The following is a 121,896-nucleotide window of genomic DNA, read 5'->3' as shown; positions in this document are numbered from 1 at the left end:
AGACCCCGGTGCAGTGGGCCGTCCCCTGCAGCAGGTGGCCACGATGGTTTCTCACACACATCCAAGCCATGGTGATGCCCATGAGAAAAGCTTGGTGACGCTCCCTTCTCCTCATGCCGGGAACAAGGCCTCCCTTGTAGGGGTCTGGACACCACGTGCCTGCTCAGCACAACCACAAGGACGCCCTCTGGCCACAAAGCTGCTCCTCTCCCTCTTACGCAGAAGAGCCTCATGTCGGATGGGGGGAGGAGACCTTCTTTCCAAGGGAGGGAAAATGCTCAGCTAGATCACTCTTGTCCATCATTGCTTACCTTGACCAAGATCCTCTTTAAAGCTCACACAACAGAACAGGCCAGTAACAAACCAGTATGCATGTTCATGCCATCTCAAGTCCCTTTTTGTGGGGTGAACACAACCCTCACATTCCATGTGTGTCTGAGTCGCTTTCTGCAGAGCGGCTGTAGGCCCCACACAAGCCCCAGGGGTGAGGAGGATTCATGGGGTTGTCCAAACCACGCCAAGCCAGGGCCTCACCAGGAGACACCAGCTTTTGGACATGTATCGAGATTTCAGATCGCACAGCAGGTTAGGCAAAGAACTATGAAACCAGCTGGTAACATTAAAAATCTTGCCACAAATGGCCAAGAGCAAATATTAACCATCAGAGAGCAGGATTCGGCAGACAGCTGCCACGAGGGCAAGGTGTCAAGGAGCACTTCTGAAAGGGAAGCAAAGAGTATCACACACCATACACAGCAGCACTTTTCTCTCAGTACAGATTTTATTACAATTTATTTACCAGCTTCATCCCATTACAAAAAAAAAAATGCCATTAATTTGTATAGAATTAAAGAAGACATATATGAGGATAAATGATTACAAAGACAGACCCCGTGAAGTGCAGCAAACTGTTTTCATTACTTTGTGTAACAGCAACACTGATCACACAGTTAAGGCAAGGCATTTTTCTGGGCTAACGTTTGTGTATGCCGAACAGCAGTGAAAAGCATCCACAGCAGCAGCCGTTGACCAAATGTTTTAATGTTTTTAATTTATTACAGTATGAGAAAAAAAATCACAAATGAAAGAAGGAAGAAAGGTAACTTTGCCTCAGCAGCTTTGAACACTGCAGGCAACAGCTATCAAGTAGCCCTGCATGCCCCGAGTGAATCATCATCTCATTATAGCCTTCACTTGCAGGCACACCATCCTCCACTGAAGTACTTTAAATAGCAGGCTGTCTTTAAATGGAGTTGTGCAAATTCACAGTATGATCTGTCACTTTGCTTCCCAGCCCTTCGGAAGCAGACGGCTCAGGCAGCATGTCTCAGCCATTCAGGGGGCTGGGGACAGCAGCCTGCTTGCTGCTCAGGGGCTGCAACGCCGCCTAGCTCTCCTGCTGGAACCTAGGGACCCCAGGCACTATGGACAGGACAGAGTTCAGCTTTACTTAATATCAGAAAGCCCCTTCATGTGAAAAAGCAGGGAAGGATGATGACTTTTGCCTAGGTGTCAGCCTTGCAGCAGGCAGCGCCGCACAGCACAGCACATGCTGGTGCTGCTGGATAGCCTGCACGCTCCCACACATCGGTGGCCACAGTTCGCCTTGAGCATCTCTTTCCTGAGTGCTATGTTCAGCCCTCCAGATGAGGATCGCTGACTTCATAGCTGCTAGGCTCCTTGGCCCTTGATGCTGCTAATGCAAACATTTTTCTGCCCCAACCAGAGTAGCGCAAGGTGAGACAAGGTAAGTGGAAAATATGGCTGCTTTTTTGTAAGCTCCTCTATGTCTAGTGTATGTTTAACACGGTGTTGACAAGAATGGCCTCCATCCTCTGCACGCTCAGCCACCTACTGAATTGCACACAGCCAGGACAAGTTCCCTGCACAGGTAGCTAGGTTCCTCAACACCAGTGCATCTTCAGCCGTAAACGCCAAGCTGTTCTCAAGTTGACAGGGAAGCTGAAAATTTGCAGCTGGCAGGCTCATCCAGCACCCTACCAAATTTATTTTGAAGTAAATAATACTGCCTGCCTAGAAGGCCCTGACTCCCAAGCAGGTATATCCGTGCTTCCTCCAGGAACCAAATACAGAATTATCACTTCATCTGTCTGTGTTTGCTGCACAGACACACTCATGGAGAAGTGTATTAAACCTTGGCATTTGTTCCTGAAAGAAAAATTTTCAGAGAAAAAGAATGTCTCCCAACAGGCTCGCCTGCCATGCTCTGTTCTACCCCAGAGAACTACAAAACACCCACTGAAGCTCTGCCCAACCTCTTTAAGTCTTTTTAAGGACTATGACGGTGCAGGGAAAGGGGAGGAAAGGAGCCTAGTCATTGCTTTCTCTGGAGACTGCATATTGCACAAACCTCTGCACACGACAGCTTTATAGCTACCTCACTTTTTAAATTAAAAACTATCACTGATAAAGAACAGATTATTTTCCATTCTTTCCTGTCAGGTCCTGTCACCAACAACAATGGGATGAATCTGAGCTTGTTTTTCCTCCCAGCCCTAGCCCTGGGGATAGGTTGCCCTGGATATTTTTTTCCTGAGAGGCATCTTCATCTCAAGCAACCTCAGAAAGAAACAGCCAGAGCCTTCAGGAAGCCTTCCTACTCCCTATGGTTTTAGAGGCTCAAGAAAGCCCCTTGGTGTAATGAACGGGGAGTACCATGTGCTGCTGCACAGCTGCGTGCTCCTGGGGCAGTTTGGACTTGGGAGGGCTCCTGGCACTGCCGGGCATCCTCAAACAAGCAAGTACAGCAGGGTCTCACCTTCAGGTTAAGCAAGGCACTGACAGCTTCTGCAGGTTTCAAGAACAGCTCACAACAATTTGCAACCTGATATTCAAAGGGTAACGTGGTGAATGACCTAAGCAGAAGGAATCTGTCTAGCAGCAATGAGACCTCTGGTTTTGCTTTAAAATGAGGTGTGACTGTTGCCGTTATTTTGAATGTTTTTCATGTAAAATGGAATACTCTTCTAATGAGGTTTCAAAGTTGGCTTCAAGGCAAGGATTTAAAACCTCCTTGGAGGTCAGAAGTATTTTTTCTAGTCCCTTAAAAAGGGGTTGATACAGGATTTAAGCAGAGTGGGGAAAGTAACAATTCATTCCAAGTGCTACAAATCAGAGATGGTTTGCTGGAGAAAATCCACCTGTTGTCACTTTTAACAGAAGGCACAGTGAAAACAACAGCACTTAATAAAGCCCTTCCCAAGATAGAAGGCAGCACAGCAGCTTGTGGTGTAACACGGGCAGCAGAGCCTCGCGATGTGCCCAAAGCAGAGCTGTTTGGCAATGCTACAGGAAACGCTCTCAGCTCTGTCAGAGTTCTCTCCCTAATAAGATTCCCCATGGAAGGATTAGATGGAGCAGACACAAGAGATGGTGGGATGGAGGCAGGGGAAAATAAGTCTAAATAAACTGCTCTGTGGGGTGTTATTTTGTTTGCCTGGTATTTGTATCATTTCAGATTTTACGCTGCCCCAGTCAGGCCATTAAGTGTTTATAATATCCTATGGCCCACTGCTGATCTCGGGGTATGTCTGTCTACACAAACCACTGCTCAGCTGAGAGCCGCACGGTTACCCCAGGGGAGCTGTTACTGAAACGCCAGCTCTGCAAAGGAGTGGCTGCAGCTGTGTAAAAATAGCCAGGTCAGCTCAAGAGCAGCTGCTTCAGGTGCCAGCAGCAGCAGAAACCCTGCAGCCAGGAGCTCAGCTTGGCTCACCTGTCCCCAGAGGGTCAGAAGGATGCTTATCCAGGTAGCTGGTGCTGACTTACAGTGTGCTTACAGCAGTTCCACAACCAGGCTGCAGCCCATTTCATTTCACTTGGGTGTTTCAGGTGAGCTGCAGTCACGGCAGTGATGACCATCAGGATGCACTGTCAACATTTTGGCTACTGCAGACTGTGGCTACTTTTACTTGAGGCTGGCTCTTGCCTCAGTCACTGCAAAGCAGTAGGTTAAAACATTCTGTCACAACAGTAAAAGCTGGGGGGCTTTGAGCCCTTTTTCATCACTCAGACACTTCCTGAAAACACTCCATGGGTCTTTTATTTAGAAATTTGGCCCTGCACCCACTTCCTCCTCTGGAGTACACCCCTGCTACATACAAGATCCGGTGAGTGTTGTGCTGGAAAGAAATATAGTTACTACAAGATAATGTGCTCTGGAGAACATGATGGCATTTTTATAGAATAAAGTTTAAAGCTGGAAGACAATCTTTGGTCTGGATGTTTTGAGAAATCTACTTCAAATGACTTAACTTCTCCAAAAGTTCAGTCACCTGATTAAGTGGCAGTAACATCACAAGCTACCATGCACTGAAGGATCCCATGCGAAATTCTAATGGCTTTCAATTTGATTTGGAAGTTGCATTCCAATAAAAGAGGAGCCACAAAGCATCTTTCCCACCAAGTACAGGGAAACAGTCACCCCAGGTTCCTTATGTTCTTGAACAGGCCATTGAAGAACTACCCACCGATCATGTCACTTCTCACAACCACTTGTACTGAGCTAGGCAGGAGCTTGGTTAGGTTCCCAAAGCTAAGAAAACCCAGATACTTCATTTGCAGCCCTGACTCCCTGAACCTCCCTCAAGAATTTTTGTTTTACTCTGTTTGTATGTTGAAAATGGTTTCTGCAGGCTTTTCTGGTTTTAACTTCTAGACGAAAAACATATCAAATAACATTATGAACAATCTTGGGCTCTTCAAGTACATACAAGTATTTCTGGCCATTAAAAAAGTCACTATACTAAGTCCCTGCAAAATACTGTGGATTACTCCAGTTTCTTGGATGTACAGTCCCCAAAACACCTCACTGGTAAAGACAAAGCTAACCCTGAAAAATCTTCTTGGTAGTTTCAAGTGCTTCAGATGGGACATTCCAATCCCTAGGACCCTCCACGGGCTGGGCACTAGCCTGCAGGAGTTCCAGTGCATTCAAACCATGATGAACAGCTCAACATGAGTACAAACAAGGCAGGTGTGGTGAGGCACAAACAGGATTAGAAAACATGGCAAGGACTAGGCATACACAAAGTAACTGGCACTGAAAAGCTCTGTAGGTACCAGTGCCCACCTGAGCTCAGGTAGTAAGGATAAAGGATCTAGACAAAACAGGCAATCCAGAGATGGAAATCCATTTCTTAGTAAGGCTTTGAGTGTGTGTGGTGTGTTTTTAAGTGCTTTTCTTAAATTAATTATCATAAAAGACAGTGTAGCATTCTTTAAACAGTTATGTTCCTTCATTCCAGTACAAAATACATATATGCAAAACATGGCTTAAGACCCATGATCAGTTAGGATATAATTTTATAGCTTGTATTAAAAATACTTTTATCCAAATGATAAATATTTTAAAATAAGCATTTACAAAAATAAATGGTCCATTCCCATAAGGAAGGACATATATAGCTGAAATTCTGAATACATCTTGAGGCAACAAAATTATTGATGAAGCTAGTTAATAAAATCTTTGGTATGAGAGCATAGTACATTAATATTCATGCACCGTTGTCTTCCCTTGGCAGGTACACTGTACAGATGTCTAAGTGAAGAGGCAGCGTTTCCTTAATTTCTTGATATGTCTTCCAAATACAACATACAAATATTTCTAACATGTCTTCCTATGATAATAGGAGAAAAGCCCAAGATTCTCCTGGCTCTTCCTATGACTTTCGTATCTAAAACAGAAATGAAGATGGGAGGAAAGAGAGAACATGATCACAGTTAAATTTCATTCTAGCTAGTGAGCAGCATCTAGGAAAAATAAAAATCAATACAAAAATTACTCTAGAGGAAAGCCTGTTTCCTTCAATATTGTATGCATCAACAGCCAAGACAGGATAATGATGAATGTGAGGACTGCTGCAGTCCCAGACACACAAACAGGAGGTTACTGAGCTAGGTAAGGAGGCAGTTTTGCACCTGAGCATGGCCTTAGATGTGAGGGTGGTGTGAGTGTGGAATGTCACATCCAGGTCTGGTGGTCCTGTTACACAGGGGGCATTGAGACACTGCACAGATACACAGAAGAGTAACAAAAACTGGATAAAAGAGCCTGGAACAAAAGATTTGGAGAGCTTTAGCTGCTTATTTTACAGACTCACTCAAGTCATCGAGGCACCAGCACCTCCACAGGGAGACAACATGAAGTGTCAATTGGCACAGAAACAAGGGATTAAGGGCTCTAATCTGGTAGAGAACAGCATAATAAGTTTTCAGCTGGAGCTGAAAACAAGTCTGTAAGATACACACTTCTAATACTACGGACAATTAACTGGGATCAAGGGATGTGATGGATCCTGTTTGTTTTTCTTTTTTTTTTTGACTGGCCCATTAATGCTTTTCTGAAAGTGCATGTTACATGCTGGTGACTGAACCCAATGAAGGAAGGTGATGGTAGCTAAGGAAGCACAAGAGTTAACCTCAAAGGTCTAATGGTTCCCTGTTAATCTTAAACCCTGACTCCGTGGAAAGTCCAGCTGAGGGACTGATCTGGGAGCGAAGTGTAACAGCCCAGACATCACCTGAAACATCCAAGAGCCTGTGCTACAGATCAAGGACAGCAGCCCACAGCTCCAGAAAAAAAAAAGAAAATGACAATGCCAAAATATGGACCAGAAGGCACTAATCCAAAATGAAGTTTGGGCTCTGCTCCCCACCTACCCTGTAGAGATGGCACTTCCCGCAGTGCATGAAGGCCAAGAGGAAGCGATCCTGCTGAGCCAGCTGCCCGCTCCTGCTGGTGCTGACTCGCTGGTTTGGTTCCCTGTGGACATGCCAGTGTCCTTCCTGCTAAGGGTCGCCACCCTCACAGCAGTGCTGGGAGAGCAGATGCAGGGCTGGGAAGCCGAGCAGGTACCTGCCCTGCACTGCCAGCCGCTATGGAGCAGACAGCAGGGAGAGCAAAACCCAGAGCCAGCATCAGAGGTAATGCTGTAGCTGTTCAGGCTCAGCCGAGACCCACAGCCTTGGAACCGGTTGTGCTTCAACAGCTCCAGAAGGTGTGGGAGCCAGGAGGTTTGGGGCTGCTTCCCTGCCTCTGCCTCATGGCTGCTGGGAATCATGACCCATTGCTATAGCAACAGGAGCTCACGTGGCTACTGCCTTTAAAAAGAGCCCCTATTTGTGGCATCTTCTGTAGGCAAACTATCCATTATTTATACCTTGGCATGTCTGAAGTGCAGTTGGTATCCTACCCTCATTAATGAATGATGACACCTTGACCCGCTCTATTAAGTAAGCCATGTTAGATCAAGAAGCACACCGCTCTCCCCAGTCACGTGCTGAAGTGAGGCAAAAGAGAGAAAAAACACAAGGGTACATTACCTGAGTGAGAGCAATACCAAAACAATGCAAATCCTGCAGCCACACTAAAACAAGCAAGGAAAAACACCGGACCTAGAGAAAACGAAAAAGGGAACCCATTAGGACAGAGCAGTGCAGTGGAAGTTTATCTCAGTTCCTAAATCATCAATTGCTTTTAATATGCATAACTAAGCGTATTCAAATGAAGCTAGCACATTCAGAGTTATGTATGTGCTGTACCTATCGTACTACGAAGTACATCTGCTACACCGTAATTAATTTTTACTAGTTGCTTTGACACCATTCACTGTTCACCTAACTGTATTCTAAAGCAAGAACTTCCTTAGATGTTTTCTTAGAATGAAACTGAGCAAAAACGCCTTTATACGCTACAAAAAAAATGCTACCCAGGTTACTGGGACCTCACCCGCATAATGCAGTGTTGTACTCCATTGGGTCATGTACTGCCCATGGGGTAAGAGTACTGAGAAAATACATCACATGAGACTGCAGTCCCTTACAAGCAGGGCTTTAAGTTTTGCTTTATCCCCTTTTTTGCATTGTGCCTATCTCCTGTTTCCCTAAGGAAATTGCTGCTTTCCCTGAATCCTGCAGTGGAGGCAGCACGCTCAAGTTCCACTGGCTTCAATCACGCAAAGTCATCTTTTTGTAAAAAACGTGCAGGATCAGGCCCCGTAAAAATAACTAACGCCAAAGAAGGAAAACAGAACCAATGCCAGAAGCCCATTCAGTGCCAGCCATCAGTTCAGTTTCCTTGATTGCAACTAGTACACAGGACTTACTTTATTCCTGTAGCTGTATTTCTCACTTATTTTAATAGCATCTATGCACACATTTGTATGAAACGGAGCAGGAAGGGACTGCATGTAATTATATATACAGGTATTCACAAATTATGCTTTCATAACAAAAGCAAATATTCTTGTTCCTGTTTACAATTCTGAAACGCAGAGCCACACGCATACCTCAAATCTGGAAACACTGCTTTAATGTGTCTGCCTGGAATTACATGCAGCTTAATGCTGATGTTCAGTAAAACCTTTCTAACTCATACTTATCCATATACAAAAGCCTCACAAAGATTTATATCAGCTTATCATCTAATATTCTATTTATATTTACGACTTCACTATGAATTAAACTGCACCTGTCAATTTAAGGAAAAACATACGCCAGACTAACAAGTCAGTGGAGCCAATCACATGACATGGACATGAAAGAAACAGCAGTGGAGCAATGACTTGGTTGCTCTTTCAGATGTAACCTCCCTAAGAGGGTCACTAGCAGCTGAACGACCTTCAGTCTGATGGTGGCTCTTTCATCAGCATGAGGAAGAAGAGAAATTATTTCATTTTCTTATTTCTGAGAACCTTGTCTGATCTTCCTGTTATGCTGCAATCAGCAAAACCTGAACAGCAAATTGGTTAAATATTCAAAGAAGTCACACAAAAATATACATTGAGCTAAACTGTCTTTCTGCCCTTCATTTCAGTCTTCTCTTAGGAGGGAAACTGCCAAAAAAGCATATTTCATATAAGGTGTTTTTAATATCCCATAATTGAATGCTAATTTCTATATAAAACATTAACTAAAACTTAAATGATACGAGTTCATTACGAATTTCAAAACATTCTTCATCTTTCAGTTTCTTCAGCTCTTCATTTTCTTTTCAAAATATCTTTCAGTGAATAGAAAATATATGGCTCTCTGTATACTGGGCATTAAAAAAAGCAAGAGGAAAAAAAACATGTTTCCCTAAGGAAAATATATTTAAGTTCATCCTTGCTTATTTTCCTGTCTTTGTTTTTAAATGATTTGCACTTAAATTGAAAGCTTTAAAAAAATCAAAAAAATTGAAAGCTATACAGAAAAATTGATGGTCTTGTGCAAAGTCACAGCAGCAGCAGCTGAATAGCCCTTCCTATTCAAGCCCTGAACAAATCATAGGAAATGAAGAGTTTAGCTAAAACAAAGCAAGTAAAATCACATTGTGAATATTGCTTAAACTCTACAGTCTCTTGAATTTCCTGGCACTGGTTTCCTCAACAGCAGCTCAGTATGCTTTCCTCCATTAATTCCACTTAAACAGTGACAGCAACGATATCATAAAACAATTTGTTACATGAAACCCAAGTTACATAATAAAATAAATTGCATCATAATCTGAAAAGCCATTCCATAAAGTGACACTGTACGCATTTATTTACCCCTGTCATTTAGCATACATTTCTCCATGTCAGTGTCTATCTCTGTGGAATCTGTGGTTTCTAGAAATAAAAGCAATATATCACAAGTTAGTACTCAGCTCAAGCACACAAACATAATCAGCACATGCAAAATTCTGCGATATACCACATTTCAGAAAAATATCGATTTTCAACATGAAATATTAGCCCCTCCCAAAATAAATCATTGCTACAGTTAAACCTGGATATATTTTGATCAAAAGGCAGAGTCACGCCATCATTTGAACACACGATTAATAACTATAAATGGTTGCAGCAACACCTCTGCTCTGGTTAGGCTCTAACCACATCAGTAACGTTACACATAGCAGTGCTGGCATTCAGGTGTGAGGGACGACTACTGACAACCACTGGCACACGAGTACTTTAGAGCACTCAAATTGTTTCCCAAGTGAGAAAAGCAGGAGCTAATCCTTCCATAATGCCAGAAACTTTCATTGTGCTAAATACAAAATATTTGTGAGCCAACCTATGTGCTAATCTGAAAACAACTTTCTGATTTAATGTGGCACTATCCTTCCTGTTCTGTTCTTGAGTAAATCTCCATGCTTGAATATATCTGGCAGATGAAGCACTCAGAACAAACTGCTTGGCATAGCTTATTTATCCAAATTCTGCTTTCAGCTAAATACTTGTACAGCTTCTTTTGAAATCTGTAGGTGCTATGAGCTAACATCTGGCACAAATACTTTTTGCCTCTTGGTAGCATTTTTTTTTTTTCAAAATCAAGTAGAAAAGGAGGTTGACCTTAAGACAAGATTTTCAAGAGTTAGCAACTATAAAACTATTTTTCTGAAATACAAGAAAGTTGTGGTCTTGGTATTTTTTTCCTTTATTTAGAGACATCCCATGCAGGTGTACTCCAAGTCAGCTCTCTGCGCATGTAAGATACAGGGATATCCACAGAACAGCTTTTGGAAAGGCTTGAGAAAGAATAGGCATTTAGGCTTTCCTAAAAACATGGTCTGAAAGCATAACAGGATGGGTGAGAGGACACTAAGAAAGCAGCTGTGGAGTAAAATACCTGAGCAGCATCTTTGTTTCACTAGGACAGGCCCAGACTGATTCTCCTCCCATTTCTTGCATGTTCATGCACACAGACGAGATGAAGTAGAGCCTCCACCTATGCTTTGGGCAGAGATCTGCAGCTGCTTGGGCGGGGAAGGGATGTTCCTTTAGGGACACCTTCACCATATGGATGTGGAGATAGCACTACCCACTGAAGGTGCAGGCATCACCAGGGAATGCTGCTGTCACCTTAAGTAGCAGAGGAGGGACTTTCCTTTAATACTTCATGAATCTTCAAAGCAAGTTTTTCGTCTAAACTTCTTGGTAGACACGGGAGTTTTGTTTGATTGATTTTTTAAAAAAGGCACAAAGTCAGAGTTTCAAATTTGATGGTCGATAGGCCAGAATTTGAGACTGGTTTAAGCTGATGTTCTCCTGCACAACAATTTGGTGCTACGTGAGGTGTCCTGGAAAGCTGCCCTGTACACCTGCCCTCAGTCAGACAGCGAACGCCCATCTCCCATGTTATCACCCCATCCCTCTTGGGGGGTGACAGCACGGCACTCAAGCAGAACAGAAACATCTGAACCACTTTGCTGCAGAGCTCGAGTCACACTGAGGGAGAAAGGATTGCTGCAGAGCCTCCATGGTGCGCTCTGCATCGATGGCAATCTTACGTAGCCTGCCTGTTTTGAGGGATGTCCTCTCTAGATACTCTAGTAAAGAAATCCCCGCACTTCACAGGAGAGCCCAGCCAACTCTGCACTTCTGCCAAGCTATCACTGCGTAGAACTGAGCTGATCCTTTATCTTTCTAATCCATGTCAGCTTTGAGAGAAATAAAACCATTTTCTGACACATGGAAATCCTATTTGGCTTCAGTGGCTTTGTCCATGTTGTGTGCCTTCTCCACCCTCTAGTGGGAACTAGGAGACATTGCTAAACATTTCACTTGCAATACTTGAGGCAAAGAAAACTTTTTCTAGCACAAATACTGAAGTTGTTTTTGCAATGAAAGAGAAATCTTTGAAAGGTTCTCCTTTGTAGAATGTTTTTGACTACTCCTATGAGTAACATAAAAGTTGTACATGTTGGAGGTCTGAAGGATAATGCCTGTAATATTCAAAATGATTCAAGTTCACAGAAATGAGAAATAATAGCTTATACTGAAAAAGTAGCTCTTTCTGGAGAATTAAATCATTTGTGGTTTTAGCTCAATATACTGCACAAATGTTTATCAGCCATTCAGTCCAGAATGCAGACATTTGTTTTAGTTACAGAACTCGTAAGAAGCAGCAAACACATTAATGCAAACACTCTCATCACCTAACTTCCTCCTTGGGTCAATACAAGGAAACTGCACAATCTCACCATGTAGTACTGTTTTAACTCAGTTATTTAAATTGTTCGCATCACTCTGAGAATGCTGACATAAGATTGTACCAAGAAACAGAGTATTAATGACTGTTACTGGGAGTCCCTCTACATAATGCAACTGCAGATAAACAGCTTGGGAGAGCCATGAACAGCTATTTTTGCTTTGAGGCAGCCCTAGCACATGTACTTGTTATGTGCTGTCTGAACATGAGAAGGCCCTCACCCTGCCTACTCGCATAGCTCCTCGAGTAAAACTCTCTGAATTCACCAAGGGGCAGGGATGAGCATGTTCATGCTCTAGCTAACAGTCTAAAAGTTGCTCAGAGGCCCTGTGCAAGTTTCCTCTCTGCTAGTCTGTCCAGGTGTGACGACAGCACAAGGCAGTGTGAGGGGCCATCTGCTCAACATCTGCACACCTACTGATGTGAGTGTTATGGGTACTGATGAGCCTGTGCACAGCTGTGCAATTTCTAGTACCCAGCTGAATTCAGACCATCTACAGGGGATGTAGTCAGGCCTCGGCTAACGGGTACAGATACGGCAAGAGCCACGTTCAGAAATGGCTTGCAGAAGATAAGAGCTATTGAACGTTAACAGTTTAAATTCTTAAAACAATCAATACACACTTGAAATTATATTCTTAGTGACTACACTAAGACTTCTTAAGTTGCTCTTAATTACTAAAAGCTATCTGCTGCCTTCTAGTCAGCCTGGCAGGAAAACCTGTCGCCCTTCACCTCTACCTCAGATAAAAGTGATAGATCCAAGACTATTTGATTCAAGAGCCTGTTCTCTGAAAGGGCACGGCAGCTGCAAGGTGAATAGCAGATCAAAAGCACTGCCTTAGATCTGCTGCAAGGCTGAATCAATAGGGATTCATGTTCAGCTGAGATTCTGAGGCAGGGATGGGCCTGTTTAAGGGAGTTTGGGTATAGGATTTGGAGAGTTGGGGGAACTTTGCAGCCTTCCTGTGCAGGCAGTGAAGTGGCGCAGTCTTCCAGCTGTTACGTATTTGTGCTGGGCAGACACAAACCTTTTCCTTCAAAAAAGAAAGGCTGAACAAAGCTAGACAATGCTGTATCTTATAAGGTAATTACAACTTTGCATGCTTTTCTGCCAGTTGCATGCCGCACTCCAGAAATAAGAGAGAGTGGATTTATTTGTTGGTGTTTTGTTTCTTTAGACCTATGAACAGTTTGAATCTAAATGGTGTTTGACCCACGTTACTAAAACTTCCTCTGGTACATAACTGTGGAGTTTTTATAACTGGAATCAACTGACTGAGGAAGCATTTCTTAAGGAATTCTTAAACTGCAGTCCCTTTGCACCTTCACTAACCTATATGCAGGAGCTTTCCCTCAAGATGCTCATGTCATTTCAGCATGCTGGAGGCCTAAACATATTTCCCATCCATTTTGAATTTTGATCTTTTCTCCAGTTCACTAGGCAGGGGAAAAAAGAAAACTCAACATACAGCAATTTAGGCTTGATACTTTTACTTAAAGAACATAGCTTCTTTGCAGTGTAGAGTCAAATCTGAAGTTTGGGCTTCAGTCCTTCTGGAGTACGTACATGTATACATAGAGGTATTTTTGGTGGGCAGTTTTATGGATATCAGTCAGGCATGCCAGATGCACAAAATGAGCCCTGAGTGACTAATATTCAGCATTGCAAAGGTACATGGATGAAACATGATTTAACAGTGTTTGCTTCATCTTAAAGTAGACAAATGGGTGATTTACAGATTGAGGGAAAAGCAAGTTTCTTAGCCACTGGGTTTTTGAGCTTAACAAATCAAAGTTTTTTTCCTTCTAATACTCTGACTTGTTGCAAAGAAGAGTAAACATTGATGAAATAAAAAAAAAGCCATGAAGAGCCAATGTTACAAAGAGAGAAATTGTCCCTCATATGAGTTATATTGCTGTCTTAAATGTAGCACTTAAAATGTTTCAAACACACACGCTCATATTTCAAGGCTATCAAATATTTTTTGACACCCTAAACTCATCAAGAAGAGCTATGCAGTCAAAATCCCTTACTGCTTTTTGAAAATTCTGGTCAGACGGAATCCTTACGTTAAATATATATATATATGTACACATAAATAATCTGAACAGATCATCTCAAATGAGATTTCATAATACATTGACAAGGAAATCCACAATTCATTCAACCTACAAATCAACTTACTCAAGATTTTCCTGCTTGGCAGGTCATTATACAGCTGTTCAGCATTGATCTGTAGAGCTCTGTAAAACTCTTGACAGTGTCTGTCTCCTTTCTTTTGAAGGTGCTTTATCAGATATGAGAGCCTGGTATGGAGTGATGCCTTTGGATTCCTGAACTGTAAGAGAAAAGCACTCATCAGAGGAGAGACTACAACAGCTAGAGAACAATCTTATATCACTTTACAATATGTCAGGAAAAAAAATTTCCACAAGGTCAAATAGATACATCAGGAATGGTAATCTTCCTAAACACTCAGAGTTGACAGAAACTTGCCTGGACCTATATGAAAGTAGCTTGTTACTATTTGCTAAGTGTACAAATCAACAAAAAAAAAAAAAAGCATTTCATAAATTCCTTTTGCATTTATTTAGAAGATCTTGAGGAAATGAGGCCATCTTTGACTGTGCACATGACACTGATTGTCGTAACTTGGTGGCTGGACTGGCTCAGATGATGACGTAGGGCTGTTCTCCACCACCATTTATCCCCACAGAGCTTGACTGAGAAAGAATTAGATCTATGCTTTCTTAATGCAGAACTACTCACATGCCAAAACTCTGAGCTTCATGCAGACAATGCAATCAGTAGAAGGCAAGTACAAGCTGTTACAATGAGGATCTGGGCAACTTTCAACTGCCTTTCAGTCTACACAGGTTTAAAATATCTTTCTGCCTAAAAACAGCTACCCGTTTTTAAAAGCTGAAGGAGGTCTTCCTCCATGTACAGCTATACCTCCTGAAGATGTTACTAACTCCATCCATTTCTCAGCTCCCACAATTATAGGTGGGAGAAGACAGCAATGAGGTGAAGAAGCAACTCAGCTCACGTGTACCAGACCTAGTCTTTGAGCTCCTACCAACAGGAAACAGAGGGTATTATATTGAGAAAAATAAGGATAGAATTTTCTTAACACAGAAGTTTTCTTAACACTTCACTGTGTGAAGATACATTTGTTAATCCCCGAAGTGCTGAAATACTACAGAAAGAACTGCTAATATGAGTGCAAATTAAGGTGAGAAAGAATGCCTAGGCAGGTATTGAAGAATGCAGGCTTTTTAGTGTGAAAGGCTCAATAGACAGCGCTCAGAAAAACAATGCAACATTCAGAGATATAGTAAAATTCATTAGGTTACCTTTTCTGCTTCTGTATCGGTGAGAATTTGGGGGTAGACTCTGTTAAGCTGAAGGATAATTTTATCAACCACTTGCTCATTCAGTCGGCTACTGCTTGTAAGAAAATACATGTCATGTTGCAGCCGCTGACAGTACGACTGATCTAAGAATAAAACAACACAAAGAACAAGACACAGTAAGTAATATCACAGTAAGCAAAATCACAGTAAGCAAACTATTTTTAAGTCCTTTACATTTTACTTTCCTAACACTGGTTAAATGCGTAAAATAGAATTACTACCATCACATAATTTTTGAAAGCCAAACTGTCTATCAGGGATATGTAACACAGCCACATGCTTTCAAAGTCCTGTCCATTAAAATTACACAAGCCTGACCCCCCTGGCTGGTCACTGGTACTGCCCTCCCTTTCCAAAGGGAGAAGGCTCTAAATTATTTGGATCTCAAGCACTGATGGATAGCTAATCAAATTGAGAGCATTCATCCGGTCCTAATATTGTTAAATCACTGAGCATTTTCTGCCATTTATAAATACAAAGTCAGGTTGCAGAGTTTAAAAATAACATCTTAAAAGAACTTTTACGTAAGCGTGTTTCATAGATGTTCTCTTACATAGCACAGTAAAAGGACTTAAATTGGGCTTCAAAGGATGCACGCAGCTGATAACAGTACATAGCGCGGTGCTGGTCTTTGCCTGCTGCTTAGGACCCGATGATGACAGTGGCTGGCAGTACAGGATGGAAGCAGGGAAGCCCGCCCAGCCAGTCACAACAGGGCTGAGACGACTTGGCACCAATGTCACCCAACCCGCCAAGGGTTTAGTGCTGCCTTTTGTCTAACAGGAGAATCCAGCCATGTGCCCAGCACAAGCTGCCCAGACTGAAACAAAACTGGAACATTAGGAGCAAATCTCTGTTAAAGGGGCATGACTTTTTTTTAAAGAAGGAATCCTTGCATTCCACCTCACGCAGGAGAGGGGAGAAAGAAAATTCAAAAAGCAGTAACTTTATTTTATTTTATTTTTTCACTGTGACAGTACACTCGAATACTCCTTCCAATAAAACACCTTTTTATATTAATCCAGACCTCTGCAAATACACAAATCCACACTTGCTGTTGTTTTAGGCACCGTTTCCAATTTGACAGCAATGGATTTCGCAGGAGTTTCCCTCTTAGAGCATAGCTTTCCCTATAGCTATTAGTGTGTATTGCCCATACTAAAATACAGACACGGGTTCAGGCAGGTTCCACAGGTTACTGCGCCCTTATCAGATTTAGGAACAGAACATCAGTGACAATGTTTGAAGTAAGTGTTAACATGGCTGACCTGCACAAGTGTGCTGTACCAAGTCCACTGGTCAATGTAAACCGCTAAAGTTGAGCACATCACACCCAAGCAGCACAGAAAGAAAAAAAAAAAAAAAAGGAAAGAAAAGGAAAAAAAAGCACAGTACCTTCCCCCTGCTTAAAGCACATGCACAGGTTTTATGGGATTTTGGCTACCAGAAAACACACCATCATCACTTCTCTGTGCCCTGTGATTTAGAGAAGACAAACAGAAGAATTAAGGAGAAAGCCAGAAAACTAATGCATGATGCACTGTGCCTATGCACAGCCCTTGCTCTTTCATAGTTGTTGTCTTTTTTTTTTTTTTTAATTACACTGTCCTTTTCCCGTGTTTGTATAGTACTAACAGCATTTGCAGGAAAGAGCTCAGGAAAACCTCCCAGTGTGATCACTGTGCAGTAATAACTTCTCTGCTGCCAGTGCCACTCCTGCTCAAACAAAAACACAGCTATTGATACTGCACAGAGCAGCATTCCACAGGCAAAACAGCACTGGAGTTACATTCTTGCTTTTTATTACAAACACATTATTTTCATATGTTTCTAATTCCTAGCCTTCCCACTCCTCTCTTTCAAGGCAGCCTTACAGTGTGCTGTTAGAAACACGGTGCACTAACATATTTGCTGAGCAAATCTGTTTTGTTGCACTAAGTTCAACAAAAGGACTGAAATCAAACTTCTGCTCTTCAAATCCACTCATCTGGATGTGCAACAGGCTCAGGGAGGACTGGGAGATAACACGAACAAGGCCTCAGGCACCAGGGTGCCATCAAGTTGTCTGTCTGTGCCAATAGGTTTTGGGGAACGAGGTGCCATGCCACCTGCTTCCTCCCTGCTACCCAGTGGGGACAGATTCCTCCTCCTTCCTCTGCCTCAGTTACATGATCTGAGGTGACTCTGAGTGTCACAAACAACTCTGTACATTCTGCACGCTTACAAAAACACATTTTGAACCAGCTTACAAGCTAGCAGAGCAATTCAACTTCAAATAACACCTTGACATTCAATAACAAATGCCAACAAGTGCTAAAAACAAGGCAAAGATCCAACAAACAGGATGCATATTAGTAAAATAAAAGCAGCACTGAAGTGTCATCTCCTCTGGTTCCCATGTGCTCCGTTGCTGCCTCGTCATCACCGATTCCCATGCAGGCAGCTCAAGGAAATGTATCAGAAGCAATTACACCAGTGAGGCTAATTGCGACCAGCTGATGATCACATTTAACCTGAGATCATTTTCTGAGCAGTCAGGTGCACTCCATGTCCTCACTGCTTTACATTTATACACACTCACTGAACCATCATCAGTCTTATCAAAGGCTTTTTGCTGCCATCTGAAACCTGCACGCTTGTGCACCGCAGATTACATTACATAGCGTAAGCCTCACTGAGATTTCAGGAGTGGCTCCATTTTCCTCCAGTCTAAGACAAAACGCTCGAGGAGAGAGCGAGACAACACTCTTAGCAGATATTGCTATCTGTGCCTGCCAAGGACAAACCCTAGGTCTGGCTCAGGTGTCTGCAGGATGTTTTTCCAGTCCCGTGGGCTGCTCCATTTTCAAGAGCTACCTCTGAAGCTGCCTGCTTCCTGCCCCACAAAGATGCTTCACCCACCTGTACCATCACCTCCTCCACACCACCTCCCTTGAGGATGTAGGACTGGGTGTAAGGTTTAAAATGTTCTGGAGAAAGGTTATCAAGCTCAACACCAGTTCAACACCACGAAGTAACCTCCAGCATCTCCCCTGCTTCTTCTGAAGCCTCCCAGCTCTCCTGGGACCCTGAGAAGTCTCTGCTCAGCCCACAGGAGCAGTGGTGGTGTTCAAGCTCCTGGCAGACCAGGAAAGAGAGAATGCCCACGGAGGCCCCCCACCAGTGCAGAACTGTGCTCCAGCTGCTAAATTAAATAAATAAATAACAATAATAAATTCCACACCACCAAAACCCCACCGATGCTAGCGGCTGGGACATGGCACCCTGCCCTGAAGTGATAAGGGTATCTGGAAAGCACACGCATGCATTCCAAACCCCACGTGCCGCTCCGTGGCCCAGTGTGCCCAGGCCTGTCCCAGCCACCTCCTGTCTCCACCAGTGCCACCGGCAGACACCAGTGGCAGGGTGTCCCCAGGCCGCTGGGCCCTGCTGTAGCGCAGCAGCCCAGTGACCCGCCATCTTCTGCCCCAACACGTCAGTGCTCTACAGCTGTCTCACCACCGCTTGTCAGTACTGAACGCACCCCTCACTTACATTTTTAAATAAAAGAAGCCCAAAGCAGCTAGCTTCACACCTGCAGTGAAACTGCCAACACATTTCAGGCTCTACAAATCTAGGAGCTGGTGGTCTGGGCCATTTCACATACCCACCCTTTATCTCGCTGCCTCAAAGAGGCAACAGCTATTGGACAGAAAATCTTAAATCTCCATGCTAAGGTGACTTTGTTTTTAAGCAGAAGCCACCCCAGCATTGCAGGGACCATCTCATTATTGGCTGGTGCTTGCCTAGAAGCCCAAAGCAGCAGAACTGTGAGACCAGGGGACTCGACCACAGCTGTAGTGCCACAGCACGGCCAGGCGTTTTAACACCCCCCAAATGGTGTCGCTCGCTGCTGGCCCTGACAACACAAACGTGTCACTATCAGGTTGTAGGGACTGTCAAAAACTGCTTTGTAATTTTCATTCTGCTTAATTATTCTTTCCCCACCCCACATTGTTTTCTATATAAAGAACAACAAATGGGACGGAGCAAACCGGATTTTTGTTTCCATCCCCCTTGTGTACTCTCTTTCATGACCTACTTTTGCTGCCCTTTCAGATAAAAACCACACGGCCCAGTGGCCATGCCACACTCACATTGCATTTTGGATTGCCACCTATGTTTAACACCGTTAAAAATAAAAAAATAAAAATGAAACAACAACAAAAAACCCACGGCTGAATTTCAGATTTGTATGCCTGTGGTCAGTCATTCCTCACAGCAACGTGCCACTTAACTGTGCTCTGTGCTCTAATCCATGCCTGGGTGCAGGGAGCCTGAGCACTGCCAGCTGCCTGAAGCCAGGCAGGTAGGCATTTCCAATGAACACCTCCACCAGTATTTACATAAGGACTCCCGATACTGTCTCTTACACCACTATATCTTTATTACGGTTCTGTCTTCTGTTTGGTTTCCCATTAAAAGCCTCCTTCAATTTACCAAGCAAACAGACAAGATAAAGCAGAAAAATTTAAATACAACAGACGCAAAACCCCAATACATCTCTCCTGTTCTTCATAACAACACACATAATTTGAGAACACCAGTTCTGAAACTTAATGGTATCTGCGAGGTAATGTAAACACGAGTTGCAACTTCCTGTAAAACTTAATCATTTTCATAAGCCTCACAAAGGCAATCTGACAATCAAAACCTCAAGGCGTGGATCCAACCATTAGCATATATATGTGTGCAAACTCCCTGTTAAAGCATCTCAGCAAAGAGCTGAAAAATCTCTTTCAACAAAATGTTAGTTTTTACTCTAATTTAGTTGTTGGCTTTCCCCTTTCAAGGGCCTAAGAAAGGCATGCTGAGGGTTTAAGAGGGAATCTGGCTGCAGAGAAGTGGCCCCAGCTTATCAAATCACACTGGTTACCAAATGTACCCGTGATGAGGAGGGCCTAGTCTGCTCCTCTGGTCTGGAAGCAGTGATGTTGAGGTGGAAGACAGCTTGCTTCTCTCCCAAGCTTCACTTATGCAAGGCCACCACTGCTACCACAAGGTAAGTGCCTGTGACAGCAACTTCAACAACTTATCTTTATCTGAACGTCTTTTAAACATAGAAGATAAAACAAAGAAGTGTTGAAATGCTCTTGATACTTGAACGTGGCATTATGTGTTCCTTCAACCGTCTTCATATGAAAAGTAAGTCAAGTAATTGGGCTCCTAAGTAACCAGGAGAGCTTGTCCTGCAGGTGCAGAGGCACGGTCTGAGCAGAAGGCTGGGACCAGGTGTAAGTGACAGATTTCTTTCAGTCATCGCACACTGCGCAGCCGGCCTGCTCAAGTGTGAAATCTGCTATGGAAGTGACTCTGACATGAGGATTTCTTTTGCCCACATACATTACAGCCCTCCTGCTTTTGGTGGAGAAACACATATGCTTAATTTCACACACACACCTGATCCCATTTGCTGTCTCTAACCCTCAGCACGGCTCACACATCCCTCAGTAAAACCTGCAGAATGCACGCAAGCACTGGAATGCAAGCTCCCTCCTCTAAGTGCTGGTGCAAAACCTTCAAATGGGGCTCGGACAGCAGGCAGCATCGTGCAGGCCACGCGGCGCCCAGCGAACGCTTCCCGAGGCAGCGCGGCCACCCGCAGACCGGCCCCTGCCCAGCGGCCGCACCCGTCCCGGTGACTCACGAGCTGGTTATGGCTCACGGCGTTCCATTAAGCCCGGGGGCGGCTCGGCCTTGGGATCTCAAGTTTTTAGGACCCGACAGCGGCGGGGAACGCACGCGCGGCGGCAGGTAAACAAACGCGCACCCCAGAAGCACGGCGGCACGGAAGGATACAGGGGAAAAACGGGATGCCGCCGCAGGGCGCCGAGGACAGCCCAGTACGACCCAGTACAGTGCAGCCCGGGGCTGCACTGCGAGCGGCGGAGCCCCCCACCCCGTGCACCGCCCGGCCGAAGCCTCAGCCCCTTCCCTTCCCTCCCGTTCCTCACCGGCCATAGCGGCCCGGCCCGGCCCTTCCTGCTGCTGCCGAGAGCGGCGGCGCCGCCCCGAGGCCGGGCAGCGCCGCCCGCCCCGGCCCGCCCCCGGGCGGCCCTGGCAGCCGTGTGTGTGACAGCCGTGTGACAGCCGTGTACCAACCGTGTGACAGCCGTGTGCAAGGGCAGCCCGCGTTCCTGCGGTGCAGCCGCGAGGGGTGAGCCCAGCCCGCGGGCCCTTATCCCCGTCCCAGGAGACCCTCGGCTCCCCTCGGTGGCAGAGAAGCTCGCAGCGAAGCATCCGGTTAGTTCGGGTGTGCTTCCGAGGAAGGAAGTGCAAGGAACTCTGTGTGCTTTAAAAGCTCCCGTCAGCATAAAATTTCATAAACGTTTAATTACCCAGCAAGGTATGGAGACAAAATGATATTGCCAAATTTAAACGCTGCGAACAAGCAAGGCTGAACCTTAGGTTTGAGAATTGTGATGAAGGAATATATTACTACTGTTTGTTTGTTTTGTTTTGTTTTTTAACTGTGAAATCTGGTATTTTTGTAATGGAAAAGTTTGTTTTCTCCTATGGCAAAGATACGGCATGATTTATAATTATGACTCACATGGAACTGAAAACACGGCACCCAGCTAACACACTGCTGCCCCGCACAGCCCCGGGCATCTTCAGGCACTGGCTTAAGAAGACACTTCACTAAAACAACTTGGTTCTGTTACACAGCAAGTTCCCGAGCACCACAGCACACCCTTGCACTGGAAACAAAACCTTTGTGTGGATGGCCACAGAGACAACAAGAACAGCTGAAGGGTTAGCCCATAAGAAGTTGTGTGTCCGTGCCAACCCTAATGGGTGAGGAAGTTATACCAGTGTGCTGGGATTAGTTAGACAGACAGATGATAAAACATACAGCCCTTACTTTTGGTGATGCAGTGTCTGGGGAGCAGACACCTGAACATTTAGGTGGGACCCAGGAAGAATCCAGATCTTTCCTGCATTGCTCTTCCACAGCCTGCTGGTCCCTTGCCTCTTCCAGAAGTGCTTGGCTGCGTGCTCTATGGAAAGTCTGGGTTTATATACATATATGTAGGTTTACATGACTCCCAGACTGACTGGAAGCTGTATTTGGTGCATGTCACCAGCAGATTTTAACTTGCTGTGTGAAGTCTAAAAACGAGGCCAGTGCAGTGCATGGGCCTGTGGGTCCCAGCTGCGACCGTGGCAGGGTCAGGAGAGCTGCGCTCACACGGTGCTGGCTGTGAGCAGAGCTCAGCCCTGAGCCCGTAACAGCGCTGGGTTCTTTCTTCCCTCTGGAGACCTCTGTGGGTTCAGATCACGGCTCCTTCAGTGAGATTTTGGCCCAGCTCCACCACCGAGCTTGCAGCGCTGGAGCCTGATGCCAGGCCTGCTCAGGCCTACAGGGCAGGCAGGGGCTGCGAAAGGAAGCGGGGAGAACTTTCCTCACAGCCGGCTGCACATCCCTGCATGAGACAGCTCAGCTAAGCCTAGGCCTGGCCATGGAGGGGCAGAGGTGGACTAGAACCGAGCCTGTGCTGGAAGGTTGCGAGTGCTGCCACTTGGCGGTGTCCGGGAGGAAGGGCCATACCCGGCACCAGCCCTGGGAAGCTGCGTGGGGATGGATACCGGCTGTTCCTAGCAGGGTCAACACAGTCCTCAAGTCTTCCTCCAGATCTCTGAGCTCTGCAATATTCTCGCCTTTGTTCTCAGCGCCTGGCCTTCTCCGCCAGGCTGGCATTTCCACCCTGGTGGAGCACTCCAGGGGAGAGGCTCCCACCCGGCGTCACACCCAACACCCGCGCTCTCCGAGCCTCATCTCACCCGGCATCACATCCAACACCTGCACCCTCTGAGCCTCGCCGCTGTGGGGCTAACAGAGGACATCCCTCTGGCCAGCAAACCTGAGCTTTTGCAAGCCAGCCTATTACAACCACCTTAATTAACAAATGAGATACCCAAGACCCCACATTTACTCCTGAAAATGTCTTGGTCTATACCTCAATACTGCAAATTGAAGCATCTTCCTTATCTTTAAAAAATGTAAGAATATAGGAGAAAAAATAAAATAAAAAAACACCTCCTTGGAATAGTTTTAGTATTACAAAATAATGTGACATGGTTATGGTGCCTGCCTTTGGGAAGATGAATAGAGTATAAGCATCCTGGGTTTATTGCGTTCACCCTCAGAAATCCAGATTTTCTGAACAGCATGAAAACAGGTTTTTAACTTATTATTATTGCACACAGAGACCTTGATCATGCCCATATCAAAGTCATTTGTGACAACCTGTTGTAGTAATAGAAACAGGCACCTTGTGGAAAGGAAATTGTCATTTTTATAGCTCCTCTCATGGTATTTTTAAGAGAATTTCATCTGTATATTAAAATATTACAGCAATAGACGTTGCTGAGCACTGAGAAGCAGTGGCATATGGCATGCTCAAAGTTTGTTTTTATGACTGTGTTACACAGCTGTGAGTTCATTGCAGTTTGTGCTCTTCTCAAAAATGTCCCTGGAGTCACTACCAGCATCTAAACCACAGACCTGAGAACCTGGTAGCCTTACTGTGACACAGACTGAAACCTCTGACACAAATGATATTTAGCAGCCGGTGTTTCTGAGCGCTGTGGAATGGAAGTGCAAAGCAATTGCTCAGGAGTGCTGCAGCGTACACTGACACATTGCCTGAAGATATTTTTGTCCTGCAGGCTCAGATAATGATGCAAGCATCAAGGGTTAAATAAAGCTTCTCCTCATGCCCGTGGCATGTCTGCGTTCAGGAAGGCAGGTACTGGAGGCAGCCGGCAGGGCGCTGGAGGGGACACGGCCGTGTCCCACGCACACACCACCCGTGCTGGGGCCTGGCCTTGGCAGGATCCGGCCACTGAGTCCCCTCCCACAGCCAGGCCTGTGACATTCAAAGAGCACAGCCAGAAATGGAGCACAGCAGCCGGGACAAGCTGGGCACAAAGGGCTAAATGAAACCCTTGTGCTCTGTGAGGCAAATTGTGCTTTATTTTCAAATTGTTCAGACAGAGCAGCCCCGGGCCAGGCCCTTGCTCCCTGCTGCCGGCCGAGCTGGACCACGGGGCTGGCCTGGCTTCTCAACCACTGGGATTTCTTTCAGGCTTTCCCCCCAAGCCTAGCGGCCAGCTGAAGCGACCTGACCGAGTTTCATTTCCCAGCTTGTACAAGGGCAGCAGATGCATTTCCTGGGTAGCTGATCTCCAACGCAATCGCTGCTTCCCCCTGAGAAACTGCCTGATTTCTTTATTTATCAAGTTACTTCACTTACTAAGCCTTTTCCTTGCCATGGCGGCGTCAGCATGCCGTGCCGTGTTTCCTCATTCTATCCGTTAACTGTTAAATCACAACATGACTCCCTACTGTCCCCCAGCTGGAGCCCTGCAGGGACGAACGAAACCCAGGTTTCAGCCCTGCCTCACCCCGCGTTCAAGATGTGCTGGGACCGCCTGAGCCCCCCTCACTTACACGTCCTGTAGAGCATGGTCCGGGCGGCGGTGGGGCCGCTCCCCCCGCTTGTCGCGGTCGTTTTGTTTGTGTTTTTTTTTTTTTTTTTTTTCCTCCTGGCTCCAGACGCCAGGGCGGAAGCTCCACCACAGAGCTTCGCTCCCCGGCGGCCCAGCCTCGGGGCGGGGGGGGCCGGGGCAGGTTTCGCTTCTGGTGGCTGTGACAGCAGGGAGCCACCCCGTGTCCTTGGGAATGTTGGCGGCGTTGGCAGAACGCAAAGGTTGCACAGACAGAGCATAAACGGAGCACCCCTTGCTCCTGGCACACCGCAGAGGTCAGCATGTAGAATAAGCCCTCATTTATCAGCCATAACTCACGTCAGAAGTACTACAGACGGTGCTGTGAGGTTGTACGTGGGGTGACAAAGAGCTTCACTTACGTGTTCAAAACCACGCGGCTCAATATCTGATCCCTTTTAAAAAAACAAAGCAAATATTATAAAGGAGTAAAATACTCGACCCATTATGTCTTTTTTGTTTGTTTGTTTTTCTGAAAACCCCTAAACATTGAAATTCAGTGAAGGCAGGAAGCAAATAAAGCCAACTGAGCATCCTGCCCTTAACATAGGTGTATAAATAAACAGCTGGCAGAGCTGGTAAGCTGAGAGCCCAGCTCCAGGAGAGAACAAAGCCACCGTGCATGCAGCGTCCTCACAGGGAAGTGACCACCCTGCTAGCCCCAGTGCCTCACCTGCCCACCACTGTCCAGGAAGGACAAAAAGGACATTGTGCAGCCAGCACGCAGCTCATGAGCTTTATGAGTTGAAGGCCAGCATCTGGGTGTGGATTTGAAGCTATTGCAGACTCCAGCTCATAGATGCAACATACCTCCTGTGGGAAACACTACTGTGAGCATTTCCATGCAACCCTGACCTTGAAACACATGGACAGTCTGAACACATAAGTGCTTAAGTATAGCACCAGGGAACCAGGGAACAAGCTGCTTCAGTTCTGCTTTACACCAGATGAACTTTCATTCCTTGCTTGCTGCTCTGCCAGAGGAGTTTCACATTTCCATCATTGCATTTGCATTAGCACCAGCTACCAGGAATGGAGACTGGCTTTTGAAATGTCTTGTCATGCAGAGAGCTGGAAACTGTACAGCATTTCCATCAGTTGATATCTTCTGGTTGCAGTGACAATAGACATGGCTAGTTGTTGTGGAATGGTTATACAAGAGCCTTTCAACACCAGCACTGTAAATCAGCCTTCTTCATAACAGTCCTTAAAAAAAAATAAACAGTAAAGAAGATCCCCTCCTCCTGTTACTAAAGGAAGAAACAAAAGAGGCTCCTTGTATCGCTTTTAGGGGAACGTGATTTGGTGAGAATTTGCACAGAGTCATCTCAGAAGCTACCAGCTGGCATGGTGGCAGTTTTTCTGCTTGGTCCCTCCAAGCAGAAGATTCAATTACATCTACCATTCAATTAGTTATTAAGAAGTTGTGCTGCATGACATTTAAAACCAAAACCTAAAAACTAAAATAGTTTTACAAGCCATTTACATCTGACAGTAAGTTATAGCTGATTCATTTAATTACTCAGCTTCCAAGGCATCACTGCTGACCGGGAGGTTTGGGAAGCAGATGGTTGGAGGTCTGGGCCATCAGCCACCTCTGTCCTGCCCTTCCTGCAGGGTGTGCTGCGGCCAGAGGGCTGCCCGCCAGCCCTGCCATCCCCGCTCTGCGGTGTCAGCCACCTCCTGCAGGCTTCATGCCCCAGCAGTGTCACAGTCCTGTCTCTTCTCCAGGTCCCGGACTTCTCAGGTGCATGGAAACTTTGAACAATACTAGGCCATAACAAAAAACTAGATTCACAGCAGCAGAGCATGCAGAGGAAAACAGCACATTAAATACTTCCCAAGGGGCAGGTGCCCAGGTGAAAGCTGGCCTCTCCAAAAATCCTTGTGGAAAGCTCCATGAAAGCAATGTTCATTCTGCAGTAGGTACTCCGATATCCGTCCCAAGCTTGCTTGCTCTGGCCAGATCAAAATGTGTTCTTCCCCTTTTTTCAGACATATTGGACATTTCAAGGTCACGCACACACGTGCTCAGGTGCTCATCAATCAGGAGTCAGGCCACCCCCAAGTCACATCATTATCATCAGAGAAAAGCAAGAGACTTGTGTTTTACTTCTGCTGTTTGACACTTCAGGTCTGAAACTTCTCCCTTCAAGTACAAGGGTGAGACACCCATTTATTTATAAATGGAAGCTGTGATTTTCACATATTCACCCAACTTACATTTGTAGCTTAAGAAAATATCACAACACTTGTGACAAAAGTCACAGGATCCAGCAACACTGTGCCCTGTGCTATCCCACAGATGAAGCAGGTGCCCCCCGGGGAGGTGTTTCTGCCAGGGCTGGATGCGCCGGATTCCCTCGTGGAGCAGCTGGCACATTGAGGCTCAGGCCCTTCGTGATTCGAGCATGGCAAATGCATTCTTTTCATTTCTTTCAAAGTCTGAATTTTCATTTAAAAGGCAGTAAGGATCAGATACTTTCCTATAGCAAATATGTCAGCTGGCTTAAAAAACATTCCCTGTTTAGTATTTAGCATAAGATCTTAAAAATCATCTTTTGGTTTCCTGCAAACAGTCAGAGCTTAACAAGAGACCAGTGCAACAGCCTCAGTGGAGCTGCCTGCTCTGGGAAAGCTCCTTTAAAACACAGCATGAGGGAATGCAAATGAGTGACTGCTCTGGTAAACACTGTTGGCATTTTTTTAATCTGTGAAGAATTATCATATCATACGCTAATGTACATCAATTAACATATAAGCACCTATGCAAGAAGGGAGATGCCTTGTGCTTGTTTATGCAGCTTGCAGCATTTAACTTGGTCCTTAATTGCAAGCCACCGGTTCCATAACATGCACAAAGAAATACACGTCCTCTGTAGCAGAAATGGGAGCCTGAATTCTTTTGAAATCACCGGTAGCAAACATTTAAGGGTTAACTTAATAAATGTGAGTTTTTAAGTGTCTATTTTAGATTCCCAGCTACTTTCATCTCCTTCCTGCACAGCACTCATTTTCCTCCTGACAATAAATAATGTTTACATGAGCAATAAAGCCAACTCCAGGGGGTGCAACTGTCATAAACTAAGCACAGTCCCAGAGGGAACAGAGCCACAAATCTTACAAAAACAGCATGGGTGTCGTTTCCTTATCTTGTTGCAACTTTGCTGCCTCTTGTATTAGAGGCCTTAATAAATGACAGTGATCCAATGCTCCAGCACAGAGACAGTAAAGTTACCCACCTGTGCCATTCTTTCCCATGGCCATCAATGTCCCCATAATTTCAAGGTTTTACTTTCCCCCATTACAGAATCACAGAATCACAGAACTGTAGGGGTTGGAAGGGACCTCAAAAGATCATCGGGTCCAGCCCCCCTGCCAAAGAAGGATCCTCGGAGCAGGCTGCCCAGGTAGGCGTCCAGACGGGCCTTGAATATCTCCAGAGAAGGAGACTCCACAACCTCTCTAGGCAGCCTGTCCCTGTGCTCCGTCACTCTCACCATGAAGAAGTTCTTTCGCATGTCGGTGCGGAACTTCCTGGGCTCCATCTTGTGGCCATTGCCCCTTGTCCTGTCCCCAGAAACCACTGAAAAGAGGTTGGCCAAATCCCTCTGTCTCCCACACCTCAGGTATTTATACACATTGATGAGATCCCCTCTCAGTCTTTTCTCCAGGCTGAACAGACCCAGGACAATTACACATCGCTCAGATTGGCCCTGTCTGCAGGGCAGGGTAACTGGGCTCCCTTCTTACACAGTGTGTTCACCCAGACATCCCAGGGCAGTTTATTTCACCCAGCAACTTGCAATCATATTGCAGTGTTTAAAGTCATATGATAACATTAAAACAATGGGGAGCTAAATCCTCTTTAATCCCCTTAATTGTTGAAATCCAATTAACGTAATCACCGAGATGTAGAATAGGGAGGAAATTCAAAATACTTAAATACCTGCAGGGAGGCAGCACCTTCACGTGTGTACCTTACCTGCTTTTAAAACCTCACCTCCTTGTGACCCTCCAGCCTTCCTGGGTCTCCTACCTCATCACCCTCCCTCAGTTCAAAGGTTTGCTTTGTTGCAAATTGCACGGGATTTTTTTTTTTATTATTTTTTACTATCTCACCCACAATGCATACACAGAACAAATTATCTCCATCCTCTTTATAAGAAGGGATTTGTTTAATGTGCTGGAAATACCACATCCACCTTGGTCTTCTTGTTCCTGTATTACACACACCGGGTTCCCCTAGACTCTCCTCAGAAGCCCTGCTTCCTAAGCCTTTTATCACTGTCGGTTTCTCCTGGATACTATTTGTTTGTTTATCTTCCATCATGATGGTGCAGAAAATCAGGCATGTTAACAGCAGACCAGAACACTTCCCTCCCACACCCACAGCTCTGTTTAAACCTAGGTTGAGATTTGCCTTCTTTGCCAATTGATTCTTCAAACATTTGTCCTATGCTCTGTCGGGGTATGAGAGAGGCACCTTCCTTCTCGTACTTCTGGAGGTTCCCTCCTCTCCCCTATTAAAGTCAGGCTTTTCAGTGAGGCCTGAACCAAAGCAGACATTAAGTGGTTGTCACCTCTGGGTCCATTTCTGCCTTTCACTTGCAATAACTTACCCGTAGTTTTACTCTGTCCCTGCCAGGGTGTTTTTTACTTCTTGCCTTTTATTTCCCCTGCTCGCTGTTACTCCTGTTACCTCCTACCTTTCTGATTTGACACTTTGCTCACCTCACTTTATGCTACTCCTCAGTCATTTGTCACATTTCCATTTTCTTCTGTAGTTTTTCCTCTCTTGTTTTCATGTCCTCAGAGTTCCTCAGGCAGATGTGTCAGGTTTTTGCTGTCCTCTGCACTGGGTTTGTCTGGCATGTCCCTTTAGCATGTCCCTGCTAGTGGCTGCCAGATCTGTTCTCCATCCATCCAAGCTGCATAGATCCTCTACACTTGTTATTTAAGTATGCTGAAGTATGCCTTTTTGAAGTCCATTTTCCTTATGCAGCTGCTGTTCCTCCTTCTTTCCCTTAAAAACATGATGGCACTTATTTTCACCTTCAGCCAAACGTCACTTTTGATTTTTAACACATTTTCCCCTGCCGCCCTCCTTCCCACCACATTCTGAAATAAAACGGTCACTGAGACACATGTGCTAAATCCTGGCGGTTGTACACTTCTCCAGCAGAGAATGAGACCAATAAGGTCACCTGCTGATCGGGATGCTTCTGTAACCTCCCTTCTGCCACCTCCTCCTAGCTGCAGTAGTGCCCAGCAGCCCCGCTCCTTTGCTCTCCAAACGAAGGCTTCCATTAACGAGCCTCCCTCCTCATTCTGAACTTCAGCCAACATGTCGAGCTTTTTGTTCTACCACGTCCCACCTGGGACAAGCTATCATTTACTCTAACAAGATCCTAGTCCTATCGTTTGTCCCACAAGCACTTCTAACTCCACTAAGTCACACCTTTTATTACATGGAAAGTCTTTACCTGCTTTGAATTTAATTCTAAGGTACCTGCCCTTTGTATAGGAGCATCTCATGTTTGGCTGGTTTTCCCAGCCTTTCTTCCTTTCTGCACTCCTTTCCCATGTTTTGTTTTTGTTCTCCACCTGTGGGCTGACCCAGCCTTCATGCTCAAGGAGGACCCAGGAGTGTTTCCCTAAGGCTGGGGTCCAGCCTTTCACAACCCCTGAAAGCCCCACACCAGCAGCAAGGCTGAGCAGAGCACAGGACACGGATGTACCTCACCTCCTCACATCTCATTCTCCACCGGCGGGCACCCTGCGAGGGTCCCCAGCCATCCCCACCAGTGACTGCCTCGCACCCAGACTTGCTGTGGCACATCCCAAGGCTTCCTGACCTCGCGGCTTCCTCCAGGCACCGAGAAGCGCGTCCCGTATCCCTCCTGCAGCACGCATGAAGTGCATTGCATGATTAATGTCTAGAACTGAGCTTACTATGAACAAAACCAAGGCTCTTTTGCTGCAACTTCCACACAGCTGAGGGTAAGCACATGTTTCTGACCCTCGCTGAGTATGGCCGGGATGGGATGGGGCATTGCTAGGCCTGCCAGCAGCTACAGTAATTTCAATTTCAAAACTGAAACCTCAGAACTGAAAGTCCTAAGGGGATACCCGAGTCATAACAAGCACGACAAACAATAAAACAATTACTGGGGCTTGCTGTAAGATCATATTTCCATCATGACAGGAACGCGACCGTACACCTGATGGTGGGAGAATAAATAACAATTCAACCTGAACGAAAACAACCATATTGCAGCTATAGGATACACGCGTGTGTGCATATAAGCAGCAGAGGAAGAGCTGTATTGGTTACTTAACTATTCAAAATAGAAAAAAAAATATCAGAAAAACCTCACACAGCAAACAGACCGATAACAGGAAAAGAAGACACATTTCCAAAAACTGCATCGTCCCTTTATTCAGTGCTACTCACGGCCATGCTGCAGGCACTGCAGAGCCCTGTGCCGGTGTCCTGACATCCCGTGCCTCCTGCAGCTCGCTCCTGCTGCCTGCAGCTGCTGCGCATCGTGCTCGGCCGCAGCACTTGTCCCCATGTCGCCTTCCCACCTGCACCACAGCTGCACCGCGCTGTCACAGCAGCACGAGCCACCGCTGCCCTGGGGCAGTATCACCAGGCAAGGCGAAGGGTCCTGCCACAAGGCAAGACGCCCCTCTGTGTGCTGCACCTCCCGGACACGCCAGCGGGTTGGGGATGTGCCTGTACTGCACCCCACCTGCCACGGCCTCTAAATACATAGAAGATAAATCAAACAATACGGCCTTCCTTATGCAAAGCACAGGAGGCTTTTAATTAAAAACAACATTTTATTGTAGTTCTAACATACTATTGTGTAAAAATATGGGGGATTTTTCTTTCTGAAATGTTTACAAAAAACACAGGTTAAAAGAAGGTTGTAATTTCATGTGTAATTATCGTCAGTGACTTTGTATGAGGCAAAGATACAAACCGGCTACCATTTCTCTCTAGAGGTACAGAAGAATGATATGATGCTTTTGCCATTGTCACAATACACAGCACACTGCAGAGGATGGCTGCTGACTGCCAGCCTCAACATTCATTATTTTAGTTATATCAAACCTTGAAGTATTTCCGTTAAATAACCATCTTGGAGTATATAAAACTTCCAGATTCAAATGAGTAGTTAGCTTTCTGTGTTGTCTTTAAGGCACGTTATTTCTATCCAAATTTCATTTTGGTCCAGAGAAGCAAGTGTATTTCAGACAGCAGCTATCCAGGTATCTGACAGCTAAGTTTGTTGAATCTATCCTTGTGTCCGTACACTTCAACCACGTGTATTGGATTCACTGCGTGTCCTGCAGCACTGTGTCCTGGTACCACCTGTCTCGCAGGTGTGCTGCTGCTGTTGAACTGGTGCAGCTGAACGTTGTCTTTGCTACGCCCTGGGGCCGCGATGCCCCGAGTCCACTCCTCCTGGAATCTGTAAGCATGAAGGAAAAAAAGTTTTTTCAGTTTCATTTGCTCTAACAAGAATCCAGAACTTTCCAGCGTGTTTTATCTGCACATTAGGCATACAACAGCTTGTGCTGTAACATATGGGCTCACTTCTTCCCCCATTAAAAACAGTAGGCAGCAATGGGGCAAAAAATTGTCTCTCTGTAAAAGCTGATGAAAAAGACTGGTGAGTTTGGTTTTATCTGCGGCTGGGGCAGATGTCATTTGTTTGCCGTAGAATGAGTCCCTGGCTTCAGTTTAATGTTGTGCTACCTAGAGCCCTTGAATGCTGAGAGTGGTGCATAAGGAAAGTCCTTGCTTGGCTAGCAGGACGCTGCTGGGAGCACAGCGGGCAGCTGTGCCCAGGAGGGGTGCTGGTTGTTCTTTGCAGAACTGCCAGTGATGCCCGCACCACGCTGCCACACCTTGGCTCGTGCCAGCCCTCGCTGCTGCTGGACGTGCAGAAGGGGTCCATGGGCTGGGCCCGGGTTTGGAGCCATGTGCACCTGCAGTGCCAGGGTACCCGCAGCAGGGCCGGCCCAGCACCAGCAGCTGACCCGAGGTGGCTCACCGAGGAACCTGCCTGCTGGGTGCAGCAGCAGCTGCACACCCATGGCCGGCAGCCCAGGCTTACCCTGTCGCACGTGCGCAGCTGTTTGGGAAGCGCAGCCTGCCTGCTGCACTTACTGGCTGCACAAAGGCAGCAGCACTCACAGGAAGGGCTGTCGTGCTCACATATAGGAACAGAGACCCACAGGGAAACAGCAGCAAATGACGTAGCTACCAAATAACCACAGCCTTGGTTACAGCTGCTCTGGTACAGACATTGCAGAGACGTCGTTCTTGAAGATGACAATGAATCTTGCTCTTCCCTGGAAAGCTGTTACAAAACTTTTTGGGGCACAAACTACACTCAGGTAGTGTAAAGACATCTTAAACCACCTCTGCTTTTGATGGGAGAAGGCACCACGTCAGCACGGGCACAACACACTCAGCAAGGAGTGCCTGGGTTAGCAGAATTTACCCACCTGTAATTTGGACAACACAAAACTCATCTGCTCATCAAAACAGTAGCCTGGTGACTTCTCCCACTTTGCACCGACCACTGCACTGTTGTAACCTCTGCGTGCCAACAAGCCCTCATGTGTCTTTGTGTCTGACAGCAGAACAACATCTGAGTTCCCCTGTGGTGCCTCATCTTCCACCAGGCAACAGCAGCTGTTTGGGGCAATGCTGCCAGCCCTAGTGCCTAAAAGGAAGTCTTCTGACGTACTGGTGCTGTGCATAAGGGTTCTTATACAGCAAGTAACTCTCTTCAGTCTTCTGGAGGTGGTAGTTGATAGTTACAAAACAAAAATCACATCAAAAGATCATGTACAGGGAGACAAACCAGGACAAAGTTCTGCACAGGGTAGGTATAAACCCCTGGCAATAGCCCTGCCAGGATTATATTTCAAATTTAGGTATTCTGATTATTGCACAATAAATAAAGCTTACTCCTGCAGTACCAGGAGTAAGCTTTACCCCATTCCAACATCTCCTGTAAAGCTGTGCATCGTGGAGCTGCAGCTACCCACAGCTCACAACCAGCGCAGAAGCCAACCTGGCTGGGAGCGCACGAGTACAGCTGTGCTCCTGGCCAAGCAGCCCACTCCTCCCAGTTCACAAACTGGTAAACTGCCCACGGGCTGAAACAGGTCTAGGATGGGGTGATGGCAGGCACTCTGCACTCACTGCTGCGTTCAGATGCACCACACAAACACGAGGTTTAACTACTTTGTCTATGAGCCTCAAGTTAAAAGCAAGAAGATAAAGAGGGAGAAGATATCTTCAAGCAGTATTTGAATCCTACAGCCAACGGAGGGACAGTGAATTCAGTGGGGTTCTAGCTAGCAGAGGCAGAGGAGAGCTAAGAAGAGGGCTGCAGAATTGAGAGGGGACAGATGAAGGTGCAGGGCTCCCCCCTGCTCACATGGCTGTCAGACCAACAGCGGCTCCAGCTGCTGCTTCCACCCTCAGCAGTGCCCTGGGCTTTATCGATGAACAGAGGAAATGTGACCTCTTCATACCACGTCCATTTTCCTTAAGGCCAACTTCCAGCTGGGCTACTCCAAACCATCACGGCAAGTAGACCATAAGACCTCCCTGTGCTCTTACCTGGAAACATAAGCCCATACAAGAACGCCAAATGCTGAATTTCCCATTTAGATTCTTGATACTTTACGTTTGATGTTTGCATCCATCCAAGCATGGATGCAAACGGCTTAAATACAGGAGCAAGGCTTTCTTGGTTTGGTCGGTTCTACTTTCTTTTTCACGGTATTTTTATTTCTATTATGTTAAGCAAACAGAAAACGTGTCCTGTAACTCCTGAACAATTTACTAAAGTACACTGCAAAGACATGCTGATGGTGGGCGAACACAGTGAGACTGGTAGAACTGGGAGGGGAAATAAAGACAGATCTGTCTGGGGAGACAAGCAGCCACCACAGTGTCTGCCAGTGGTTTTAGGAGATCCGCAAGGACCTTGCTCTGGGGCTGGGGAGCTGATCCCAGCCCTCAGGGAAGTGCTGTGAGCGGGACAGCCGAGCAGTGGGGCCACGGCAGTGCTGCCCGGTGCTGACACCGGCTTGGGAAAGAGATTTTTACACTGGAGGGTGGGAGGGGGGTTTTTGTTGCTGTATGTCTGGTGGCTTTGTACAATACTCTGAGGTAATAACGGAATCATTAGGAAAATAATAATAGCAGCTTTATTGAAAGCACATGGTGCTGGGCGCACACCCTCCTCGCTCATGGTGGTGACAATTAAGACTGAAATTCAGAAATAGGTCAAATTTAGCAGCTAGCTGTCCTGCCTTTTGTGACAGGGCCCCAAGATGAAACCGCAGCTCACTTCCTCTGCCTGGTGTTTCTTTGAAATAGGTGTGTCAGGAGGTGCTGGAGGACTCCAGCCTCTGAAAGGTGGGGGAAGCACAAAGCACAGTAGTAACAGACGTGGGGAAAATGGAGAAGCTCAGGTTGGGACAACTTGCAGGAGGCAGGGATCTACGGAAAGGGCTTGAAAAGTAAATCTGCCCCTCTGCTGTGCCTTCGCCAGCGGGGTATCCTCCCCTCTGCTCCTCAGAGCCATGCAGTCACCCATCTTCAGCAAGGAACCAAACCAAACGCGGCACCTGCCATTTGCAGCCTTTCACTGCATGCTCCATGGAGCACAATTAATATCAATTAACATCAGTCCCCCACCTCTTCCTGCAGCAGCTGAGGAGCCCACTGGTGGCTCTCCACAGCTGAAGCCGTGCAGCAGAGCGGGGAGGGCCACATCCACGGCAGCGCAGGCTGACGAGGGTGCCCTATGAACCATCTCGCACACACCCCATGTCCTTGGGCAGTGGGACCCACGGGGCTGAGATCAGCACACCTGGGTTTTCAGACAAACCCGAGCAATTCCTGACAGCAAGGCTGATCATAAAAGAAAACGGTGATTTACTGGAGGGAGAGAGGGGTCTGGCCCTCTGGTAAACAACCGACCTTCAAAAGCACCCAGATAAATCAGTTTCCTCAGGAAAACACACTTTTCGCTGCCACGTACCCAGAACGACTTTGAAAAACAAACAATGCAGGAACACAGCATCTTGAAATGCCAGAATAAAAATGTATTTTCTTTACAACATCTCAACAGGCCTGGAAACAGGAGCAGACATCACATCTGTCTAGACCACGGGTGTGCCAGACACGAAGTGTGGGGGTAACCCACACTCGGTAACCCCAACCATGGGCCCAGGTGGGATCCCAGCTGCCCCTGCTGGGCTCAGAGGGGAAAAAATGAGCACACAGCTGTCTCCCTGTGCAGCCAGAGTTGTCAGGACACGGCACGGAGAATTTGGGCAGAACCAGAGATCCAGCTCTGTGTGTAGGGGAAAGGCTTGATGACCTTTCACAAGGTAAAGATATCTTCAGCAAGGCCCACGGCCTTTGAACTTCTACTATGAAAATGGACCTACTGAAGATACAACCCAGGAGGAACTCCAAAAGCCTTCTGTGGCATTGCTAGATGCAGCAGATGCCTTTGGGGACCTCCAACCATCCTGCAAAGCTTGTAAGCTGCTGTTGTAGATGGTTTGCTCCCATGGTTCTTCCCCTGCTGCATCTTCTGGAGCTACAGCTCCTGCTGGGGAGCTTTGACAGTCTCTGGTGTGTTTTTTTTTTGTTGTTGTTTGTTTTTTTCCCTCTTGTTCTACTTTTGTTTTCCATCAAGCTTTGCAGCAGTTTGTCTCTCAGTATGGGCCTTTCTTCAAGTGCCGTCCCCTTTCACTGCGGTAAACCCACACACAGCTATCCTGCTAGTGAAAGGTCATCAGCTCCCTCAGCTTGTCAACCTCTTCTGTTCACGTGTTCAGAGGGGAAGAGCAGCTGGGAAAGTGCCCTCAGGGGGCAGAGGGAAAGGTGGGAATGTGGCCATGTATTATCCCCCCACTTGCCCATGCTTCTAGAGATCCTTTGGCCTACAGCCACGCTCCTCAGCAAGCCTGGGCACACAGTAACGTTATTTAGAGCAACGAGTTTCTGATTTGCGCCTCCCATGCAACCCCTTATAAAAGGTAGTGGAACACTTCAACCATTATAGTCACTAAATCAAAAGGAAAAAGAAAACGCACTTTGTTTTACTGTGGAGGCCAAAGCTATGAGCTAATTTCACCAACTCCACGTATGGATTCTTGGACTAACTCAAAACGCCAGGCTGCCTCTCCTAAGAGCACATTGGCGCTTTTTTGGTTCATTTTTAGTTTTGCAAAATCTTTTCACTTGGACATCTTTGTTGTTGGATTGCCCTTGCTTGCTTTTTGCCAGGTACACTGGTAATGTATCTTGTAGTCAGAAAGGGTTCTGGTACAAAAATTTCAGATACTAAAAATACGTTCTGTGGGAGAATATACTAGGCTGCTTCTCTGCAGAAGACATTTTTTCTTCTTGATAATAAGCTCCAGCTGTAGTGGATATCTGAAAGGAGGACTTTAAACCTACTGAGACACGGGCTTTTCCATTTGACTCACTCCTGCACTCAGATCACTACTTCATAGAGAATGTTTTATAACTTGGCCTAGAGCTGTGTAAAATAATTCACCTCAGCATAGTCCAAATCTTGAATGCATGACTTCTTCCAAATGCTTCCACACCAGGGGAAAGAAATCACCGAATTTCTTTGCTGCTCTTTAGATGTATTTTTGAGCTGGGCTAGTTTCTGTCTGTCCCCTTAGCTGACAGAAGATGAAAAGGAGTCAGTCTCCAGTTAAATTCAGCTCTTCCTGAGCATGGAAAATACCAGACCATCAAATCTCCCTTGCAAAATAACAGCACAGCTCCGAGTCAAGGGAGTGCCTAGCCCAGCACAGGTCACAGGCCTGCTATGCTGAAAAAGCAAAGAAAATAGAGGCCTCCCTAGGTGTGGCTATTTCTTACCATAATTAGGAAGTTGATGCAAACTGAAACAAGCCTTCTCTACTTTTTCTTACTACTACTTCTAAGCATTTCTCCTAGGACAGCTGTCTTTCTCATGTGCAGATGAACAATCATACTATGGCACAAGCAGCGTCTGTGTTTTTACTGACTGTGGATGCCAAACAGTTTGCTCTCACCATGGTTTTGCTAGATGGGGCCCATTTTTGTGACTCCTCACAGAGGCAGGGCTAGCACTGCTTCATGGAAGAGAGGAAACTGCTGTTTCAAGCTGCCGAACTTCTCTGCCTTAGTGCAGGCAGAGGATCGCAGGGACGAACTTGTCCCAGGGGGACAGCTACACACAGCCCAGGGCAGCAATATGCTAGGGTGACCCCGCTCTTCTTATCGACACCGGTGTCTTTAAGATTCCCCCTTGCTGATGTTCACCTCCCTCTCTCGGAGGCCATGAGTAGCTGGCGCAGAGGCAGGACAGCATCGTTAGGCTCCTCATTACCGACACGCTGCCTGTGCCATGACGAGGCAGAGGACTGATGGCCCTGGCGGCCTCCCAGCCCACAGAAGTGTTTTCTGGGGATGGAGAAGGACTGTTCATCTCAGGCAGTGCTTGCCCAGGTGAATTATCCCAGAGAAAGATTCTGTGGGGTCATTTTGGGAAGGAAAAATATTTTTTCATTAGCAAAGAACTGACTCAAAACCAACATTTACTGCTTAGGAACATGCCAATTTCAAAAAACCTCTTAAATCCAGAATGGCATTTCACGTGCTAGCTCCTAGCAATACCTAATGTCCCTGTGAGACCCACAGTGACCATGTAATCCAAAGCAGACATGATGCTATCTGCTGTTTTGAGGAAGGCCTCTCACTTTGGATGAATGACTTCAACAATCCTGCTTTCATTCTCACACAGAACTGGGAAGACTTAAATCTTAAAATGCTAGTGGCTGCAGAACACGCTCCTGATTTTAGATTTCTCTCTGGCTGCACCCTGCACCCTGGCTGGGCGAGCTGTTCCCAGTACAGCTGGTGGTGACAAGCCCTGCCTCTGCCTCGCCACCTCCCGGGGCTGCTCCGCAGGCTGTTGGGCATTGCTCTCCTCTGGCTGTGGGCACAAAGCTGCAGCTAATCTCCCTCCCGGAGCTGACAGACCCTTTGCTCGAGCTAATCTGTCTCCAGCCCCTGCATCCCGCAGCAACCTGCTATCTCTGTTCCAGGCTCCAAACATCTGAGAAGCAACGTGGCGGAAAACACGTCCCTCCCGGCAGCCCTGCACCTTGTAACTTGCCGTTCCCTACTCAATGTTAACTCTTCAAACGTTATAAAAGAGTAAACATGCTGTAAATGCTTGCAGCTCCTGCATGTAAGAGCTTCTGCTACAATTTGATTTTTTTAAATCTCCTTATGGCTCCTTATATCCACTCCAAAGAGGTGGCATCCACAGAGACTACACCGTAATGATCCCAGGTTCTCATAGACATATTTCTCAGCATTTTAAAGCAATTTGTTCATGCACCCAAGCAGCCAGAATGGGGTTCATTATAATTACAGTAGTTGTAATTAAAATTCAATGTTTCCCAGCAAAACTACATATTCATCACATTTGTTCCAAGCTTCAAACACAAGGGGAAAAAGGACCACATTTCATGGCAGGCAGGTCCAGAACAATGCGCTGGAGCCTCTGCTGTCCAACAGCTGGGCTCCTGTATTATTTATAACTTTTATGTCAGCATTCTGGATCTCTGTTATGGCACCTCATTACAGTCAAAATTATCTCATCAGCAAACGAAAGCATCACTTCAACAGATCATAGTGTTTTACTCCTTACTCTCTAAAACATAACCAATACCTTACCTGCCTGAAAGAACTGGCTTTTTGTTATTTATTCCTACAGTATTTTTGTTCTGTAGAGCGGCAAACCAAGACGTTACATGGTTAGTCCCTAGACCTATTTCAATTAAGTCTGAAAGGCAGCACAACCTACATCCTTGTCTAGCCAAAAATAGGCTGAGACACACTCAAGAGGGTCTTCTTCAAGGGTGGAGGCATTCCCAACTCTTCCAGACCAAAGCAGCACAACAACCTTCTGCACAGAAGGGAAATGCCGTGGTAAAAACAGCGTCACTCACTGATCCTCCGCCTGCCCTTCTGGGGCACGGAGCCCAGTGCCACATCCCCCACCACAACCCAGCGACGTCCTAGCAGCCCTCAGGAAAAGGGCAGGCTGACAAGTGGCAGCCTCCCATCCTTCTTAGCGCAGTTCCTTATGAGAAAAACAAAGCAGGATTCCTGACTCCGCTAGAGGCCTAGCAGTATGATGCACAAATTCCTCCAGATGTCTGAAACATTAGCACAAGCCTCAGTTACATTACCTTTTGGTTTGTTCATGACCATGTACGCACACTTCAGTTCTCAGACACTATATTTAAGTTTTCTTCTGGGCTCGCTTGCCATCGTACTTGCTGTGTTTTCCAGCTACACCAAATCCCTTTGCCCATTGCCCCAGACAATGCAGGCCGTAACACCACGGCACCGCATGCACAGGTAGGAAATGCCTCAGACAGAGGCTGCCAACAGCGTGCTTCCCGTTAAATGGAGAAAGGCACCACAGAAATAACCGGGCAGTAAACATCTCTCAGGCCAGCAGTCCTCACAGCACAAGCCAGCTCCACCTGCCCCGTGCCGTCCTGCTGCTGGCAGCAAGGCCCAGGCACCCGATGGGAGACCTGGCCTGACGGTTACACACAAGCAAAGCACAGAGCTGACAGACCACTTGCCGTCTTCCAGATGCGGCATGAGAGGCGTCAGCATAATTTCCATATCTCATCCCGCGCATGTATCTGCATTTAACAGAATTAAACAGGAGAAATGAACATCTTTACTAACCCTGATAAAATAGATGTTATTTGGGTGAAGAAAGGGAGCGTGGCACGAACAGATAACAGGTCATGCTTGTTCCTAGAGCGATTCCAAGACAGTTTTATTAAGTCTGTAACAGTTGAAATTCCATTTCTATCTCTGATTAGAAGCAGCTTCCATTCTCTATGGAGGACTATGCTAGACTGTTGGCTCCGGTGTGCACAGCCTGATACGCCGGCTCTTCTGGCTGATTTTTGCTCTAGCTAGCGATTAGCCAGGATCACACCACCTCTGCACCACGAAGTCCAGCAGGCCTCGATTAACAGTGGCTCTCTTGTACCAGAAGGGTGGTAACGCACTACGGAGCTGAACACGGCATCTGCATCGTTCCGTGCAGGAAAACCGAAGAGCTCACAGGCTTTATCCTCCTGCCCTCTGCATTTTCCCACTGGAGAGCTATATGCTCCCCATTTTTCTAAATAAATGATAAAATTGTTGACATCTGGCCCCAGAGAAGCTGCTTATCCAGAAGAGTTGTATATTCCCTGCTACTTTCAGTTAAGACGTACAGTATTTGGTAAACATAATACAACAGCTTCTGCCCTGTGGAGTGGTACAGATAAGAGCCAGAAGGAGCTTGAGGCTCTAGCAGAGCACTAACCCCTGTGGACAGCCCTCTGTAAGTTTATCCATTTTATTTTAAAAGCAGATTATACTTTTACAAAGCATTTGCATTGTAACAGATTGAAGTTGCCCAAAATTAAAAATTGCATCCTGAGTCTTCTGAAAACTGTCTAGGTTATAATCATCATTTAATTAGGTTTATACATCTTTTGAAGTCACCCAAAGCTAGGAATTGATTAAACAGCCATCAGACTTTTGTGTAAATGCTCCATTTGAATATAATTTCCAGCTGCACCGTGACGTGGAAGCAGTTTTATAATTTGCATAAAGTTGTTTTCAGCAGGTAACCATTGCAAATCACAGATACTGCTGTACATAAAAGCTGTACAGTGAGCAGTGAATTAAAAATAAACAAGGATGCACATGACAACGAAGCAGAATTAATTCAAAAGGCATCAAAAACGACATGTATTTATATGGATGGTAATAGCAAAACAATGATTAGAATTTGACACGTATTCATTTTTCTATTTTTCATTTGTTAGCAACAACACATCTGGACACATTCAGAGAGATTTTGAACAAAATATATGTCTGCCCACCATGCATGTATTCATGCTACAGGATGCACATCTTTTCAGCTTGGCCATTTCTTTGCCACAGGGTCAGAGTTCTCGCCCTGGTGGCATTTATGCTGCAGCTACACCTAGCAGCTGAGGATCCCATCGTGCTTGCCCTGGACACACTGATAATGAACTATTTCTCCACGGAGCTCTCACAGTCACTGAGGACCGACACTAGCACTCAGTGCTCACCTTGGGCTGCAGCACAGCCCCAGCTACCCTGGCTGGCTCCTCTCTTAAGGCTCTTAGGCAAGCTGGAATCTTGATACCATGCAACAGCAATGCCCAGCGACTTACCTGCTGCAGTTTAGCATCAACTTAACAAAGCCAATTAAAAACCTCTCTCTGCTTAATCTGGCACAACCTTCTCTGCAGACCAGGCTTCACCAAGCACTGGTGAAATACAGCAGGCAGGTTGAAGAAGTTGAGTGCTGCGTGGAGGTCACACTCGGCTTTTCTGCCATGCCATCTTTGGGCAACAGTAACTCCCACAGGGCAGGCAAGTTCAAAGAAACCCCTTTGGTTTGCCCCAGCGAGTAAGCCCTGCCTGCACTAACAAAGCACACAAGGCAGCAGAGCCTGCCCCCAGTGCACAGCTGCCCCCCAGTGCACACCCTGACCATACATGGCAGCACATTCTCCCCAGGGGCAGTCCCCTCAATGCATCTTTGACAAACCCTAAACATTCTTCAACAAACTCATTCAAACCCACTACATTTTAAAAGCCTTACCTGTAGAAGCCTTGGTTATCATATGCCATGTTAGTCACATCATCAAATACAGATTTATTCCTGAGTTTCTTGTTGTTGTTGTTGTTATTTCTTCCTTTATAACCAAAGTAAGCAGCTTGCATGTTCTCTAGTTCTTCAGTTCTGAGCTGGTACCACAGCTGCATATCTCTGTGAATAAAGCAAAGGGTAAAATACAGTACTGCAATAAACAGCTACATATCTGAGCTGTTATCTGACCACAGCCCTCATTCACCAGAGTTTAAATCTAAGCCCGTGTCTACTGAGGACAGCATTTAAATACATGCTGAACTTCAAGTGCAAGCCAATTTTCCAGAAACTTAAATATCTCCTTCCCTTAAGGGACAGTGTGTCTTAAATAGCATGAATATTATTCTGTAAAACTGTGTTCTTTTAAGTATTATCTAGCATTCCTCAAAAATAAATAAACAAAAAACAAGCAAACAAAAATGCCAGCAACAAAGAACAACTGTCTTATAAGCACTTGTGGACAGTTCAAAGGACCAAAACCCCAGTAATTATATCTATTTGATTCAGTATATAATTTTTTTTCAATAAGACAGAAAGTCACTTAAGGTATGGTCTTGTGTCAATGTTCTTTATAGACACCTTTATCAGTGACACCACACCAGGCCAGATCCTGTTGTACACGAAGAGACTACAGAGCATTACCTTGTTATGAAATAAATTATTGAAAAAAATATATATTTTCTGTGAATTTTTGCAGCACTGCCATTCCAAAGGATTCAAAAACCACCAGGCAGGTTTAACAGATGAACTGGAGGCAGTAATTACTGCCTTTGTTAAGAGTAGGGCTTGTTCAGTTGCCTTCAGAATTTTCTTCTGGATATGCTCAAGGCACTTCTCATGTGGTGCTCTACAGCTCTGGGGTTTAAAAAAAAAATAATCACAATTGCTTTTCTTGTTTTTAAAAGAAGTCTAAGATTCACACAGTCACAGTCTTTCACACTAGCTGTTGGGACAAGATTAAGATTGTTGGAACAAGACTCTGAGAGTTGGCAATGCTGATTTTCATGTCTTTTCTGTCCTCTGGGGCTGCAGTTCTGCTTCTACCAAACAGGCACTACGCTTGTGCAGCAGGACAAGCTCCGCGAGGAGGCCGCATTATGTGAGGATGTGCAGAAGCTTTCGTCCATTGTCTCTCCAAATGCAGGGTAAGGCACAGGATGGCACGTCCTGCTGGCACTTCAAAGATCATCAGATATCTTAGAAGACAGGCTTGTAGGCAGAGCTGACCTTTTTTAATAGGTCTACTAACAGAGCCAAAAAGAAGCGTACAGGCAGACTTCAAAGCCAAAGGCCAGATGAGGACACCTTCCCTGCTCTGCAGGAACGGACTGCCTTTTCTTTCAGAGGGGGTCTAAGAGACACTTCCTTAGCCAGCCCCTTCCCAAGTGTCCTCAGCTTGTATGATCAGACCTGCAGCTTCTTTTCAGATTAAGAAATGCTTTGTGCATTGTAGTGGGTTTATGTGGCAAGGTTTTGGTAGCAGGGGGCCATAGGGGTGGCTTCCGTGAGAAGGATCTAGAAGCTGCCCCATGCAAAACCATCACATGCATCCAGAAGTTGGTCCACATTTTCCAACTGCATCAGCTGACCTGATACAAGAGCTTGTTCTCTACGTGCAGACCCTCACATGCCCAAGCTCCCAGGCCCTCCTGGCTGCAGCGAGGCGAACACCGCAGGCAGGTCATCTGGAATTTGGGTGCACAGGCTGCAAGCTGAGAAAGTTTTGTGCCAGGATGCAATACTCTTTCTCACATAACACAGTTTCTGTATGATCTCAGTTGTTTTCGAACAGGGCCAAACCACACAACTCCTGCCATGCTTCCACAGAGCACTGCAGCACCGCAGCCGGTCCTGCGTCAGGCAGGCTTGAGCCGCTGGCTTAAGGGACAGGAGGAAGGACAGAGGGCAGCAGTGAACCGAGAAGCCTGCAGCAAAGAGAATCATTTTATGTCCTGATGACAGAACTGGGTCAAAATGTACAGTGTAAAGGTCTTTTCCTTTTGTAAGAAAGGAATACCAAGACATCAAAGTCATGTGAATGGCTAATTTTTACAAAACTTCATTTAAAACAAATGAAGAATGAGGACTTTGATATGAACAGTCTTATCAAAAAGAAAAGCAGCAATTCTACAAGTGTCAGTCATCCCTTTCACTTCAAAAATTATTTCATGCTCTCAGTGAAAACCTAACGCTAGGAATGACACCAAAGACTTTTTTGCCATGCAAAATCCTTTCAAGGGGAATAGAAAGTCCTTATTTTGGTTACAGTCAGATTTTGAAATTATAGAATTTCTCCCCAAAGAGAAGGTCTGGCTCCCACACAGCTCTAGATAAAATACAGCCCGGAGCACAGAGACCTTCACTTGTGCTTCACTCTCTCTACTTCACCGCTGCCTCACCTCAATTCAAACACTTCTTGGGAACAAAAAGTGGTCAAAAATCAACAAAAGTGCAGCTTACCGGCTTGAGATGGGGTGCAGCCATCCCACTGAGCTATATGCAGTTTTGGGAACAGTGAGCTGGAAAACTGAGAACTAAAAATGAGGAGCATGAAGAAAACTTTGTGCAGCACAGGAGTTTGAGTGGATGCTCTCATGAACTACTGCTGCTTGGCTTTAGCGTTGGTCCCTCTGTCACCCTTCACACCGGGTTTTTATAATGAACTGGATGAGTGAGTTTTACTTCTTCCCTTGCCTGTTTATAATTCTGCCCACTGTCTTGTGCTTCGAGCCAGATGACAAAATCCTATGTCTTTCCTTTCCAGTACTCGTTTGTCGCATCTTTGTGACAGCTCTAAGTAGATTTTGCAGATGGTGAGGGCTTTGATGGTTTTGACATACATTGATTAAATTTCCCAGCAGAGATCAACAAGAGCAAAGGAAAAAAGGAAAGAGGGAAGAAAAGAAGGGAAAATACTGCCAGACTTAAATAATTCAAGGTGAGAAAGACTGGGACAGCAAATAAGACTTGTACGTTCAGCTCCTGCATAATTTTGGGTAAATCCAGATTTGCCCAGACCACTTAGGTCATCCAATATTAACAGAAATTAGCTGCCTAAACAGTCTTGAATTCCAAGCCTTTCTACACGTACAGTCTAATCTACAAATGAATAACTTGAAGTAATTAACATCACTGTAGTGTTGTAAGCATCAAGTCCTGAAGAGGAACTTTAAAGTTCTCTGCTCTCACAGCAATGGGGTCCACATGATGTACACATCTTATGACAGTTTTAAAAACCTTTTCTTGACATACCTTTCAGTCCTCCTCCTTTCATTTTTCTTCACACACTTGATGAGACAACAGGTTAAAAAAGCCATAGACATCAGCAGAATGATGGCACAGCTCACGATGGAGGCAATCACTGCGACCTTAAATCCAAAAGTCTCATATTTTGATATGGCTGCAGCAAACCAAACACAAAAGCACATTTCTGAGTCAGCACGTTTATCCCTCTCTCACATATTTTCATTAAACCATGCTGAAACCTACCTGCTTTACACCTGCTAATAATAGTTTAGTGAGGATTTTCACCTCAGTATGTGTTAAGATATCAAAGTATCTTGGCTTCAACTTAAAGCTATGCAGGCCTTAAATTGGGCTATTTAAAAATCCCCTGTTTATAAGCCACTAATGAATTGTTCACAAGTATCTTAGCACTGCAATTAATTAAACACAATGCCTTTAGCACTGCAGTAGCTAAAAAACACAACTTCATCAGTATATCAAATGCAGATGAGCTGCCAGACTCTTTTAATCAATGGTTAACAAGGAGTGGAGCTGCAAACTCAAATACTGAAAAGGGTAAGTCGGTTTAAAGAAGCCCTTTATAGCAGGAATGGCTCTGTACTATGATTATCCTATTTGGCAGGCACTGACCAAACACACCAAGTCTTCCTCTGCTCGGGGAAGGATAGCAGATGGAAGGAAGGGTATCCGTAGGGCTCCATGTTCACAGTGATCTGACAGTGGAAATGAATTACCCAGACAAAAGGAGGAGTGGGAATGTGGTGTGGCACAGCTAATGCAGATCTCTGCCAGCTCATTCTGAGCACTAAACCTTATCTTGCTTCAAAACTCGTCTAGTTCTTCCAACAACATGAATACCAGCTCCAGGAATGGTTCATCGAAGCTCCACACAAAGCTTTCTGCTGCTGCAGCTTCTTCAAGGGGAGGATTTCTCTCATTTCTTTTCTTTAATGGGGTCACTTAAACCAGAGATAAGAATAGCTGCATTTCAGAAGGACTGATAAGTGTGTAAGAGAGCTGCCCAACTATCAATGATTTTAAATGATACACAGTCTGAGATACAGACCAAGCTTCTCAATTCAAACACCACAAAGCTTAGAGGTACCACATATTAGAGTTTCGCTAGAGTCTACTTCTAGTCAAATTACTAAGAAGGAACACAGTGTGACAGGTAGGCAATGTTGTTGCCATTCAAATGCTATTTGTTATACCGTAACTTTCTCATGCAGCTGCCCAAAGGCAGCAACCTAAAATTGTTCAAAAATATCCCTGTGTTTCTTTCACAGCAAAAAAAAAAGAATGCCAGCAGATTAGAGGGTTTGCAAATATGTTTGCAGTTTAGTTGGTCATATCTGCACATTTTCTAAAGAAGAACAGCACACCCTGTAGCCACAGAGCCACGCTTATTCTGGGTGCAACGCTACTGGAGGCGGTGACGTAAGACCAGGCATAAATCTGGCAGTCTTTTCTGCGTCATGAGAATTAATGATGTCAGAACACATATGGAGTGCAATTACAGTCAACAGGGGCAACTTTGAAGGAAAATGAATTTGTCTTTTTCCTTGTGCAGATGTCTAGATTTAATCCTCACGTTGCAGGAGATACGTGGGGCAAAATACATACACCGCAGCCCAGAGGGACTGGAAATTGTTTAGGAAGACCCTTACGCTTGCAGGAGGGCACGCCCGCTGTCCACTGGGTCCCGTTCCCTTTCCACACACAGGTGATGACGCCCGGCCCCTCCAGCTGGTGCTCGGCTGAGCACTGGAAGGCGATGACCGTCCCCACAGTGGTGCCATTGCCATGAATGATCTCCAGTGTGCCAAGCTGGGGAGGAAATATGCGGCTGCACTGTCCTGCAGAACGAAAACAAAGCAAAACAATGCAACATAAGAGCCACAAGCGAAGGCTCACCTCAGTTTAAATCAGTCCAAGTTGCTGGGTAAAACAAAGAGCAGACCTCTGGCAGGGCCGCACTGCCTGCTCTGCCAAGCACCAGCCCAAGGCCAAAACCTGAGCAGCACCATTCAGCAGCGCCACTGCTCTCATCCCAGCACAGAGGGAGCTGTACTCATCCTGCAACAGTATCTACTTAGTCTGTTACATACTTAAAATTTTAAAAGGAAAAAAAAAATCAAAGAAAAAAAAAAAAACTTACTCTATGAGTGACATGGTCTCCTACCGATTCCCATCTTGCTTGACTCCAAGTGTTTAATTAAGGACTCAGGCTGGCATCTTCCATGCGGGGAATATTCATAACACAGCCTCCCCATGCAACCTTCCCAGGATCCAATGGCCTGATCGCATACTTCAGCCTTCCAGTCTCCTTGGTAGCACTTTTTCACAACTCTCCAGCATCTCACTATTTCTGGAGCACCTCTGCTAACCTTGGCTGAAATGAGCCACCAGGTTCAAGGGCCACTGTACAGGGAGAGGTCACAGAGAGACAGACGTGCACCTACAGCATGGTTACATACATCTCCATTTTCAAGTTACAAGTTCTGCTTTATCCTTCATTTGTAGTACATTTTTCTTCCTTAGGCTTTTCTCTTCCTATTTTTTTTGCAGTTCACACAGCTGCTCTTTGAGTCATGAGCTGTTCTCCTCTCAGCAACCTATTGTCAGCCACGAGCTTTATACATTGAGCTTTATTGCCACAATATTCATTACTTCACATTAATTTTTAACATAAATTTTAATGATCAGTCATTAAGACAACAGATAATATCCTGCTATACTTCAAAGACAATAACACTTGCATTTTCTCTGTTCCTGTGCACTGGCAGAAGCTGGGAAAGGCTTTATATACCCCTTTTTAACAGTTACTAAATAGCAGCACTGCTTGTAAATCAGAATCCAAGCTCCTTATCTTTCAGCTGGCTTCCAGATGACTTCAGCAGGGCCACAGGCAGAGGCAATGGGATGGCACTTGCGAGGCCACAGTTGCAAGCACCATGGTGGCACGCACACACAAAAAAGAAGGGAAAATATGCCTTCCGCATGTACAAGTAAAAAGAAATTTAGAGCTTTAATCGCCTCCTTAAGAGCACTTGGACAGAGCTACATGTTGATATCAAATCTATTTCCTTTTTCATACCCCAAACCCCTCCAGTCATTAACTAACATTAAGCTGCTCCAATCAAGCTGCAGCAGACAGGCTTACTGCCCGTCTTCAGTCTGTGCTCTTAAAAAAACCAACTCCCTGGAAAAAACGGAACCAAGGGAATCTCAGCGAAAGACCAAACAAAAGCCACAGTGACAATTGCTTGCCTAATCTACTAAGTAAATATGCACTGAGCATTAGATTTTAAAAACATGCCTTCTGTAATTCCATGCAGATTATTTCTGTTTGTTTTGCCACCTCTTCCTGTCCCTCGCCACGGCAGCAATTTGCCTCAACAAGAGCAAATATTTTCTGTCGTTTCCCTTGATCCCCTGTCCTCCCCTCCCACATCCGATTCCTGGGACACGTGAGGTGTGTCACCTGCACAATCCTGCTGCTCACTTCAGCACAAGTTCAGGCTTTTCTTTCCACCTGGATCACTCAGACACTTTCTGCGAAAAGCCATCGGCATAAGTTGCAAAGTACCTACCTCTTTGCATTTTACAGTTTCAAGGCTATTTTTAGGTACCAAATCACATACTTAGAGTTCATGTCAGTGACACCTCTAGCTGCAAGAGATGCAGAGAGTAATTCAGAGACAAATCTGAATCAAATTGCATGTGCTTAGCCTCCTAGACAGCCCTCATTAGACTCTTTCAGTAGATTTGCCAGTTTACCTAGAATTGTTATTCAGCCTCTTCTCCGCAAAGAGCAGATAACCTAGCACTCAACTTTTTCCTTCAGGACATATTTAATTTAATCCAGTGTTAACCATTCTGAGTGATAGGTGCAGCTGTAGCTGGTGCAGGTGCTCTTTGCCCTCTCCTGCATTGTCCTTGCCCATAATGGTACACACAGAGTGATTAAAACCTCCAGATGTCGGTGACCTTGTCTGCATTATTCATGAGCCATGGATTTTAAAATATTTTCTTCACTTGAGCACTATAAAGATTTCCAGCTTTTCCTTAGCCAATGTCCCATTAAGCCATGGCTATTTCCTTGCTTTGGCTGGGGCTGTAAAAGCATTATATCATCCTCAGGTGACATTCCTGGATGGATGTAACTGAGGCAGTAACTTCAAGACTCCTCACAACACAATTTTCAAAGAGGCACAATTTTGAAAGCTTCTATAGCTGGATTTACACAGATCCTTAGCCATAAGTTCATCGACTGTATTTCAAGTATCTGCATTTGGCTGTAGAAGAAATACCATTTCTTCTTCTTCTTCGAGCTTTTCAACATACTTCCTTCCCACCAAAGTCTAAACATTAAAGGCATCACTACTTCCTCCTTTTCACAAGAGCTTTTCTTGAAATGCATACATGGATTTTTGCCAGTATGAGTCTGTGAATATTATCCAAATTTAGATTTAATATCTCTGGATCAGATTTGCCCTGATTTTCATCAGCATGAGTCTTCTAATAATTAATTTGTAAGACCTGCTTGTAAGCTCTAGCATCCCTTGCTATTAAGGATCTATAAAGTTCCTGAGGTTCCTCATTGCATTCAGTTTTCTGGTAGGTTAATTTTACGGTTTCATTTCCAGAAAGCAATTGTTTCAGTGAGCTTCCATCCTCATACTGATATGAGTAGATGTGCTGTATAGGTTTATACTTTGAATACTCTTCTGGCATGTGTATTTGACTAAACCTACCTCAGGAATTTTTGTTTTCAGCTGAGGACCATGCTTGAGGCTGCTGAAGTAAAACACAAGTGCTGCATAAATGCTTGTGTTGGCCAGATTTACAGTTGGATTTATATTTATTTTCTAAACATCTAGAAAAATATCACACTCAGGTCTTGGGTTGCAGTAACTCTTAGTACATAGTAATGTAATATTGAGAAAAAAAAAACCTAAATATTGCTCATGCAGCTTGTGCAATAGCTACATCTCAAATCCAACAGATTCACACTTGGCAGCCAGCACCTAAAGCTGAGAGGAATGCATGAGGCATTGTCTATCAGCCATTTGTGAGCAGTTTACAATAAACATCAAAATTGATGATGTGTTTAGTTTTGATTAGCTTCATGGCATCGCTCCTAGATTTGACACGTGTCTCCAGAACCCAGCTCCCACTACTCCTAAGTTGCTCACCAGTCCCAGGCTGTGCTCTGCTTGCATTGTCAGATCCTGGCTACTGCTCCTAAGCACAAGAAGAAAACTCATTTGCTGATACATCCCTATGAAGCAAAGGCTGAAAATCATTTTTCGATTTTGAACTCCAGCAGAAGCTGTGAAGACTCCTGCTTCTTCATTTGACTCGCTGAAAAGCATTCATGAAGCACCTCGTCCATGCCGCACACCATGCCAACGCACAGCTTCAGCTGGGCTGAGCCGAGACCACCAGTAGCTATCCATCGGCCAGCGTGGCTGAGGGTGCCAGGAGCCAAATGCCTCAAAGGTACTTGTGCATCCTGTAAAGCAAGAGCTGATTTCTTAGCTTGACTTCACACTAAGAGCATACCCAGCATTCGAAAAGAATCCCAGTCTGCTGCTGTGGCCTGACAGCACAGAAGAAGGGCACTGGCTGTAGCAAATAAACACATTATTTCGTATGACAAATAACTGCCCCCAAAGTCAAAACATCGAAGAGGAGCCTACTCTATAAATTCTTAATTCACACAAGCCACTGAGTCCAGAAAAAGCCAAATACATAATTTCCAAGCACTGAAAAATAGAGAGCAATGTAAGAATTAAGACACAATAATCCAAAATATCTCTTCTCATGCATAGCCAGGATTATCTGTATTGCAAAATCAATTTGTCAGGAAGAGTTACCATATGGTTTCATTGCCAGCAAGCTGCAGATTTATGTTTTGCTGATAAGGAAACAGAAATGAAAGAGTAAGTAAAGCATGCTTGCCCATTGTACATTTCCTGTGCTCCTTCTCCCTCCCTATAGCAAAACACAGAAAATGAAAATCAAATACATTACGTAAGTACATGCCAAAATGATCTAAAACATAGCAGTAATTACCTGAAAGCATTTTGTCAAGATAGCCAGCCGCTGTTTGTGCAGAAATAGAGCCATCCACGACTTTGCCTCATTATTCCCATAGACACGTAACTCAAGCTTTTGTGTTGCTTATTGTTGACTATTTAATGCAACTAAAACATGCTGTAATAGCCAGATGCCAGAAAGAGACAGAACATTAGGTTCTACAAACCCTGAAGAAAACAAACAGGCTGATGATATTATTTCTGCAAGTCTATTTCCTTACAAAAGCATGCTTTAGAAATTACTGTCCCTGAAGTCACAGGCATGATGTTCAACATCCGCAGCAAGCTCACAGAAGAGCTCTTGGAAGAGCTCGCTATGTCAAAAGGAAAGAAAAAGAAAACAAAACAAACAAACAAAAAAAAGGCAGTTAGAACCGGGATGTGAAATAAAGCAGCCTCTCCCCCTCGGCCAGCAGCACGCTGCCTGCCTGTGCTGCCCAGGAGCCCTGCCAGGGCTGCGCTCCCAGCTGCGCGAAGTGCTGCTGCAGCAACAACGTGCTGCCACGAGGAGCTTACCCAGCCCCTAGGAGATTCAGGCACTGGCACGGCTTTTTAAGAACTTGCTGTTAAAGGTGACACCAACCTAGCAGTGACAGTGGGGAGCCCAGGCTTTGGAAGCTGCACAACTTGCAGCAGCCCCTTCATCATGCTGCAGGCACCGGGCAGCGTGTCCAAGGCTCCCTGCGGCTCGCCCGTCCCACAGTGACCTGCTTCAATGGCTTCGAACAGCAGCTCACGTCAGCAAGCTCTGCAATGGAGCCACTTGCCCTTTCCCATCTATTTCTCTGTTTTCTGAGAATCGTGTTTAAAACGGAGCTACCAGAAGCTGTTATACACGTGGAGGATGCCCCTCGGGGGGACAGGGCCAGGCTCAGCTCTGTGCTCATGGCCCGGTGGTGCCTCGGCCATGCAGCGACACGGGTGGGTGTCCCCGGGGAGGGTGTCCTCAGAGCAAGCCTGACAAGGGACCAGCACAACTGCAACAGCAAGGTGGCAAGGTGCCTGCAGGAGGCATCTATCTCAGAACATGGTCCAAAAAGAAACACAACTGTTAGCAATACATGGGCCCTGCATCTGCCCGACTTCAGCATTTTCAAATTAAAATACTTCATACAAATTATTTTGATTTTCTACTGGAAAATTAATTTTAAATTTGTGAAAGGGGGAAGCCAATTGCTGTTCATTCTCACAGGCCACCACCACCCGCACACGGAAATGTTTTTGAAAAAAAGTTTGTTGTCCCGTTGATGAAGAGTTTCCACGCAGAGGAAGCAGGAAAGGATTTGAAGGAAGCTTCTGCTGGCTGCGTTCCCACCACGGTACTCAATGAGGTGCCTGCCCACTTGTGTTGCGGTGGTTAAATGAGGCCATGACAGGACAGGGGCACCCACCAGCAGGACCTGGTGGAAGGAACAAAGGACACCAGAAGTGCTGAGCCATTCCTGGGTTCCGGGGCCATTTCAGCTTGGATCCCATCATGCTGCACCTCACCTCTGACTGCACGCAGCAGGCAGTAAATCACTAAATCACCTTTCCAACAACGCTGAGGATGAGCAGGTGCTGGTACTGTCCGCATGCAGCTGGGAGCTGTGGGATGCCTCCACCCCCTTAACGAAGGGCTGCCAGTTAGTTATAATAGCTAACATACATACGGCTATATTAGCTTACTTATATTATCCCTACTTTCAGGTCTGACAACATACAGGAACGTATTGACCGCTACACAGCTCCTGACAACTCAGGGTGCCCTTCGGCAGGGAGGAGATGGCGAAGCCTCCCTCAGGGTCTTGTCGTGCCTGCTAAGGGAGCAAAAATCATCAGGCAGCAGCAAACGTTTGGCTTCTGCCTCTGAGCAAGACACTCGCAATGTGCTCTGGCAGTCTCACATCTGCATCCTGCAGAACTCTGCACAGGCAGGTCAACATCTAAGCCAGACAAATTTGGTTAATCCCCATTTACAATACCGAGCCCTTTTCTTTCCTCCCTCACTCCCTCCCAGCATTTTTCATCTGGCTTTTTTGCCACTCGATGTAGTGAACGAGCCATGGCGAAATTTAGGAGTCAGCACTAACCACGTTGCAGCTCTGCTCTGAAATACTCCCCGTCTGCAGGGGCTGCCAGCAATTTTAATCCATGCAAAATCCAAGCCACATATCACCGAGATGCTAGATTAGGGTTTGCTCACAACATGCACAATCTGTTCCTATTTCCAACATAAATAATGTGCAGGATGGGTATAAAGTGGTTCTTGTTTGTGTCTTGCATAGTGCTCTTTTAAGAGAGGATTTGTTCCAGTCACTGGACTGCCATCTCCATCATTGACTTTTTTTGCCAATTTACTTCAAAGTCAGGTTATTCTCATCTGTAGATTTTACCCTGGGATCTAGCAACAAGGAGGATACTGGGTATGTTTCTTATGGGAACAATTAATTGAGAAATAAGAACTCAATGAAAAATGAGGTATTTGATGAAGTCCCCAGTAAAGCAAGAACAGATGGGTTTTCTGCATTTTATTAGTCTGTTTACCAACAGCACTGGAAAAGTAGGTTATGACACTTCTGAAAAGTTAATGCAACTTTCAAGAACGAGAAGGATCCATTAAACCTAAAATAAATTCAAAGCATTCATCCGTTTACCTCTTCACCATTACTTCTATATTAAAAAAATAAGAAAATGATAATAATAATAATAAAACACACACAAAAACCACAAGCATCCCCTGTAGAGCACACCAGAGTTATGTCTCTATGCAAGCAGTTCCCAAATAAAGATGACCCATGGAAGCACTGCCAGCAGCTGCTTTTGTGGCCGATTGTTTAGTGAACAGAGTTAATACTGCTGATGGGCTCCCCTCTTTGTCACTCCAAAGCAGATAATAAATAAACGATGCATTTGCACAATGCACAGTTTATGTCCTTGTTTCTAAAATAAAGACACAATGGAGAATAAAATTAAGAGGAATAATTTGAAACAAGCTTTTCAGTTGTGCTCCAGCCTAGACCCTGACCACACCAGGTGTGCAGGCAGACCCACTGGAGCAGCCCAAAGCCCCAGTGTCTGGGCATGAGGGTCTGGCCCTCACTGTGCTCATCTCCCAGGTCTGATGGCCCTGCTTCTTGCAGAATAAGTGCTGGTATTTACAAGGACCAAAGTAACCAGCTACACAACAGCCCAGTCATCTACAGAGGGTCCTCAGGCCTCCCCACGCCCCGCTCTGCTGCCTTGGCCCCGCTGTCCCCAGCCAGGCTTTGAGCCTCGTCCTTGCTGGCGAGGTGTTTCTGAGGGAGCAGTGGGCCGGAGAAGCCTGTAGGTTTATGTTTTTAACTTGCATCATTACTTTTGCCCAGCGCTCATGAATAACCTCTCATTCATTAAACCTGTGCAGCCGATTGCAACACTTCTGCAGGCGGTGCAAAGCGGTACGTGGGCTCCATTAGCCAGGCACTGCATCTTCCACTGGAAACTGCCATGACCAGAAAAGTTAATTTTTTTCCTTGGCCATAGTAAAGGTAATCTATTATCTCAGAACAATGCTCAAAGCCTTTTTCAGCATCATAATAACTGCAAGAAAACAACCACCACAAACTAAATAAAAATAAATAAGCATGCTAAAGAAGGCCAGAAAAATCCAGATTTCAGCATCCAGCTTGATTTTTAGCATCTTGCTGACACGGATCAGGTATCAATGGGAAAACACACAGGGTTTAGGAGCCACCACTCCTTGGTGAGCCCTTCGCCGTGCCCATACAGGTGCTGAACGTGACAGAGAACCACCAACCACTTACAGGAGTCAAACTTTCCAAACCCTCTCCTTACCACAACAGCCTCCCTTCTTACTGAGATACCCAAGATCCCAGGAGCACTAAGAGTCCTGTTAGTATTTATAAGCAGCTATATGCTCTTTACCTGCAAGTAAGTTACAGGCAGAAAAAGGATTGGTGAATGCAATAAATGGTGTGCTTGAACAATGCCACCTTGGGCAGCACAGCAGAGTTGGCCCAAACCATTCCCATGGCAGGTTTTATGAGCAAAGATTGATGCTGCTGCAGCGGCAGAGCTGAGCACTTCTCACACAGGTATTGATTTTTACAGTGTTTCTGATGGGCATTTCTGGGCTCTGGAGAAGGCTCTGGGCACTTGTTTGTGGAAAACTAAATAGGGCAACCTGGCCCTGACGCCTGAGAGCAGAAGCTCTGGTGGAATTGTCCTTGCTTTTGTTCCCTTTAAAATGCAGGAAGAAGAAAAATGTTGAAACTGTGTTGTCCAGCTAGTTCTAACACAAACATGTTATTAGCTCTGGACCTCCCACTGGGGCCAGGAAAAGGCCATTCTGTCAGAACATGCTTCAGCTTTGTGGCTTTTCACCTACAAAATGGTTTAGCACCTCTGAGGAATCCTGTAAAACTATTTGCCCTTTTCTCTTTAGAGGAGATGAATTTTATTTTATTTTTCTTAAACACTTAAGTTCATCAATTTTATATTTAACCTGAAAGCAAGCTGGTAACAAATTCATCATTTTCTGGCTTCCCTATCAGTGTTTTCTTGCCAAAATTAAATTAACTTACATCTTCAGTAAACTGAGCAAGACTCAGATTTTACTGTTCAGGTAAAGAAAGTAAACAGATAAACCAGCAGCAGTTCTGTCCATTAGGCTCCAGAGCTACAGCTTCAACACACAAGTCACCAGTGGGTGCTTCTGGTGGCCCTCAGTGGGCTGTGCAGACAAGGAGAGCTGGCAGAGCTCAGCTAGCAACCTCGACATCTCAAACAGGCACAGGGTGCGCAATAGAAATTCTTATCTGAACATCCATGATGAAAAAACTGAGCATGAATAAGATGCCCTGGCAATATCAGGAATCTCCTGCTTTTAATATGGCTTTTGCTACATTTAATTTGCAACAGAAAGGGTAGAAACTCAGCGCTTCATTGAAACACTGCCAACTGGAGAAGCCAAAAGAAAAGCTCAGACCTACTTTCATGGGGAAAGCACAGGTCCATTTGGAGCCATGGATGGATGAAGGACGCCCTGCCTTACGTTTGGCCAGGGCAGAGGCCGCTGCCCTCACCCCTTGCTGCACTCCGAAGGAGCCAGCTGCTGCGTCCCGCAGGGAGGATGTGAGTGTCCCTGCGCATCCCCGCTAACCCGGGCACTACAAGAGCCCCACACAGCACCCACAACAGGCTATCTGCCTCTAACAGCTGCCCTGGTTTGTGCAAACATGCTTAGGGTGGTGAATGTCACTGATAAAAGCAGATGTCCCCTGATGAGGCGGCCTCTCACGTCCACACCACGTCTGCCTGTTAGTGACAGCCACTGTGCGCCATCGAAATCCCTGCAGCCGTGGCGAGGAGCTGAGCATGGCTCCAGTGCTGCCTCAGCCCGATGGTGCTGAAGCAGCGGCTGAGCTGGCCAGACCCGCCTCAGTCTCTGCAAAATCCACCCCAGAATGAAAGCCTAGGTGGACATTCTAGACTACTTGCTGCAAACATGTTCAGTTTTGGCCAAAATCAACAAGATATAAGAGTTGTTTGCACAGAGCATTTATTCAAAAAGAATATGGAAAAGTTTCAAGCTTTTTTTTTGAAGCCACTTTGTTGTTTTAAAACAAACCATTTAATACAGGTTTGTCTGTTCTCTTGTAGCTAAACACTCCAATATCGCAGCAATGCGGGTCAACCTGGAAAAACATTTTCCCTTCTGCCGTCCCAACTTGTAGCACAGTCCCCGACTTCCCTGCTTGTGACAATTCTGGTGCCACTTGCCCAGCCCCCTGACAGTGGCTGTCACCCCTCTGCTCTCAGATGGCCCCAGCACAAGTGTCAGCATATGGGCCCAGATGCAGCCCTTGCTGCCCAGCCCTGACCCCACTCAGGATCAGCACAGATGCCACAGCAACAAACAAACCATGCTGCTTTCTGCCCATCTCTTGGGCCTGCAGAGACAGGGCATTTCTAGCCACCCTGCTAAACAAAACCAACCTGAATGCCAGTCAGCTCACCTGCATTTGCTCCCCTTTGCTGTTCCTTATCAGGTTTGCTGCTTAAAGATGCTAAAAGTGCACCACAGAACAGTGACCTGCCATTCACAGCTGTCAGCAATAATTTCTGTGAATAATTGATTTTTTTTAGACACTGGTCTGCAAGACTTAGCAATAGCATGCAATTTACTATGGCGATAGAAATCATTCATGGACTGAGACACTAACAGATTTTAAAACCTCCTTAGCAGTTTTTATGGCTTGTCATTTTCCTTCCCTCCTTTTTGCTGCCGGGGTGGGCTTTGTGGTGGCAGGCTTCGCACACAGCAGCAATGGGGCAGCAGAACAGCTCGGCCACAGCTGGGGGTGTGGAAGCCCTGCCCCAGCCCGCAGCAGCCCCGCCAGCACCGCAATGATTAACAGTGCGAGTTGATGGGCACATCTGCCTGGGGCCTCCCTGGCCATCGGAATTAGCGGGAGATGACTTGAAGATGGATGGGGACACCAGCGTAAGGACAGGGGAGCCGTTGGCCGTGTTTGCTCTTCTCCACTAAACCAGTAAATGATTGCAGGCCAGGTACACGCAGGATGGCCAGCAGCTTAGGCACACGGACCAAAGGGCAGCAGCCCCGTTTGCTCAGGACGCTCCGACCTGCCGTGGGCCTGCTCTGCCAGTGAGCTAGATGACAGACAGCTTTTGGAAGGCTTGTGTGTTCAGGCCGCACACCAGGCAGGGACAGCCTAGGATTTGTACTTAAGTAGAGGGAGAAACTTAGTTCCCGCCTGTATTCCAGTAACAGGCTGAATGCTACAGCTCCTCCTTGCCTGTACAAAACAGCACCAGCTTTGTGGGGCCATTGTGTAGAACAGCAAAAGCGGCCCTCCCAGGCTGGGTGCGCCTCGCGACCTGACCAGGCAGCAAAGCTCATAGTGCTGGAGAGTGCTGGGCACGCAGGGAGAAGCCTCATCCTGCTCCTCCACATGCAGGCACACGTTTCTGCACTCTGGAGCCAGGGAAACCAAACAACCAGATGTGCCGTGCCCCCAGCGCCTCCTCCTGTCACCCCAGCCCAGGGGCTCCCTCTGAATGCTGCTTCCAAGGCCCCACTTTCACTCAGGTTTTTATTCACCATCTTCCCCACACCTAGCCCAGCTCCTGCCCACATTGTCACTTCCCTAAACAATTCCCAAAGACCCTCTGCTTAGGTACAGGTGCGTTTGGCTTTATTTTATCCTAGAGATAAGGCCTCAGTAACCATTTACAACTACATTAAAGGAAAAGCAAGCAATTCACCTGTGTTTCCAGGAGCCACTGCTGTTCCGACTGATGCTGACACCACCGTGCTGCCAGGCCAGTCCCAGACCTGGCGTTCCAGGCCCTGCCAGCAAACACAGCTCCATAAAGCAGGCCCCCTCTCAGCCCAGCCTCCGGGACCCTCCACAGGCACAGGAACTGATTTTATTTGGGGAGTGCTTGCTCGTTCTGCAACTTGTGTATTTCTCACTGTCATCTCAAGGCAAAAACACAAAGCGAGCAGGGCAGGCTTCCACTGCGAATGCAAAATCATCTCCCTGTCACTCTTCAGATCCGCAGAGCCAGTCTAAACTGCTCCACAGAGTAACACAGCTGCTTATCTGCGACTGCATTTGAAAGACAGTGTGTCAATAAAATGCCTAAGTGAAAACAAGCAACTGTCCTACGTGCTGCCTTGTCCCTGTCAAATTATTGAAGGCAAAGTGCTGTGGTGCCAGGTGCATTAAAAGAGAGCGGTAATCCTGACAAATGAGGCAAGTATCTCGTGCTAATTTCCACACAGTTAAAATTCCCTCTGTTGCAGTTTCAGATGTGCTGGGAGAATCAGCTTCCCACGGGAGCCCAAGGATCTCCTGGCCCTGCCACACAGGGAGCAGCCAAGCCAGCAGCTTGGGCCCTCAGCTCCCTGGGCACAGCAAACCCAGAGACTGCAGGGTTGTTTGGGTGGGTTTGGAGCTCACTTCTGTTTTCTGAAATGTCAGTGTTCTGGGTCCAAGAGATTCAGCCCATTTCGTTCCCTAGCTGAAATCCATACGTCTAGACATAATTCATCTCTATAACCTAGGTAATTTAAGAGGCGCTCGGACAAAGCAGTGGAGAGTACAACAGGGAACCATCTTGCACTGTGGAGGACTGTGCTACACCACCTCATAACTCGTCTCCTTCTCTATTTTGCATTGTTCTAGAGTTTTTATGGCAAGCACAAAAATCAATCTCTCAAAGCAATAACAATGCTTGGTCCAAACACAGAGCCACTGAGATTAGCATCTTGCAGTACAGGAGATAAAGCCAATTAGCTGAAATTCTGCCATCACCACTTCTTTTATCTTATTTAATAGAGGGTTTCACTTTGATCTCATGGGAGAAAAAAGAAGGAGAAATAACCCTTTAAGAAATTACAAGCCCATCTACTCCAGGTTGTCTCACATCCTGCCCTGCAGAATGAAAATTCAGGATGAATATTTTCTTCCCCACTTTAGAAACCGAGCTGCACCTTGGGATCACAGGAGCGAGCCAAGAACCTCCCTGCAGCCCACCGGCAGAGCAGCAGTGCTCTCCGCTCTGAACAACAACTTTGCTTTTGCTTTCCTGGAAGAGCAGCCATAAGTTCTTGCGACATGTTTTCAGTTTCTGCACTGGCAAGGACACAAACTCACTGCAGAAAAAAGCAGCGTGTGCCAAAAGAACACCATGGGTCACACCAAAGCTAAACCAGCCTGGTACTTCCGTCCCACCACGGCCATCCAGAGAAGAGTACAACCAAGCAAGTACCTAACGATACCTCCTCCAGCAAATTGCAGCTCAGGTCTGTCCTAAGCCAGAGGTGGTGTCTTTCCCCTAAATGGTGCCTGCTAGGTAACTTCTTGCAGGAATTTGTCTGGATGTAGCATGCGCGGTTTCCTGAGGCACATCCCACTCGTTATTTGCAGCTTACCTCAGGCAGCCTCTCTTCCCTCCTGGTTAGGGAAAGGCAAAGGAATATGACTGAACCACAACTATGAACTGCCCAGCAGCAAGAGGGCTACCAAGTTCTAGCCTGGCATCATAGTTTGTGGCACATTTTGAATTTCTTTCCTACATTACCTTTGTGGCTGCACTGATGCATTTGCAGAAGCAGGTTGATGTTTCTAGCAGCAGGTGCTGCCCCAGTCTGGGGCAGAGCAGCCTTAAAAGAGCTACAGGATTGCACTGGGGGCTGGGGGAAGAAGCACAGCACAAACCAAGGTGCTGTTCTAGACAAACAGAGGGCTAGAGCCCCAGCTTCAGTGATGTGGAGACTGAAAATAATTACACGCCTTTACTACTCCTTCCTCCCTTTCCTATTCCACCTCATGAGCCTCTGCTATAATCTGAGCAGCTCCAGGGGCAGCAGCACCTCGGTGACAGCCCAGCGGCTGTGCTGCCCGCAGCTCTGCAGCCATGGGGCCGTCCCTGCCTCTGCTTGACAGTGCCCACAGGGCAGGAAACCGCTCAGTCACCACTTCGATGAGCATTTCAGAATTTCAGAGGCTTCTCCAGATAATATAACGGGCCTGGCAAGAGGTAGTTGATGAGCATCTGTCCACAGTAAACTACTGCAGCAAGGCAATAACACTGTAATGCTGCTGTGACAGCACAACAACCACGAGATGATAAGGAGAACATAAAAGCATCAGTATCATTTAAAAACACAATTGAAGAAGGCAGCCTCGAGAGGCACCGGGACAGTTTGCTGCACTCTTCCCCTGCCCACGCTCCTTCTCTGTTTGCCCGTCTGCTAGCAGAGCACGAGAGCAGCACAGCGAGCGTCCCAGCACCCACCTGCAGCCGCAGCTGTTGCTTGGCTGTGACCGGGAGGTGGAAATGAGGCTGAGCTCGCTGCTTGCTTTGCAATGCCCTGCTGCACCTTCCCAGCAAAGGGTGGCGGCGGTCCCCCTGGGTTCAGTCCAGGAGGGACGGTGGGAGGGAGATGCCAGCCCTCAGCAGGCAGGCAGGAGCAGGAAGAGCAGAGCGTGCCTGAATGTCACAGCTGTGTTGCAGGAAGCTGTCAGACCCTAAGTGTTAAATGCATCAGGCTGTGCAATGAATTTCTTTTAACTTCCCTCTCATTCATATATTGATTCAAATGGAAATCTTGCAATGCTTTCTTTCATCCCCTGCACAAGGAGCATGCGAAGGAGTTTGTCCATGTGACTTATTATTAGCACCCTGCCGGCCAGGGCCAGAAATTTTACCCAATCAAAGCAGCAAAGAAAAATGATCACCAATAACAGTACGACAAATGAAAGGTGCTGTATAACAGTTGTCATCAGCTCTCTCTGGAGGTCACTTCTCCTGCAAAAGCTGCTGCATAAATAACATGTCACATTTTAAATTAAGCATCCTGAGCAAGAGTTTAATTTAAAATTATACACCAAGTAGCCATAATTTTAGCTATCCAAACCACTCAGATTTAACAGCAGCACATCCAGCTAGCTCAGTACACTTGTAGCAACGAACAAGTTGCTACAAGTTGCTAAATTCAGCCAAGGTGAAACCTGGATGGGGAAGGCCAGGACAGACCTCCACAGCAGTGGGCAAGAGGCTGCGAGGGAGCTCGCGGGGAGCATGCCACCAGTGGGTCTGGCAAAAGGGCCTGCTGCGAGCATCTCTGCTGGCCCCGCAATAGATGCAGACTTACACACAGGTGTATCTGTGCCCTGGTCCTGCGCAGTCCCTTTTGACTCCAATCTGGCACCCACTAATAATCACTCCTGGTCCACATCGCTGTTGCAGGTGGTTTGGGAAGGACAGCACGAGCTGTTCTGGTTGGGAACACGGCCGAAGGAGGACTGCCCCTAGCTAGCCCTGGCCTGAAAATAGGTTTCTCCCTTTCAGCCTCTCCACACAAAGCCTAAATAATCAGGTTCTTCAGTACAGGAAGAAACGTCTCCTTAGAGGTACTATAACAAACATAACACCACATTCTCTTGTACTGACTTCAAAAATACAGATGGTGAAAAATGCCCGTATTTGCTAGCTGTGGAGTACAGTGATCCGGCTTGACCCAGGAGTCAGGTTTGTGGGCATCCGAGGCATTAACTGAGGCTGAGATGCCAGTCTGCATGCTGGTTTTTTTGGTAGATCCTACACTTCTGGGAGTTTTGCCACAGGCCTGTATAGGGCAAGATTATCCCAGGCAGGAAGAGGAAAGGCTGAGCACAACATGGGACATGCCCCTTCCGACCCATCTCGCCTGTGGGCACAGCCCAACCCAAGGGGACAGTTTGACACAACAAATAAACAGAGCCCAAAACTCGTGACTTTACACAAGCAAAAAAAGTCAATAATTAGCAGCATTAGCAAAAATTAGACAAACAGAGCCCATGCCTGTGTTTGAGTTGTTAATTCTGAGGGACGGTCCCCAGAACCTGTTCCATGTTTTTAAAAACGAACTGCTCTATTAAACTCAAGTTAAATGCGCAGTTAGGCACACTCAGCGGATGCAATTTAAAGCATCACTACACCATCAGCCCAAACATGTTTGCTCATTTCCATCAGCATCATAAAAACCGGGTCATCGATAAAGCCCTCCAGGACTGCGGGGGTGAACTCATTCACAGCTAGGTGGGTGCAGGGGGGCGGGCTACAGGGGGATGAGGTCCCCGGGCTCGAGAAGTGCTGCGCACTGCTGGTGCTGAAGGCAGAGAACTACCTACACTGTAAGCTGCAGCAGGCAGGGAGAGACTGGGCGAGCAGCGCGGCACAGAGCTCCGGCAGGATCCTCTTGCTTTACCTTACCAGCTTCAGGGCTCGCCGGGGCTGTAAGCAGGCAGCTGCTGGAGCCTGATCCAGCACTGCCGTGGGCAGCAAGACCCCTCTGTATCCCCCAGCCCCTGAAAGTTGCGGAGGTGACAGCCCAGGTGCAGTGTGCGTGTCCCACCTGCGCTAGGGCCAGAGCCCCATCGGCTCCCATCGCCAGCAAGTTCACTGCTCCCAGCCCAGCCAAGGAGCTCTGGAAACGTGCTCCCCTGCCCGGGTTGGGCAACGAAACGGGTGGAGGGGGGAGAAGAGGAAGCAAGAGAGCTTTGATTCATTTCCCATTCCACCCCTCGGTGCATCACCCTATTACAGCGGAACCCCCGGGGCTCCATTTTCTCCCCGGGCCGTTCCACGCCCACCAGGAGGCTGGTTGTGCTGGGGGCCGGCAGCCCCCGGCAGCACGACCCGTGCCGAGCCGGTCCCTTCGGGTCGTGCTCCGGCGAGCGAGCTCCGAGCCCCGCGAACTCCCCCGGCTGCTGCCCGCCTCCGAGCTGCCGGCCCCATAAAGTCTCCCTTCTCTTGCCCAGCTCCGAGCCCCTTGCGAGCACGGTGGGGGCCTCGCCGCCCCCCGGGGTGCCCCCAGAGCTTGGGGGGTGCTACGGAGAGCCCACCCCGGGGCAACCGCAGCCCCTCAACGGGGGTTCCTGCAGCCTTCGGGGCAAGACAGGAGACCCCAACCCACCCCCCGGGGGTCCCGCCCCGTGCCCGAAGGGCGGGCCCGGCCGCATCCCCCCGTACCTGTGTAGCCGCGGGGGGGGCCGCCGCCGTCCCGCCCGGGCGCAGCGCTCCGCGGCACCTCCGGGCCCGGCGCCGTGGCTGCCGGCATGTCTGGGCTGAGCGGGGCTGAGCGGGGCTGAACCGTACCGAGCTGAGCCGTGCCGGCAGGTGCAGCCGTGCCCGCCTCCGCCGCCGGGGCCAGGCCGGGGGGAGGCGATGTCCCGGGGGAGCCGCCGGCAGCCCGCCCCGCCCCGAGGAGGAGGAGGAGGAGGAAGGCGGGGTGAAGCCCGGGGTGACACACAGCCACCCCCAGATCACCGGCATCTGACCCCAAACTCAGTCCCCACGGGGCTGTGCCATCGCTCCCAGCCCTGGCCCCGTGCCCCGCTGGCACGCCTGGCCCTGAGCCTCAGGGCAGGCAGCGGGGGCTCAGCACCAGCCCAGCACCCCCGGGCTGCTGACCCTGCCTCGGGGGATGAGAGGGCCCTGCTGCGGGAGCTCTGCAGGATGGCGCTGAGCATATGGGCCGGGGCTATTAACGCTCGCTCCGCTTATTTCACCCTCTCATTATTATTTTTTTTTTTCCACACGGATTTAAAAAAAAAAAAAGTCTGCAGGAGCAGACTGGGGAGATGAAATTCCAACATGCACCAAGCCCAGACGGACTGAGACAGATCCCAGGCTCTGCTGGCAGCGCAAGCGGCGAGGGACTGAACCCACGGGTACCACGGCTGCGCTGCGCCCAGGCACGGCGCCCCTTCCTCCGTGCTTAGCTGCCAGGGAGGCTGCGGAAATGCTGCGGATATAGAGGGCTGCTATTTCCAGCTCTACAACTGAAACACAGGTTTTAAAAGTAATAGTCACGCTCTAGGATTTTTTATTTTTATTTTTTTTGTGAAAATTCTGCAGCTTACAAATGAGGTCTGCATTTGCAGTAATGCCAAATACTCTGAAATCCCCTTGAAGTCACCAGGAGCCATAGCTCCCTCAGTCCACTCCTTCATGCCCGTGAATCTGGAGCAATACCGTAGGCAGGCGAGTCCCTCAGTGATTTTCTCCTCCAGTCACCGCTCCGACAGCTGCTATTGCGAGGCTGCACACACCATGTTACAAGCCAGGCCTCCTGTTACATGCACCTCCAGAAGCAAGCTCCAAAGCAGAATGGGAACCCTTCTCCCCTCCCGCTGGCAACCAGTCTTTCTTCAAAATGGAAAGCAGAGCTTTGCCATAACCCAGCAGGGTGGCAGCTCCTGAAAACACCTGCTGAGCGAGCCCCCCCAGCACTAGGGCCGTGGCTGGAGCCAACCGTGAGGTGACAGCTCATGCTGCCACCAGCACAAGTCTTGCTGCTGATTTCAATGGATGTAGTGGCCAATTACACTGACCCAATTTCTGTAATGCTTACTTAAAGTCCAGCTGTAATAAAAGGGAGTTTTGCCCAGGTAAGGTGTTGCCATCCACCTCTGAACAACGGCAATGTGATTGCACTTTGAGTACCACCCCTCCCACACAAATATGCTTTCAATTTAGTGACAAATCTCATCAGTATAACGGGAACACATACAGGAAATTAGGATGGAAAGAAGGAAGAGCATGGAAAGCACATCTTGAAAATCATGAAAGCTTCCATGCTGAAGCCCAGTTTTTCTACAGCGGACCCCTTGCTCAGCCTTCAGTACCACTGGAAGCCATGCAGGACAACTAGACACTTGTTGCCTTTGCGTAGCGGTTGTTTGACTGCTGGATTTCACTAAGCTGCCCTAAGGCACCGCCTTTCTTCTAATCCCAGTTATTAGGGCTGGCTCAAGACTGCCAAGGGCACAAGACTGCTGAAGCAACACTCCCTGTGGCCTCACTGCCCGCATAGCCCCAGGCTGCAGAGCCCAGCTGCAGGGACGCACTCCCCAGCCCCGTGCCAGTTCCCCAGCCCTCCAGCAGCAGCAGGCTGAGCTCTGGCACCTTCCTCCCCTGCAGCCAGCCCCCTGACACCTCCTCCTCCTCCCTTTTTGCTGCAGAAGCTGCCTGGCTCCTGCTGAGCATCAGACCCTCATCCCTGCGGCAGTAAAACCGGGTTTTGTCTACCTTGCTCAGAAGCTTTGAGCAGGAGGCATTGCTTGTTCTGTGCCTCTCTAAAGGCCAGTAGCTCTCAGCCACAGGTTTCTGTTCTAATCAGATAACGCATGCACAGGTGTTGTTGCTGGAAATCCACCTCAGGCTCAGCAATTAGATTCCTGAAAGAAAGTCTAGACCTTTTCAAATGGCAATGAAATCATCTGCTAGGTTGTACGAAGTGTTAGTGGCCCCAGGGTGCTTCTGAATCAGTGGCGTGCCCTGCCGAGGGAGGTGGTTCCTCCTTTGGGAGCAGCAGCAGCCCTGAGCACACAGCCTGCCTCAAAGCCTCACCCCGAGCCTCTGCTGCAGACCACAATGTGCTCAAGATCTGGCACCTTTGCAAGAGCAGCAGGAGCCAGGCAATTCACCGCTGTTGTACTCAGCCCAGAAAGGGGAAGCAGAGCAGAGGCCCTGCTAGAAAACAGCCACTAAGGAGGAGCCACGAGGGTCAGATCCTCCCCTGCGGAGAGGAGGCTGCTCACGGCCACGGGGCTGGAGGCACAGGGCACACCGTCTTAGCGGATGGGACTTGAGAAGGATCAGAAAGGAAAAGCTGGAGGGAGAGGGTTATTAGGAGCAGGTAGGTGTCCTTTTGAAAATCTGAAGTTGCCTTTGAATGGGAAGAGTAGAAAATCCAGCAGATTAAATGGGAACGGCACAAAAAGCAGGTCAAGGAGTAGAGGAGCAATTTGCAGAAAGCATCAAAATGAGTAGTAAATTTCTCCTCAGGTGCCCTACAAGCAGGAATTCTGCCAGAGAGCCTGTGGGGTCTTTGATCAGGATATGAAAGAAGCACTCAGAGAAGATAGGGTCATAGCAGAAAAGATAAATTCATTCTTTGCTTACTCGTGATGAAAACAGGGAGGGAAGCCAAAATTCCTCTTTCAAGGGATGCACAAGATGGTCTGTAGATGGTAGAAGATGCTGTGGACCACATAGGCAAAGAATGATAGCAGGTGGCATTCATCAAGTGGCCCAAAACCCTCAAGATGAAGCAGGCACATCAGTTTTTAAGCCTGATGCATAACATTTCACTTAAAATCTTCTCAATTAGCCAAGGCCTGAAATAGAGCACACAACACCAGCTTTTCAGAAGGATTTCCTTCAGATGAGGCCTCAGAAGCTATTGGCTGGTAAGCCCAAAATCTGTACCAGCATGATAGTAGGAAATGTTTTAGCAAATAAAATCAGTAAAAACATGAATACATTTAATATACTGGGGAAGAGTCAACATGACTTTTACAAATGGAATCAAGTTGTATCTCAAAAATCCTCTGGGGATGTTTAAAGAAGTCAACAGGAAAGGATATTATCTAGCTGATATTTTCTACCTGGATATTCATAGAAGGGGTTTCAGCAAAACCTCTTCTCAAATGACTGCAAGCAGCTAGGGCATAACAGGAAAGGATGTAGCCCTAACAGAAAAGTGATTAAAGGTGGGAGATACAGAGCTGCTTTTCACAGCAGAGAGGGGTGATCCAGGGAACTCCTCTGAGCAAGGAAGACAGCACTCGGGGACCTGCAGCATCACTTGTGCCACGGGCCAAGCTGCGTGCCCGGGCCAAACTCCAGTGCAAGCTGTCACAGCTCCTCCACCTGCTCCTGGGCTGCCACCAGCACAGGGCTGACGGCCAGGGGACCGCTCACGGACTGCACCCAAAGCTCTGCCTTCCTTCTGCCCAGGAACCCTGCGCTTCTCCCTGGGAGATGTGGGCAGAAGTCGGAGAGGTGCTGGACTCAGGATGGGGCCGTAGCTCAGTAACTTGTATTTCCTTGTGCTGCTGTTAGGTACGGGGCAGTGACACGGGGAGGGGAAAGCACAGCTACATGCAGCTGTGTATATCCCACCAGAGCACTGCCTGAAGACGGTGAGTTAATGTGAAGAGGGGAGGGTTTTGTTCCCTCTGCAACAGAAGAGAATTAACACAGTGCAGCAGGCCAGGTGGCATCAATATACATGCAGTTTTGCCAGTAGCTTGGAAAAACAAACATTCTGAGAACACCCATTTGTGTCTTCAATACAAGATAAAATGTTACTGGGCACGCTCGCACGCAAGCCCTCTCCTCAAGCATTGTTTGGTGCTGATCAGCGCAGTTACAGTTAAGTAGACATGGCCTTACACGTTCATGTCTGGTTTGGGATTTGGTGCCCGTGGTAATCTGGCAGATGTCACACTTTCTTTCCCAGCTCAGTTTCTTAAAATTATAATAGAATTATCATTATTTGCTTTTTATTTTCCCATTTAAATTGTTTGTGCTGAGCCTAGGAATCAGAAAACAAAATAAATGGTAAGAACATGCAAATCCCCACATCACAAACATGCACACTGCACAGCACCACGGGGCTCAACAGCCCTGAGCCCTGCTACGAATGTGCATGAGCGCACTGCAAACCAGCCTCAGCTGTTCCGAGCCTCCACATTCTCCATTTAAGCCCCCAAACCAGCATTTGAGCCTGTAGAGATAGTTTTAAGAGGCATGGTGTTGGAATAAACACACACAAAGTAAAAGGAAATAAATAATGGGGAATTCTTGGAGGAACTGGGAAAGAAGAGACAGAAAGCAAGTGGCTCGTTCAAAAGGAAAAGAACGAAAAACTGTGTCTGTGTGACACTTCCAGGCTTTCAGCAGGACAGAGAAGTCAGAGGACAGTCCACAAAAAAATGCCTGACAACAGGTTGCAGGGGATACGATGGTGCCTCGACAAGGGATAAGAAAACAGCACGGGCTCACCACAAGCAGGGTCTGTCTGCTGGGAGCTGATGGCAGTTATCTGAGGAAGGGCCGAGCTGAGGAGCGTGGTACCTGCAGGGCAGATAGGAGGCCCACAGACACCATCCCTGGGGGGATGCAGCAGGCGGAAGCTGAAGAAGAAATGGGTGAGTTTCAGGTTCTTCCACTCCCAGCTACTGGAATTTGGACACTGAAGAAGAGAACTATTTTCACTCCCATTGGGTTTCGAATGGAGCTAAACTCACACCAGGAACCCTTGCCTGAAACATACCAAAAACCACAGGGCATCCAGATATCGGGGCACTCAGGCTGAGAGGGCACGAGGGAGGCTTGCTCTAACAAATAGGATATATATATATATATATCATTCTTACATTTAAGATCTAAATGTGAAAACAGTTCCAAAAATCAGAAGCTAGTTTAGAAGAAAAGATGCTGTGTGGCATTAAGAAGGGGGATTATAAGGAGGAATAAAAATGCAACCAAGCAGTGGGATTTTCCTCTCCACTTAAGACCTAGAGCTCTTGGAAAGTAGATCTGCTTTGAAAATCAGGGAGCTGTTGATTTTAAACAAAAGCAGCTTTCTGCTGAAACACATCTCCCAGCGCCCTGGCATTACAAACAAGTAGCAGAATTCTCTGAGTAAGGGGGAGAAAGATTTGTTTCTCAGTGAGGATGACCCCTTCCCTCCTTGTGGGCTACCAAAAATAGGCAGAAGAAATCAGTGACCTTGCTCAATGACACCTTGTGATCCATATTCAGAACGGAGCTCGGCTTTCTGCATTAACACCCCCCCAACAAGGGTGTTTGTTCCTCAGCAGCTGCCCCTCCTGCCTTGGGGCTGAGAGCACACGAGCAAATGTGGAGGGTTTAAGATGGAGAAGTTGCAAGGCACTGTGCGCGAGGCCAACAGGATATTGAGTCCCACGCCACAGACAGTTTTTATATAAGGTCACAATGTTATCAACAGGAGTGAGATGGTCTGTTTTAAAGCACACAAAGCAGAGAAAGCTGACAGGCCCATGAATAAACCCAAGGTTCAAGTGATAATTTTTAAATTATCCCCCAGAAGATGGGGAAAGCTCACCCCTATTACATATAAGTGAAAAAAATATTCAAGTCAGCAAGAGTTTGGCTTCAGACCGCAGCTGAATTTGAGCCTGTGCATCTTCAACATGCACAACATTTTTCACCAAGAAGGCTTCTAAGCAAAGGCATGGAATGCATTCCTGAGTGTACCTATTTTGTTTAAATTGAAACTAAATGCACACCTCTACATCCTGTTTTTTCTCTTCACAACAAAATTAGCCAGGACAGACACAATGTATACCTGAAAGTCCAAATTTATACCAGCAAGAACAAGTGCAGCAGTCATCACCTTTGCAGACTCGTTAAAGGAGTTATTTCTCCCCACAGGACTTGTCAATCTGATTTCACAGACAAGGAAAGTAATTATTAGGATATTTATGCTAATTTTATTTTCCCACCACAAACTAACCCCTGGAGTTACAGTCATCCAAAACACATTGTGTGATCTGGCAGCGCTCCAAATCCTGCTGACTTACCTCCCATAATTAGTACCTTTACTTCATTGTATCCACTCAGTCTTTGTACCTCAATTCTCTGTGAAACCTCGGGTGCTTATTTTTAATGAGTACAGCCATGAAGAAAATATATTCCCGACACACGTTATGAAGAGATATGTCAGCAGCTTCTGAAAGTGCAAGCTATACATTTGCTGGTGGCTGGAGTAAGTCAAGTGGATCCACTCACTCTCCGTTTATTACTCTGTATAAAATACAGTTACACTTCATGCAGGCAGCTTTATGCAGGCAGTTTTCTGTAATAACCATTTGTTAGAGCCTACCATGTAGGGGCATGAACAGTAGAGCTATAGCTTAAATATTTGGCCTGAAGCAAAAACCTCTTCTATTCCTGATGTGCGCGGTTGTTAGAGTTACCTGTATATTAAATTATATTAACAAGTGCTAATAAGTAAGCTGGTCTCAAGTCTCTCTAGTTCAACCAAGAAGTATCTTCCCTGTAATGAAAAAAGAACAGCAATCTTTCTGACACAAGTCTATCAGGAGCTCAGTTCACAGAAAATATTTCATTCTACAAGTGATATCACCAAACCAGCTTACTTCAGCTTACTCAGAATTGCTGGGCTTTGGATACAGTTCACCATCAGCTCCATTCTCATATAAACAGGCAGAGACAGCAAAAGAAGCCAGGATCAACTCCCTGGGCATTAATAAATGAAGTATCCTGCCTGGGCCAGCACAGAAACCCCACGAGGCATCCTGCAGTCCCATGACTAACTGAACTACTGACCTTGATCTGGAAAACTCAGGGGAATACTGGGGGCTTTCCAGTGTGTACCAGGCCTTGCAAATGCTCACATTGGGCTGCACCTCTTTTTGTAAATGATAGATTCATCACAGTCATAAATCCCAAATGTTTCCCAGTTCTGAGCTAGAGTGTGGCATGGAGAGGCAGCCAGGAGATACAACCCATTTGTCAGGAGAAAACTCAAGTTATTAGTTCCTTAGCAGCCATACGAGATCCCTTGTGTATGGTCTGCAAGCTTCTTTGGCCCTCTGATCACAGCTGCCTAAACTGATCCCTGCAGCCCCAAGAGTCAAATGGAACATGCTAACATCGGCAAGCCATAACGCAGGCATGAATGAAATAGTAAAGAAATATTAAAACCTGAAAAAGGCACAAGGGCTTGGAGAAGCTTGTCCATAGCCTCCAGGGAAGTGCTCTCGAGTTTCAAGGAAAGCAGCAGTAGAAAACTCACCTTTTTCTGGCATAGTGTTCTTGACTGCAGTCATGGTTGACACCCACAGGCTCTCATACGGCCAACCTGAAAGACTGGGAGGACAGGAGCACGAGAGAGAAAATAGTGAACAGCATCAGCTAAAACATGTAAAGCCATATATATTTATGTATTTATATACACACACATACACACTTAAAGCTAATAAAATTGGATAATAAAGCAAATGCTGAACTTGTCTGCAGAACTTTCCCCCCCCAAAAAGCAGGCAGGCCGTCCGGGTAAAATGCTTAGCCGGCAGGAACGTTTCTTCCATGCTGGACATCTCAAGACTCTGACATGGGTGAGAAATAATGCTGCTGCTGTTGTCAAAAAAGACAGAACTGGCAGGAAGAAGTAGAAGTTATATTTCAGGCAACACCAGAAAAATGAAAGCCAGTGCGCAAGTTACAATGCTCCTCAGTGACCGGGGACACCAGGCGACACAGCTGTCAAGTGCTCGGACGTGTGAGACTGCACCGCCCCACCGACTGCAGGATCCCCGTCTCTTGGCCACAAAGGCAAAGAAAAGTAAGGAATAAATATGCAAAATTGTACATGGTTTGCCGATTCATTTCCTACACTGGGGTTCAGGCCAACCACACAACTACAGAGGTGACTGCCAGCTGGAGCTGGTTGAATAGCAAAGCACACAAACAAATATAAAAATATTTTCCTGAATTGGAAAAGCAGAGTTCGGCTGGCCACAATGGGCAGATGCTGCTGCTCCTGCTCGTGAGGGTTTCCCCAGACAGTCAAGCTCTGTGAAGCTCTCTGTAAATGTGTGCAGTGTTCTTGAAGTTGTACAAAAGCCTTTCCAGTAAAAATTGCAATCCAGAATATGTTATTCGCTGTTTGTTAACTGGCACTCCAGCTTAATTGACACACAAAAAAATACATTATTAGTGACTAATAACATGACTAGCTTTAGTAACTATTTAAATGAGGGAGAATAGGATAAAACAAAAAACAAACAAAAAAAATAACAAAGCACACACACACACAACAAAAACACAAAAAAAAACAACAATAAAAAAAAAGAAAGAAAGAAAGTGAGAGAGGCACTCCCATGTACACTTTGGGATTTTAATGGAAATTATTTACACCTGTTTAAATTAGATTACAAATAACTTTAATCTATGATATATTAAAATTGCAAGGGAGTTTTCTAAGCACAGCCAGTGATTTGGCTGCTGGAACACATCATTTTTTGGTTGTCTGTTTTGCTTTAGTCTTTAATATATTGCGTTAAGTGAAAAGGCAGTAAAACTGTGTCCTATCTTTGGAGACTGTCCACAGTTGACTGGTACATGAATATGTCCTAAAAATACCAAGAACTGGACACATTTTGAGCTACCAAGTCAAAATGACAAACTTTCCATTTAAAAAGTGTGTACAGCCAAAGTAGCACATTCATCTTTCTTTCATCCTGTAGACACATGACTGACAAAGCTGAAGTTTTACGTGCTGAGATCTTGCACACAATTCCCGCTGCAGCCAGAATTTCTTGCCACTGAGTACTTCTCGTCCACAGACTGAGCCCTTATGACAACAAAGTCTGTGGAAACACCGTAAGGGTTCATCCTTCCCAACAAATTGATTGCTGGGGCTCACACAGGTGGACCTGCTCTCACAAATCAGGAATCTAGTGAGCAATAACCTGGCTGGCAAAATGAATAAACAATCAAGCTTGCCAGAGTTCGAAAACCTGAATGGTTCCAAATCCGCATGAGAACTCAAATCCAAAAGATATGGTTTAAAATTACTAACGTCAAGATCACAGAACTTTGAGGCTCCTAAGCTTGCTCTTTTTTATTATTTATTTTTATTTTTTATTTTATTCCTGCATGTGTTTGCTAAATTCTGTTGTATTGTGGGTTGCATTCAGCTACCAATTCCCCCAGTACATTGCTCTGGGCAGGAGCCGGTTCACCGCTGTGCCCATCACAGCACGGTCACCACCAGTGCCACCCTGTGCTGCTACATGATCAACACGGAAAAATTCGTGTTGGCTGCTGGGCATGGATAAAATCCCAGAGTACTCTTCAGCCAACAACATACATGGTGCCTAATGGTACCATATGTTGTCTCCTCTGGTGCTGGCCCATAAGAGATCAGGAGGGAGAACTGCTGACTGGCAGTGGCTTCATCTCAGGATGAATTACGATCACAGGCTGAGATCCCCATCTCTCCCCCTCCCTAAACTAGCTTATATTTATCCTAGCTGCACAAAAGGGAACAAAGATAATCTGAAAAGAGTTGTGAGAAGTACTTGACTTGGCGCTGCCATTGAGGTTAGAAAGTTAAAGCAGAAGAAATAATTTGCTACAAATCCAAAATTATGTGACCACAATTCTAGACCCAATCGAGTTTAGTGGTGTTTCATTGTTTTAAATTCACCTTCCAATTTCCGAAAAGAAAAGCTGGAAAACTGCAGACTAATGGAATTAAAGCATAACCTAAAAATAGAGAGGGTATGTACGATCACAAAGAATTCAGGAAAGGGAACATCTCAGCAACTGAGGAAGACCATGGAGCAGTTTCAGGGCATCTCTCCTCCTTGCATTGGAAAAGTGATCATAGAAACCTTTATTCATATATTCCTGGGGCAAATATTCATTTGTTGTAGTTTTCTTATTGAAAAACCAACTCTGGAAGAGCTTTTTCAGTCATAACAGAAGTAAACTTCAGCCACCTCAGTGTACTCAGCCCTTACCAGGTGGGTTTGGGCAGAGCCAGCAGCAAGATCCCCGTCACCGCAGCAGCACAGCACAGCCAAGGGAAAGCAGACCCTGACCCGGGTACATCAGCAGCCAAAGGGGTCTTCCTTTGTAGCTAAGCATAGCTCAGATAAGGCACAGAAGGGACTGACAGTGTTTCCAAGAAAACACAAAACTATGCCAATTTTAATATCACGTACAGCTGCATTTAGCACCTACTGCTGCCACCCCAGGATCTTGTCCGAGTGGATTACACCCACGGCAGCTGTGCATGTACTCTAGGAGTAGGGATGTTTTGTTGGCTACTGATGCTCTCAGCCCTCAAGATAACGCAGCTCCATCACATTACATGAACACCCAAGTGCTGAGTGCAAGCAGGACACCAGCTTTGTAAGCACTGAGACAGAGTCAGGCCAGAGGGGATGGCTGCAGTGACCGGGCTGCAGCCCGGCCGTCTCCTTGCCTCTGGCAATAACGCCATCGGTGCAAGTTCCTATGCAGTCTTAATCTCTTGTCTTCAATACTTGGCACAAAATATAGTGCAGCACAAGTGCCTAAGTTGCAAACCTTAGAGTTCCCTTAGAGACAGGAAAGAAACAGAGTCTGCTCACTTACCAGACCATCACCCCGGGCTAGGAATCACGCTTCTGCCATATCAGAGACCTTAGCAGCAAAGCCTCTGTAGACCAGGAGGTTCAATCTAAATCCCAAAGCTAAACAGGCAGTTTATTTCTGTAATTTTAGCATTTACATCAGTAACAGACCCACTCCTATATGCTTGAAATACTACGATTAGAACTGGATAAAAAGTAATTTTCTATAGAGATAGATGCACACATATAAAAATTCACATTGCATCATCACATACAAATCTCCCATCTAGATTAAGTGCATAAATATTGTGGCAGTTTGTGCTTGCTTGGTTTTTAAATAGCATAAAAGCAAATGCCCTCAGACTGCTGTTCTGTAAGAGGCTGTTCTACATTTGTAAGAAACAATAAACAGGAGAGAAGTGAGAGATGATTTCGTATTTTAAAACTAAGTAGAACATAAAATGAGTATTTCCCCCAGAAGAGCTCTCTTGATTTTAACTAATTCATTATGGTAAAACAAAGAAGAAGTATATTAACCCGAGTTCTGTGGGAGTTTTGCATTCAGCCCAGTTTCCGTGGAGCCGCAGGAGTGGCAGGATGGCACATCTGGAACATGGGGGAACAAAACAGGAGATTTGGAAACATTTTTCTTGCTCACCAGAGGAAAGAGCACTGCAGGCACTCTGCACACCAACGCAGTTCCGCAGCACTTGTTTACTGTGTGTACTTGAAAAACTAAAAGAAACAGGATTTAAAGGAGACCCCATGCGATATTGCTTTAGGGGGATTTTTGCAGAGAATTGCCTGGGGCAATACCCCAGTGCACTGGGTTCTACACAGCTACAGACCCAGGCCTGCAGAAATCCTTCCCTGTGACATCCCAGGACAGAGCCTGACAGTTTCCCATCAGTATTTAGATGCCATAAACATAGGTTTTCTGTAGACTACAGTCACATCCAGTGTTCAGAGCCACAAAACCTCTCCTAGATCTGATGAAGCGCAGCATAAAACAGAAGACCACTGAGCTCCAGCTACACGCAGCACCTTCTGGCTTTTACTCCTTATTTAAATAAATGAGAAGTTTCTTTACTTCCTGCTAGGTTTGTTCTTTCAAGATGACTCCCATATGTCTGTTGCCCTGAGTTCATAGAAAAGAGACTCTCACTCTTAAAGAAGACAGGGAATAAAAGGTGAAATCCCAAGCGTAGCTGATTGCTGCACATCGCAGTTCCTGTTGCTGGTCCTGTGGCTCTCGGGAACAGTCCAAGCCTCAAGGATTTGTTAGGTGTGGAGTAGGCTTCCAGACCAAACTGCCACAGGTAATCTCTGACATCCTCTGTACACCCATTGAGAGATGCCGGTAGAATTACCAAGGCAACTTGCTGGACTGAACCTGCTCCTTCTGCAGCGTGACACTGATTTTGTGTTTTATGCATAGGTTTGTATTCTGTTATTATTCTAAAACCAAGATAGCTTCACTTGCACAGTCAGTAATGCCATTTCCATCCTGACATTTTGGTCTCCCATATGGAAGCCAAAGACAACAATTGCAATACAGGAGCCTCAGCTAGATACTCTCCCAAGTAAGGTGTTTAAAGCAAAACAACCTAAGTTATGCTGTTTTGGCATACACATAACATTGGCAACAAACCACCAGCTGATAGCTAACAGTCCATGCACCAGGAGACCTAGCGAAGCAGCACTTAATATTCTTCCTCTTCTTCTGCTCTAACTCTGATCCTGAACCTAATTAAACCCAAGTGACACCAAACATTACCGAGGTTAAATTACAAGCCATTGCAGAACTGGAGACTCTTTCAGGTTGCGAGGGATCACGAGAGATCCCCAGTCCTGCTTTCAGGCAGGGCAAACACCGAATCCAGCACCCAGAAGTGTAGCCAGTCCAACCCTTAAACATCACCAGGCAGTGAGTGCTGGAACAAATACTGAAACAGACACCACAGGCAAGCTGCCCATGCCTGCATCCTACTTACCTGCTGTTTCCCAGCCTGGCAGCTCAGCACCTGCAGGCTGTTTGCCCTTTCAGTATGGCCCTCCAAGGATCCCTCACCTCCCACCAAGTTTCCTTTCTGGTTCATGTTGCCCCAAATGCCCGTTCCCACCATGAACTGCCCAGTGATTTACATTGTCGCAGGAGGGCCACCACCTCCCGTGCGTGTTCCGAGAGACGCTTTGTCCAAAGGTGCCCAGTGAGGGAAATCAGTGACACGATCACACAAAGCTGTTAGAAAGCAGTGCCAATTAACCAATATATCCCATTGCCAGAGTGCTGTGGCACACAAGATGTCTCTGCCTATAAAGCAGCCTTCCTTTATTTCTGCTAACAAACCTGCAAACGCTGCAGAGATGCTGGCATGCTCCGGCAGGTTCCTGAGAAAGCAGCAGAAGAAATTGCTGAAGATGAGGGCGGGCATTTGACTGCCTTCCAAAGAAAGTAACGTCCCCGAGAGCATCATGATGTACTCAGCCACTTCCAGCTACACGGGATGAAGGCACGAATGACAAAGTTTCTTCCTAAACGTTTTATTTGGTCTTATTAGTTCCTTAAGATTCATCTCTATTCCCCTACTAGCACTGAGGTAGTTATCTGGAAACTTATCCATAGCTCACGTCAGGAATAACAACTGGCAGCAGATTAAGTTGGAGGTGGAGAGACCAAGTAAATGAGGATGTTTTCTTGTACCTTACAGAATCGCTGCCTTTCCTTACAGCTGTTATGTCATCACTCCAGCAACCGACGTCCCTGCATTACAGCAGTTCCCATTACTTTCATTTCCCAGCACTTTCTTAACGAGCCCTGCACAGCCCCACTGGCAGGTACAGGTTTCTTTGTGCCTAGAGAAGCTCTGCTTGCTCTGAATACTGGCTCACATTATGATTAGCAATCATAATCCGTGGCTTTTACTGCGAGCATTTTACCAGTGATAGTTTTAGATACTAACAAGCTTATCAGAAAGTAACAAAACAGCCAAGAAAGCCTCAGCCTCCCCATCCCACACAGTTCGAGAGGAAATTCTCGCTGACAGGAGTCTGCTCTGGCCCCTATTTAGCTGGTACCACATTATAATGTGCAGTAATCATTTTTCTCTTGCTCTCTGCAAAGTGGGAAGTGAAGTTACCATCGTTCTCCTAACAATGTGAAAGATTAAGGAGTTCATTTCCAAATTGCTGCAATAAAGCACAATTGGCAGGCAGGGTGAGAAGGAGAATAAAAAAAAATGTACAAGTAGCAGGCTGAAGTAGCAAATTGCACCTTTGAAGCAAGGCATGGGGCTTGGCTATGTGTTTTCCCTAAAAGGCTTGGAGGTACCTGTCTCCTGAGGAAACCAGGAACAGGCAGGGGACAGGTAACCTCTGCAGAGCCAAACCCAAGCTGCTACTGCTCCACACGAAGGGGCTGAGAAGGGGGAGTGCGATTTCCCTCCCCTTTCACACGCCAAACAGCTCCTTCTCACTGGTTTAGTTAGACTATAAATAAAAGTGTCCTGTCATCATCTTTGCTGATCCACCCCCTCTGCTCTCCTTCAGGCTGGCTCTGCCTTTCTTGGATTCCCTGTGCAAGAACAAGAGCCTTGGGAAGCTCCTGGGGCTGACGTGGGACATTCAGGCAGTGCTTGTCCCTCTGGATCACCCTCCTCGTGCCAGAAATCCTTCCAGGTCCTCATGATGGAGCCTTGGACACCGGGTGCCTCCCCTGGGCCCCAGGTGGCTGGCTTTTAGTGGCAGGAGGCACAAAGTCCACTGTTTGACTGAATATTGAATATCAGAGACGTGCTCGGGCGAGGCTTATCATGCCATCTCTACAGAGCACATGATGTGCTGTGCTCTCAGATGGGCACAGCCTGCTCCCAGCACAGGTGAGGAGGTAACAACAAAGAGAACAGGCCATTCAGCTGAGCATCGCCGGCATGCAACTCTGGCCAGCTTCATTTGAGTGTTTGTTTCCTTTTTCTTTCTTTCTTAAAAAAAAAAAAAAAAAAAAAAACAGCAACAAACCAAAAAGTAGTGTTTATGTATGCACAGTGTAAATTAATGTACCATGCTGATATACATTTTCACTTGCCTCAAACTGCAGGTTTTTAGCTGGGATAGAAGCAAAAGGTTCTTCCATGTCTGACTCAGCCTGAAGCTCCTGCCTAACCCTGGAAGCAAGGTTCCCTCTGAGCTGCAGGAAGCTGGACCACTTGGGAAAACTCCCAGTCAGATGGCACTACAGATGCTCCAATTCTCAAGCTTTGAGTCCTTAAATAACATGGTAATATCAGGGAAATGGCAAGGGACAAAGACTAATGTGCCTCTTTTTGTCCTGGTTTGCCTTCTTGCTTGCTATCTCCTCTATGCGGAACACAAACCCTTCCAGGCAAAGGCTCTCGGTTCCCACACAGCGTGTAATACAATGGGACCCTAACTCATGCCTACAGATCTTTCCCTAACACATTTGTATTATCCAACTTGCCATCCTGGGGTTGGCTGACTTTTGTATTTGTGTTTTCAACACGGGAATTCAGAAGAGGGCCCAGAAAAGAGCAGAACCACCTCAGAATGCATTTTAAAGCTGTTTTTCATTTCACAAATCCCCATCTTCACTGCACAGGGAGAACAAGGGAGAGCTCTTAAAACCTCTCAGGTTCTCTTCCCTCCCCACCGCCGCTGAGCAATTTAACTCCCTGCTTTTTCTAGGTGGCTGCATCTGCTCAGCACGGGTGTGATTTATATCAGACATTAGAGCACCGTGCTCAGGAGCTTGCTAATCTTCCAAAAACACTTCAGTGCATCAGCTCTATCTATATATATGTACCTATCTATCTATAGACCTTTCTTTGTCTCCCTTGTGAGAATGCAGTACTTCTGGCACAGGCAGAGACTATTATTTCAGTTAACATGGGCAAATGAGTGCAATGGACAACATCAATAATATGTACCAAATGTTTTCCTAAGTCAGAGGTCTTTCAGGACAGCACTGGAGATGCCTCTGGTGGGTCCCACAGAAGTACTCAGTGCTTGGTACATAGTCTAAAAACTAAAATTTCATTTTTCACCTTAAACAAGAGTTAGATTTCTGGTCAACTGAACAAGTTAGAAATGAAAGAAGCGTGCCATGTTACAATTTGTACTCCAGGACAGAGAACCGAGTAGCTCCTAAACTCCTCTGAAGTCAATACTGGTACATAATCACAGATTCACAGAATCACAGAACTGTAGGGGTTGGAAGGGACCTCAAAAGATCATCGGGTCCAACCCCCTGCCAAAGCAGGATCCTCGGAGCAGGCTGCCCAGGTAGGCGTCCAGACGGGCCTTGAATATCTCCAGAGAAGGAGACTCCACACCCTCCCTGGGCAGCCTGTCCCTGTGCTCCGTCACCCTCACCATGAAGAAGTTCTTTCGCATGTCGGTGCGGAACTTCCTGGGCTCCATCTTGTGGCCGTTGCCCCTTGTCCTGTCCCCAGAAACCACTGAAAAGAGGTTGGCCAAATCCGTCTGCCTCCCACACCTCAGGTATTTATACACATTGATGAGATCCCCTCTCAGTCTCCTCTTCTCCAGGCTGAACAGACCCAGGTCTCTCAGCCTGTCCACATAGGAAATATGCTCCAGGCCCTGTATCATCTTTGTGGCCCTCTGCTGCACTCTTTCCAGGAGATCCCTGTACAAAAAATACTGGGGAGCCCAGAACTTGACACAGTACTCCAGGTGAGGCCTGATCAGGGCAGAGGAGTGGGGGGAGGATCACCTCCCTTGACCTGCTGGCCACGCTCCTTTTAATGCACGCCAGGATCCCATTGGCCCTCTTGCTTCCTGGAGCTCGAGATTATGTAAAAAAAACACTAAGTGACAAGAAAATGAGTCATCCATTCTTTGCTCTTTTGTAATTTGCTACAGGATGCAGTTCTAGGGTTTACTTTTAAACAAACAAAGATTTATTGATTATAGTTTTTTTTTTTTTCTCTCTTTTTTTTTTCTTTTTAGTTTGAAGGCTCTTCTAAGTCAGTGTGCCAGTGTCTCATGCCTGTAATAGTTTGCCCCTGAAGTGCCTGTAGAATAGATCAAATGGTTGAGATATTATCTTGGGTTATGGGAACAGGTTTGACTTTTTACAGTTCCAAAGTCTTCCCTCTGTAGACAAGGGCAAGAATTTTGGCTTAGCTATACGAAGGTGTTTGGATGCCTTATTCCTATTTAAGTACCTAATTCTTATTACATAGGAGCTACAAATGTAAGCACTTCTACAAATCTGGGATCAGCTGAGCTTTACAGCTATTCATCTCTGAAACAGGGGTAACTGTACTTGGTTGCTCCATGTGTCAATAGCGAGAACAAATACGTCCAGAATACCCTCAGATAAACAGAAACAAACACAAACCCAAAAGCTTATCCAAACAGCCTTCTCCTGCTCAGCTTCCAACACTACACTCATTCCCCCCATTTATCCTCCCTTGGACCCAGCCTACTCCAACAACTCCAGAACGAGTACCGAGTATGACACTTTGCTCAGGAGCCTGCTTGTACAGGGACATTCACAAACGAAGTCAAATCAGAGGCAGGAAGTCAACACGCAGAAGTTAAAGCGTGCTGGATTCCCCCAGACCCCTCTCTTGGAGTGAGCTGCGCTGAGTCTCAATCCTCCTTTCTGAAGGATTAACATGGATTAACCGCGGGCAGACTGACAGCCTTCAAACCGTAACCGAGAGATCATGGTCAGCCCATCTCCGTTCCTATTGCGTTCCTGTGGTGACTGGTGCTGGACATCCAACTATTTAATATGAATACTGATAACCTGGAATAAAATATAAAATCATAGCAGGCAAAGCTTGCTAAGGACACAAAGACAGGAGAGCAGCTAGAAACAGAGAAATTCAGCTCCCTTGGTAAGCTGGCTGCAGACTGGCAGCAGGCATTTTGACACAGCAAAGCACCAGATGTGCACCAAATCTGCCCCAAAGGTGCCCCAAATCTGCAGGAGGCCGGAGGACTGCAGCAAGGTGGGGATGAGGAAGGTTGCAGAGTCGAAATAGAGAAAGACCTGGTCTGGTATTTCTGGTGCTGCCTGGGGCCAAAAAGATGAACGCTGGCTATGAGTGGAGAGATAGAAATACCAAGAAACAGCTGGAAAATCCTCCTATATCTGTACCTGGCACAGGTTTGCCAGCTTCTGAAGTGCCATGCCCAGTGCTGGTGTTGACAGGAGAGGCACACTGCCAGCTTGGGAAGGGCTCAGGGGAGCACAGTGAAAATATCACACACACACACAAATCTCATAGGTTTGCTGGAGGAAGAGTAATGGGATTACTTCATGGGCAGTTATAAATACCTAAGGTCAGGGACTAAACATTTTTTGGCTCCTTGGACTAACCAGCTACAGTAAACCAGCCAAGCTGAGCACACACAGCATGATGCTACAAAGACAGCACACACGTTGATGGGGATGGCTGAGGGGGATTTTCCCAAACACAGCTGTGAATTTGCAACCTCCAGCCACTTTTACATCAGAAGTGGATGTTTTTCTAAAAGATTAACTGAAAGGAGCCTGTGACATTTGTTAGGTGGGTGATAAGAATGTTCCCTTCCAGCCTTATAGAGCATGCTTCTGTATTCCCCTATTAACACACTGTATAAAGGACATTGTGGTGATGGTGTCAGCGCTGAAAGCTGCAACCAAGCACTGAGCTGCAGGACTTGTGTGAGAGCAAGCCCTCCTCTGCCAGGGCAGCCCAGCCACTGCTGCCAGCTGTGTTCGCTCGGTGTTTGCAGTCAGTCCAGTCCTGCCGCCTCTCCTACTCCTCACCAGCTCGAGTAGACCTGCAGCAAGAAACCCAGTCTGGGAAAACCCTTACTCAAATGCTCACACAGGTGTTACAGTTTTATGGCTAAAACAATCCCCTCTCTCTCATGCTCAGAGTTTTATTGGGAATATTGATCCTGCCCTGTGTGAGCTGGGGTGCTAATACCTCGACCGAGATATTTACAGTCCCCTGCCACCATGCTCCTGCGGCGTGGCGCCATATGTCACTGCTACCTGCGAGGCTGTTGCTAAGCCATAATGTGCACTGTTTGTTTTCCTGGATTCCAATTTCTATGGGTTTTGAGCACCACTTTAAAAGCATTAATGTCAGTTTTCATACATTTGCTACTGAAATTGAAAATAGCTTTTTGTGTTGCCATGAATAAGAAATGAGGACACTGTGAACCCTAAACAGTGATGTGCCAATATTCTCCTCCACAAATGCAGTTGTCCATATAAATTCAGACACCCTTTAAAATGATATTATATTTCTAAAGCAAATGAAGATAACCTCTAACAACCTTGGCTTTCTACTGAAATTCAGTTGCAGAACACTTTCATGATGGTCATATAGAGGAAAGCTGTCATCTAGTCATACCAAGAACCGCGGCCCGTCCCTTTATAAGCCATTTTGACACTGGGTGACAAGAAATGTCAATTTTTATATTTGTAGAGAACAAATCAGCTTTCTGGTCTCTTGAACCAATACACTTCAAAAATGTGTATCTAGCCTTAGATTCTACAGATAATAATCAGATTGATTATCCATAAGAAAAACCAAGCTCAGTTTACGACAGTGCCATATTGCCTTCAGACACCAACGTTTCTACGTGACTCCCAGGACGCTGGCTCTCAGCCTGAGTCAGGGAAAGACTCCAGCAGTCACCATGTCTCGTGCATGCTTCTGGAGAAAACTTCAGAGCATTTTCTCTGGAAGAGTCACCAGAGCCATAGCATTTACCCACTGAATCAGTGCTATCAGTGCTCTGGCTCCCACAGGCAGCGGCTGCCAGCCCTGACACTTGCTGTTACCAGGTCCTGGCTTTACCTCCCTAGAACATGTCCAACTCTCATATCTGGCTGGTGGTTCTCCTCCAGGTGAAAACTAGTCTTAATTTTGCCAGAAATTCTTAACCAAAGTATTGTTTGAATGTTAGGATACAGGTTTTTTTTGTTGGTGGTGGTTGGTTGGTTGGTTTTTACATCCTCTCTTTTACAGGAAAATCATTAATTTTTACAAGTTTTACTCTGCTTTTGCAGGGTTGTTTTCTATTGTTTCAATCCTAAAGACACAGGAGCAACTACAAGCCAAAGGCGGCACGGGAACAACTTGCTCTGATATCAAGTAATTGGTCCTGATTTCAGAAAAGTGCCATTCCCTTGGTGGAACACGCGTCAGCTCTGGGCAAGGCGCGGTGCAGGGTAACGTTTGGGTACTGAAGCCAGCACATGTGCAAGTGCAAAACCCCATGGCTAGCAAGTCCCTGGGGATTTAGTTCTGCGTAACTAAGAAGGGGATTGCACCCATGTGATACCAGTGTCTGCCCTAGGAACTTTCACGAGAGGCACATCGGATTTGCTTTATCCCTTCAAAACGGCAACGGGAAATAATCTCTAAGAAAAGAGGAAAGCATTAGTATACTGCCTCTAAGGGATTGCTCCCTTACAGATCTAGAGTAAACCTTCAGCCTGCTAAGCCTCACACTGACTTTGGAAATCAAGGAAGAAGTGCTAATATGACACAGATTTGACACAAAAATCATCTGTCGGGAAAAAAAAAAATAGTGGTTATTGCATAATAATGTAGTGTCTGGTTGTCTGCTGGTGGAAATTAAACAGAGAAAATTAACTGAAGAGCCATTTGCAGTCAAAGAACAAGAGAAATCGACGAGAGATGGGCAGCGCTGTCAGGGAAGGTAGCACGTGCTGTGTAATGACAGCAGGGCTTAATAACATTTGTAGAAATGGGGAAGAAGAGATCTCGTTTTTGTCACAACCAGAGACGTTCCTGGACCATCACGGTTTTCCTGGGCAAGGGGACTCTGTCTGAGTGTCTCCATCTGCACCAGGGCTTCTCCTCCTTCCTTTCAGCCTGGTCCCAGGGTGGCTCGGAGGCGACAGCAAGGTGGGGACAGCGGGATGGAGACACCTGCTCCCACCACCGCTCCACCTCCAGCTCCTGCATTCCTCCAGCGGGGAGACTAAGACAACAAAGTGACCCCCTGCTTCCACCCCTGTGGTAGCCCTATGGGCCTGGCCAGACCCACAAGGACATTTCCTTTCCATTATTTACCATCTAAAGGTGAAGCTTCACTTCTTTGTGAAGACGAAGAACAAGTCACTCACAGGCTGGCTTTTCCTTGCTGCAGCCACAAACCCCCCTCAGCCCTACAAACACATTGCTGCGCTGTCTGAGCTCAGCACGACTTCAGCTCCGTTTACCCCAGAGCTCCACGTCTGGGGTCTCGGCCTGCTGGCTGAGCCCCATTCTCCTGCAGGGAACCGCACCCCCAATAAACCCGCATCGGAAACTGGTGACAGATCCCGAAGCTGCCTCAGTCTCCGGTTCTGGGAGTCCTCGCTCAGACTCCCTGAAGAGAACTAAGTAACGACTTTCCCTGTGCCAGGTGTCAATCTGAACTAAAATACTCTTTTCTTGGCATTGTTTCTTGCCACCTTCCTGGGCTGCACAAGCTGTGAGTTCTGTATCTCAGTTCATCCCCAGGCCCGGCAGGGCAGCGCTCTCGGGCCTTTCCCACCACCCAGGGACTTGGCAACCAGAGGCTCCAAAGCATTTCTTTAACTCCATCCTTCTGATGCAAATGCCACGAATACCTTAAAACAAGCATTAACCTTCAAAAGAAATGTTTAATGAAGCAATCACTTTGGAAAATACGTTTTTATCCTGCCCAGGTGCTACCATTTCCCCCCCAGCTTTACCCAGCACACGACTGCAGGCGGCACGAAGCGGAGCGTAGGCAGGGTTCCACCACACGGGCAGTGCACTGCCAGCTTCCCTTGTGCCGTTGTGGCAGCTTGGCATGAGTCTGAGCAAGATAAAACTAACACCCAAACAGATTAAATTATGCAGAATTATCTATCACATCAATTAGCAATTTCTGTGAGATTAAATAACGTTTTTTCTTCCTTTTTTTCCTCCAGCTCTGCACTGCTGGAATCCACAACGGACCCAAGAGCAGAGCACAGGGTTCAGAGGTGCTGAGCCACAGCTCACAGCACGACTGCAGTGTTCCTGCCTCGTGTGATTGACCTGAAGCTGACAGGATGCCCCGGGACTGCGACTGCCCCGGTCACAACCTATGCAGGACGGGAGGAATAGCAGCTTCGAACCGCGCGCTGCCTCCAGCACTGCCTTGGGTCCCTGCTCCGAGCTGATCTGATCTGCTCACCCCTAGCCTTCCCCAGCACAAAGCAATCTGGCCGGCCTGGAACCAGACAGCCGGGGCTCTCCTGTCTGTTGCCTTCTCTTGCTTCAGCTTTTACTGCAGGCACAAGAGCAAAGAGCCTCATAAACTTTGCTGCAAGGAGGAAACTGTACCATGAAACTGAACAATGGCACAAGCCTCCTGTACAGTTAGGGACAGCTAAAACCACGCTGGAAATCCCTGATTATCCAGGGCTTGACAGGAGGCAGAAATTATCTCATGCTTCAAAATCAAAAAAAGGTAAATAGATCCTCAATGGATTTAACAGAGCTGTAACTAAATCCATCTATTTATACCAGCTAAGGAGCTGCTCACTGTCCTTCTTTACAAAGAAAGACTTCCAGGGTGAATGCTCAGCATTTTTCAGAGTCCTGCAGACCCCCAGCACAGTTTTAAATGTCTTATTGCAATGCATCATTAAGCCATTTTTATTTTAACCTTTTGTCCTTCTCACTTCACGCAATGAATTTGTCACAGTCCCTACGTGGTATATTCAAATATATTTGCTAGGAGCTCTGCAACATCATCAGCTTGCTCGCTTAGAAAGGGCAGTGCTTGAAGGATACACAAACACAAGCCTAACATCAACTTCAAGAATGCCCGAAGCTGATATTGGTTAATATTTCTTCTTCCAGCTTGTTAAAGGCATTGAAGAAAGAAAATAGCACTGGCCAGGAAAGCACAGACGCATTACTATTGATCAAGACAGTCCAAACAGCACAAGATGCTGAAGAGGGAAAATATTCTTTGCCCCGACACAAGCAGTCTGGGACAGAAACATGAAAACAAGTGACACAGCGTGCTGCCTCAGTCGGCTGGCACAGAGATACAGACGACTTCCAAGGTGTGCCCTATGCCTCACACACAGCAGAACATCAAAAGGGGCTGGGTTTCATCCTTTCCCCTCATACCAACACACTGGCTGCCTCCTGGGCGCTTCACCCAGCCAGCTGCACGCAGGAGCCACGGAGGTGCGAGCGCCTCCAGTCCCCTGCCAAACACCAGTGCCGTGCTGAGTGGAGTAACTGGGGTGAGAGTGGAAATGTTCCAAATGTCCGGGGCTCCACAGCATCCTCACAACACCGTGCGTGGGGAACCGTGGCAAGTGCTCCACACTGCAGGACCGAGAACTGCCCCTCTGTGTGCATTACCTGGCTCAACCACACGGCTGCTGAGGCAGGAGAACGGAGCCCGCAGTAGCCAGTGGCACTTAAATGACAGTCTTAAATAAAGGTGTGTTCATCTAAAACAGGCTCCTCTGCATTGACACAGAATAAAAGAAAACAAGCTATGTGAAACAACAAGAGAAAGAGAAATTAAAGATGGGAAAAAAAAAAAAAAAAAGATCCATTTGCACATAGTGCATTGGGTAGCTGCTGAAAAGGAGTCCATTTCACAGGTTTTCGGCAGTCCCCCTGAGGCTGGCAGCAGCAGCAGCACTACCTCCCCTGGCTGCTGGCACGGCACACTGTAACTCTCACAGAGGTTACAAAGGGATCCATGGGTAAGACATTTGGATGGTTAAAAGCACTTCCAAGTGTCTCTTGTACAGAGATCTTGTTAGATTTTTTTTTCAAGACACCTAGGAAGTACTTCCATACCTTAATCCCTGAAAAGAGCTGAAAAAAATCTTCCCTTACAGGCAAGAAAACTGTTCCCTTCTGGATACAGGTTCTCTCCTCCCAGATTCACCACTTGCAGAGAAGGGGGACTGGCACAGACGCAGCACCGATGTGCTCCGGCACAGTAATTACTTTGTTCCCTCTGTAAAGATGTTTATAATGAACATAAACACGTATTCCTCATTTTCAGTGCTCAACTATATTTTTTCTCTTTCCAAATAGCTCCAGCATCAAACACGAAATTGGTAACTTTATTGTCTTCCTCTCAGAAGCAGCTATAAGCATCTATCAGTGCCAAGGCAATCAATGAGCACAGGAAAAAAGATTTGTGACTCCCATTTCTGCCTGCCCCACACTGCCTTTAGAAGAAGTGTTACATACAGGGGCTATTACAGTTGCCCGACTGCTCTCACCTCGTGGGACTTCATGTGGTTTACAAAGCCTCACGTGCCCACAGCAAAGCTCTGAAATGGTGGCATCATTCTCCTAAAACCTCACATTCATTGTCCTCTTCTTGGAAAAATGAAATGAGCCTTATGGAAATCCCCTAGTAGGCAAAATAGAGACTGGAGAATGAATTAACCAAACAAGCATACTGAAGTCTAGGAAACTTAGAAAAGATCAAAGTGAATTCTAAATAATCCAGCTGAATGGATGAGTCCCATTTGCCTCCATCAAAAGCTGGGCCAGATTATGCTGTGCAGACGGTTCCCCGCAGGCACAGCATGCCAGGACTGCTCGTCTTGCTGCTTCCCCTTTCTCACTTGCTTTGTACCTGCTCAAGCCCTGCTGGACCCAGTACACAACCTACTGGATCATGTGGAAGCTCACCAGAAATTCAGGGACAGAGGTATTACAAAGCAACACATTGTCTAGCAAAAACATAGCTCCTAGCCTCAGCACTTCCCATACCCTCTGCATATTCTGCAAGGTGACAAAGATTTGGTAAAAACTGTTCAATGAGGGGTTCCATTTTCATTTTCTGCAGTCTTGGTGCTGAGAGGTCCTTGCTCACTGCAAAGACCATGATGCTCAGTCATAATAAGGAGCTCAGCCACCACTTGCACCGCCTTTGCACTGTACCAAAGGCCCAAATGCAGGTGGTGGAGAGAGATCCACATTGGAGTCAGCTCATTCCTGGAATGCTGTGACTTTCCAAACCATTGCTGCATGTTACTCTTCACCCTCATCGCTGTGTTTCTCATTATCTCCGGAATTAGATACCTGTCAAAGTCCATCCCATTTATAGGGAAGGGAATAAATTATTGAATACTCGCCATGTCTGCTTGCATTGTCACTTCCTTTTTTTGCTTGCACTTGGCAGCTCCCTTGTTTTTGTTTTTGCCTTTGCCAACTCTTCTTTCTGCTGGAATAATGCTACATTTTAGCAGAATAGGAAAATTAATAGAAAAGCACTCACATTGAAAATTGCACTGGAATGATATTAAGTACACCTAATTGATTTGTTAATTAGTGCCTCCTGTAAGAAAAACATTTTTGTTCCAACTGCTTAATCTGTTATTCTCCATTAAAAAGTTGGAAAAAAAAAAAAGACAGCAGCTTAATTAAGTGCAGCAGGGGGATGATAGGCAACTCAGAAATAGACAGTGACTCCTGGATAAGCAGCTAATCAAAGAAGAGCCTTACCTAACGAGAGCCAGGAAGAACTGAGCACGCTGTTGTATTTCCAAGAGGTTTGGCTCCCAGGAGCTGCCAGGCACTTTAGTGATCGGGCACTACCTAAGCGCTCCAAACTGACCAGCTTGATTTCGTGCTGCAAGAGCTGCTCTTGGAGAAGGCATTTTGTGACTGTGAAGGGGGTAGGGCCTGATGGCCTTTATCTGACGGCCCACATCACAAAACCTAATGTATTTTACCTTGCAGTTACAACCAGAAAGATGGAAATAGTTTTCTAGCACAGTTCAGCAAACCACATCACTCACCGTGTCATGCTCACCAGGCGCACACACCCGGCCTCGGTGGCAGTGCACGGCCCAGCCCGGTCCCATCCATGGCCAGGAGCTGGGCTTTGGGCAGGCTTCACAATGCCAGCAGCACCTGCACCCGATCGCCACCCCGCAGAGCTGGCAGCCACCCCTAGAAATGACACGGTGGGTTGGCAAGTAGCCAATTTAAATCCAGTCCCGTGTTCAAACTTGGCTGCTGCTGCCACAACTAAGTTTATTTGCTAGCCTCATCATGGCCAACATATGAAATTTGGCTCAACACAGAGAGCTAGAAGGGACTATTAGCAGCTTAAGCCTTACTTACACGCTAATATGAAGGCATAAGTAGGATTTAGGTGATGCTTAATCCCTGTGCTAGCCCTGTGCACAGAAACAAGCTGTACTCAGAAGAACAGATTTTAGGACAAAGGAAAGTCTTAAGCTTACAGCTTTTTTGACAAATACTGCTGGTTACTTCCATTTATTCAGCCTTGGAAGCTCTGCTTCATTCCAAGTGATAGAAGATTAAGAAAGAGAACAAAACTAGGGCCCTGACGCTGCATCTTGTATCTGGACAAAGTTAGGTGCTGCTGTAGGCTTATTACAAGTCCCCAAAGAACTTTGGTGACAGCCTCAGAGGAAGGCAGCACCATGCCCTGGGCCCCTCGTGGTGGTTTCTGCAGTACAGGAAGCTGATACAGACTGAGATAGATTCTGATACACCATTTTGAAACGCCTCCTTTCTCTGAGAGTGCTTTGCTATTGCATTATGGTATGTTGCTTTCTTACTGTATTCATTTTCATTAAGCCTATTTCCCTTGACTTGTTAGGAATGCACACCCCTGAAGGGATTATATTAATGAAGTCATAGTGCATGAGATCCAGGTCTCCTGCTGCATTTCTCAGTGTGTTTGGTTCCAAGAACAGCAATGCTGAGCAAGGAGACCTCATAGGGAGGAAATAGGGTTTGCCTACCAGCAAGCAACTGGAGCAGTTTATCATAAGACTGAAACGAAAACAAAAGAAACCACAAAAGGTTTTTGTAAAGTAGAGTTTGTCACACGGATATATTTTCAGAGCACACTGACTTGATGTGCACAGCTCTTCAATGAGATAAGCAGGCAACTCTCAGTCTTCCTGCATGCAAATAAACATAGAAATAAGCTAGTCTCCCACCTTTAAATGGACTGTCAACACTTCTAATGGAAAATTAGCATCTGCTGCTTAACAACTCATCTTGGATGAGTGGATGAGCTTGGACAAGCTAGATTTGAAATTACACTCAATAGCACCCAAAGTCTCCAAGCCAGACCCAAGCAGTCATGCTTGGTCCTGTTCAGGCACATAGGGACAGACAGCCTAGAGATGGAGATGAACCAAAGGGTCTGTGCTCAAAACCAAAAGGAGGAAGAGAGGAAGTAAAGACTGAGAGTTGGCCCAAGTCCCCAGGCTGTCTGGAAACAGTTGCTGAAAATGGCTCTTACTCGAGCCTCTCTCTCTAACCTGATTCACTGCACCATGCCAAATTTTGCTTTTAGCAAGACTTGGTTACACCAGCCTCAAGACTTTGTGTTGTTACCATTTTGTTCTTTGGAACATTGCCTAAAGCAATAATCAGTTTTAAAAACAGTAAACTCATAATCAAACACTTCCCCGTAGAAAATGTTTTGAATAGTAGGAATAACTGAAAAACCTACATATCATCATCAACAACAACTTCTTATTCTAGCTTGTAATTACAATACAAATGGATTTTCTATATCAGCAAAGCAGCACAAAAATATGTTCTACCTTGGTCAACTCACATGTAAACTGGTGAAGGAAACTGATCTGCTTTCTTTGGTATAGCTTTCTGGAAAGATACAACTACTCTTGCAAAAAGACCTGACAGTGTAGTAGATTGCAGGAAACCTTAATGAAAAGGCACTGCCTGTGCTTGCGAGCTCGACTCACGCTGACATGAGATGCATTTGGTGATACAGTTCAATTTCAATAGCATGGCTTTGAGAACAGATAAGAACAGGCATTATTAACAGCGGTGAAGATGATAGCACAAGGGAAACCAAACCTCATGTCTAACTGCTTGCCACAAGGTTATGAATATTTAGTATTTACTTTAAATATGAATGCATCAATTCAGTTCAAGTTTACCCTAAAGAAAAGAATTTCTTTAATCCTGTAATTTCCAATGTAGATGTCTACTTAGAGGCAGCTATAAAAAGAAAATGGCCATAAAAATGTAAGTTATGCGTAAGAGAGTTCTGTAGTCTAGAACTTGGCTTTACGTGAAGAAAACATCATCAGTATTGTTCCCGTCATATTTGTCCCACTATCCCTTCACAGCCTTCCACCTGAATGCAGTGCAAATGGCACACCACTGCCCTTGTAAGCACAGCAGGTGCTGTTAGGGGAACCAGTTGGATTGGAGGACAAGGAAAGGCCTTCCCTCTGTAATGGTGATGAAACAAAAAAATAATAAAATGAAGAGAGAGTGTGTTACCTCGAACAGATCCCCACAGCGAAGGCCCCACCAGGTGCTGGGGTTGTCCTCGCCCTCAGTGACTTTGGGCTGGAGTGCCCAGCTCCTGGGGCGCTCACCTCAGGGTCAGGCAGGCTCGGGGTTCTCATTCCCCTGCTCCCTACCTGTGCCAGCAACTGTGCTGCTGTGGGCCAGCCTGAGCCCTGCACCCACCCCTCCTTGCCTGGAAACCTCTCACAATACCTGAGCAGGGTCATTGCCCCCAAGGGGTCTGCACTGGTGTGAAGGACTGGGTCCCCAGGACTCTGCTGGTCCTTGTGGCCAAGAGACAGCAGCCCCCTCCTGCAAGCACCACGGCAACTGCTGAGGACAGGCAACGAACACCAAATGCAATAAAATCTTGTCTGAGTTGCTCAAGCCAGAAGGTTTGGATCTGAACATTGACAGGGCGCAGACCTATTAAAAAAGGCAAGGGTCTTGTGTGCTGCCTTGTAACGTGGTACCTGAGTGGGTGCAAGGAAACCCCAGAACCCAACCACCACCACCGAGGTACTTGAAGAACACAGCTCACAGGGTTGCAGCCACAGACACACACCAAGGCCAGCCTCTGATGGGAAGTTCACAGTATTTAGGTGTTTTCCAGAGGCAGCAGTGGCACCATTAGAAAAGAGCTACAGACGCACTCTGATTCCTGATTACAGCCACGCTCACACACTGGGGGCAGCCGCTGCAGAGCGCGGCATCTCAGCAGGAATTTGCTTAGGGAGGTTGCAGCAGAGAGGTACCTGCCTTTCCTTAAATATCAGCAATATCTCACTCGCTGCTAGACGTACGGCCTCAGTCCTCACACACTCGCAAAGGTGCTGGAGCCAGCTCGGAACGTGTGCTGGTTTCTGACATTTGAGTTACGCAGAGCCCACGGGTATAACAGGGAGCTGTCTTCACCTCCACGCTGGGATAAGGCCGCATGGCAGGGTAGGCTGCGGACTGCTGACATAAGGCTTTTGTGTGCATCATGGAGAGGGGGAGGTCTGGCGAGATTTATTCCCTGCATTTTTCTGGATCAGGCTGACCCACTTTTGTTCCTGAAAGAACTGGCATTGTCACTCAAAGCCCCAACAAATGTCCGATGCAAATGCTCGTGAGGAGGTGGCAATGCCCATTTTGTGCTGTGGAGAATTAGAAGTAAAACCTAAAATCCATAAAAACACACTCCTGCAGAAAGACACCGGAGATGAGCTCTTACTGGCCATTGCACAGAGTGAAGCCCAGAGCAGCACAGTGCATCAGCAAGGAGCCCTACCACTCACTCACCCACCAGCATTTCTCCCTTTTGATCACACGCTCCCCCTGGTGCTTGTTCAGTAAAACAGACCCGCGTCCCCCCGCGGGAGGAAAGAGCCTTCTTCCTTACTGAACAGCCAAAAGGCACGCTTGGCAAGCCATACACTGAGAGAGGCTGCTGATCTGAAATCAAATCCTGCGGCCCAGAGCCGCACGAGGTGAAGCCCCGAGAGGACGTACACTGCTTCCTACCGTGCTCTGTGGCCATGGGACCTGCCAGCACGGCGCTCCCGTCCGCAACGCCGCCTGCCCGGTGCGGATGCACCTCGCCATGAGTGGAACTGATGGGAAGGGCTGGGGCTGGGTGTCTCGCAGCTGGATGCAGCAAAGGGCTGCTGGAGAGGCACTGCAGAGAGAAGCTCTCAGAGTTTCTGCATTTGTCCTGTTTGAAGTGGTAATAAATCCAGTCCCTGGGAGTGGTGCGAATCTGCACAGGGTACAACGCTCGGATCAGGGCGCTGCTCGTATGGGAAAGAAACTTGAAAGGCAAATTGTCCAAGGAGCTCAGATTCAAGCTCAGGCTGAATTCACACATCTCATGGGTTACTACAGGCATGCACAGCATTTGCAGGATTATTTGGGCTGTTCTTACTGCGACTGTGAATTTTCCAGAATTGCAGGCAACCAGCTGAGTACATGTCTGGCTCCATGCTTTTCTTTAGCCTCTGAGAGACTGCCTGGGAAAACATCTACTAGCTCTCATTTTATACTTTTGTTTTCCCCAGTTGAAGGAAAGAAACCACCAGAACTTGCCAATGACAAAAATGAGGCATTCCTTAATTAATAAAATCACAAAGGAAGTGATTCCAACTTATCCCATCGGAACAGAAGAGATTAAATGACCAAATAACAATTTTGTCCAGAATACTTGATTCAGAACTGAAGAGGGAAAGCTATGTGGAGTTTTCTCACTGCATTTAACCCCACTTCTCTCCTCCACCTGGCCATGACCGCTCGCAGGCAGACGCTCCCCTTGCTCCTGGGGCCTGAGCACGCTGCCATCACTCTCCCACTGCCAGGTCCCCGGGGATTGTAAGGAACAAGTGAATATGTGATTCAGTCCTACCTCGTCTGAGTGACTGAAAAGGGCAGGCAGAGGTTTGCTCCTGGGGCTTCACTGTAGAAAACACTGGCACTCTGATGCTGCTCCATGGATACCCTGAAGTGTGCCTAGCCCTTTGTGGGCTAATATTACACTGACAGCTACATACGTGCACTGTTGGGCTGGGGACTTTAAAAGGTGCAAGGAAGAATACATATATAATATATATATATACATAAAGAAAACCCCTGTAAATCTAGAAAGAAAAAGATGTATTAAACAAAGGAAAAATAGGTCTAAAGAGAGGTCAATAGGAATTTTACCGCTGGATTTCTAAGCAGCCAGGATATGGCTTCAAGCTGTGAAAAAATAAGTAAGGGAAATACCTCCGTTTCCCCCTATTTCAGAAAACAAACCCATTATTTTAACCTGAACCACAGGGTTTGGAGTGACCGTTTCCTCTCATAGTTGCTCTGTTATCACCGCGAGCACCCCGCACAACTCAGTGCACCCTGCATGAATCAGAAGCAGCATTATATGGGTGCATTTCTTAATAACAGGCAATTGGATCCATTAAAAATGTTATTAAACATGCTGCTCGCAGCATTCTCAGGAAGGATACAAATTACTTGTGATTAAAGCAGTGTTTTACTGATCTTATTCCAACTTTAGTGTAGCAGTGAACCACTCCACCCAAACTCCCTGCAGCAGCCTTGAAGCACAAAGCGAGCCCAGGCAGTGACACTGCAGTGCCGAACTCAAGGACTTGCCGTGCACAGGATTCATGTTCTTTGCGGAGATGCGAGAACGTTACAAAGCTGGCGAGGCTAAACTACAGACTGAATCCCAGCCCTGTTTATGAGATGATAGTATTCATTTATTCTAGTCCACCGAAAATAAATTCAAATCAAATTGCATTCTAAATTAGTGTTTCATTATGTACAGCAAATACAGAGAGCTCTTTTAGAGAGATAACACCAAACAAAGCTTCACACTTGTTAATTGTAGCTATTACCCTTCTCATTGACAGCTCCTCTTTTTTTTTTCAATTTATCTGATGCTTGTGCAGAACTCTCTGCTAAGTCTGCCATTAAAGAAAGTGTTAATGGAGGTAATTAAACCTAAGGATTGTTGACATTTACTAGAAATTACTGTTTGGACTATTGGCAGTCCTGCACTCAGGTATCACGCAGTGAGCTCGTAAGACAGCAACATTCAAGAACATAGTCTGGTGTCAGCCGAAAACACCAGCACCTGAAACAATGTTATGACTCGTTTATGAGTAATGGGCTGGAAATCTTACAACTTTTCATGTATTATTCACTTTTGTGGTGGTTCATCATCTAGAACAGCACATTGAAGGTGAGCATTAGAGCAACCCCCAGGAGAGAGCAAAGGTGCTCCATGATCCTCTGCAGCCAGCAGGACGGAGCTGGTGGCCAAGGGACAGGGGAAGGACAGGGGAATTCATTAATGGTCCCTCCGGCCCCGCCAGGAGCTCTGAAGGCAGCCAGCTCCCACTTCACGGATTACTAGAAACAATGTACTTCAGTACATATCCTGCAAAATGACTGTCCTAATGATGTTCAGCATGGAGCAAGCATGAAAACGCCCATCTTGGGCAACACCAGTGGCTGCATGGGAAGAAATCTTCCAGAATTAAAATCTGGAGTTGCTCCATTTTGAGCTAGCTGACCAGCTCCTGTCCCGTGTGGCTGGGCAATGGGCTTCATGCTGGGCACAGGAGGGCGTAGGAAACCTGGGGTGACACTGGCCACACCACTGAGCCCCTGCCTGTCTTGTTTCAGGTTTCAGATTTCAGCCACCCCAGTTTCTAGTAGCATAGATACCAAATTGTGAAGAATTAACGTTTGTTTGGCTACAGTTTGGCAGTTGCTTTCAGCCTTACTCTGCACAAATGGCATGCCTATGATATTTTTATAGACATCGGTGATGGAAACATAAAAATAAAAGAGATCGAGCTTAAACAGCCTGTCACAGTTTGCATGGTGGGATGGCTGTGATTAATATCCAGACAACATGTTGTCGGTTCTCACTAGATCAAAGTAGGATAAATCCATAAATTTGAAAAAATAAATCCAATGTCAAAATACAAAACCAAAACTCCAGCAATTACTCATTTTCAAGGATGACACTGCTGAATAATAAATGATTTATAGGCATGCAGTAGAAATTCTTCAGAGTTATTGTAATTAGGGGTGTGAATATTACAGTACTGAGTCAGGGAGTAGCAGTTAGCACCAGTTAGAAGCTGCCAGCTTTGTGAACAAATCTTGCTTTTGGCCACAGGTACTCTCTGTCACGCTGCTGCTGAGGCTCTTCATGGAGCCAGGCATTGCAGAGCAGCACACTATTCCAGGATGAGCTCATTAGCAAGCTCCTATCAATTTGTGAGCAATTATTTTGAGGGTGTACACACAGAAGATGTGGGAATGGAACTGGCATTGAATTTAAGTCTCCAGGGACTTGGACCTGAGAAGATGCATGTGGATGAAACGGTTGCAGCAGATTAGGTTCCTGCCCTGCCCATCCCAGTGGGGATCTGCCATCTCCTAGCCTCTTCAGGACAGCAGGGAAAAAAGCCCCAAAATACAAACACCAAAGCATCCTGCCCACATTTCAGCCAACAGCTACGGGAGTGGTGCACGCTCTAGTAGAGTGCACAAACAACTCGTGGACAGGGAGAGGACAAATGACAAGAAAGGAGGCTTGGGAATAAACTTTGCAGAAGTGGGGGGAAGAACTAAGACAAAGCAGAAGGAAAATAAAAGAAAAAGTAGGTGGTCAAAAGGGGATGGAAGCATTGTTCTGTTTCTGTGCCCTCCTGCTTATTGTTACGGCTTTATTGCACTTCTCTACCGTTTTGCTGCTAGAACACCATTTTCTTCCCTGTTTGGCAGCACAGCAAGATGTGGCATGTTTTAGAGACCTCTGTCATCATCTTTGTTTCCAGATTTGTCTCTTCAGCAAATATCCATGTTTTGCATTCATTCAGATTGCTGCAATTTACATACTTTTAAGGGAACCAAGATCTGCCTAGGGGAGCACCACGGTTTTATCAGCCCCTGCACAGAAAACCTCTCCCTTCTCAGAGATGGCTCCAACTCTTAGCTCAGCAAGGCAACATCTTCTTCTATTGTCTACTTTTTATATTTAGAAAAACTTTTACAAGTCTGCCACTGTCACCACATGTGGCCCCTATTTGAGCAACAACAGCAAAGGACAGCAAAGGATGAACACGAAGAAGCAGATGGGGAAAGGAGAAGAACAAGTAACACGGGAGGCTGCTTTTGAGGAACACAGTGAGCACTGCTCCCTGAAAGTTGGCCCCTGAACGTATGAATGGAACGGATCCCAGGATCAGCTGCAAAGCACACCTGAGACACTGGTACTGGATGTAAGCAGGTGATGAAACCTATGCTGAGCTCCCAGCTTCACCAGAAGGCAGGCTGCATCTCCCTGCACTGCAGTCACAGTCTTGACACATTTTAATGTGGATTTGTGTACCCACTGCACTTCAGTTGCCCGTCAAAACAAGGCTACTTAGTGAGAAAATTGTGTTTTAATGTGGTATGGTTCTAAAGATTTAAATTCAGCCCTAGTTCAGAAGAAATGTGTCCTCCTCCCATTTCCAGCTGGTACTTTTCCCCTCAACCAAGCACACAAATAAGGCTATGATAGAATTTCAAAGGTAGGAAAAGTGATCAACAGACCTAGGGAAAAGGATGAACTTGAAAAAAACCAAAGCTGTTATGTGTATCCAAAGCACAGGACAAGAAAGGAAGTGGCAGTGAAAGAGAAATTCTTCAGAAATTGCCGTGTTTCTGACTGGTTCTGCATGTCTAATTAACCTTACCTGCATTAATTGGTGTCTACCAGCTCAGAACTCCCACATGAAAACAGCTAATAAAAGGCCTTCTAAGGATGCTGTGGGAATTACAGCCTGCTCGGGGCCGACTGGTGAAAAGGCCCAAGGCTCAACCCCCTTCCCCACGGCACTGCCGCTCAAGTGGCTCTTCTCCTCCTGACTTTGCAATGCCTCAAACAAAGGGGAACAGCTTCTCCACAGCACAAATGCATGTTTTTCAGTAACCATTTGTCCTCAGGGTCTTGTTTGCATTTCACTTAACTCAGTTCTGCCCTAAGAAATTCTCTCTGTGTGTAGTATTTATTTACCTTGCTCTCATAGCTCTTGGGGATTGCTGCTTTAAAAACCACGCAAGCTTCTGGTAATTGCAGATCACCAGACTATGGGAAACTATGGGAAACAACAGCTATGTTAAGGTTCCTTAGCTTACAATGTATTCCCTAACACAATGCAAGAACATACACCTGGGGACTTGGGCCATGGGTTGTCACCTCTGCCACTGTCATGTTGGAGACTGCCTTAAGCCCCACCTGTGAAGACAAAGGCTCCCTGAGGGCACTTTCCTTGTGGTCATCTATTTAAAGTGTGGCTATCTATTTACTGCAATGGCTCTAGATGTGGTGTGACAACTGGAAAATGTAAACCCTGCTCCTGCTCGTGCCCCACCAAGTGTAGCTGCAGTCCTGCCCAGGCTCACCAAGCAGAAGCTGTCTACAACAGGCCTGCATGCTGTCTGCGAGCATCAGTTCAGGCACCCAGACACTACAACGACAAATAAATGGTGTTTTGTGCACACTCCTGGTGCCACAGGGCATATGTTAGTTCTCTAAAAAAGGTTTGCTTTTGCACACACACTTTGTGTAACCTGAGGACTCTGTGGCTACTGTTCTGTAAGTGGCCCTTGCAGTGCGTGCTCCTGCTGCCTCGGCCCGGGCAGCCCTGGGGGCACAGCCCCCCCTCACTGCCACAGAAAATAGAAAATCCAGGCAGTGATACACCAACCAACTGGCTTCACAGGGCTACTGGCTGCTGAGGCAATAACACTGCAACCTCCTGTTTTGGCCTGGTGATTCAAAAGCCACGAACAATGCACACAAGACAGGGGCAGTCTGGGGTGGGGGGGAAATGTTGCCAAGGCTCACCCTCTGGTAAGAAGTAGCCTTGTCCTTCCAACCCCATCAAACTCGCAGAGGCACTAAGAGCTCACTCTGGAGCACAGAGCATAGACACGTGTGGGAGATGAATTGGGAAGTTCCTCAATAGGCCACGCGTTACCGGATCCTGCTCACACCAGTCGTGCACAGGAACTAGGCCGTTAGTGTGCAATGCCAAACTGCTCCCTGCTCTCAGACTCTACCCAGAATGTATCTGATGACTCTGAAGTAACTTCATTTATTAGGTTATATGGCAGAAACCTTTGCCTTTGTACCTCTTTGGATAACCAAAGGGGGATAAATGATCAGTACTTTTTATTTTTTATTTTTTTTTAAATGAATTTACCTTTTTAAGCAAAAAAACATTCAGTTACCTCCCCTCCTTCCTTAAATTACTTGAAAAACATTGAACTGCAGAGCTAGACACTTCAGCATCAGGAAATGTTCAGAATACCCATTTTCTGGAGGTATTCAATTTAATCCCCTTCTCTGCAAGTGTGGTGATATGAATTCTGTGCATGGGAGGATTCAGCTGCTCCAGAGGATTCAGATCCCTATAACCAAGGAAGCTATTCTCTGCTGTCTCATTTTTTGCAACAACTTCAAAACGATTACAGGTACTGCCCATCTCCCTTTCACTAACCGAAACAGTACAGACTGATTCCTTTTGCCTAAAGCTGTCAGAAATCCCACTGCCTCAATCACGTGTAGCTGAGGACCATCCACTCACCTTTAAGTTCTCGAGTCCCCGTCCCACTGATGTACACACAGACACAACACTGCCATACACTGCTGGCAAACCTGAACAGACATGTCTGTTACGGTTGATTAAATCAATCCAATTTCACCCTATCATTTAACACGACTTCAAGGAGACCTTTTGTCATCCAACTCCAAGAATTTGATGCTTCTTGACGCTGACTAACAGAGGGATTCAGAGCTTCATCATCAAAAGGGATTTTCTCACGGAATCGATAAGCACTTGGTCCATACCCTCCCTCTGGACACTCAGGTTTGGGAAATACACCTAACTCCTTCCAAGTGCATTAGACATATTGACAGGACTAGTCGTTATTTGAGCACTCAGTGTCTCCGGCCCAGCCTAAGGAACAGGCTTCACATTTTCTCTGAAGTTATGCAGTTTTACTAACAGAGCCAGAATGTTATTGCTCCCTCTCCCCAGCTGTTGGTGTACCACCCCTGAAGTCCTACCTAGCTCTAAGCTTTGTACCACTCAGCAAGTTTATTTCCATAACATGTTATTTTCAGTGCAAAGGTTTTCCTATTTTAATTCAGTTCCTGAGTTATTCCTGTTTTCCATGATGTGGCTTCAACAGCATTTATTGTAATCAAAGTAATAATAATAATTATTATTAAAAAATGCTTATAAAACCCCAACACACAATTATTCTTGTGGAAGGGCCAATCAGCCTATAAATAGGTTATAAATGGGCCAATCAACCTATAAATATCATGAAGGCAGTGGAATTCCTAAGACACCTCCCTATCCGTAGCTGCCTGTGGAAGCATCCCAATGCTTTCAGATTTGCTCAAAGTACCCAGACCACTGTAACAACACTACGGTCAACTTCAAAGAGTTGAAAACTAAAATTTCTTGAGATCTCCTTACAGCTTCAGTATGATCTGAATCAATACTGGGCCTTTTATCAAGCAAAAATGTGCTGCCCAATGCAAAGTGTGAAATTAATAATGCATGCACAAGGCCAATACGCAACGTTTAATTATTCTTACCCAGTTCAGAAGACTGCTGGCATTCGTTGTCACCAGTTGCACGGGACCACCATCTTCAGCTTGGAATCTGAAAGCTGCTTCTTCAGCACTAGAAGTGGGACGACATTGTATTTTCCAGTTTAATGTCTCCTTGCAAGTTATAGAGCACTCTGGCACAAGGTTTTACAAGCACACATGGGTACTTGTAACACAGAGGCAGAGTCTGGACAGAGCCTTGCCTATTCTGAGATGCTGAGATAACCGATTATTCCTTTTCAGACTTGCGTACACTAGCTACAGACCTTATAAAATCTCTTTGACCTGAATAGGGAACTGAAAACCTCCCACATCTGCAGAGCATATACCTGAAATATGCTTGATGTTTGCAAGGAAAACAGGTCCACCTGACAGAAACAATACAGGGACTTGGAAATTAGGGCTTTCCAACACAGCTTTCCTGCGTGGTCTAGCCATGGGAACACAGAGTCTTTTTAAATTGTAAGGACTTTCATTCATTTCCTTATCAAGCTGAACATGACTCATCACCGATCAGTGCGCACTAAGTGCACACGCTGTGTTGAAATTAGCTTTTAAATAAGATTTATGCAGGGCAGGACGGCGTAGACAGTGAAGGGGGAAAATACCAAGAAAATGGAAGGTTTTTTGAAAGCTGCTATCAGTCAAAACCAAATCAATGTTGCTGACCAGATCCAAGGTTCATTTAAAACCATTGTTTAAGTTGGCATCATTTCTTCCAGGTGAGGATTTGAACTTTGAGGCACGTTGGTAAGACACATCTAGGTAACAGTCTTTTACATTGTGCATGCTAGCAGAAGGCTAAGCTTGTTGTGCTGTAGTTGAGCTACGTAAGCTGGTTTTATCTTCCTGAAACCCTATTTTAGAGATTCCAAACAGAACTCCTCCTCTAGCCTAATCTCTTGTGATCATAGATCACACAATATCTGTGAGGACAGCCAGCAACTGCTTTCTGAAAAGCCTGTTTTATCACTATTTCATTTTACAACAAAATGTAATCACTCAGCTCCGTCAAGCTTCCCTGGGCCTGCAGAGCGCCCAGCCAAGTGAAAACACAAAGTGCAAGCCAAATGAAAAACCTTGCTGTGCACCACATGGACTGAAGAACAGAAAAAGAGAAATGGAAGGTGTGTAAAAAGGGAAGGTGCTTGTTTACAGGATATGCAGGCGCTTATATTTAGCAGCTAATGTTCCATGCTACTAGTGAAAGACAACGAGGGAAGTAAAGCGGGTGTCAGATAGGTTAACCACAACCTTTAATCTACAGTTTCGGTATTGCTGGGCAGCTGCTTCTGGGAAACTATGCTAGGATGCAAAGTAGGCGAGAAAACCCCAAATCGTTTGTTACCTCATCATAAAGAATAGGAAACAAATATTTTGGCGTTTTGCAGGCACAAGGTATACAAAAGGGTAATAATTCTCTCTTCATGTCTTGGAGCTCACTTTGTCCACTGCCAAGTGCCTGTTAGACTAATGACTTGATTGCCTTTTTTGGTACAAAACAAATAAATGAAGAAAGATACTCTATTCATTTCAGAGCGGCATGGAAAACAATCAATCCTACTTCTCTCAGAATAAAATAATACTTTGAGCTTTATCATTTGACATGTTCTTTTCCACTAACAGTCAAAATCCAGTTTTCTGGACAAGAAGTAATCTCCTTCCCCTTTCTTTAACCACAAATGTTGACAATTATATTGCCCTCTTCCAAGATATTCCCTTGCATATGCCCATGCCATTTGTGTAATTGAGTTTCTGCAGGGACAACTGGAGCAACAAAGTGTCTTAGATCTAAGAAGCATTTCTTCCTATTTCATGTGGCTCTCAGAGACAAATATATCACACACAAGGCTGGTCTTCACTAAAGTATTATTTTCAAAAACGATGTAATTTTAACATCAAAAAAAAAAGCATGCAATGATCAGAGAAAGTGATGGGAAGTTTTGTACTATATCCACCTGTCCCTTAAAGATACAATACCTAAACCAGAAAGCTTTCCCCCTTTTGCATATGCAATTAATTGTGGGAGATAGTACACGTTACAGATCCGCAGCATATTAGTTACAGACAGAAATGATAGTACAAAAATCAAAGGTTAAAACTAAGAAATAAGCTCTTTCCAGCTGAATGCCTGTAAAGCTTATTGGAATCATTGCTTATAGAAGCCCCACTGATACATCAGTTTTTACACATGCTGTGCCGTGTTCACTAGAAAGCAAATGGAGATATTTCACTAAGTTAAGCATATGCATCCCTGTTTGCAGGATCTTTTGCCTTCTAACACTAAAGACGGATCGCCATCTCCCCATCCCCAGTGACCAGCAGTACCATGTGTATTTCTCAGTTGCAACTCTTCATCTAACAGGACATGTAACAAAAATATTCTGGTCTCATTAAGAGGAAAGAATGACCAAAATGAGTCAGACCATGGATTCATATAAGTAACTCTGACAGTAGCCAAACCCAAGTACAGAGGAAAGAGGATTGGATCAGAGAAAACATTTACTGATGCTTTCCCAAAGCCCCCATCAATTTGCAAGCCAGGGGCCAACAGATTTAGAATTTAAAGGCATAATTATAAAACTAATTTTGGGAAAAAACTGATTTTGGAAGCTCGGGGACCCCTGGCTTGGCTTATCTGACTGCAATTTTGGCATGCCTGCTTATTTTCACTCAAACTAAACTGCCATCTTCTTTTTTTTATTTGTTTGTATTAATGTGTGTGGGGAAAAAAAACAAGACAGTCCGTTTCCTTGATATGGCAGGATACATGAACTAACCAGGACTCAGGGAAGTCTGAAGTGATTGCTCCCTCCACTCTTACAAGACATACACTCATATGCTTTGAAGAATTCATCTCCCAGTATCATGTTCTCAACCTTCATATCACTGAATTCACTTGTGTAAACAACTCATAATTGTCCCAAGAAAGGAAAGAATAACCCGAAGTCTGAACAATGCCTCAAAAAGAATGAGGGTTAGCTCATCCAGATACAATGCAACTCCAACTTGGTCAAAGGAGACCGTTCCAATGACTTCATTAGGAGCTAAATTGCACTCTGAAAAAAAGATAATACTGTCTATTGGAGAAGTTCCACAGGTTTGGCCAAAGGTCACATTCTTTGACCATGACTGAGGGAATGTAATCCCAATCTATAACACCACCAGCTGATGCATTTTGGTCTCCAGGCTCTTTTCATGCTGTATTAAACAGGAGCACAGCTCTGAGATCTTAAAAGGACTCATATCACTTTTCCAGACAGAGTTTAAGTTGCTGGCCTTATACCATAAAAGCTCTCAATGAGTTTGGGGTTTAGTTATAAAGCAGAGATTCCCCAGGCAGGTTCCTTGCCATTTCGCCTGGAAATGGAACGATGTGCTGGAAATGAAGTTACTGCATGAGAACCATAACTCAAGTGCCTACCGTTGTCCTCATGTGGCAGGCTATAAACATGTAATTTTCTTTTTATTTTTTAAGAATGAATATCTTTGGCAGAAGGTGAACTGAGGAATAGGTAACAATTAGATGTGTATTTTGACATACTTAAAGTTATTTATTAAAAAAAGGACAAAATGATGATCGGGGTGGGGGGGGGGAAATGTGTGCTAAAGATTTTTTTTTCCTTGGTTAATAAAACTAGATTATATCATTCTTCCTTCTTACTTCTCTCTTGGTAACAAAAAAAGAACAAAGTAAGGGGAAGAATAAAGGAAAAACTTGGAAAAAAAAAAAACACTAAGATTACAATATCAGTAAATTTTTATGGCAAGCATTCTAAATCACCACATCTTGAAGGAAACTCAGGGGAAGCAATAACAGGCTGGAACAAATTCCTTCTGATAACCTCTATCATAAAAATTACTTTGCAGGAAACTTTTTTCATGCTGATTGGAGGGGAAAGATGTTGGGAGGACAGGGAAGATGCAAACCATATGTTATCTTACCAGTAGCTAATTAAACACAGGGCTTCTAACTTTCTAGCATCGAGGACTTCAGGTATGTAACTTATTATGTCTATGTCTTAAAATCAAAACAAACAAACAAAAAACCAAACAAATCCTTTTCTGTAGGTAAGAAACATACTCACTGATGCAGATCACTAATTTTCAACAATCCTAACAATTCTGGCAAAATGGAGCAGCTTTTTCTTTCTACCAATATCACAAAATGTAGAAAGCTGAAGAGGAAACAAAAGTTAAACCAAACCATTTAAAAATCATAGTACTGTGACAGATTTTATTTCATTTTTATCAGAACTACATGCTTGCTACCACTAGGAACAGACATTCCGTTTTTTTTTTTTTCTTTTCTTTTTCTTTTTTAAACCTATATTAAATGCTGACCTAGTGCTTGCTGTGCCTTGGAGATCTGGCTCAGGAGTTAACTGCATGATTTTTTATTTAAATAGATAAGCACTTAAGTCTGAAAATTAGACAAATACAGGTGAACAGGAAAATTAAATTACAAATTCAGTTCATACAAATATCTCATTCTATGCACTAAATCCTGTTAATTAGCTCAGATCTTTTAAAAATTCTTAAAATACTTATGAAACATTATTTACAAATTATATAAATAAATCCTAGGTCTCTTTTAAATTAACCAGTACAACAACAAAAAAGTCACCTTTTTGTACTGTGTGTACTAAAAACGTTCTTGTTTATTGATCATTTCCCAGTTGGCAGTATAAAACATTTGTTCACTTACATTAAAATGGGCTCAAATAGAAGTAAGGAAGGTATTGGATTCAAAAGAAAACAAAACAATATTATAAATGCTTAAAATCAATGAGGCTTCTTAATGTTCTTTCCTGCACAGTTTGCAGTCATTTTTAGAAGTCCCTTCTACAGTATTTATCTTGTGAACAGGTCATCTCAAAATAGCAGAGCCAAAGTTTTAGCCAAAGAAAATATTCAGTACATTGCTCACACTTCACAAAGACCTTTTTACCAGGAGGGAAAGGACAGAGAACGGAATGTCAGTGGCCAGCACAAGCCTTTACAACATTTAACTTAAAAGGCAGCATTTATAGAACTAATCACAGACTATACACATCCTGCACTGAACAGCAATCAAAAAGACTGGAAAATATACATTTAGGAAAACAAGAGACCAATGGTTTTCCATTGCCTTTGATAAAATTAATGCTTTTCTCCTTGTCTTTTGTTTTAAAACCAGCATCAACACCACCAACAACTACAACTACCTTTTCCTTTAACATAATATATGCCAGATAACTACTGTACGTGAGAAATGTACAATAAAAGGAGAGAAACCACTGAACTTCCTATGCAGACACATGAAAATATAAAGCCATACAGATTCCAAAGTGCCATGAATACCAAATTCAAGTGATGGTTTATAGCATGTATGAAAGAAACTAAATGAAACTTGCTCTATGGGTTGCTGAGCCCTTCAGCTGTATCTTCAGTTTCCCCTTTGGCTGCTTTGGAGAGAATTTCCATCCATTTCAGCTGTAGTTCTTCATCTTCTGCACTGAAATATATAGTTTGCTGGGACTGGCAAAGCTTAAAGACGTGCTTCACTTCAAACTTCTCACCAGAACCTGGAAAACTGACTTCGTATCCAGGCAGAGGAATGGGACGTGGACCACGTCCATCCTAAAAGAAGATGAAAGAGCAAACGTAAACATCCTGCACCAAATCATATTAGAAACGGGAGGAGCGGGGGCACACTGCCCTACGGCATGGTCACCGGGCACATGCTTGCCACCATCAGCCTCAGACCAGGCAGCTGCACCGCAGCTCCCAGGGAACCAGTGCATCCCTGCATGCCACTCACTGGTACCTACCCTGTGCTACACTCACAGTCTGATGTCCCTGCTCACGCAGCTACCCGCAGCAGGTTTCAGCAGCTGGGGTACAACAGTTTACACGTCTCACCATGACCGTTAACTTCGTACCTCTACCAATTCTGAGACAAGTGCTCTTACAAACTCCAGCACAGATCAGTTCTCTGGGGCATGCACAAACGCACCCCTGTGCAGAGACGCTTAAGTGAGCACACGAATGCACGCACATTCTGCTTCTGGTTCAGTTCTGCAGCTTAGCCAACAGGTAAGAGGAGGTACTGACTGCTTAACCTAAAGCAATAAAAGGAAATGACTTAGCAGGTTTTTATTCTTGTTTAATGGATTCTCTTTTGCAGCAAGAACACAGGTCTAGCAGCGACATAACTGGGGATTTTCACAGAACTTTGTATCTTTTACATGTTTGCTTCTTCTAAAAACCTTTGTATGAGGGTACAGGTAATCAGGTCCAGGTGAGAACAGCTCAGTGCAGCCCCTCTGGGCCACATGGAATGTTTTGGTTCTTTTAACTGTCTTTTATCTGATAAGTTTGGTTAAAAGATAAGCAGAGCTGGACACTGAGAGCCACAAAGACAACTACCAGGGAAGAGACTTGGAAATAAAAGAGAATTTCAAATTTAAAATCAATCGGTGAGTCTTCTCAGAAGGTCTTGGGTTATTTATGATCCCTTTCAGTGTTGTCAAGGGAAGTCAAAGCTCAGATTTTCTGACATCCTTTAAAGGCCAGATTAACTCACAGATGTAGGGAGCAATAAAGCTCTCTAACAGTCCCATCCTGAGCATAAAAGCACTCCTCTTCTAAGCTCCAAAGAGAGGTGTACTTTGACAAGACAGACTGTGTCACGACCAAGGAGCTAGAGAGCAAGCGACTTGTTTCAAATGATGCCAGCATTTTTAAAGGTGGGTCCCCAAGCTGAAGTCCACACCAGAGCCAGACAGATACCAAACATCTGTAAGGAGCCTTCCTGCAGCTACTTGTGTAACAAGTAAATCTGTAAGAGAGCCAGAGCCCTGAGAACAATGGCCATTACAAATCTACTTTTCTAACACTTAGACTAAAGTAATGGAAGCTTCAGAATGGCTCGCATGAATGTGAACACAGACTGTGCAACTAAAGGGGCAAAAAAGCAGACAGTCTAAAATGTATGTATGCGATCTATTAAATTAATATAGGCTTCCTGATTTATTAATTGATTGGTTGTTATTGTTGCACAAAAATGCTAGGCCCATCTGTTTGAAGACCAAGTGTTATTCCAGGAGATTTATGGCAGCTTTGCATCAAACACTGAAGAATTCAGTTTGTCTTAAGTGCAATCTGTTGATGGTTGATGTAAAAACATCAGTCTACAACTTCCTCGCGAGGGGGAGTGGAGAGGCAGGTGACCTATTCTCCGTAATCACCAGGGGTAGCACCCGCGGGAACAGGGTGAAGCTGAGGCAGGGGAAGTTTAGGCTGGATATCAGGAGGAGGTTCTTCACCGAGAGGGTGGTTGCACACTGGAACAGGCTCCCCAGGGAAGCAGTCACTGCACCGAGCCTGTCTGAATTCGAGAAGAGATTGGACTGTGCACTGAGTCACAGGGTCTGAACCTTTGGGTAGACCTGTGCGGTGCCAGGAGTTGGACTTGATGATCCTTATGGGTCCCTTCCCACTCAGGATGTTCTATGATTCTATGATCATAAAGTTTGTAGATCCTGCCAGCACAGCCACATCCATGCAGACACGGAGGTCTTGCACATGCAGCAGTCAGAGCTGGCACATACAGAATAGCTCTAGGCCTGGACACACGGCAGCATGGGACTGGTGGGCACAAAATGCAAAGAGCACATGCAAGCTCTGTCATGACTGCTCTGCTGATCCTATATTTAGGTTTTAGGATATAGACCATAAGACTCGTTGCATGGAAAATTAGAGGCTGCCCATGACAGTGAAAAATGGTGTCATTTGTAGCCAAGAAGTGCCGCATAAGAGCAAGCTGATGTTTGAACGGTACATGTTACACCTACCCGGAATGTACAGATGCACTAATTAAACAGACTGTCTTTGGTCTTGCTTCCTCCCTTTCCTTAATATGATGTGTTTGTGACTTTCTATGTGCCTGCCTGATCCAAAAGGAAGGGATTGAAATAATTTCTGGAAAGGTGCACTGTCAGATAAAGATGCACATGATGTGCAAGTTAGTCAGTGCTCTGGAGCCAGTTGGACATTTTACATGGGCAGAAAGAGAAGCTCCAGGAGGATCTGGGGAAAGACAGTGATTTCCATAAAACCAGCCAGCCTTAAGCTTGAGGTGGTCTTTGCTTACATGCACACTCATATAATCCCACTCAGATAAACATGACAAACTGCTGCACAAATGAGTTCCAGTCACGTTCTATGTGTCTGAGGATTGGTATGATTTCCATACCTAAATAAGCTGTGAATTTTATCCTCACACATAAAGCCTTGTACACAACTTAAACTGTGAATGCTCAGGAAATGAATTCATTCTCCTGGAACAAGCATCTAAAGCAAAAGAGCAGTTTTCTTGCTCTTGCTATTTTAAAGCCTGAGAGGCATACTGCTATTTGCACTGGAATCCCTTCCCCAGCCTACGGGATGACTGCTGTCAGGGCCATTACTGTATCAGGAGTTCTGGATTTGGCTCGGTTTATTCCTCCTTCCCAAGAGGTAGCTATTAAAGATAATCCCACAACCTCCAAAGGCAAAACTCCTGGGGTCATCCTTCACTTGATCTGTTTCAAGACCTTTATTGCCATTGTTGGCAGCATTACTCCAAAAGACTTTTTTTTTTTTTTAGGCAAGGAAATGCTCCCTCCTCCCCCCTTTTTTTAAACCTTTCCAGAAGGAAAACTTTTGCAGCAGATATTCTGTTTATTCAGCAATGACAAGCCCTGTATTTTGTTCCCAGCATATGGAGCATCTATTTGCTACCGCCAACTCCTAAGGAGGATAACAGTTTTGCTTTCCCAGGAAATGGCCTGTGCTTCCCTCGGGTGGGCTGTCTATGCTATTCAGCAACTAGGACTAACAAATCTGTGAAAAAAATTGTATTTCACATATCTTAAAAACCCCTTCAGAAGATATCTGTATCACAGTAATTCTGTGATAAATTATCTCATGCTTTTCATTTCTGTTGTGCTCTCGGCCACCATGCCTCTTTGCGGGCTCAAGGTTTGCCAGATGCCACGAGGCTGCTGCACGAAACAAAACACCTGGGAAAATACGGCTCAAATATGCAGATGGTTCCCAACTGATGGCAGACACTCGGCCATGAGGAGGGAAGCTCTGGAAGAGCTTTTTCTAAGAAATCTAGTGTATTCCATGTAAATTGGAACTAACAGGAACATTAGGTTAATATAAAAGAACTGGGTTTGCTTCATACTATTTTTCCTTCAGTTGAATGCTAATTGAAGAAAGCATGGGAATGGGAATGGCAGGCCCTGAAGAAGGGACTCATTTTTGTTGTTTATGGTCTCAGCCTGCAACTGTTGATTCCTGGTAGTAAATCCAGGCTTGGTTATTGAATGTAAGACAGATCAACCTTGTCCTGTATGCTTTCTTGCTGCTTTATTGGGTGATTTATCTCACATCTGAAATAGCTGAGGACAGTAACCACTAAATTTAAGTGTCATAAAATTGACAATTGGTGTCAAAGACATCCCTTCTCCTAAAATATGGCATCTTACTAATAATACCAAAAGAAGCTCAAGATCAAATTTGGCAGGACACGGAGCAAAGCACACAGCAGCTGAAGCACAGAACTTCCTCCAGCTTTCAACCCTGGCTTTGCGTGACCGGCAGGAGGGGGCCTGGAGGATTCAGCATCATTCTGCTTGCACTAAAAATAACTGTTTCATGTCCCATGGGTTATTACTTAGCCTGTCTTGAGACAGTCATCTGAGCACTAGGAGAAATTCTCTTTCTAGGTCATACCATGATAAGAGATGCTGCTTTCCTGCGACTTCTAGTTCCAGCCATCTCTTAGATGACATATGTTGCTCCTGAGTCAGGAAGGCCAAAGAATTTACACCTCTCTCCCTCCATTCTTGACCTCCTTCCCCAGGCTTGCTTGTGGATAAGGATGACTGAATGTATTCAAGAAACACGTGAGAGGTCTGAGAACGGATTTACCTTAATACCTGCTGTAGTCAGGACCCTGTTTGATTCTGGCCCTGCCATCAGGCCTCACATCAATGTATGGTGCTCTCCAAGATCCCACAAGACGTTCTGGCTCGGTTTACATGGGATATGGGGCTTGCACTGGCGTTTTGCTGATGCATAATTTTGACATCAATTACGAAGTTTTGCAGTGAAGCCATTCTCTCTGCTTTACTTTTGAATGCTTATTTGTTTCCCTAGACTGACTCCAGAGATCTAAAAATTGGTCTTGTTGCATTAGCTGTAGTGTTTTGTCTGAGGCAGCTTGCCTTTTCAATGTATAATTTCAGTCATGCATCTCCTGGTGACTAAAAGGGAAGCCAGGCAGCTCACTGCCCATGGGATAAGTTGGAAGCTTACCCAGTGAGGGCTTTGAATACCAGATGAAGCCAAGTGGGCTGTGTCTGGAGCTCTAAATTCTAGCTTTCAGCTTCCTGAGCACTATGCTTAAAACATTACACATACTTGTTCAAAACCAGAGGTGTTCTTTCTGACAAGAAACAAAGCACAGTTCTGAGGACAACATGTACTTCTTGCGGAATAACTGCTATAGGGTAAATTTTATTTTGAATAGCTTTATAAAATCCTGGGAAGTATTTATTTCCCAGACTGTTCCCAGCTACAGCCATACAAAATGATGTTAACAAAAAGAAAACCCTTCATATCGTTACGGTTACAGCAGGGTAGGCTGAATTTGGCCCTCATTCCACCCCATCCAGGGGATGAAACAAAGCTCATATAAACATTTCAAAAGTCAAGTATAAAATTGGAGGTGGGGGATCTCATGTAAGTATTGTCATTCTACATCTTCAGGACAAAGGAAGCATGATTTGAATCTCTGTCTTGGACTTTACTTGACTTTAATCACATGCAAATGCTAGTAAGCTTCAACTTGGCACTTGATTTTTTTAATTCAAAAAGTAAAAAAAAAAACAACTTTCTACAGTAATTATTTCAAGTAAAGATGAAAACACAATGGTATGACAAGAAGCTTTAGCCAAACACAACCCCCTTTTTCAGGATGAAGAACATCTACATTTCCACAAATTCCTCTGCCCTCAACCCAGAACTAGAATAGTCTTAATTAAAAATAAATAAATAAATAAATAAGCTTGATCCAGTTATTGTGACATTTAGGGCTACTTTGCAGCTCTGTAGATTTTACAGGTAAGTGCTTTCCCTAATGAAAATCTAAGGTAATAAAACCTTTGTGAACACACTTGTTTGAAATCTCTGGAAAACAAAACATTACCAAAATTAATGATCCTTGCTTTGTCCTTCATTGTTAATAAACAAAAATAAAATAATAAAAAAAGCTGTGATTTTAAACATTTGCTTACAACTGTATCAGCAGCAACTATAGGTAGGAAGGAAATCTGAAATCTCGAAGGCTTTGTGCTAAATTCAGAATATCGAGTTGATTTTTATTATTGAGACCAAGTGAAATCCTTTGACCTATTTCTCAGCTAAATTTACACGGTTTTTGCTCTTTGATAACCTCCGTGAACGTCACTTTACCTGGCTAATTCCTTGAAGATACAGAACAAGAGGTTCAGTCTTGGGGATGGTCACCCACATTTTGTACCAGGTCTTCCCTTTTTCAAGGAACTGGAGGTAGCTACTGAAGACGCTGTTTTCAGCTGCTAATAAGCTTTGCTTCTGGATGAAGAAAAAAAAGAAGAGAGCTGTTCCCATTCACATTTACACGGACAGAATACTTAGAATTAAATACAAAACAGAGCTCAACTAAGTTGTCTAGAGTTAAAAGATACTGAAGGACAAATGCCTGATAGCTTATGACTGAACAAAAGTTTAATCATCACTATATACCATCAAGAAACAGCAGAATTCCACGTAATAGAGACAGATGCTGAACTACCATTCCCAGTGGACAGGAAGTTAAATTCTACCTCCACAAAGTACATCGAGAATGGCAATTAAGATGACACAGCTAGTTTCTTGCTTAGCAAAGTAGTCTGGAAGGTGATTTGAAATTAATGAAAAAGGTGCCTCAGCATGAGAGAGCCTCATGTATTTACGGGGATGCTACTGCTGCAAGTCTGTGTGGAATACAGCTCTAACATCAGCAGGAAAGGAACACGAGCCTGGAAACAGAGAAACAATTACGGCCCAGAACCTGCCTTGCAGAGTTTGAAGAGTGCCAGTCTTCCACAAGCCCACTTCTGGAACCCACTGCACAGCCAGCAGAGGTCACTTGGTGTGCCTGAAGCAAGAATTTGGGGAAAGGAGAGAGCAAACGGTGCCTCTCTACAATTTAGCCTTAGTTTGTCATCAAAGTATTTAATTCATTCTTTCTGAAGCACTGTACCAAGTGCTCTGTGCCTGCTTTAGTTTATTATTGCAGGATAGACAGGGGAAATGTCTGGAATTTGGAATAAAAACTGAGCAAGACTGAAAAGTGAAGCAGTATGCAAATACTTGTGTTTCTGTCACTCGCATCTTTGCAGTACTGGTATTAACAGACACTTGTGCATGGCTGCAGAGACATAAGCCAAATCAGAGAGCTCTACCGGAAAAAAAGATGGAATAAATATTGTCTTTTGATAGCAAGCAAAGAAAAAGAAAATTCCTTTTCACATTAGACTTTACACAGAAGGCTACTGGGGATTTCTGCTAATAACTTTTGAAAAGTGGCAGTCTCCTCAGCTGCTATCAAGCTTGTTATGAAAGTTTGATGTAAAGAAGAGGGAAAGAAGACGACTGGCTCTGATCTTTCTTTTTTTAAAAATATACCTACTTTCTTTCATTTTACCTGATCCTCTGAAGATTTAGCACAAGGCTAGAAGCCTGACAATACAATGAAAAAAACCACTCTTTTTCTTTCATTTTTTACAGATTTCTGCTGTGATCTGCTTTCTGAAGTAGAGCCACAGGTCACATTTCACTGGTTTACTTTTTGGCTTTTCAGATTAACAGAGCTCTCTGCTGGGTAGGGGTAGATTTTCTCTTTACTGGCAAACAGCACCACTGAAACAATGCTAGAAAGTTTATAGTGAGATACCACAGACTATCCTGAGGCATATTAAGCGCTCTTCACCTACAGGCATAGCTGTATCATATACACAAAGTTTTTGATGGTACAAAGCTCTGGATCCAGAATCTTCTCCATGCTTTGTGGACACATTATTTTATGGAAGAGCAATGCACGTTTGTAGCTTTATTCCAGTTTGTATTTCTGAGATTCTTGATATTTTGTGGGGTACAAAGCTGACAAAGCATTTGTGCAGCAGAATTCACTTTGGCACACAGTGCTGGTGTAGTTTTTACCATTGTGGTAACTTCCAGGACATTTAGTAGAACAGAAATAAATACGACATTCTGGGAAGCGCAAGGAGAAGGGCCAAGAAAGCTTTATTTGAGGAAACATTTATTGCAGGAGTTCTGGACATGCACTGGCAGGTTTATATTTCTTGCGCAGTCTCTCGCTCTTTTCCATGTAGTTTGTTTCTCTTGAGGAAGTCGAACAAGGCTGGAAGGCAGTCTGGAGGCTATGCGAGGTTGCTTCCAGAAAGAGGTTTTTCAGAGTTAGGTGTTTTTCAGTATAGGTTGCAACAGTTCACTGATTTTCTGTGCAGTGTTCAAAGCAGGACAGTATGTGTCAGCATATCAGGGGGAAGGATGGTTCATGATGATGAACTAAGTTCTCTTGGCATTTCAGTGGCTCCTTCCAGAATCTGATATGGCCCAAGAAGATAAAACTCTGGGGGTCCACTTTCAACTGAAATCAGTGGCCTCTTTTACGCATGCAGTGATTTCTGGCTGTATTTCACAGGTGGAATAAATAAAAGCCTTTTCCTCAAGATGGCCCAGGAAACGCGAGTCATGTAATGGTACTCAGAGATCTGCCTGTAGTCTAAAAAAACCATTGGTAAGAGAAGGTTCAGTTGTTCTGGGTGAGGATAAAACGAATGAGTTTGCCAATAAGTTCCTTGTTCTTGTAAAAATAAGGGTAAGTTATGCTGCTGTCATGGTATAAAGCTTGGTGACATCTGTAGCACTTGTGAAGCAGTAGCTTACACAGCATAATTTGTAGAATTTGCATCTTGGAGAAAACAGTCTGCATTATAGCAGGGTTGAGAGTGCTTCAGTGAATACCGATAGTCTTTCAGAAGGATCCCATGTTTTTGCACAACCAGGTAAGAAGGACTAGTTCCAATGATATTTTGGAATGTAAAACTATCTTCTATATGAAGTTAAAAACAAAATCTTATTTTGCCAACAGTTCACGTGAACAACTCAAGGTTGGAAATACACCATAATGAAAAGTATCCAGAAGTTTTTCCTATTTTTCACTACTTGAAAGCTGAAGCTTAGCTGCAAGGCCCATATGCATCTGTGTATGATAAACATCCTATGACGGACACTCCCAGTCATGAACGGAATTCAGTTTACACGCACACTCAATACAACTTACAAGCTAGAGGATCATATATCATCATGGGAAAAAAAAAGATAACCAGACAGTTTATTTTAAAAATAAAAACATTTATAAAATAATAATAATAATAGTAATAATAGTAACAGACTTGCAAGGACAGCTAGCACATCAAAAGTTTCTAACTAAATACTGTACCTCTGCAGCTTGTCTTTTCTTTTGTTCTCCTACTGTTTCCGCTCCAGGGCTGCATGGGCTTGCTGGTAGCTGCAGAAAACATTCTTTACACACTCTATTATGACGGCTATTATCTGAAAGTGGTTTAAACTCTGAGCATTTTGCGCAGATCACCTGTATCAGAAAGATGGTGCATTATTAAAACACAGTATATCTTATTCATACTCCAAATAAAAGTGAATTGCAGAATGGATGTTATTGAAGTAAAATCCTGAAAACTATTGTAAACATCATATAAAGTGACCAATCTAATATTTACTTCATTTACCTCCATTAGGAATTAACCTTATAAGTGATCCTGTGATGTGTGTCAAAATACTTAAAGAAAGCAAATGCCTAATGGGAAGTACTTCATAATTAACTTGATAAGTCATAAAGGGTTTGGTTTACAAAGCGGTGTTTTTCCATGTCAGACCATAAGATGGTCTAGAAAGGACTGCTTTTTGGAGTAGAAGTGGCTGACACTTCCTCACTGGTCAGGTAGTTCAACCTGAAAGAACCAAGGCATCCAAAATCATCAGCTACTTTAAGAACATAGTCCAGTATACTATCCATTACAAACTATTTGTCTGATGCTAAATTAACAGCTTTAGATTCCAACAGCATCCAAGGAAACATCAGTCCCATGGCACCAGTGTCTGTGAAGAGCGATGGATCTGCAGCTCTGGAATCTGCTTCCACACTTAGAATCTGACTCAAGGAGCTGCTGTTGCACAGCTGCTCCAAGGACAGAAACTGTCCCCGAGGGTGCAATGCAGGAGCAGTCGGATGGATTCAGCATCTATTCAGAATGTGCTGTATAATAATACACCACAAATGCCCTTCGGTTATAAGTATATGTTGCTATATGCTTCACTGCAGAACATTAATTACTGTATGAAGGTAACTGCCTTAATTCGGCAAGTGTTAAGCAATGTACTGCTCTGCCAAGTTATATAAACAAAAGCTAGCTGGCATTTTAGAAACATAAATTGCCTCAAGAAAAAACTATCAACTTCTTTCATTTGTATGCTATTGCCACATCAGAAAATATTGCATAACCAACAACTGTTTAAAAATAAATTCTTAATAATGTAATTCTTATTATCTCTCTGTCCATAGGGGAAAATTGTTATTTCATTTTTTAATTATACTCAGCTTTACAGGGGAACATTTTTAAACATTCAGAAACATTGCATGATTTTCGCAATTATTTTTAAGAAAAAATTACTCAAGGGTAATTTTATTTCGAGTGCTGAGACTGAGTTTTTTGAATATCTTAACAGTGCATTTAGATCTCCTTTCAGTGAGATTGGAAAATTTATCTCCACTTCCCGAATAAATAATGGCATTTAAATAACATTATTCTGTACTAGTTACATGGGAAACACTGAACCATGAAACTCAAGTCACAGAAGGAATGTTTCAAGTTGTATTACAGAAATCAATCTCATCTTAGCTATGGCTGCCACTTTCGGACAAATCTGAGAATTAAACTGTCAGTCAATGGCACTGAGATAAGGTGGCTAAATGCCTTTTGTAGGCTGGCCCCGATTCTCCAGGACCATTTTTTTCAAGCACAAGGATACCTCTTTGGAAGAAACAACTCTTAACAGTTCTGCTTTAGGGAAAGAAGAGACCATCCATCTTTAATATTGTATGTTCAGCTGTTCATCCTAGGAAGAACTAATATGAAGCAGGGCCATTGGAAGGTCATTTTGTTTCTGTAAAGAGAATATGGTGGACAACCCCACTCCAAATACATGCACGTCCCCAGGGAATGCACTGCTTTTCCTTTTAACCACTGATGCAGTACACGTCCGTAAAACAGCACAGACTAGGCCACTTGAAAACAGCACCAGATATTTGCTTTTTTTTTCCCTTGGTACCCCAGGGATAAAGTAACTGGAAAGATCTGCTCTGTCAATGATCTGCCACAAACATCTTTTACTTCCTGCACTGAAAAAATAATTCTCTTCAATGCTCTCTGCAAAAGAAACTAAAAGCCTCAATGCATTCTGAAACTTACCGCCCCGCACTGCTTGCAGTGGTGCCGTCGTTTAGTGATGGAGTTGAAGCTTTCACTGCAGCTCTTGCAAGCCTGCTTCTCTTTGTCTCTTTTGGATTTGGAAGATTTCCTACAGGAATCACTCTGAAATGTAAAGTACACATATGTGATTAAAATGAAAAAATCTCAGAATAATTCCTAGAGCTCTCATTGACAAAGCTAAGACCACCTTTGGGTTTCACACCATTCAAAACATTTTAGAAAAGAATTCCTGTTAACTCTGCTGATGTCCTAAGGTTAGAATGGAAGTGCTGTTTCAGCCACCAGGTGTTTCTGGTGTGGCATTATGTGGTTTCTGATCATTAGAATTAATTCTCCAGGTCCCTCTCTGCCCGTGTGTGCCCTTACAGCCACTGAGCTACTCCATCTCACAGTCCATTGATCAGGAGCAATGGGACATGACAACGTGGGCTTTCCAAGAAGAGCTTTCCTTCTGGAACTCACCTCTTCCTCCCTGGTGCAATGTGATTTGGTTAAGGTAAATGCTTCTGACCTCGTGAGCACACTGAAAACTTCTGTTCCCATGTAGAAAGATTTGGGAAAAGCAGCTTGACTGCAGAAGTGAACAGTGCTGGTAGAAGACTTGGCACCAACCCATTTCAAATGCTTACTTAATTTAAGAGTTTTCTCAGGCTCCCTCCCAGCCCACAAAGAAACAAACCCATTAAGGAAAAAAGGGACACCCACACCAGGGGCCTGCTATCAGCTGCTCTCTGCAAGGACTCTCAGCTGTCTGGAGAGCCAAGCAAGACTCGCCTCTTTAGCTCTGCACCTACGCCGGTACATAAAGTCACTAGGTGTGAGTAATAAATCCAAATGTATCATTTTCTGATAAACTGAAGATCATCCACGTGCCAATAAAAATACATAAAAATACAGCTTCCTCTATACCTTCAAGCGGAACCCTGTTGTTGTTGTTTTGTTTAATAAATCCATACCATTTCTCCTTCCTAGCCAGGACAGCTACACGGAAGGGCGCAGCAGCTCCCTGAAGCAAGCCTTTGGAACCTGCAGCCTGACAGCATCTGCAGGGAGATCCAAGCCCAACAGAGGTGCTGCACCATGCTCTGGTACAGCTCTTTCATGAGAACAGGTCTGAAAACTCCCTCCATTTTCACGTGCTTGACACAAACTACTGGAATGGAAACATTTCCTCTAATCGGAAAAAAAATCTGAAAGTCAGTTAGGTGAAGATTAAGCCCATTTTAGGTTACATACCTCTGTGGACTTGGCTGACAACCATCCCTTCCCTTCAAGGTATGCACACTAAGTCAAAGTCCACTTGAGAGAGAAAATTGGTTCAACAAATTTCCCCTTCCTCCGAGTCTTTATTTAATACAAGGATGCAGGCACGTGGGGTGGGAGGAAAGGCAGCCGCAATTACAATTACCGGAGGCTGCCCATAGATCTCCAGGCAAGTGCCACCAGAAATCCTGTCATTTTCCCCAAGATCTCACCTTAGGGGTTACAATTCACCTGCAGAAGTCACTAATACGTATTTCAAGGATGATTCAAAAGCCAGATTTTATAAGCTGCACCTGGTCACGGCACAGTGCAGCAGTGCAGCCTGACCAAAGCCACCAGCACTGCAAGCCCAGAGGATTCAGCTCCACCAAAACAGAAAGGTGAGGGCAGGAGCTTCATTTCGTGTCTCAGGGCCACATTAGTAGGGAGAAAGTAGACTGTGATCTTGAAAATAAGGGGTGGCTGAGAAAGTGCAGCCACATCCCAGAGAAAAGTCTTGCAAGGCAGAAGCATGATGACAAAACCAAGTCACAGGGACCCAGGAGCTGACTGCTGCACGCCCTTCCTTCAGTGCCCCATACTCCACCCGCATGCTCTCAGTCACCTTCCCTCCTTTTCCCAGATGACTGCTGGAAAGCTTCCAGCCAGGAGAAAACTGAGTTGTCTTTCGCTTCCTTCAGTCCAACCCCTCTATTTCTTTCATTCCTCCTCACCTTTGCCTTTCCCTCTGTCCTGGTTTCAGTTAGGACAGAGTTATTTTTCCTCCTAGTAGCTGGTAGGGTGCTATGTTTTGGATTAGGATGAGAAGAGTGCTGATAACATGCTGATGTTTTAATTGTTGCGGAACAGTGCTTACACTAAGCCAAGGACTTTTCAGCTCCTCACTCTGTCCTGCCAGCGGGCAGGCTGGGGGTGCAGCAGGAGCTGGGAGGGGACAGACCCAGGACAGCTGACCCAAACTGGCCAAAGGGGTATTCCATACCATCTGACGTCATGCTAAACAATATATAGGGGTGGCTAGCTGGGGTGGGGGGCCAGCTGCTCGGGGATAGGCTGGGCATCGGTCAGTGGGTGGTGAGCAATTGCATTGTGCATCACTTGTTTTGTACATATTATTATTATTATCATTATTTTCTATCTTAATAAACTGTCTTTATCTCAACCCACAGGCTTCACTTTCCCACTTCTCTCCCCCATCCCAGAGAGGGAGGGGGGAGGGTGAGCGAACGGCTCTGTGGTGTTTAGCTGCCAGCCGGGTTAAACCACAACACCCTCATCCCCAAGTATCCTCCAAGCACCACATTCTCCATTCTGCAAATCACTGATTCTCCTTCTCTTGAATTTAAACTGTTTTTTCTGAAGGATGGGGAGATGGAGACCGGCCTGGAGGCCTTACTGCGGGCACCACTCCTACACCTTCCAGCCCCTCGGTCTCTGCCCTGACATTCCCCGGGTACAGAGGACAGCCCAGTTATCTTTCTGCAGAGCTATTGAAACCACCCTGGCTTGTAATAGCATTACACAATGAAACCACAACTAATTACTTCTAATTGGATTGGATGTTTTCATTTTTACTATCTTTTTTACAGCTGCAATAGCAACATCTCGAACTTTTACGCAGCTACATAGGATGCTTTGCAGTTCAGCTTGGTGAAGCACAGCCACACAGGACTGGTCATTCAGGGAAATCTCACGGCCCCCATATCCATCCATCCATATTCATTCATAGAGTCGTAGAATTGTTCAGCAGAACAAAATGCTTGCAAATCCAAGTCCTCCCCCACGCACAAGCAGTGGGAAGTATTTCACTTTTCTTGTAAAAGAACCAGATGCAACCAGTACAACATTGAATTACGACAACTGAACA

At 45.6% G+C, this 121,896-nt stretch overlaps 3 protein-coding genes across 20 annotated transcripts in view; all 3 read right to left on the bottom strand.

Annotated features, from left to right (window-relative positions):
* Positions 1-760: 760 nt before the first annotated feature.
* On the bottom strand, positions 761-25,114 carry CARD19 (caspase recruitment domain family member 19). Of its 8 annotated transcripts, none has more exons than XM_035337405.1 (7): positions 24,893-25,114; positions 16,792-16,872; positions 15,337-15,479; positions 14,165-14,318; positions 9,552-9,611; positions 7,345-7,416; positions 761-5,696 (listed from the first exon to the last, which is right to left on the bottom strand). In XM_035337405.1, exons 2-7 carry the CDS (start codon positions 16,811-16,813, stop codon positions 5,584-5,586), a joined length of 564 nt encoding a protein of 187 aa, XP_035193296.1. In that variant the 5' UTR covers positions 16,814-16,872; positions 24,893-25,114; the 3' UTR covers positions 761-5,583. The 8 variants fall into 8 exon arrangements, with proteins under 8 accessions (XP_035193296.1, XP_035193297.1, XP_035193298.1 ...); XM_035337406.1 differs by lacking the exon at positions 24,893-25,114 and adding an exon at positions 21,390-21,430; XM_035337407.1 differs by lacking the exon at positions 24,893-25,114 and adding an exon at positions 17,032-17,050.
* A 6,663-nt stretch (positions 25,115-31,777) lies between these two features.
* On the bottom strand, positions 31,778-95,389 carry SUSD3 (sushi domain containing 3). Its single transcript, XM_035337409.1, has 6 exons — positions 95,326-95,389; positions 72,291-72,364; positions 47,696-47,884; positions 46,035-46,182; positions 42,735-42,902; positions 31,778-32,432 (listed from the first exon to the last, which is right to left on the bottom strand). Exons 2-6 carry the CDS (start codon positions 72,322-72,324, stop codon positions 32,222-32,224), a joined length of 750 nt encoding a protein of 249 aa, XP_035193300.1. The 5' UTR covers positions 72,325-72,364; positions 95,326-95,389; the 3' UTR covers positions 31,778-32,221.
* A 10,931-nt stretch (positions 95,390-106,320) lies between these two features.
* FGD3 (FYVE, RhoGEF and PH domain containing 3) overlaps positions 106,321-121,896 on the bottom strand; it is a 112,673-nt gene continuing 97,097 nt past the window's right edge. For all 11 annotated transcript variants that reach the window (XM_035337605.1, XM_035337613.1, XM_035337606.1 and 8 more), the window contains 4 exons: positions 118,746-118,868; positions 116,699-116,851; positions 113,623-113,763; positions 106,321-107,733 (listed from right to left, as the gene is read on the bottom strand). In XM_035337605.1, coding sequence (XP_035193496.1) covers positions 107,509-107,733; positions 113,623-113,763; positions 116,699-116,851; positions 118,746-118,868 — 642 coding nt within the window. In that variant the 3' untranslated portion in view covers positions 106,321-107,508. The remainder of the gene's footprint in view (positions 107,734-113,622; positions 113,764-116,698; positions 116,852-118,745; positions 118,869-121,896) is intronic.

The sequence above is a fragment of the Oxyura jamaicensis genome, chromosome 12, assembly GCF_011077185.1.
Source record: "Oxyura jamaicensis isolate SHBP4307 breed ruddy duck chromosome 12, BPBGC_Ojam_1.0, whole genome shotgun sequence".
NCBI classification, from domain to species: domain Eukaryota; kingdom Metazoa; phylum Chordata; class Aves; order Anseriformes; family Anatidae; genus Oxyura; species Oxyura jamaicensis.
This window is presented reverse-complemented; position numbering and strand designations above follow the sequence as displayed.

Bases quoted from the DNA above. Each gene is read 5' to 3' on its own strand.
- SUSD3 (XM_035337409.1), bottom strand. From the start codon at position 72,324: ATGACTGCAGTCAAGAACACTATGCCAGAAAAAG. The intron at 46,183-47,695 runs GTAAGGGTCTTC...GGTTTGCTGCAG, and splicing joins GGGCGTGCCCTCCTGCAAGC to CCATATCAAAATATGAGACT. The intron at 42,903-46,034 runs GTATGTCAAGAA...CTTTATTCACAG, and splicing joins GAAAGGAGGAGGACTGAAAG to AGATATGCAGCTGTGGTACC.
- CARD19 (XM_035337404.1), bottom strand. From the start codon at position 21,675: ATGCTTCGCTGCGAGCTTCTCTGCCACCGAGGGGAGCCGAGGGTCTCC. The intron at 14,319-15,336 runs GTAACCTAATGA...TTTCTCTTACAG, and splicing joins CCGATACAGAAGCAGAAAAG to TTCAGGAATCCAAAGGCATC. The intron at 9,612-14,164 runs GTAAGTTGATTT...TTTTATTTCTAG, and splicing joins GCCAAGCAGGAAAATCTTGA to AAACCACAGATTCCACAGAG.